This window comes from Dermacentor andersoni, chromosome 1 (genome assembly GCF_023375885.2).
Source record: "Dermacentor andersoni chromosome 1, qqDerAnde1_hic_scaffold, whole genome shotgun sequence".
NCBI lineage: Eukaryota > Metazoa > Arthropoda > Arachnida > Ixodida > Ixodidae > Dermacentor > Dermacentor andersoni.
This window is the reverse complement of record NC_092814.1, coordinates 315948945-316086042: the sequence shown is the minus strand read 5'-3', so window position 1 is coordinate 316086042 and position 137098 is coordinate 315948945. Positions and strand designations below refer to the sequence as shown.

Genomic DNA, 137098 nt, shown 5'->3' with positions numbered 1-137098 from the left:
ACGGCTCGTGCACGCACGAGATGGATACAATAAGCGGTGGCGAGATATAGATGAGCTGTCAAGCATCAGCTGATATTTTGCACAGAATGAAAAGCCTAGAAGGCTGTCTGGGCAGGATACTCCGCACGCATGTGCGTACTTTTGCGGCTTTCGCAATGGCGCTCCGTGACAAAGCGCAGATCCTTTGGTCAACGCTCCCGTGAGATTAATTGGAGAGCAGGAAAGCTTTGTCGGAAGAAACGCGGATAGTGCTCCAAGAAAGGTTGCGCATTCTACTCGCATATCTGCGACAAACTACGCCGGTGGTAACAACTTCAATGAGATTCTGCTCAGTTATGACCTGGCAGGCCCGAGTCCTAGGATGGCCCCTCACGATGAGCGACCCTTTCGGGATCAACGTTACGTGACCTATTCGACACTGAAAATGATGCACAGGCCTATCGAAGACCACTCCCGCCTGTATCGACACCACCACCATCCTGATAGAGAAGTTTCGAAAGTTATTTTTTGAATACGTTTCAGTATGTCAAGACATGATGGCTTCGTGTTTCCTTGTAATACAGAGAACACACGTCCAACTCCCACGTGTCGATACTATGAGCTAGCTATTTTTCATCACGATGCTTGACGAAGGAAATTTGGTGAAAGTTTCTCTCTGCCTGCTCCTCGGCTCATAATGGTCATTCACCAGAACAATCGTGCGGTTCATTGCATCTAACAACCTCCAGAGGCTATTAAAGAATCCTCTCAATGCAGGCAGGACGTCATCGCCAATGTTGGCTCGTACCAATAAAGTGTTGAGTGACTTGCATCGCATATACCTTACGCCGTCCTTCCGTGGCGCTGCGGTCAATACTCCAGATGTCACGTGGACAGCCTTCCTGTAGCTGTAGTGGTGAGAAAATAGGTGGCCAACTCAACACGCCTTGTATCGTACGCTCTGAAAACATCTGAATAACACAAGAGACAAAGCTATAGTATAATTCTCTGTACCCGAAGCTGATGCAACATTTTAATCGTAAACATTATTATTTTCCTCTACATTTGCCCTCGATTCAACTCCAGCTGGAGCGTTCCCGTAATCACGGTACGAAGACGAATTTAGGAGGATCGGTTAAACATTCTTGTGGCCGGAAATTCGCAAAGCAGTCCTTATAAGAGCTTCGCGGAGACAACGGCATCCCCCAATACTTCTCTCAAGCAGTGAAGGAGCCGCTAATATTTCGCGTATTTCCGCGAGAGCCAGAAAACATCCTGTTGCACGTTCTGAGCCAGTCGGGTTCTTTCGGCGACAGGCGCTCGTGAGTGGTTGGTAGCCGTAACTTAGCGGCAGGTGATCTTTCAGGAAACCCAGACGTGCTTTAGAGGCTTCCCTTCTGCGAAGCATGCTCGTTAGTGCCCAACTTTACCTTGTTGTGGCCCACTGGGACTCTTAGATCGGCAATTGACGCTGATCATTTTGCTGCGCTTTTTTTTTTATTTGCTTCTTGGTAATGCTCACCCACTTCAACAAAAAGACTCCCCTTTAGCGTTCGCCGTTTAGATTCTGCCAACTTCGCTTCTTTCGCGTTCACGTCTTGAGAATGTCGTACACAGGGGACAGTGAGCGACAACTTGGGCGTCGAGGGCGTATCTCCGTTATGCCCCCTTTCCCTGAGGTAGTGGCTGTACAGGACGGTTATGCGGCTGTCGGGTGGCGCATCTTCTTGGAAAAACAGGAGTGTGATGCTAAGAGCAGAAAGGCTTACTGCAGCAGAGCTTGCTTTTGACGAGATGCTGCACCGCCAATGGAGCGGTTGTCCGCGCATTTCCGAAGATGGACGTTCTTGCACGTCCTATTTTGTCAATATTTAAACAAAGCCAATGGTTTGAAGTAAATAAACGAAAAAGGAGACAAACTGGGGGCAGCAACATCTTATTGTCAACCTTAGTAAGCGTAAGTACAGCTACCGTTGCTTCCTTTTGTTACCCTTTCACGCGGCGATGCTCATAGCATGCTCACGCGTATCATGGAACCAGGAGGAGAAAAAAAGGCAGACCGGGAGAATTCACGATGCGATTGGTTGTTTCATTTAACGCCTCTACGTGCTAATTAGTTCTGCTGTGTTTGGCGCTTTATTTTGTTCCAACTAATATTCAGTTATGTATACTGTATACCACGCCCCTAGTGGAAAAGTATCCCCAATGACTCCTAAGCCCAATGCCAATGCAACTATGTTAAGTTGACCGCTATTTTAGGCCAAGATATTTCGCTCCGACCTGAACTCAATTGGGAAACATCATTCCCATCATCAGCTTATTTTATGTCCACTGCAGGACGAAGGCCTCTCCCTGGCATCTCCAATTACCCCTGTCCTGCGCCAACCGATTCCAACCAGCACCCGAGAATTTCCTAATTTCATCGCTCCTCCTAGCCTTCTGCCATCCTCGACTGCGTTTCCCTTCTCTTGGTACCCATTTTGTAACCCAAATGGTCCAACGGTTATCTAACCTGCAAATTACATGTCCTGCCCAGCTGCATTTTCTTCTCTTAATTATGTCAATTGGAATTTCAGCTATACCCGTTTGCTCTCTGATCCAAACCACTCTTTGTGTCTCTTAACGTTATGCCTAGGATTCTTTGTTCCATCGCGCTTTGCACGGTCCTTAACTTGGTCTCAAGCTTCTTTGTCAGTTGGGGAACACTCTCACCGTGAAGTTTCGTAAATCGGTCTCCGCGCTTTATGAAAGTATGAAAAAAAAGCGGTTTTCAAGTATGATGTACTTCACTCCCGAAGGCTCTAAGGAGCACACATAACGGTAAGCCCGCAAGGAAAATATTTGTGTTGTTGCAGGACTTTCGAAGAATCTCGAGTAACATAGCCGCGAATAAGAATAGCGATATGGGCGAGTTGGCTTAAGTCCATGGTGTAAAATTTCTGCAGCCTGAAGCACTGAAGTGTGGAAAGAAAGCTCAAAAAGGACGAAGAAAGCGCTCATGTTTGTCCTTTTTCAATCCTTCTTCCTTCGTCCTTCTTGACCTTTCTTTCCGCACTTCAGTGTTTTGCTCTACAGAAACTTTGCACCATGAACATAGCAGCATTAGAACTGGGATTGGTACATATTAGAAAGCACAAACTTCCAGGAGCATAGTGCTAGTGTGTAGCAGCAGCGACGTCGAGGAATATGAGAACGGCGGCTGGCTAGGGACGGGAAGCGAAGCGAAGTGGGCGCGTGGCTCGGATGACGCGTGGCCGGCGCGAGGGACAGGTGATTTAATTATCCGCCGAGGAATGACCGTCAGCTAGGGCGTTCTGCTTAGTAAAAATATGCTCCTGTTTATTGTGGCTCATCGTTATCCCTGATTTCGCACGCCACAAGTGCATCGAACGTCACAAAAAAAATATTCGAGCTTTCAGCTCGCAAGCTCAGTGGCCATGGAACTTAAACTGATGCAAGGCGAGGGTAGTTCTTCAGCTGCTATCACTTCCAGATATGAGTGGGCTTGCAGTGAAGGATGCTCATTCCTTAAACTTGCCTTAGGTTAGACGGTATTATAAAAAGTTATAAGGGAGCTCTGCTACGCAAACGTTTTCCGTTTCTGTTGTTTAAGTTATGTACCCTCACCTTCATTAGGGCATCAGGATGCACGCATCGGTATTGCTCAGACACGAACGCAGCCATTGGTGACTTTGCTGGGCCGAATGTATCTGACTGCTGGTCAGTGAAAAAAATACTCTGTGTTATCTGCAACATTCGTAGCACACTTGGCTTCTACTTTGCTGTTCGCGTGCTCTCGTCTCATCGTCCTTGCAATTCCCCACCCCCTCATTCAAGTTGCTCATGCGACTTCCGTGATTATCACGCGTCGAACGACAAGCAGGCGAGGAGCACTGTAAAACACGCTATAAAAGGAAATTAGTAGCCCTCTGTTCTGTCACATTCGTTTTTTCTTCCGAATTTTTTGCAGCTACTTCCCTCACGAAAAAAGTTCAGATTCGCGCATGCGTTTTCCCCTTGGAAACCGCCACACGGGCACTGGCGAGTAATGGTAGCCACCGACCAAGAGGGAATCTCGCTTCTACGTTATCCACGCACACGGTTTCAAGCATTCTTTAGTCTCTCTGATACGGATAGTTCTTACTTGTGCCCTCTACATTTCTTCTTCTGGCAACCATGCTTTTCTTGCTTGACAGTCTCGGCTGCAGCCGCCAATATACTGCCGCAGAATTGTCGATTTCAGGGTTCGTGCGCTTATCCCGTGTGACCCGCGGGGGTTTCGCATTCTGCTGGAATTCAGTAGCTCTGTCGCACGTGCGCTTAGGTGTCATGATGGACTAGCGATTATTGGCAGAGATTATGCTAAATAGTAAAAGCAGCACGAGCGACGCTGTTCTTTGACGCGACAAGAGATGGTACAGGAAATAACACAGTAGTAATTTTATGCATTGTCGTTAGATGGCACCTCGTACCCAGAAGGTAGAAACCACGGCTACTTACTCGCAGTGATCGGAGCGAAATTTAGAGGGGACTGAGTGGAACGCGCACGATGGTGCGTACAACGATCATTGCCTAGTTTTCTAGAGGACGACATGCAATAAAAGAGCAAAGAAGGATTCGTCATTGGTATTTCGCAGCTATCGAATGGCCTTAAAGCGTCCTGGGAAAGGAAGTTTAACTCTTGCTTTTAACTCGTCCATCTAACGCAGCTTCTGTGCGGAGTGTCGGCCATTTACAGTGACAGCTGTTATGCGTTCGCTGCTCAGGTCGCTTTTTTGTCGGTCAGTGCCGTCGCTTGAATCCCAGAATGCTTTGTGACAAAATTATAAACAAATTCTCATTCTGCTCTGAGGATTCGAAGTTGCCACCAACAGATTGGCAGTCCAGGGTTAGACCACTCTGGCACTAACCCGACGCTACAGCTGTGGAAAATATTGATATTGGAGAGCGCGATCGTGCCATCAGCTGCTATGACTTGCTAACGCCCGCTCATCACATATGTTCTTGATAGAGATAGCCCGCGCACCTTCTTCCTGTTTTAGCACGTCGCATTCCCAGCTGCGGAGGCAGTCCTAAATTAAGCTTTCCTGTTGTTGCTTTTGTTGTTGTTGACCTGAGTGGTAGTGGCGCATGCTCACAGTTCGGGATTGTCCATCCCTTGTATTCCAAATTGACAATTCGCTTCATCTCATACGTCTTTCTTTTTCTTCTATTTGTGATGACAATGATGATGATGATGGTTGTCTCATATTATGGCTGATACCTACACGGGGGATTGGCCAAGAATTGTGTGCTGAAACATTTACTTACTCTTTTGATGTATTACAGATTCGATTAAACCAATTAGAAAATCACACAAAGACAAAGAAATAACGAAAGAACATTGAAAAAGTTATTCGTTTGGTTTATTCTAAATAACCGCAAACGGCATCAATACGTCATTGTGGCTGAAACCTACAAGTGACGCACCGAAAGATGGTATTATTTCTGATGATAAGATTAACCTTAATTTAGCAAGCGAAATTTCTAGAAGTCTTTTTCTTAACAATTTATATCGACGACATAACAAAAAATAGTGATCTAGGGATTCTGTTAGTTTGCAGTAGGGACACAAAGGCGATAACGTCAGACAAGTCCTTTGTAAATATAGATTTAAAGGAGGGACACGTCAGCATAATGTGGTGATCACTGCTTCTGATTGTCTTGATGAACACCACTGGATTTTCCACGCAAATTTTAAGGGCTGAAATCCTGTCCATGTTATTGATTCAATGACATCTCTATCAATTGAAAATTTTCGATATCTAAGTGCTGTTATGTGCGCCACTACTGGAAGAACCGACATTATAGGTACACTCAGGGATGCTCGCGCTAACTAGTTTGCCATTTCATTTAAATGTAATCCACAGCGACCTGGTACCAATAATAGTTTTAGAACATTCATCTGCGGAGGAACTAATGTTAGAAACTTCTTTAGAGTTGGCGAATTGAATGAAGCTGTAAGCGAAGTACAGACAGAAAGGGAATTTGTTATACTAACAGCACTTACTGCGTTATAAGCGAGCTTCCAAAGCGCTAAAATCATTGCTAAAAGCTCTGCTTTAAAAACGGGATTGAAATTTGACAGTCTAAAAGAGAATGACCAGCCAAGTGAAAGCGAGCAAATGCCTACGCCCGCCTTTTCGTTGTTCCCTGAAGCGTCTGCAGCTATCATATGTTCGCACGTGGGCAAGGTAATCTTGCAGCCGGTTTTTTATGAACGTGACTGATTGAAACTTTGAGTTTGGGGGGAAAATGTCGTCAAATTCTATCTTAATATTCTGATCTGATTCTGTTGATGGAATTACCTCTCGAATCTTCACATTTAGAGTATCTAATTGTTTTTGAAGAAATACAATTTGCGGAGTGTGAAAACGAGACCGATTAGCAAGAATTAAAGAATGAATTTGGATCAATAATAAAGGCGTATTCAGATCGTCTAAGCGGCAAGCTGTGAAATGTTTCTGAAATGTTTGGATCGTTAAGATGCGAAATCTGCAGGGCAATGCTGGTAGGCGCGCTTCTTGAGAGATAACATTAATATCCACAAACCTGGAGATTCACCGACAAAGGTGCAGGGCTTCACGCTACAAAAGAACCAGTGGCTTGTTTTTATAAGCAGGGCCGCCTGAGAGCAATACACACCCAAATTCCAATATTGGGCGTATATACAATTTGGAAATCATTAGCAGATAATCCCTACGCAGTCCATATTGTCGGCTACTCATTCTGCGCAGTATACCTAAAGCACGTTTTGCCTTGCGCGCTATACTTTCCATGTGGACTCCAGTTGAGTTTTCTATCACACATGATTCTCAAATATTTCAGACTCGACCTGGGGAATGGGACCTTGCTTAAAACTATAGAAATTGAAATCAGATCCGTGGGCGGGAACACTAAGATTGCTCTTTTACTTACATTTAATGACATGCAGATTGTCTGAAGCCATACCTCAAGCATACCTATGTATCTGTAATTTTTGGTATAGAGCGTAAATGTCACTGTCAACCGTGAAGAATGCAATGTCATCTCCATACACATAAACTTGCATGTCCTGACAAATGAGGATGTAGCTCATTAATATATTAAATAATATTGGAGACAGGACTGCTCCTTGTGGAACACCGCGAGTCTGTGTGAATTTAGACGAGGAACAGCCGTCCTTGAAGCAATAAAATTCTGTTGATCGCAAAAATTCTGCCAAGCACTGATAATATAATTTAAATATTGCTCGTGCTGTCGATGTGCTAAACAGGTTGCGATATTTGCTACCGATAAATGTGAAGCGTAATATTTACAACGCGCTTATACATTCTCGATTAACTTATTGTTTTCTGGTTTGGTCAACCACTACACAAACTAACTTAAGATCAATTCAAACACTCCAAAACCGCGCACTGCGCGCGATAGGTAACTTAGAACGTACTGATACAACTAAACCATTCTATAACAAATATAAAATATTAACAGCATCAAAACTTCACACTTACAAATTATTCCTCGAAATTTAACGGCAATCCTGGGAAGACAAATGTTCCTTTCAAAGCAAATACCATGGCAGAATGACAAGCTATAACCTCAGAAGAACTCTGATAGAAAAACCACGTTGCAGAACAAAATATGGAGATCAAAAACTAGCAGTTCAACTTCCTAACCTTCTAAACGACTACCCCTTGGTATTGGACCTGCTAAATTCTGGAATTTCAAAGCAAAGCTTTAAGATAACGGTAAAAGAATTGTTACTATCCGAAGACTAATAGAAATGTTCAACTACAGGTATAGAAAATTTCGTACATGTTTTTTTTTTCTTGTTGTGCTTCAAGTGATTAGAAAACTGTGTAAACTTTAACCTTCTTTCTTTCTTCCTACGCGAATTGTGTACTCAAGTGTTGGAAAATGTGTACTATTTTAATTTCATGTGTGATCTCCTTAAAGCGTGCCACTGCCATTTTGCTGCCAATCTACGAGTGGCACGGCCTAGTCAGGCAAATGTTTCCCTGAAAGAAAGGAAATTACGACTCTGCAGAATATCCAGTAAAAGTGAATGTTCAACGCTGTCATATGCTTTAGCTATATCTAACGTCCCTAAAGCTGAAGATTGTCTCCTTTTCCGAGCAAGTAGGATGCGGCTCTCCAAATCAGCATGGGCCGACCACATTGAGCAATCAACTCTGAAGCCTATTTGATTTGGACTTAATATTAAATTATCCGTCATCCAGAGAGTAATTCTGCAATGTAATACCCCCTTTATGAGCTTGACCATATTAGAAGTAAGAGAAATAGGTCTGATATTTTCCATGTTATAACCAACTCCTTGTTTTTTAGGTATCGGGATTACTTCAGCTATTTTCCAATCGTAAGGTATCCAGGCTTTGTTTAATGAATAGTTTATAATGTTTAGAAGGTCACCAGGAGATAGATCAAATAAAGTTTTTATCATGCGAACAGCAATTCTATCCGGACCAGGGGCTGAAAAGGCTAAGTTACGAATCACTTCAGTTAATTCAGGCAACGTAACTTCAGTAAACATTGACGTTGAGGCTGGATTTTGCAAATTATAGCACATCGATGACGTGAATCTACTCTCCAAGCCTTTAGCAACGAGTTCTACTGATTTTCTCATTTCATCGGGCGACAGATTTACATATTCAATATTAATTGGCGATGGTAGAATTTTGCGACATCTCATATATCTGAAGAACGATATTTTGTTTTTACTTTTAGAAAGGAAATTGCAGTGTTTCCTGTCATAATCTTCTTTGGCTTGAGCGACTGTGCGTTGAAATACAGCAGCGTGAAATTTGTCATCAGACCAATTTTGGGGGGACTGATTGTAAAGAAGCTGCTTCCAAGCTGCCTGTCGGCGTCGGTGGTCTTGCGTGCAATCTGTATTCCACCAAGGGCTATAAGATGCTTTCTTTGCAGATGTAATACAAAAATCTGGTTTGTTGTATGTTCTTTTGACTGCAGCACAAAGTTTCATAGCTTTGGTGTCTTCACGACCTTCAGAATAGGAAGCCAAATTTACCTTGAGATTGGATTTAAACGTATAAGAATTGAAAAATACGCATACCTGAGAGCAGGATGGCATTATCGGGCAAGCAATTTCAAACATTCCTGCAAAGTGGTCACTGTTGGTGGCACAGTCCAAGGCTGTCCAGGAGTGAGACGAACTGACGAAACTTAAATCCAAGGCTGAGCGAGATTGATTGCAAATGTAGGATTTCTAGAGTTCAGACAAGACAAGGAACCGGGCGCGCTCTCCGTGGCCTCCAAGATATTAACGCGCCTGCGTGCGAATATCTTGGATCTATGGCCGGTCTGTGAATGGTAGAAACGCTGGAAATGGGAGTTTCTTTGAGTTTTCGCGTAACAAAATTCCGTTTTCTCGTATATTCAAAATACACACAATCTATAAACATGATAGCGTCGGATTGTAAGTCGTACTTTAGGATTTTCCTACATATTTTAGCTTCAGAAATACAGCTCGTTCAGTAACTTCCTCGTACCACATGGAGGGCCTGGGTATGGGTGGTTCGAAAATATTTACGACGTCCGACGCCAGATTTCTTGCGACACGGGGCCCACAAGCACTTTCCACGTTGGTCAATTCCAAAGCCCCAAGACGTGTGATGGAAGTTGAAATATCAAACAAGAATTCTGTCCTTGCACCATGAAGTCGCAGCGGAATCCAAGCATCGAGTGTTCTGCACACCCGCAGGAAAGAATAAACTTACTAACGAGAAAGGTAGGCAATTTGGTACATTTATATTTAAGGCAAAAAAATTTCACATCGGGAGACATATATTTATATTGTCACGTAGTAGCGACTGTGACGAACTCAGTAGCAAAACTAATTGGCGAATCTAAATCTTTATTTGGCGAACTTGTGCCCTCAAAAACAAATTACACTTAAAGCACAACGGTAGCGGCGAACACAGTCGGCGATCGCCGAAAATCTGATCAGCGGGTCAAGCGCGTCGGCTTTTATACATCAGTCGTCGAACGTTCCAGAGTAATCGCTGGGACCCGCGTGTCTTCCACAAAGTTCTACACCATTCGCGTAGTGAATACATGCAATCATATTACACATGGTTCGGCGACAGACAGCGGATGGAACCATCGATAACATTCCAGAAACTTGCGATACACGCAGGTGCGTCCTGCGCTTTGCGATAACATTTGTTAGGCGGGGAAACGTGGTCGCCCGATAAAGATAAACGAGTACACGAAAAGCATTGACCCGATGCTGCAAACAAACGAAAGTAGTATGCAAAAACACCCCTAGGAAACAAACAACAAAATAAGGAAGTTCGTCAGCGTGCGTAAAAGCGCTTAAGATGCTTAAGACGCACCACGTGGACCATTTCAGATCGGGCGCGGCGCCACTGTGAATGCGAAATGCCGTATGACACGACCTCATAGTCCACTTCGCCAATACGTCGGATAATCTTGCAGGGTCCGAAATAGCGTTGCAATAGTTTCTCACTGAGTCCTCGTCGGCGTATCGGGGTCCCAACCCAAACACGGTCGCCGGGCTGGTACTCGACGTAGCGTCGTCTGAGGTTGTAGTGTCGGCTGTCGGTACGCTGCTGCTTTTTCATTCGTAGGCGTCGAACTGTCGGGCTTCTTCGGCGGGCTGGAGATAGGTGGCGACGTCAAGATTCTCTTCGTCAGTGACGTGCGGCAGCATGGCGTCGAGAGTCGTCGTCAAATTCCTGCCGTAAACCAGCTTGAATGGCGTGATCTGTGTTGTTTCTTTAACCGCCATGTTGTAAGCGAAGGTTCCGTACGGCAGGACGGCATTCCAGGTCTTATGTTCGACGTCGACGTAAATTGCTAGCATGTCAGCGAGGGTTTTATTCAGGCGCTCCGTAAGACCATTCGTCTGTGGCTGGTAGGCAGTTGTCTTCCTGTGGCTTGTCTGGCTGTATTGCAGATTGGCTTGGGTGAGCTCCGATGTAAAGGCCGTTCCTCTGTAGGTGATAAGGACTTCTGGGGCGTGTAAGAGTTGAAGGACAATCCCACCGCTGGCAACCACTTCTAGGGTTTGGTGTCGGGCATGAAATATGTGGTAGCTGGCCCATGCCGTCGTCCAACTCACTCACGCTTGGGAGGTGGTTGTAGGGAAGAACTTGCTCTCATCGAGAACTAGGAGTACTGAATTTATTTACAATATTTACATTAAGACAGCAGATACACTTCAACAGTCTAGCAAGACTGAAAAGTGAAGCACCAAGCACGAAGCACGCTAACCGAAGCACGAAGCAGCAGAGCACGAAGCACCCAGCACCCTTTTCCAGGAGTTCTCTTGCTCCAAGTAGACCGTGAAGGCGACAGCGAATCAACTAATAATACTCGGTCCGCCGAACGTGGCTAGACTTCCTGGCGCCGTTGACTCCCCGAAGGAGGCGCATGGTTGATTAACTTTGCTGTGGTCGCCAGTTCTCCGGAGGAGGCGCTTGGTCGGTTAACTTTGCGGGCGTCGTCAGTTCTCCGAAGGAGGCGCTTGGTCGGTTAACTTTGCGGGCGTCGTCAGTTCTCCGAAGGAGGCGCATTGTTGGCTCTCCAGAGCGACTTGTCGCAGCGGGCCGGGAAGGGCTCGAAGATCGCTACCCCCGCAGGACAATCGAAACAGCTGCAGCGGGCTGGGAAAAGGTTCGCAGGTCAGTACCCCTGCAGGCCGATCGTAACAGGCGCCATGTCGCAGCAGGATGTTCTTGACGAAGAATTTTCCCACTTCGGCTGCGCTACCTTTCGGCAGAGCTTTCGTTTCAACGAAGCTGGTGAGGTACTCCGTCGCCACGAAGATCCGCCTATTTCCGGTAGTTGGCATCGGAAAGTGTTCCAACAAGTCCATCCCGATCTGCTGAAATGGTCGGCAAGGAGGCTCGATCGGCTGTAGTAATCCCGCTGGCCTTGTCCGTGGTGTCTTGCGTGGCTGACAGTGTCCGCATGTCTTGACGTAACGGGCGACGTCGGCGGTCAGGCACGGCCGGTAATACTTTTCCTGTATCCTCGACAGTGTCCGGGAAAATCCGAGGTGTGCAGCGGTCGGACCATCATGTAGGGTGTGCAGTACTTCTGGACGCAACGATGAGGCAACAAGAAGGTAGTTGGCGCGGACTGGTGAGAAGTTCATTACGAGTAGATTGTTTTGAAGCGAGGACGAAGACATTCCTAGATTAAATGCCCTAGGGACAACGTCGGTGTGCCCTCGACGAGGTTTTTCAGCTCCGGGTCTGCTCGTTGCTGTTCAGCGAAGTCTTCCGCGCTTAATATTCCAAGGAAGGCGTCGTCATCCTCTTCATCTTGCGGCGACGAGTCAATGGAGACGCGTGATAGGCAATTGGCATCAGAATGTTTTCGTCTGGACTTGTAGGTTACAGTGATATCATATTCTTGCAGTCTTAGGCTCCACCGCCCCAGCCGTCCTGAAGGGTCCTTTAAATTGGCTAGCCAACAGAACGCGTTATGGTCGCGGACGACTTTAATAAATGCGAAACCAACTGCTTGATTACCATGATTCCTATGCAGATTTAGTAGAGAAGAAAACCGATTATTGAAGTTACTGAGATGCCTGGTATGCCCGACGCAAAAAAAGTGTGGATTTCGCACTAGTCGGTATGCATATGATAATGCCAAGACCATACAAAATTAGTTATCTCAGCGCAACACACTGAGTTAGCAAAATAGAACAGTTCCACTGGGATTCCGTGAATTCGGACTAACAGATTTTCAATGTACTGTAACGAAATAATATGAGAATAATAGGTGAGCCCCCATGTTTATATGCAGTAATCAGTGTTGTCCTGAACAAATGCATAATAGTAAGTAATTAAGTTTGATACATCTAAGGTATTGTGTTCCTTTAACAACACTCTAGTTCCGTATCCAGGTTCCTTTTTTTTCGGAGTAAGTCTATATGGCAGTTAAATCGTAACTGATAGTCAAGTGCAACGTCTATACAGATACATTTACTACTAAAGGAAAAGTAGCATGAGAATTACCATGTAGCGAAGCGATGGTTACATGAATGCGACAATAGCGCGTCCCGTCATGGCGTCGCATTGATGTTGTACTCGAGCCAGAAAGACGGCGGCCTGTGCGTACCGGTGAGGAGGCGCAGAAAACACTCGAATCGTTGTGCTTCTCAGACTCGATCCTTATTCGATGATTCTAAAAAGAAACTTGGGAGCAATTTCACTATGTGCCGGTGGATGACCAGCGAAGCTGTAGCACATCCTACAGAGTTAAACAAGGGTTTATGTATTAATTTTCATCCTTTGGCAATGGTAGCGACGATAGCTTTGTTATTGCTGTGATATGCACTGATCGGTTCGGTTACAACTGCAGACAGATTCTTGACCAAAGTTAAATCTATGCACGGCGATTGTTGAGTAGTTGAGGGACGCGAATTGACGTGGAACTCTTCTAGCACAAACTGAGTGAACCACTTCTTGTCTGGTTTTGAAATGGTCCCAATGAAGTATCCGACGATGACCACAGGAGTAGTGTCATCACGGCTAAACCATGCAAAGGGCGTGGTCATGAACCCTATCGATATCACACTTGGCTGTGCCTGGAGATATACACACAGTGGATATCGCAATTCCGTCTTCCGTTTGTACGGCACCGACATCTATGCAGTCGGCGGCATTGTCCTCTTGCTAATCGAGGGTGTATGGTAGAACATACGTTTTGTCCTTTGCGCATATGGCAACGCCTCCTGTTCGTGAGTCCATGTGCTGTTCACAAATGATACCAGTATACTCATCGACTTGAAACAATGCATCTTGATTTATTTGTCTTTATTATTATTATTATTATTATTATTATTATTATTATTATTATTATTATTATTATTATTATTATTATTATTACTATTATTGGCGGAGTACTTGAAGCCTGCTTGACCTCCGCCGCGGGTCAGCCCAGTATTGCACAATCTGCGGTATCGGTCCACGCTCACCTTTTTTGTTGTTGACGCACTAACACGAAAAATGAATGAAAGTCCTAGCTTATACAGCTTCACTGTAATATAGTACGCCCACTTACATAGCAACTACGTTCCCATTACGTACCAACTAACCCCAGCAAATGCTCTTTTTCTAGATGTATTTGCATGTAAGTGCTCGATGCACCTGTCAGAGCCCAGCTCTTGCGTTGAGCGTCGGCGTACCTCGGCGGCGTCAGCATAACCAAGCGAACGAGCAGCGCGAAGGATGAAAGAGCGAACGTAGAGCGCAGCGGGGAATGAAGAAGATACCTCTCGCCCCCGCGAGTGCTCTCTTCGCTTTTGCTGGGGCGAGAACAAAGAAAGCGCAAGGAGGAAAGCGGAAGAGGACGAGGCTACAACGAAAGCATGAGGTGGAAAGCGGAGGAGGAGCGTAGGGGAGACGGCCGTCGCATGCAAGTCGCATGCGCCGAGTTGCCGCGGCATCCGCAGCCGCGTGGGTGATCTCCTCTGCCCTTCCGAGGGAGGGGGGGGGGGGGGGTACAGGACGGCGTGAGGGGGAAGGGCTACGCTCGTCTGTGGCGTCAGCTGCTGATGTTAATCCACGATACCAGCGTGTGTGACGGGGATCACTGCATCGGCAAGGCGTGATGGCGAGCGGCTACGAGTAAGGCCGGCAAGGCTCGATGTGACGCTCCCTTGGGTATTGCCGCTGGCACCGGTGGCACGATTTCCCCGCGACGAAGGGCCGCTCTCGTCGTTGGTGGGACGAAAGCGTGAGAAGAAAAGCGTAGTGCCGCGCAATAGGGGCTGTGGGGCGACGACGGCTACGATATGGGGCTGGAGTAGAGCGCGTCGTCTGTATGCAAACAAAGCAATGCATGAGCGGTGGTCTGCCACGCGGCGGCTGCTGTGAATCGCGCCCACACGTCACCCACGCGCTGCCTCTCGCGATCTTCCGATTAGCGAGGCAGTTGCGCCACACTTCGCTCCGTTCGCAATGTGCCGCACGAGACAGATCGTCCGCGCCAGATACGCTACTCAGAGAGTTCTCTTTCTAATGTAAACCGCGTACCTATGTAATCATAGTACAAAATATTGACACGCGAAATTAAAATACGTATAGAGCTGCGCTCAAATTTCCCTACATTTAGCGAGTATCGTAATCGTCGGTGAAATTTTTCGTTTTCGTAAAGACACGTCTACTTGGTGACGTAATCGTGTGCTTGCGCCCCTCCGTACAGGTGTCTTCACACGACTGCGCGTGGAAACGCGAAGCTGAGCCGAGCCGTGTGAAGAAGGATGCGATTGGTTGTCCTGGAACTCCCGAGGAGCCGCGTTCCTTCATTTGAAGTCAATGTGGCCTCTAACTCAAACTGCTTAGATTGCCGTATGCAGCTATACCGGCAGGACCTGCCGCGCTTAAAGGGTCTTTAGCTGCGCTAGCTTAGTGGCTACGGCGTCGCGCTGCTGAGCTCGAGGTCTTGAGTTCGATCGTGGCGGCCCTATTCCGATGGGGGTGGAGTGGATGGCGCTCGTGTACCGTCTATTGGATGCACGTTAAAGAACCCCAGATGGCAATAGTGGGTCCCTCACTATTGCATGCCTCCTATTGAGATCGTCGTTTTGGCATGGAAGGCCACATGATTTAAATTTCAGCCATCCGGCAGAAGGCCAGTTGGTATATTTTATTGATGCGCACGAACAGAATGATAGACCACAAAAAATAACAAGTTCGTCACGCAATCGTACCACACAGTGAAGCGTGAAAGGGGTCCAGAGCATAAATACTAGCCATGTGAAACAACCACATCCAATGTAAGTAATGCGGGTTGAACATAGGTATTACCCTGTTAGGAATGGCCGTACGGGGTGACAACGTGGCAGCTATTTCAGCCCGCTGCACGTGTTCCAATCCAACCGGACGGGGCGCACTTAGAGAACTGCGGATAACCGGCAGCCACGTGGCGCGGGGTCAGCTCAGGGGAGTTCTCGAGGGGAGGTAATTGGCGGAACCTCCCCATGAGCTTTTCGAGAAACCAGACAATGTGCTATCCCGCCGCGTCAACAGGCACGGCTCAGAGTTCTATGAAGCCCCTCTGACGTCGGCTCCGGACCACTGAAACCTGTGCGGCACTGAAACCTGTGCAACACGAGTATGTGAGCCCGCCTCCTCCAAAAGGGTGGGTCATCTACGGTGACGTCAAACGGTGACGTCGAACGATGGCTGGACGAACGTTTCCGTTCGCTTGGAATCAAGGAGGGGGGGGGGGGGGACCAAGTGCTTATAAGCAGTGTTTGCCGGCTGCTAGGGTGTGCTCGTTGTCGTGCTAGAAATGTACTAGTGAGCTGCGTGCTCGTTGTTGTGCTAGAAATGTACTAGTGAGCTGCGTGCTCGTTGTCATGCTCGAAATGTACTCGTGAGCTGTGTGCTCGTAACCTGTTTGCTGCATGTTAGTCTTGCGGGCTTCATTTGGGAGTCACGCTAGACTGTCCATGTATGTCTTGTTTTAAATGTAAATACTGCAAATAAATCCTGCTCGCCTAGCCCTGTCGCTCCAAGGTCCTCCCAACGACTACGACTGACAACTCCAATAACCCTTTCAGTATCACTGACGCGTACCGGCACGTTTCTGTCCCTCCATGTCACTGACGTACCGGTACGTTCTCCACTCTCTAGTCGGATGTGCGCCGTTACACGAAGTTGGCGATGTATGTATGTATGTATGTATGTATGTATGTATGTATGTATGCATGTATGTATGTATGTATGTATGTATGTATGTATGTATGTATGTATGTATGTATGTATGTATGTATGTATGTATGTATGTATGTATGTATGTATGTTATGAGCATTCCTTTTGGAACGAGGCGGTGGGTTGCGCCACCAAGCTCTTGCTATAATACTGCCTAATGTCCTGCCTAAGTTAAGAAAGAAAAAAAAACACTATGAACTTCCACAACCAAATTTTCTGACCCCCTATTGCGAACTTTGCTTTTGTGCGTCTCCGTTTTTTGTCGTTTCCCTACCTTTCTCCCACCAATCTTCCAGATGCCTCTTACTAATCTCTATTGAGGACATGTTTACATTCCCCCTGCTCTCGCTGAACCCAAGGGCTTCAATGAGGCCAGTGGTGCCTAAATCGACCGCTGGGCAGATGCCTTCACGTTCTAATAAAACATGCTCCATCTTTTCCCTAGCTTTACCGCAGCAAGCACATGCTTCTTTTTCCTTCTCATATCTCGCTTTATAGGTGCGTGTTCTAAGGCAACCCGATCTCGCTTCGAAAAGTAATGAGCTTCCCTTTGAGTTATCATAAATTGGTTCTTTCCTTATTTCGTTTATTCCTCTTAAGTATTTACTCATGGCAGGTTTCTTTTCAATTGCCGCCACCAATGAGATCATTTCGGCCTCTCTGACTTCCTGCTTGACGTTCTTTGTTGCTGTGTTACCCACCCTACAGGCCGCATACTTGCTGGTAAGCTTCCTAGTTCTTTTTCTCCACTGTGAATCAGTGTTTTTCCTCTACAGATACCTCAACATTCTCCCAGCCCATTTTCTTTCTTGCATATTCATCAGTCGTTCTTCTTAATCAATTTTACTGTGAGCTTCCCTCACCTCAAAACTAGTCCATCCCATATCACCCTGCATAGCTTCATTTGTAGTCTTCTTGTGAGCGCTCAATGCGAGGCCACCCACTGACCTTTGGTTCCCATCGATTCCTGATTGTACCCTTGATTTCAAGCAAACAACCGCATTTCCAAAAGTAAGTCCTAGAACCATTACACTTTTCCACATACCCCGGAGCACCTCGTACCTATTGTATCCCCATAGCGCTCTGTGCTTCATTATGGCTGCATTTCTCTTCGCCTTTGCTGTTATTGTTTTTTTTTTTTCTGTGTTTCCATATATCTATTGCCTCCGTTTATCCATATACCAAGATATTTATATTCTCTTACCCGAGGTATTTCCTGGCCCTGTACTGCGACTCTCTGTTCACTGTTTTCATTGAATACCATAACACCTGATTTTGCAACACTAAATTTCAAAGCTAAATTGTTGCCTTCCTGTCCACAGATATTAGCCAGACGTTGCAAATCACTTTCCTTGTCAGCTAGCAACCCAATTTCGTCCGCATAAAATAAACCTGGAAGCTGCTGCTCTACTACTGTACCCGCCTGTCTGCATGAGAGACTAAACCCGATATTACTTCCCTCTAGCGCCCTCTCCCTCCTCACCATGTACATCATAAACAGCAGTGGGAATAAAGGGCACTCCTGCGTCAGTCACTTGTTGATATCAACTTTCTCCTCGCTCCTCATCCCTTCCCATTCAACGCAAACGGTAGTTTCTAGGTAAATCTCTCTCAAGAGCTGTACACATTCGTCACCGAAGCCTTCCCCTTCCAGAATATCCCACAAAATGTTGCGGTCTGCGTTGTGGTACGCTCCTGTAATGTCTAAAAAGGCCACATATAACGGTCTGCTTTCTACTCTTCATATTTCAATACACTGAGTAAGAACAAAGAAGTTATCCTCCAAACGCCTACCTATTCTGAAGCCATTCTGAAGTTCTCCCAGAATGCTATTATTCTCTGCCCATGCTTGCAGCTTTAATTTGATTGCCTGCATTGCCAGCCTGTATATTACCGATGTAATCGCCAACGGTCTATACGAGTGAATTCGAGCTTTCTCCCCCTTACCTTTATAAATTAAATTCATTCTTCTTTGTCGCCAGCTGTGTGGTATTTGTCTATCTTTTAAAGTTTTTTCCACTGTTTTCAACAGTGCTTCTTTACTTTTTGGCTTTCTACCGCTGGGCTGAAGCCTTCACAATCTGATAAAACATGCTTCTTTTCCCTTCTCATATCTCGCTTTATAGGTACGTGTTCTAAGGCATCATGATCTCGCTTCAAAATGTAATGAGCTTCCCGTTGAGTTATCGTAAATTGTTTCTTTCCTGATTTCGTTTTTTCCTCTTAAGTAGTTACTCAATGCAGGTTTCTTTTCCATTGCCGCTACCCATGTCACCTACTAGGAGCTCCGAGGTAGGGCCGCCATCTGCTGTATTGCTGTATGTTTGTAGAAGCATATATATATATATATATTTCATCTCTCTGGGTTTGCTCAGTCTGGGATCCGTGGGGTACGGAGACCGTCCAACCTCATTCACTGCACTTTTGACGACGATTTCTAATAAAATTGAGAACGAATACACAACAGGTGCGACCGCTATACGAAAAGAGGGCGGACTGGGCGCCACATTTAATCATAGGAATCCTCGAGCATGAACTTGCTGCTCGTGAATTACAACTGTCCACATCCCCTACAAACTGTTGCTGCTGTTCCGACAAAACAGCAACTGTCCCTATAACAGTACCACTGAGGACTAAACGGATGCATCTGCGGCAACGCAGAGATAAAGCCCCTGCGGTGCTCATTACTACACATTTCATTTCATTCATTCATTTCATTTATTGATACTGTGAATCCCATCAGGGATTGTAACAGGAAGGGCTGTATGTGATACATAGGAACATGGTATAAGGTGTTACATACTAAATATTATACAATAAAGAGTTCGGGCGTATAACAATTCAATGTTATAACAATATAACACATCATTCAGACTTGGCGCTTGACAATATTGGCCGTGTTTCGTGCACAACACGTACCTTGAGAATGGTGGATACCAGAGTTCTGGAGCGGAAACTCCGGAGTTTGAATTATTCCGGTATCATTCTACATATTCAAACACCCGGAATGGAATGGTAATGGAATGACTACCCGATATTCCCGAATGGGAACATAGTCCCGAAGCTCTAAACGTTGATTTTAGGCGAGGCTATATACATACAAAAAAAAAGAACGGTAAACTTGACATTGAGACTAAACTAGACTTGGTCAATTAATTACATTACTCAGTTTTTTACTCAATATGGTTCTTTCAGTACCTACCTAAAGGTAACTACCTCTACCGCGGTAACATTTCAAGTCAGGAGGAGAGAAAAGGAGAAAGAAAAAAAAAGGAATTACTAACTACTGCAGACGTTCACTAAGTCCGGTGAATCGGGAAAAAAAAGCGCATCAGTATTTTTACGGTATTCTGACCGGATAGCGAGCCACGCATATGTTGTAGAGTACTTCTACCCGCAGAAGCCGGTCGTCAATCTTGTTGAGCTACAGCGGTAAATTAGCGTCTATGTACACGATACTGCCGACACTGGCACAGAATGCGGATGACAGTTGCCTCTTCACCGCACTGATGAAATTTCCTCTGCTGCATATACCTTATTGTAACTGTCTGCCCTTCGTTTACAGGGAAAACTTATTACACTATAAACCGACGCACTACTTCCTTAACAATAAAAAAAAAAGCAAGCAGTCCAGCAAGCTTGCACAGTTTCCTAAGAACATATGGCGTTACAGCAACATCGCAAGATTCTCTAAAGACCAGTGGCTGCGTTAAACCATCTTGCATAATCATGATAGTTTATCTGCTTATCAGTGAGCTCTATGACAAAGTATTTTTTCAGTTTCTTGGCAACTTAATACCAGTAATATTACTGTTCTGAAAATTATAAACGACGTACACGTTTTGGTCTGATAACAGTAACGCAAAAGTCGCAGTTTCGCCAGAAAGGCGAAGCATCGGTTGCAATAGCAAATGAGTAGACAGCTGTACGAAGTAAGGATAGAAGTCTTATCGGCCATTTAAACATGGAAACATTCACTTACTAACTAAATTAAACAGTATGGTGTCAGCGCGCGCAGGCAGATATGTACAAATCACACTTGATGACCGTGGACACTCGCTACCAAAACGCTGGCGTGAGGAAGCGCTGCAGCAGCAACGAGCGAAGTTTACACCCCCCCCCCCCCCCCCTCTGCAAGCGGTCTTCCGCCCGTTTTTCTGCACGACGATTGGTGGCTAAGCGGCTATGGTATATTGTTGCGCTGCTAAACACGAGGTCGCGGGATCAAATCTCGGCCGCGGCGACCGCATTTCGATAGGGGCGAAACGCAAAAACGACCGTGGTCCGGTGTATTTTGGGCACGTTAAAGATCCCCTGGGGATCAAAACTAATCCGGAGACCCCTACTACGGTGTGCCTCATAATCAAATCGTAGTTTTGGCAAGTAAAATCCTAGAACTCAATTCGATTCAGTGTGGAGATTTATTAGCGCCCTGCAGAACGTGCCCTGCCTTCGTGAACGTGTTGCGCAGCGCGCATCCGTAAATGGAAGCGGTGGCTCGCGGACTTAGTGCACCGCTAACACAGAACGAAGCTATAGGTAGAAGATACAAAACGGAGATGGCAGTATGCGGACCATGCTAAGGGTGCATTCGGCATTGTTTTTTAATTTCTTTCTTGCTATTTTTTGTCGCCTCTGCATAATTGAAAGTAAACCATTGTGTTCGTTTTATAATATCTGAGGGTGAAAAAAAGAACACTGTTAGGGTTATGTGCTCGAGTTATGTAGAGACTCGACGCGAAGATCATTTTTGTTAGTTTTGCTCAAGGCAGATCTAGAATTACGCATGCTTGGATCGCACTATCGAGCACGCTGGTTATCAGAAAGTATTCCTAGAGCGCTGATATCTACTAGCCGCTGCTCAAGCTACGCAGCGATTGCCCTATGCTACAAGTGCAACGAGTACAGCGAAAGTAATTCCGTGATGGGATCGGAAAGACGTATAGTTTCATGTCTCACTCGAAGATCACGCTATACCTATCTGCATGACGTTGGCATTCCGATAAGCACAACTCGCGCACTGTTGGTCACTAGCTCGATTGACGTCACTCGCCAAAACCCTTAAAACTGGAAGCGCTGGCAGCACAAGCCTCCACAACACGCTGCGCTGACATCCGGTCGCCTCATCTGATCAGCCGCCCGAAGCGAGACACGCTGCAACCGTCAACTGCGTACGCTGCGGAGTACACGAGAACGAAGCCATGGGCCAACTGATGAGCTGTTGCGGTTGCAAGTGCTGCAGCCATACCCGAGATAGACTGCGTAGTCGACTACCGTGGCTCTTCGGATCCGCGCAGCGACTGGAACAGGCGCCAGAGCAGCAGCGGATCCCTGAGCAGCAGCCCCAGCAGCAACCCGAACCTGCGCAACAAGGGCTGGAGAAAGACGCCCCCGCAGCGGAAAAACCAACATCGTTGCCGTCCGTTCCCGGGACTGCCGTCCAGAGTCCCTCAGATTCCGAGGCAATCGTTACGTCGTCCGTAGGCGAAACTACCGATACTGAAGGTCTCCTCCCCACCGTCATCTCTCCGTCGGACAGCAGTCTGACGGTCGTCTCTCCGGCGACAACGTCTTCTGAGAGCCGCGAAGGCCCTCCCGCGCAGGTGGCAAGCAGCTCGAGTGGCCTGAGCTCTACCACTCCTGAGAACGACGCCCCTTCGACCGCGACTGCAGCTGCTGGAACCGTGGAAACCGTGAGTAGTTGTAATTCGTAGTATACGTATACACGGCACGGCAGCATCCCGAACAGGCGCCATCAAATTGTAGCCGCTTAATATAAAAATATCGTAATATAATAAACCAGTGGCACCCGTGCTCGCGTAGGCTTATGTATCAGCCTACTCAAGTTTGCGTGCCACTGGTTTGCGTTCCCATAGTCTTGCTGCTGTTCATCATTCCACTCTTACGCATTAGGACACTTACTGCCATGGCTGTATAATATTTGATGTTGGACGCCTTACCCGCTTTTGGCCATGGGTCCCAACACTTTCCTATTTTGCGCGACCTAATGCATCAGCAAAGAAAACTTGGTACTTCTGCCCGCCTTGCCACCTCGATCGATCTGTACGGACACAGTTGGTGTTGCCTTCCACTAGATTTTCTGTTCCCGCCTTCCCTTGTACTAATTTCGCACTTCCTTGCTGCTCCTTTCGACTAATTGCAGGTCGTTGCTGCGGCATGTCCATGCTTTTCTTTCTTTTCAGCCACCTTGACCCGTCCGTCGGACTCCCCCTTGTTCGGCTGGGACCGCAGCGGCGTCGTTCCCTTCTTATCCCTCGGCATGCCCGACGTCGTTTAATGTCGCGCTATGCACCACGTCTCTTATATAACGTGGTTTTTATTCCCAATAAAGCATTCTTTTACTTCTATTCTTGCTTGTTCAATGCGTCTGTTATTGCTTCTGCGCACACCTCGGTCTTACGGCCCGCGTTGTCGGCACTCGTGTGCTGTGCATTTGCCGGAGTCGGGGCATGCGGATGACCACTTGCTTCGCTGACGGCACACATCACCTTCGATTACAACGAGCATGCATAGTGCATAGACCGCTACAGATGAGTGCACCATTTCCGCGACGCATGGTGTGTCATCTGCTCTCTTCACTAGTCATTCAACGCACAAATGAGATTTCCACGAATCGTCACCTCTTTCACTCTGTGCACTTCGCTGTGAACTAATTACGACCAGTAAATGAAACTCCGCGTAATAAGTTATCATATAGACACGTTACAGTAACTTTTTTCCAAGACAGAGCATTCGCTAGGAACTGGAGACGAACTTATTTTTCGCGTAGGTGAACGTACATCGACCACCACTGGAGAACAGCTATATACAGCTTCACTGTAAAAGTCCCACAATAGGACTGTTATCCGGTTCAGTCGGCAAACTGTGACGTCACTGAGCTGCAACGAATCGGGTCGTCAGTGGCTTGTATGATGCCAGATTCCGCGACAAATGAGCCCCGTTGCGCTCGCCTGCATACAGAACTGGCGAGTCCCGTCGTGTGCATCCATCTTAAGTGACGATAAATTGGGTAACTGTTTATTTTTTACAGCGAAGTTAAGATACGGGATATGACGTCCGCACGGGAAAACTCTCGCCTAAAAATTGAGTGAAAGAGCCAACAAAAATCACCGCCGAAGCACTCCGTACAGATGGTTAACCAGCGAAACTGAAATGTGCGGCCCCGGTGTTTAACAAAAGTTAATGCCGACCGTTTATTAAACGACTGCTGGGTAGGCTGCCGGATCCTCGGTACGCATTTGCTGCTTGCGCTCCGCTGCACGAGCCTGTTCTTGTGCCCGGGATGCAGCTTCGGCACGGCGTTGACGAGCTCGTTCCCGGTCCTAAAAAAAATGTGGGGTTTTACGTGCCAAAACCACTTTCTAATTGCGAGGCACGCCGTAGTGGAGGACTCCGGAATTTCCGACCACCTGGGGTTCTTTAACGTGCACCTAAATCTAAGCACACGGGTGTTCTCGCATTTCGCCCCCATCGAAATGCGGCCGCCATGGCCGGGATTCGATCCCGCAACCTCGCGCTCACCAGCCCAACACCATAGCCACTGAGCAACCTCGGCGGGTGTTCCCGGTTCTGCTCGCGGCGTTGCTGATCGAAAGCTGCCTGCTCCTCGAGTGAACGTATGACGCGTGGCCTACCTATTTCGGAGCTGGACAGAAACTGCTGTGCGCGCGCCCGGCTGCGACTGAGAGCAACGACGTCACTACTGGTGCGGCTAATCCAACACCACCTAGATAGCACAAGGCCTTTTCACTCCGATCCATGACGTCATGTTACCTGGCCCGACTGCCATAGAATCTAATGGGGATGTTCCCGAGTAGGCAACAGCGATTTTGGCGTCACCGCTTTCATCACGCCAGCCTTGTCAATGGAAATATCGGGCCAGGTAGCGTGACGTCATGGATCCGAGAGAACAGGCCTTGTGCTGCCTATTAGCCCTATTAGGATTGGAGCGGTCGTAGTTGTCGGGAGGACCTTGGGGCGACAGGACTAGGCGAGCAGGATTTATTTACATGTTATTTACAGTTGAACATGAGATACATCGACAGTCTAGCGTGACTCCCAAATGGCGCACGCAAGACGACGCATACAGCAAACAGCTTACGCGCACACAGCTCACTAGTACATTTCGAGCACGACAACGAGCACCCACTAGCAGCCGGCAATCGCTGCTTATAAGCACTTGGTCCCCCCTTGATTGCAAGCGGACGGAAACGTTCGTCCAGTCATCGTTCGACGTCACCGTAGACCAGCCCTTTTGGAGGAGGATGAGGGCTGTTGGAGAAGGATGAGGGCTCGCATACACGTGCCGCACACACACACAGGTGTAATGGTCCGGAGCCGACGTCAGAGGGGCTTCGTAGAACTCTGAGCCGTTCCGGGTAGCACATTGTCTTGCGTCTTGGTCGGAACGCGGGAAGGAGCCCCTGTCGGCGTTCCCGCGGCAACTCCCCCACTCATAGCAGAACAGGGCGGCGTTGTCGTGTTGCGCACGAAGCCTGCTTCGTCGAACACGGAGCCATCCCAGGTGGCGCGTCCGGTTAATACATTGTCTGGTGTCTCGAAAAGCTCGTAGGGAGGTTCCGCCAATTACCTCCCCTCGAGAACTCCCCTGAGCTGACCCCGCGCCACGTGGCTGCCGGTTATCCGCAGTTCTCTGAAGTGCGCCCCGTCCCGGTTGGATCTGAACACGTGCAGCTGGCTGAAATAGCTGCAGGCCGATCCTAACAGCCCCGAGAACGAACTACAGGGGCGCTGCGAGCGCCGCTCGCGTGACGTCAGGGCGAGGATTCGCACCTGTTGTCTGCTACAGTTAAGGCGGTGTCCGTATGGTCCCTGTAATCCGGGAGCCTTTTGCAGTGTTTTCGTTTGTTCGCTGTCGTTCCCCCTGCTTGTATATTTATGGCGGTCGTCTCAAATATATTTTTGCGACGTCTTCGTTTGCGAAAATTTATTCAAAGAGCTTATTTCTTAGTCGACAATACAGTTCTCAATTGCAACGCTATAGTGCCAGCTGAAGGAGCGCAAATCAGCCCATTGCGGGCTTTTCATGCGCGAATCGACAACCGCAAAAACATAGCATATGAGAATCCAGCTATGATACCATATCTGCCGCGGTGCAACAAGTATGTCATAAATGCAAGCTATATATGACTTCTACAATTGTTAACTTGGTTTTAATCAGTTGCTTAGCGGCTATGGTGTTGGGCTGCTAAGCACGAAGACGCGGGATCGAATCCGGGCCACGGCAGCCGGATTTCGATGGAGGCGAAATCCGAAACCTGTGTGCTTAGATTTAGGTGCACGTTAAAGAACCCTAGGTGGTCCAAATTTCCGGAGTCCCTCGCTACGGCGTGCCTCATGATATGAAAGAGGTTTTGGCAAGTAGAACCCTCCAATGTAATTTTTAATTTATTTTATTCCGCTAAAACAGGTTTGCTCACGATGAGTAGCTTATGGTATATTTCGAATTTTTGCATTTCTTCACAGAAATTATCGGCAGTAACACGACGACTTAACTAACACTGTAGTTCATATTCTACCAGCACCACTAGCTTTTCTAACTGCTTCTCAAAATTAGGCGGTTAATCTCGTGTTTATTTCAAATCGCGGTAATTTGAAGTAAAGCTAATGGAGGCTTACAGCTGTTTGCAGAATACGAAATGGAATCTACCAATATATATATATATATATATATATATATATCCTTTTCCGTGCTACACGTTCAACTGACTTGAGCAATTTACTAGTGTTTGTTGCTTGAGGAATATACATGACGAATCTGTTTGGCGAACTGATACAGGCCGCTCGGCCCAAATTTTTTAGTGAAATATGCCTTTTGGACCGTATGGTTGCAGCCAGAAAGAAGCCGAAGCGTCATTCATTAGTAGTATGGGACATGTTGAAGACATCATTATTCCCCAGTGGAGGGTCAAAAATCTAGTGAAATATGTAACGCTTGTGCTAACTCGGTTATGAAGGCTTGCGAGGTCCTCTTTCATGTACCGACGAAGCGAATAGTTCTCCGTTTGTATAATTAAACAACGCTGGCTCGAGACACGGTGAGGCAGAAGGTGCTTTTCCTTTTCCTTTTCTTTCTTTCCTTTTCTTTCCTTTTCCTTTTCTAGGCACCCTAAGCTGCGCTGTTGTACTTCGAGTATATTTTAGGCATTGCAATTGAGGCTGTAAAAGACTGCTTCATGGTTTCAGTTCGAAGTTGTAGTGAACTGAAGGGTTTCGCAAACATAGCCTGCTTCGCCATAACGACAATCGGTTGCTACCATGGCGTGAGGGGTGTGCCATATTGCCAATAAAAGATACTGAGTGCCACCACGAAACATTTCATCCCTTGCATTTGATTGGATCTCGTTCTTAACCACAACTTTTCTTTCAAGTGATTGCTACAATGGTACTTGTGAATTAATTATATATGTCAATACCCTACATATGACGCGCCGTCGTGTTAGCAGCCATGAGCAATTCGTTTATTGGGGGCTTGTTTCAGAGAGCGGTGAAAGTAGGAGTAAACATTGTTATACGAAATGCGCGCCTACATCTTTCTTTTACGCATTAATAAGTGGCTTTATCTGACTAGAACAACTCATCAGAGTAATAAGAATCATGACAACTTCGCTGGGTAGTGTTTTTCTAACACGGATAACATGTTGACACCAATGACCAAGATTTTTCTTTCGCGTAAAATGCAATGTCTCTCATAGCTAAGTACTAAGGGAATGTTAAATGTTTAGCGAAGCATTGTACACAACTTCGACATTATTTTTACGCAAAATTTGTGGACCGACAGGGCTCATACATGATTTGCAAGATCAGTATGCCCCTTCAACGCTACATAGCTTGTGATATCCAAGCCACACATTTTCTCGACTCACGCGCTTTTACAGAAGGAACTGCGGTTCAGGCCTTGCAGCAGAAAGAAGCCGATATATCCTTCATTAAGTACGGCTCGAACCACCTACACCACAAGCATGAACGAAGGGAACGAGCGCGCGCGGCATCCGAGCGAGCCGGAGCGAGTGGCGTCCTGGCCGTGACGTCACTCGCGAGAGGGCGCCACTCCAAATTCTCGCCGCTAATAGGTGATGTTGGCTAATCGCTGCCTCTCTTTTCTTTTTTTAGCGCATGCGCATGGGGTTGCGCCGGAGGAGTTTTCGGCGTACAGGCGACCGACAGACGGACGAATGGACGCATCGGCTAGCCATATGCAGCTTCGCTGTAAAAAGCACTCGTATCGCCGCTCGCGTCGGAGCTCAGTTTAATGGCCGCCTGCGTCGAAAACGGCGCTCCGTCGCAGCTATGTCTCTGTGAATGTGTGACGTAGTGTGGGCCTGATAAGGCGGCCAAGGGAATTTTCGGTACCATTTCGCTCCATGCACCGTTGCTATGGGAAGGCCACGCGTGATCCGTACGCCTGAAAAGCAGCGTATCTACGCGGAGCGACAGCGAGAGCAGCGGTAGGAGAGAGACCGGCGTCCCAAGAAGAGCGTGTCCGCGATGTGGAACGTAAACGACGAGTTAGAGCCGACGACGCATATCGCGGCGCCGAGAAGGCCACAAGAAGTTATCCCGACGCCACGAGGCCATGGTGCCGGGATTCGACAGCACATATATACGCAAGGTTCCAAAGAGAATTTCTCGAACGGAACTTCGGATCAAGCTGACGAGTGTGCAATCGCCTGTGGTTCGATAACGACCTCTGGCATACAGTCGGAAGAGCGACGGCAGAAGACGATGTATATGCTGACGTGGTGCTTTCCCGGCGAGAACGTTGGGGAGTTTCGAGTCTGCGGCACGTGTACGGAGGCGCTTATAAAGGGTAACGTGCCTCGGTTCAGTACAACGCTTGTACAGAGGCTCCGCTAAAGGGTGCGGTTCCACGTTTCTCGACGACGAACGGTTGCGTGTACCCGCATATGCCGGCCACCTTCTCAAGTTCAACGCCGATCGGATCACCTTCGCAAGTGCAATGACTCATGAATTTTTTGCCATTGTTAACCTACGTGGACAGTTTTCGCTCGCAGGGCGAGTTAATGAAAGACCGAAAATTGAGAATGAATGACGAATAAATGTGTACATTTGCCCACTTCTCAACAAGTATTCATGTCGTAGCTGTTTTTAGAAAAAGTCTCGAAAATGGCAAAGTATCAAGCTGACAACTCTGCGACATAGCAATGAAAAACGATATCGCAATTTTGTAAACTGCAACTAATACCACATCTAAAGCGGACAAAATAGAATCAGTACACGCGGCTCTGTAAGATACGGCTAATTAGTGAATGTGGTTTTTGCAAAACCCTTGTAAGCATTGTGATAAGTTTACGAGGACTAGACTCGAGTATTGAGGGCGAGGAGAGAGCATAAATGTAGGCATCCGGCCCTACAAAAGAGCAAGCTGGGCCGTCTCCCGGGACATGCAAGCTCTACCGCAGCAGAGCTAGCAGGACTCCACCTTGCTGTGGACCTACTTGCAGAGGAGCTACCAACGACCCCGGCAGCCATCTTCTGCGACTCCAAGGCGGCGCTGCTCTGCCTGCAGTACCCTGACAGGGCTAGCCTTGGGGTTGTACTGCTCTCTTCAAGACTGACGGCCCTTCAGGACGCAGGATGCTCACTATCCCTGCATTGGCTACCGGCACACGTGGGGATCCCGGGCAATGAAGAGGCGGACACTCTCGCAAAAAGTGCCCAACACTCAAGCGTCCACCTCAGCCCTGCTGTAACGACCGCAGACTTTTCGACACACAGGCTGCGCCGGCACATCATCGCCTGCCACCCGGACAAACGGGTATCCCTGGGCCGGCCTCCATGGCCTCTTCCACAGCACGGCCTCCTACGAAGGGATGCCTCGTTGCTGCTCCGACTGCGAGTTGGCTGCTACTGGACGGCAGCCCGCCCGCACCGCCTTGGCAAAGCCACCTCGCCATCCTGTGCCTCCCGTGGGGAAGCAGAGACTCTGGAGCACCTCCTGCTGGCCTGCCCTGCTCACCTGCAGCACTGCGGCCGACTTCTGCAAGAGTTCCACCGCCTGGGGCTCCCATGTTCACGACAGGAAGATATCCTCTTCCCCTGTCGTAATCAGCTACCAGCGTTCCTAAGTATCGTCGAGTACCTCGACTCGTCGGGGCTCTCGGCGAGACTATAGGAAATTTCTACAAAGACGGATGGCCTAACGGCCATCCCACTACCTCAGGCTTTCTGATCCGCCACTACTTCGCTTTTGCTGGGCCACCTCCTATACGGTCTACCTCCAGCCTACTCCTCCGGTCGAACCCACTGGGCCCTCCCGGCCGGGCTGCTTTGATGCTGCTAGGACGACCCTCAACCTTTCTCCCTCCTACCCTCTCTCTCTTTTAATCCCATCTCCCCCACCCTGCTAGCGCTGAGCCGTGCTCCCGCATGGGTTGCAGAAGATAGTGTTAGCCTTTCCTCCTTCCTTCCCCACAAGAACCACTTCTCTTCTCAACACGGATTTAAGCGATCCGTTATCATGCGTACCCTAATTTCCAGTACCAGACTCACTCCACCCAGCCGTCGCCTCCTTTATTACGTTATCTAACGTACTTTGCAAATAAAGTTACTTCTGCTTTATTTTTCGTCCATATCTGATATCTAAGTTCCATCTCTTAGCACTCCATCTTTACCTTGTTTTCGAATCAAAGTATGAGACCACGATGCGGAAACTAGAAAGGGTTACAGTTACGTTAGTAAGGTTTAGCAACCGCTTTGTAGCGTAAAGGTAACCAACAAAAATATTGCTAGATTCAGGCGTCAATTTATCGAGCGGAGACAGACCCTGCATGTATTTCCTGAGCCTGTCTTTCAGCGAATATGTCCGTGGATTCAAATATTGCGCCACAGCTATGGCGTGACCTCCGTGATTTGCTACTAGCAAAATAATAAGTTTTATGTCAAATGCCAGAAAAGATGTGCGCCAAATAACCCCGATACCATTAAAAATAGTTTCACAAGAATTTTAAATGCTCAATCAAGATCTGAGACACCTTATGTAAGATTTAGTTTGTAGTGTCAGTGGCGCTACGAATCAAATTTTGCCAATCTTGCATAAGGTGACGCGATGGCTGCGCGCCAAAAGCAAGGTTTTTCGAGTGGAGAGAGTTCCTTCCTTATTCAATGATCAGGCTTCGTAGGTTCTTTATTTTCTGATAAGGGTATAATAAGGTGCAACATGGATGGAGAACCACAACTGCAGCACCGCAGCACTGCTTTGTTTTGGTAAGGACTTTTATGATATAAAAGTGTTTGTTTTGTTTGAAGGCCATGTTGCACGGCTTGAACGACACAACTTGTAACGTTAGTTGGCGTTTTCAGTTTTGTTTAATGCAGTTATCGATGTAAGTTGCTCCAGAGCGGTCTAGTCGGCCCCTGCACATTTCTTTAGTATTGGCTGCAGAATGTTCCTTTTGTTATCACGGTGTATATGGCGCTGGGCCTGACGCTACGAACGAGAGCTGTGTTCCATCCTCTCCTGATCTACTTTTGTACAAGGGCCGCCTGAAAAGTAATGGGACTGGTGTTACTAACAGCTTGTTTTTATGTTAAACATCAGACTACAATAATCCCCCTCCAGTCAGACGCAGTTTTCCATTCTTTTCTGCCACGCCTCTATGCATTGCTGGAAGGATTCTTCAGGGATGTCACAGAGGGCAAGATCAGAAGAATAGGGTGGTTCTTCGGGACGACGATGTTCGCCCAGCAACTGCCTGATATTGAGGGCCTTGTGACTTGGTGCGTTGTCTTGATGCAGCAGCCACGATTTGTCCTGCCGTAACTCCCGTATCTCCTCGCACTCATACCGAAGTAAACGCCTTAGGATCTCTTTGTAGACTTGCTGATTGATTGTCGGACGCTGTGGCAAGAACTTACTGTAGATGATGCCTCTCGCATAGAAATATGTGGTCAGCATGTCTCATTTTTAACTTGCACTGCTTTGCTTTCTTTGGTCTCAGTGATCATGGAGACTTCTACTGACAGCTTTGGCGCTTGGGTTCTGAGTCACACTCGAAAATCCGTGTCTCATCACCACAGTAATAACTTCCGTTGAGTTCCATTTGAAAACGTGCGATAAGGTCCTGATACACTTGCATGTCGAGCTCCTTCTATCAGAACTCATACATAACGCCTGCATGCCAGAATCTTCAGTCAAGGTCTTCCAAACATTGTCATACTGCATGCCCAATTAGTAGTTGATCATTTTAACAGTTATCTGACAATTAGCACCCAATGTCTGCCTTACTCATTTGATGTTACCGTCAGACCTCTTGTTGGAGACCTCCCATTCCTGGAGTTATCTTTCACTCCTTCACATCCCTCTTAGAACCTCTTGTGCAGCTTTATTAAATGCCATTGGCATAGTGCATATTATATGGGGACAAGAGGCACCAAAGCATATGCACAGCACTTTCAACAATAGATTTATTTCAAAGATGAGTAGTACATATATCCTTCACTAGGTACATAAAAAATGTCAGCAAAAGCAAAAAAAGCAAAAAAATTAAATTGCATGTGACAACGGGAGGCTCATGATATGCATCTATGATATTCGAAAACATTCTAATTCTTTTGTTGATAATGCGATGGAAGGTTTGCTGATGCATGCATCACCATAGATGGCTCAGCTGTGCATTGTGCTTCGATGATTACCCTAGTCATTTCGTTTGCAATCTTACCCAGAATAAGAGTTTTGCTAAAGAGGGGCTGACAGGCACACTTATTTGCAGTGAAGTGCAAGGAAACCATTAGGTTGGTCCTTGCTTACTTTATTCCTGTGTTCACATTGCCTATCATTAAGCCATCTACCAGTTTGGCCAACATAGCTCGCTCCACATGTCATTGGGATATGGTAGATAACAACTGTGCTGCACACTGTGTACCTTTCTCTGTGTTTCTTACAGCTTGTTTTATCTGTGCATTCTGGCCTCGTTTTCTGATAATGACTGCTCAACCTGTTTGGTGCATAGAATACAACCCTAGTAATGTGAACATAGGAATAAAGCAAACAAGAGCCAACCTGATGGTTTCCTTGCACTTCACTGCGATAAGTGTGCCTGTTGGCCCCTCTTTAGCGAAATCGTTATTCTGGGCAAAAGCGCAAACAAAATCACTAGGGTAATTATCGAAGCACAATACATAGCCATGTATGGTGATGCACGTGTCAGCAAACCTTCCATCGCATTATCAACAAAGGAGTTAGAATTTTTGCACATGTCATAAATACATACCATGAGCCTCCTGTTGTCGTGCATTATTTTTTTGTTCCTTTTGCTGACATTTTCGGAGCAAATGTCCAGTGACGCACCTAGTGAAGCATATATGTACTGCTCATCTCAGAAATAAATCTATTGCTGAAAGTTAGTGCTGTGTGTGTGTTTCTGTGCCTCTTGTCTTAAATGGGATACTCCAATAGCATTTATTATGACTTGCCAACAAGCCCAACTTGCAACCTTAGTCGACTTCACATAAGTCCACTATTTGGTTGGGGACGTTCCTAAGTTCTTGACACGTGTGCATGACATGGTGTTATATCCATACACTAATATTTCCAAAAAGTGCAGGTTAGTCATGTACTACCTAGACATTCTATTACTTTTACATAAGCTTATCTGTATTTCTTCCCTAGCTCCAAAAGTGGACAGAGTCCAAAACAGACATCTTATGTTCTAGTTAAACTAGGCCCACTGCTATGTCACATGTTACTGTGTACTGTAATAAAACATAAACATGTAAACAGTAGTCGCAAGCTTTGGCTGCATAAGTACCTAAACTAACTGCAGCCATGCTAGTCTCCATAGCTGGTTTAAAGCCACATAGGCAGTGAAGCTGTTCATCTGCTGTTTTGATTTGTGAGGCATAGTACTGTTATGTTGAGTGACGAAGGAGAAGCAAAAAAGAAAGAAAACTAGACACACGTTTGTAGAGAAAATGCCATTGCAAGAAACAGCGTTGAATTAAAACCTGGCTCTCAAAACCTGCTGCCATGGCATTTTGTTATTACAAGTCTGGGTAAGTTGCTTATAAGCAGACTTAGTACTAGTCTGGTTTTATTGTTTTCTTATGTGTCATGCTCTGTCCGTGCAAATCTTAATAAAGCTGCTGATGTCCCTAAATTAAGCCCATGGAAGCAACCACAGTGTGTCTACTTCACTGTTAAGCATCACGGCACTGCAGATAAAACCAACAGCAGTAAGCAAGTAAATGGGGTCTCAAGGTAAAAAATAAAGGAACAGCCACATCAAGAAAATTAACAGAATTGTCAAGGCAACCAGCACTTGCCAGCTGAAGCCTTTTTTGTACGGTGAGACCAGGAGAGGGCAGAAGTTTCCCTTGTTGAGTATTATCCTACCTAAGGAAGGCCACAACTCTAATACAGGGAGTAAAGCATTAAATTCTCACCATATGAAACTGCATCTCAGCGTAACAGGGGTGGGGCAGAAATAAGCAAACAAAATTGCGAATAATATAAAGTCTCGGAAACAAGGTTTCCATTTTCTTGTCTCGTCATGCACACGCATGTAGCACATTTGACTTTGATCCGACACCTTAGTATACTTATTATGAATCTATTGTCTATTCAGCATTTAACGTATCCCTTTCAGATATGCATATCTGACCAATATAACTGAAGATGAGCAAGATAACTGTATCAAGTTGAAAGGTTAAGCATACCTTGGGAGAAGGTCTCAGAGTGACCGGTAAGATCAACCGTGGCAAAGCGGCAAACTCAGTGTTGCCTACGAGAGGTATGACTGGTGTAAGCAATTTGTAATCTCGGGTAGGGTCTGAGTTAGTGTATCAAGTTAATCTTGTAACTGTTTAATCTTGTAATGTGAATGTGTAGTGTGAGCTTTCATTGCAAGATGCTCATTTCAATCATACCAAATGGCTTTAGCTTGTTATCTCTTGCAACATACAGCATGCAACACTTACCAAATTGAACCATTAAAGCAGTATGAAAACGTATAGTTGAGCACTGCTGTTCCAAGTGCAAAAATAAAATCGAAGTACTTTTTAAATATTGGTTTAATGAAATGTGCTGTTCCATATTTCTTGTATAAATAGCAGACATTAACATTTTCAATACTGCATGACTCATTTCAAAATTCCATTGTGAAATGTACGAAGTTTTGCAAAAGGAAAGATATGTTTGTGAGTTGAACTCCTGCATTCTGATCTTTGAATGTTGTGAGGAATGTGGGAACGTACCAGAGAAAGCTAAATGGTTGTGAACGATGTGTTGCAGTTTGTGTAGTGTTAAGTTGTTAGTGTGAAGTGGTTGAAAAGAACTAACAAGTTTCCCAGGAAAGCATGAAGGTTTAATTGAACAGAAATGTGTGCCGTTGGGTCGTTCAGGTCGGTGATTATGTCATGATCCTGCGGCCCTTCAAAAGGATAAAGTAGAGATGCAATGGGAAGGGCCCATTTAGGTAATGTGCAAGATCTTCAGTACTATGCCCTGAAAATTCTCTGTGGTCTAATAGCGCAAATATATACTGCTGAATTTTGCTAGAACCTTGCATAGGAATGGAGGATGTTGTGAAGATTGTTTCAGATGCTGGGGAGAAACTCTAGTGGTAGAGATGCATGCTAAACACATGAGGGCATATCTTTGTCTTAAACAAAGTGCTTCTAACTCTTAGGTTAATTCTGCAAATGATTTAATAGTTGGCCAGAAAAGGCAGAACTTATCACTCAATAAGTTGAGCTAAAGTCAGGTCAGGTCAAAGCCATCTCGCGTTTCCCCTTGACAGCATGTGATTTCCGAGGCAGAGCTCAAGCAAATAGTCAAATTTGGGGTGATCAAGGCCACTGACAGTGATTACTATTCACCCATGATCCTAGCAGAAGTGCCTGGAAAAGAATGCCCTTGAATGGATTATCACATGTTGAACATCACTAAGACCAGTGTTATCCCATATGTTGCATTTTAGCGCCTTCCGTGCCTTAGACGAGCTGGGTTCGTCCATGCGTTTCTAGTAAAAACGGCATTGCGTTTCTAGTAATGGCATGCGTTTCTAGTAATGGCATTGACTAGGTGGTTTTGTCTCAGTGCAAGTCTTGCTTTTGGTAAATGGTAGCACATAATCTGTGGGGCAGTGCAAGCAGGAGTGAGTTTATTCTGGCAGAGGAAGTTAAACAAGTTGGCCACTGGGGTCTTTAAAAATGGTGCTGCCACCGGCTCGAGCTTCGTTGTCTTCTTCACGAAAAAGGAGAGCTGATTTCAGTGATGAATTATGGTTTTCAAGATGAAGTGTACTGCTCTTCAAATGAAGAAGACACCAAGATACTTGGTGCACTTAGCTCATCTTCTGAGACTGCTGCTTCTGGTGACTTTGAGGTGTCAAGGCAGTGGTTCGGACGCAATGTAAACAAAGCCCCTCCATGCTTCTCACCTCACTTCTAGTTCTTTGGCATATCTAGTTAATGACGTCTGACGCAGAGGACACAGGTGAACCATTGAAGTATCTCGAAGTGTACTCTGCAGGCAAACCTAGAGTTTCATGTTTCCTTTTTATATCTATCGCACGGTATATGGTATAGTGTTGTTAAGTTTGTTTTGCAATAATGGTTAATATTTCAGATAAATAAGTGCTTAAAACATTGTCTGCAACATTTTTCATTGAAAAATCTGCATTAAAAAATTTGGCAAATTTTGGTCAGAATATGGGATAAATAGCATGCCACGGTAGAGGTTAAGGGGAAGGTTGAAAAAGAAAACATTGTGAAATACATTTTAGCACTTTATGTAGTTTGGGGACAATGGTAGGCACTCATGTTGGAAAATAACAGCTGCTACATGGCAATTGTCTCTCCGTTCAGTATATTCATTCCACTTTAGTTGAGCTTTGGACTCCAGAATGCACTGTTTAGTTTCTCTAAGTTATTGTACAGTGTACTAAAAGATAGGTAATAGTTACTAAATGGTCCCATATTTTGACGATGTGGCTATCTTTTTGAACAGCTGCGATGTGCACATCTCACACCTCAGGAATGAGTTATAACAATTGCACAGCGCTGGCTTCACCATAAAAGCTTAAAAATGCAGCCGTCATTTTTCACAGATAACCTGTGCGGGATATGTGCTAGTCAGAACAAGGCAGCTTTTGGAGCAATAGAGCCTATTGCAAAGTTGCCTCAGTCGCGAAATAAAAAAGGGTATATTTGTGTTCTTGGACGTGTGATATTACCAGTGTTACCCACATCTTTATTTCCTTTTTTTTTTTCTCTCTTTATTTTTCTTTCCTTTTTTATAGATCACAAGCTCATTGATGGATGCACTGAAGAAGGGGTTGCAAGGAAAGCTAGACTGGGAGGATGTCAAGGAAAACACATTTCACTGAGAGGAAGAATAGGTAGGAAGGTTAACAAGATGCGTGCCCAGTTTGCTACCCTACACAGGATGAATTGGGTTCAGAATGCACCACAGTGCTCTTTCTTTGGCCTTGCAAGGTGCCCAGGGAATTATATGAATGCATGCCTGTAAAATCCAGCCCAGCTTATCACCATTTTTATGGCAGTTTCAGCTAAAGTTTTTGTTTTTTGTTGAATATCTTCGTTATCCAGGTTCAGTTACTCAGTATACGGCTTCAGTTCAGTTAAATTTTCTCAAGCTGCTTACAATGGTTTCAGGAGTTTGTTGTATTGTTTCTTAAGTGCTTGTTGTTCCTGTTTAATTGTGTACCTTTGTATTAATCAAATTGAGTGTTCATGAACAAGATAGATGCACAGATTTTGGTGCCATAGTACGAGTTGCTGCTTTAAAGCGTGGCCTGTTATTGGTGACTTATGATGTGTACAGTTCAGTACCCTCAATCCAATCTCTCAGAGTGCACTTAAGTGCTTGTTGTTCATGTTTAATTGCATGCATTTGTATTTGTCAACTTGGGTGTTCATAAACAAGATGGATGCATGGATTTAAATTCCAGAGTATAAGTTGCTGCATTAAGGCATGTCCTGTTATTGGCAACTTATGCCTTTTACAGTCGATTATCTGCAATTCAATCTCTCAGAGTGCATTTGTTTTGCTAGATAACTTGTGAGGAATCAGAGCATGTGCAATTCACATACTTTTGTAGATTACTTCTCCTGACTTCCATATTTGTTACCCGCCATGGTTTCTTAGTGGCTATGGTGTTGGGCTGCTAAGCACGAGGTTGTGCGATTGAATCCCGGCCACGGCGGCCGCATTCCTATGGGGGCGAAATGCGAAAACACCTGTGTACTTAGATTTAGGTGCACGCTAAAGAACCCCAGGTGTTCTAAATTTCCGGAGCTCCCCACTACAGCGTGCCTCATAATCAGAAAGTGGTTTTGGCACGTAAAACCCCATCATTAATTTTTTTCCCCCATATTTGTTACGAGCATTGCTGTGAATGTTGAAGTTTAAGGAGCCTTCATGCTTACCTAATTTTGTAGTTCTACAATTTGTTCCTATATTGCAGTTTAACACCATTTCACACATATTTTTACACATTTTCTTATCTTATATCTTAAACTTTCCTGTAGTGCCGATCATCTAGGCTTCAATAATAAAATTTTAAAGACTACATCGCATAGTATTTGTTCCATGTTAACCACTATATTTTCCCAGTCACTATCAACTGGCTGCATTCCTAATTACTGGTGCATAGCTAATATAATACCCATTTTCAAATCAGGTGATCATGCTTCCCCACTTAATTATCGTCCCATCTCCTTAACCAGCACTATTTGTAAATTACTCGAACATATCATACACAGTCAAGTCATCAATTTCCTTGAAGACCATAATATTATTTTCAAACATCAGCTTGGCTTTCACAAGAGCTACTCATGCGACGACACTTAACTTGCCGGATTCATTAATGACATATATGCACTGATAGACACTGAGTTTCCAGTTGACGCAATATTTTTAGATTATTCTAAGGCATTTGATCACATTCCACACCAGAGTTTGTTACTTTGGTGTGGAATGCAAAAGCTTCACAGCTTAACATTCACCCTAATATATTCGCATGGATCACCAATTTTCTCTCAGCTAGAATTCAGTTTTCATCAGTTAAGAATTCTGGCTCATGTTATGCTGGTGTTACGTCTTTAGTTCCTCAAGGTAGCGTACATAGACCTTTACTCGTTCTAATCTATATTAATGATTTACCCAGTTGCGCAACGTGAAAAATCAGGCTATTTGCAGATGATTGTCTAGTTTATCAATGTGTAGTACGTAACACTGATTGCCACTTACTACAAGCTGTCCTAGATTCAATATGTGCATGGTGTTCTAATTGGTTAATGCCATTGAACATTTTCAAAACTAAACTTGTGACTTTCACCAATAGGTCACGAATCCCAACCACCTACTCCTTAACAACGTTGTAAAACTCGCCACAACTTATAAGTACTACCTTGATATCAATCTTCAGTCAAACTTATCATGGAGTAATCATATTAACCTTACCCTTGCCTCCACTAACCATACTCTCGGACTTCTTAAACATAAATTAAAAGAGCCCCAATGCATATTAAAAAATCTAGCCTACACCACATTAATCCGTCCCAAACAAGAATACGCATCTGCCATTTAGGATCCCGAACTAAATTATATCATCGGTAACATTGCAAAACCGTGCTGCACAATTTATTTTTTCAAATTATTCACGTTACACCAGCGTCACCTCATTAAAGAATAAAGCTGAGTTGGACAACTTATCACTTCGCCGTAAAATTTCCCACCTATCACTTTTTCATAAGTTTTATCACCATTCTTCACTTCATGATGATTTCTTTCAGTCACCACAAGTTATCTTTCCATGTCGTGACCTTCCATATAAAGTCAAATGCATTAACTGCCAGTCATCGCATTATGCATATTCATTTTTACCAGACACAGTAACTGAATGGAATGCCTTACCTTCAAACAATGCCACTGAACCCGACTTCACTAAGTTTCAAGCTCTAATTCGCTCATGACTTGCCACCTATTATTATTATTATTATTATTATTATTATTATTATTATTTTGGGACTTTACAATGTTTCTTCATTATTTTTTTTTCTTGCAATGTCTGTTGAGGTTTGCTTTTCATTGCAGTTACCTTATGTTCTCCTAATATGTACTAATGTTTTCTGTGCAATGTTTGTGATTCTTGTATAATACCTGTGTTTTCACTCTATCATTATTTTGTGCTTTCCTTTTTTTTTTTTGTACTAGTACGATGTATAACCACAATCTGTGACCAATGTCTGCCCCCCCCCCCCCCCCTCATATAATATCCTCGTAATGAGGGCCTTTGGGGGTATCTTGACTAAATAAATAAATTCTAGTCATATTCAGTTTGCACAGTTTAGCTGGCCCTGGTGCCTATAAGTTTTTCATTGTGTCACTAAATGCTGCCTGCGTTCTTATTAAGCAGGAATGAATTGTTCGTTTGACCTTTGTTGGATGTTAACACTTATAACAAGCACAAGAAAGTAATGTATTTATATGCTTTTCTGTTGTCAACATTGTAGAGCATTTTAGCAAGCATTTGATTCTTTGCCTATCACTGGAATTTGACCCGGCCCAGCCTCAACATTGTTGTGAAGAGTTAAATGATAACTTCTCCCAGAATATATCCAATCATATTTTCAGGGTGTCTGCCAACCGGGAAAACCGGGAATTTTCAGGGATTTTGAATAGTCTAGAAACATTCAGGAAAACTCAGGGAATTTGTGCTTCTATCAGGGAAAATTAGCTGTAACTTTATCGAAAGGGAACGAAAGTTGCGCCAATGCTGGCTCGAGTAATAGAGAGGAATCGTAACGAATCGTCTTTGACGCCGTGTTATCGGCTGGAGGAGTTGTCAGTGTACAGTCAACGACCGATTTTCCGGACGCCCGATTTTTGGGACATGTCCGATAACTTTGACGGCTTCGTGGCAATGCATAAGAACGTATGAAATTTCGGACGCAAGAATCCTTTGCCGTTTGATTTTCCGGACTTTAGCCGTGACCGCAGGGGCGAAACGGCATTAATTAGAGCCACCACCGCCGCGAATTTGATTATCTCGCCACCTTGAACCGGCGCTATCGCACGCAGATCCGCTGACAGCCGTAGCCACCGCCGCGACAACGCTAGGCCTAGCTACTTCGACGTTCGCTACTGTTAGCAATACGCCGCTGTTAGCAATGGCGCCGACTCGGGCTTTGTAATCCTCGCCAATGGCTTCGAAGCTCGGAAGGCACAACAATTTGAATTATGCGTTTCCGAAAGTAAGCTTCGCCTCAATGCAGCCGTGTTACGCGGTGAAGCCTAACAAGTGTGGGAAGGGGCAATGTCACGAGACCCAGTATGTATTCCTTAATTATACGCGCGTGCACGCGCCAGCTCCTGTCAGAGTACGTGGACCGATATGCCTAATAAATGTACTGTCAGGCCTTCAGAGCATTTTGGGATGTGCTTGTGGCGATTTGATCCCGTAAGGGCAGTAAAAGACACATTTATCGAACTGCCCGACTTTTCGGATGTTTTCGCGGCCCCTAGGGAGTCCGAAAAATTGGACGTTGACTGTACTAGTGACCAAATGGTCCGTGGGGCGAACGCGCAGTGGAAGGAGGACGAGACCAGAAAGGACTGACGCATTGAGGAATGAACGGGAAAAGAAGTGTGCCACCGCTTCTTTGGAGGAGCTTTGGAGGAGCCTTGGAAGGAGCTTGAGCTCAAAAAACAAAGTGTTGGCTGACGTCGAGATGCAGGTGCCCCTCATCCAAACCAAAAGGAACTCTTTAAAGCAGTGAAAGGCAACATTGAGGCGTTATGCGTGTGCTGAGAATATGTCAGGACAGTTGAGATCAACTTTCCAGCTGCTGAGAGGGAATCTCATTTGTAACAAAGTTTGGGCCTCATACCAATGAGTTTGCTATCAGTTGATAGAAACAGCTCATATTCGAGAATATTTGCTTCTGTATGCATCACTTTTTATTCATAGTTGAAAATTTTCGACTCTATTCAATTGCAATGGCTTTACCCTTTTTTCCGAAGCTATTTGAATCATTGTGCATTTTAATAACCTATCCCTTCGAATTGGGCCGTTTTATTTTTTGACATGCTTATTAGAGAGGGGCAGCATCGGGCGACATTGTGTCAGCCCGTCTTGACATAAAATAAAGTACTGTGTCACTCAGTAAATTTTACGAAGGCATTCAGGGAAAACCTGGAAAACTCAGGGAAATTGGAAATGTCAGCTTTGTAGGCACCTTGATTTTACTTCTGCTCTTACTGTCTCTAACAGCACCACGTATCTTCAGATTACCTGGAGGCACACGCCTCTTAGTGCAAGCACACAAGTTTGGAATGTGACTGTTTCACTGCAGATGTTCCAAGTGAGCTTACTATAGAGTTGCCCACAGTTTTGGGAATCATCAGTTTGTAGCTTTGTTTCTAGCCTCACAGTTATGTGCACCTGGAAGCTGCTCGCCTTTGCATGATTGATGGTGTCAACTAAAGCCCCCAAAAATTCTTGCTTTCAATCCTGCAGGAGAGAGTTAGCAATGGGCTATACAAGATTGCATATTCCCAACTGAATGCAGCGCAATAATATTTGGCTTGCACGTTCCCGGCAGCATTCTCTATAAATCTGCGGCTCTTTCTTGCCACGTTCAAAAAGTGTTGCAGGGACCCTTCAACAGAATCATGCTCTTGACGGCATATATGTTTTGCACTGAGGACTTTTGGTATTGTTTGTTTTATTGCATCATTCTGTGTGGAACAGAAAATCACCTGCAAGTCCATATGACCAGTACACAAGATAAGCCCAATTTGTCTGCCTTTATTACAATGCTCCTTGTGCGTATTTTCCTTCTTCCCTCGTGTGGCCATGTAGCTTCTAGTTACCTATGCGACCGCTTTGTCTGTCTATTTGACAAGAAACGCACATAGCTACCCAATGCCTGCCCCGCACCATGCTGAAGGATTGTTGAGGGGAGGGGGGAACCCTGCTGGACTGTGTCAGTTACACAGCCGCATTGGGGTAAGTGAAATGTCTTGTGTGTGCTGCAGAGTGGGTGGGTGGTGCTAGGCTACAGAAATGGCTTAACTAAATACACAAGTTACATTTATTCACGCATTAGAAAGCTTACATGGCTAACTTATGTCACAGCTAGTGGGGGTCCTACGGTCTAATCTTGTGGTCGTGCTCGCTCCCTATTCAGAGTAGGCCTGCCGTGCTCAAAGGTGATGGGCGTGAATAGCCATCTCTATGTCTTGATGGCCGAGTCTCTCCACTCCATTTCTGGAGCCTGCGAGTCGAACACGGGAGTGCCATAACCGAGCAAGTGTGAAATTTTTTCAAAAGATAGCACAGTTGTATGCCTTTAGTTCCTAATGAGCGCATAGCTTTGAGTTTGATGACTAATACCTCCTATGGCTGAGTGAGCTCTATCAAACGCAACCACTCCCGCTCGTATTGACAAATCTGCCACAAAGCTATGCCTCTTTTAACGCGTAACGAGGGGTCAAATTTAGCTCTGATTGCATCATGGGTGGCGCGACAACGTGCTATCTTTGCACCCAACACGTGCATGTTTGAGTAATGGCTTCTTTCCTCTGCACAACGATACAAACGTAAGGCGCATGGGTAGTATGGTTGTAAAGATATGGGATCATAATACTATAATGTGTTTTCGTTACAGATTGCTTTATCAAGCAACCCCCTATGCCGACAGAACTGAATTATGTTTCACACCAAAAGCTTCGCTTTCAAAATCTTGCCTATCTGCTCTACTGACGATGCCAACTTGTTGGGCCAAAGCTCAATTGCCGAAGCGCTGTTTCACCAGTTTCTGAAAATTAATCGCTCAAATTGCAATTACTGAAAACATGTTGTGAAAAAAGGAATAATCTGACTGTACATATTTGATTTCACTTGTAGAAGTTCCGTCATTTGGACCTGCTTGCCAGACAGCAGGAGCAACCAGCTTGATGAAGCAAGCAATGGGCATTCGCTCACCTTCACAATTTCAAGGAACACCCAACAAGGACAAGTCAGCGCTGTGCAACTGTCGGTGACTTCCTGCTGAAAACTACACGGCCCCCAGAAACCAAGCCAGTAGATTGTGCCAACAAGATTGGTTTGTGAAGTTTGTTTGCCTTTTGTAGGAAAGCAAAAGCAGCATCGTCATTGTGTGATAAGTGCCTTGAACATTGCAAATAAGAATGAGGAAACATTGGAAGTGTCGAACCACCTTTGTTAAGGCTGAGTTTAACAATTGGAAAAAAAAAGCTATGGAAAAAATTTAGGTCACATGAAAAGGGTCAGTTGCGTTTGGACTCCATGAGCCCAAATTCGTCACATCAGAGGGGCATTCCTTATTTGAGTCTCCTGTTGCAGCAATGCAGTTAAGAGGAAGCTTTAGCTCGGGTGCTCCTATATATATACATGTAAAAGGAGAATTCGTTTTTCTCTGCAACCGCAGCACCAAATATGACGAGGTTTGTTGCATTTAAAAGAAAAGCAAAGAAAAGATCTAGTGACTGTTGGTTTCTAATTTTTTATTTATGTCGTCAACGTTTTTTTACAGTGGCAAAAATATAAAATTTTCAGAAAACGAAACTATCAAGTGTACAACTCTAGCTCAGCAAGGAAAATCCATATCACAATTCTGTGAATTGCATCTGTTAGCACATCTTTCTTTTTTTTTTTTTTATTGTGGGGCTTTACATGCCAAAACACTTTCTGATTATGAGGCACGCCGTAGTGGGGGACTCCGGAAATTTTGACCACCTGGGGTTCTTTAACGTGCACCTAAATCTAAGTACACGGGTGTTTTCGCATTTCGCCCCCATCGAAATGCGGCCGCCATGGCCGGGATTCGATCCCGCGACCTCGTGCTCAGCAGCCTAACACCATAGCCACTGAGCAACCACGGCGGGTGATAATACATCTAAAGTGGACTGAATTAATATGTTACACATGAATCTAAAAAAAATTTAGTAATGTGTAAATACAGCTTTTACAAAACCTTTGTAAACAACATAACAAATTCACGTAAAATATAAAATGACAGGGAATTTATCCGCTTTCAATGATCTAATAGGATCTAATAGAATTTCAGGCCCTAAATCGAAATTCCGCTTCCGACAGTCACTAGAATTTAACTTTCTCTCTCAAATGCAGCAAATTTCATTAAAATCGGTCCAGCGGTTATCTCAGAAAAGCATTTTTGTGTTTTACATGTATTTAAATAGGCCGCATCAGAGTTATGCCCGAGCTAAAGCTTCCTCTTAAGAGCAGAAAAATGCCAAGGCAGCTCTGCGTTTCATAGTAAGCTCTCTACATTACCTATGCCACACAGTTCAAGCTCCTTGAGGACAAGGTAAAGGTGAAAGAAATTGGCTCAATTTGCTCGAAGGGAGATTGGATAATCTTCTGGCCTTATGACATGGATTGCAATATGAGCTTATTGAGATTATGGCCTGTACTGTGGCAAAATTGTGAAGGACGGTCAGTCCATTCTACAGTACTGATGGCACAACGCTGATGGCACACGGATATAAATAATGAGGGGCAGTTTACTTTTTGTGTGTGTTGGGTGCAAAACCAGACACTTGAAGTATTTTGGCCGATACAATGTGGGATTCGAGACAGTGGATACAAGACAATAAACTCTGCTATTAAGGGTATGGTCTTGCATTTCAACTTTGACTTTCACTGTTTATGTGGCCACTGCTTTGATGGGGCAGCGAATATGTCTGGCTGTTTGTCAAGTGTACAGAAAAGAATTAGCAACTCTGAGCCAAGGTCTCTGTGCTTGCACTGCATCAATCACTATTTTTACCTGGTAATGCAGGAGGCTAGCAGGAGCTTCAACGTGATTGGAGATGCCCTTGCATTGTTAAAAATGTATCCAATGGAATTCTTGACTCAAAAAAGCGCAAAAGTGTTTAAGCAGACATAGTAATTCTTATGGGACACAAGGCTTCTGTGGAGACCGTATCAAAGCCAAATAACTTGTCGCTTTGCCCACTGCAATGGACTGTTAGACTAAAACAAATGAAAAGGTTTGTTGATCATTATGCCAGAATTCAACAGACACTCAATGTACTCTTGCAGACAGAAGATTCAGTGACCAGTAGCAGCAAGCCAATTTTGAAAGGTTACGAAAGGCCTTTACAGAAATTTGAAACGTTCTTGGGTACATTTTGAAACATTCTTGGGTACATTTCTGTAGCCTTCTTCAGGTCTTGTGAAGAACTCGCAAGGGCTACCCAGAGCGCAACATGGTGCTATGCTTGGTGTCATTCAGCCACCCAGTGTTATGTGGAATGCCAGGCCTGTCTCCTCCAGGAAGGCCACCAGGATAGCACAGGCTCTTCCACAGGATATGAAACTGCGCAGTGCCCTCAAGAAAGAGCAGTGAGCTCTTGAAGTCTGCAGCAAGGCTGAGGTACCTGAAGGCAGACAAGAGTCGGTGGTGCACAGGAGTATGCACTCAGCAGCAGAGCATGAGATGCTCAAGACTCATGTCCTTCACAATCAGTACAGGCACTGGTCAGCACGTAATCTATCTACAAGCAGAGAACAATGGCTCATTGGCAACTTGCGAGCCTGTGGCGGCTGATGGATCTTGGTGGGTTCTCATTATATACGGTCTTCTGAATGTTGGGCAATGAGGTGCACTCAAGTTGCCTTGCATGCGTCATCTGCAGGCACAGCATAATAGCTGTCTGGAAGAGCCTATGTTGCAACCGCGAGGCAATCGACCTGCTCGTTTTCTGCAACACTTATGTGGCTGGGAACCCACTGAAAGCGAAGGTACTCCCCCCTGTTCCCCTGTTGCTGAGAGCCACGAGATCGTGGCAGATGGCATAAAATAGGGGGGAGCGAGCAAGCAAGTTCGGAAGAGAGGTGACCTGCTGCTTAGAGCCTGAGCAGGAGTCCATTAATAGTAGTGTAGGTGGTAGTCAAAGTTCTAACAACAGGTTCTAGCCCATACTGAATGCCATGAGTTCAGCTGTGGTAGTGGAAGACTGCCTGTTGAACCGGCAGCTGCAGCTGGTTGGGAGCTCCAGTATCGTGGCTGCAGCATTAGCACTGCGCTCTTGAAGGACCAAGCTGTCCGTGTATACATGGAGATAGTCAGAAGAACTCCAGTTTGACTTAGTTGGTGTTTACTGAATATCATATTGTTACGGTGGGAAAAGAGAACAAGGTCACCGACGGTGAAAACGACGAAGTGGCAGCAGCCTCTCGGGATTCTCGGATGCTGTTTATATACGCCTTGTAAATACACCGTGTAAATAGTTTTATACCCATGACATTTTGGTGGAGGTGCAGGGTACGCGTCTTCACCAGGGAGCTCCGCAGCGGACATCTCACCCAGCCTAGGACCATGCTTCCAAGGGAAGGCACCGCATCTGCAGCTGCAATGCCAACTACCTATACCCATACGTTGCTCTACTTCAGCTACAAGACCCTGGCAATTTCACCGGCCTCGATGGTGTTGATGTGGAAGAATGGTTGAAGATGTATGAGCGCGTCAGCAAGGTGAGCAGGTGGGGTCCGACCATAAAGCTGGCCAATGTCGTGTTCTGCCTCGACGGAACACCGCGAACGTGGTTTTACACACACGAGGAAGAGCTAACCGGCTGGGACTTGTTCAAAGAAAAGCTGTCTGACGTTTTTAGCAATCCGACCGATTGACAACTAGCCGCCAAGCAACAACTCGCCATGCGTGCCCAAACGGCTACCGAGTCCTATGTCTCCTACATTCAGGACGTCCTAGCCCTCTGTCATAAAATCGACACGTCCATGCCAGAGGCGGACGAGGTTGGACACATTATCAAAGGCATCGCGCACGACGCATTCAACCTTCTGGTCTTTAGAAACTTATCGACTGTCGACGCCATCGTGAAGGAATGCCGCCATTTCGAGCAGGCGAAGCGTCACCGTATATACAATCAGTTTACACGGCTTCCAAATACTGCAGCGACCTCTTCCTGTACTGACCCCACCGACCAATCTAGCTCGCCACCACCAAGCGAAAACGTGACCCGAATTGTACGCCGCGAACTCGAAGCAGCATTTCCTGCCTCGCTTCAACAGACGCCTTGGAACAACACTGCTGAGACGATATCGCTGATCCAGTCTGTGGTTCGCCAGAAAATCGCTAATATGGGTCTTCCCAGCGCCTGCTCCTATGCCTCGGTACTATTGCAGTCCGCCTCACAGTGTCCGTTATCCCTACACTACCAGGACTCCCTCGGACTGGCGTACACCTGACGACAGACCAATCTGTTTCTGCTGCGGCCGAATCGGTCACGTTTCCCATCACTGCTGGAGCCGTTGGTCGTCCCCTCCTCGAAACACCTTCCGGAATTCGAGTTCGCCCCGAAGTTCCTCACCCCGTCGTTTCTATGACGCTTCCGACGCCACTACCTCGACTCGCCGCTATGCTCGCTCGCCCTCACCTCAACGTCGCCAGCCACGTCCGCCCCAGCTTCACCGCTCGCCGTCGCCAACCTACCCAGGACTGTCCCAGCAGGAAAACTAGGCAATGCAGTACCTCGAGGTGGTGCTGCAATGTCGGATTCACCGCAAAATCCTCCTTTGACGCTGTTTACGAGACATAACCTTCTTGACGTCCAAGTTGATGGCACACCCGTCACAGCCCTCATAGATACTGGAGCACACATATTGATTATGACCAGCCAGCTACACCGCCATTTAAAGAAAATTGTTACGCCTGCCGTTACTCGGTTCGTATGAATTGCCGACGTAGCACGGTGACCGTGGTCGGAATGCGTACTGCACGTGTGAGCATTTCTGGCCACCATACTGTCGTCCTTTTCACTCTGCTTGACCAATGCCCCCATGACCTCATCCTAGGCTTAGACTTCCTCTCCGCCAATTCTGCGCTCATCAATTGTTCCTCAAGTACTGTGCGTCTTGACCTGCCTCTACTGGACGTTCCTCCAACACCACACGAAATTCGCCTAAGACCAACTGATTTTGTTGACGTTTCACCACAGGTCATGACATACATCGAAATGTCGCCTTCTATGCCAATTCCCTATGGTGATTACATCTCTGCTCCCATAACTGCCATCATTCTCACCCGCTGCGTTATTGTCCCGCATACAATACTGAGGGTCACAGACAATCTCGTGTACCTCCCTGCGCCAATTCTGACTAAAGATATCACCCTGGCTACAATCACTGCTTTAGAAGTTAGTTGCGTTGAGACTTTTGCAGTCGACACTTCCTGTGAGCCTTTCTGGTCTGCCACATGTACTGACGACATTAGGAAAATGATCGCCCCGAATCTCACTCTTGCGGGGACTGAACAGCTCTGCTATCTATTGCTTTCCTACAAGGATATATTCAACCTGAACAACCGACCCTTATGCCAGACGACACTTGTCAAACATCGTTTACATACAGGCGACAATCCACCCATCCATCGGCGACCCTACCGAGTTTCAGCTTCGGAGCGTCACGTCATCAAAACGGAAATAGACAAGATGCTAGCGAACGACATCATTGAGCCATCATCAAGTCCCTGGGCGTCCCCCGTCGTGCTGGTCAAAAAGAAGGACAGCTCATGGAGATTCTGCGTTGGTTACCGCCTCCTCAACCGCATCACAAAGAAGGACGTCTCATTACCTCGTATTGATGACGCCCTCTATTGCCTATACGGGGCAGAGTATTTTTCATCCATCTACCTATGGTCCGGATATTGGCAAATTGCTGTCGATGATTTAGATCGTGAAAAGACCGCCTTTATAACGCCTGATGGTCTTTACCACTTCAAGGTTATGCCTTTTGGGCTATGCAACACTCCGGCTACTTTTGAGCGTATGATGGACTCATTACTCCAAGGATTCAAGTGGTCGACTTGTCTGTGCTACCTAGATGATGTTATTGTGTTCTTGCCATCATTCAGCACACACATTGAGCACCTTTAAGCTGTACTTGCAGTTTTTCGCAAGGCCGGTCTACAGCTCAGCTCTAAGAAATGGAACTTCAGCCATCGTGAGATTACTGTTCTTGGACATGTCGTCAATGTGACTGGCATTCGACCGCACCCAGAGAAAATTCCTGCCGTGAAAGAGTTCCCTGTTCCAATGTCCACATAAGACGTCCGAAGTTTCTAGGGCCTTTGCTCTTACTTCCGCCGCTTTGTTAAAAATTTTGCCACCATAGCACGCCTTCTCACAGATCTCCTGAAGAAAAGTGTGCCATTTTCATGGGGATGCTCTCAGGCCACCGCTTTTTCTAGCCTTAACACCATACTCACCACCCCACCGATTCTAGGACACTTCGCTACTTCAGCCCTTACAGAGGTGTGCACTGATGCCAGTGGCCATGGAATCGGTGCCGTCTTGGCACAAGTTCAACACCGCCATGAATGCATCATCGGGTATGCTAGCTGTCTTTTGCCTCCAGCGGAGCGGAACTACTCTATGCTGTTTATATACGCCTTGTAAATACACCGTATAAATAGTTTTATACCCATGACAATATTGACCGCAAATAAAGATGGGGACAGTGGAAGACGACACAAAAACAACACGGGCGATATGAACAACCGGCCGTGTAGTTATTGTGTTCTCTTCCGCTGTCCTCGTCTTTATTTGTGGTCAGTATGATATGGAGGTAATCCTTAACCTCTTCCACTGTGGTGGCTCATATCGGCAACTACACGATGCATGCAACTGTTTGGTACCTGCTGCCAATACCCATGATTATGGTGTGCACCTGAACTGGCATTGGGCCATTAGTTGGCTCTATGGGGGTGGTGCCCCTCACCAAGTTTGGTCATTGCAAACAGACAAGTGCAGTGCATAGATCACACACTGACAATTGTGTCTGCAAATTATCAAGCCATTGCACAGCATGAAAACAGCTGCAATGTCAAGTGAAAGCCCACAAGCTCTTCTTATCAAGGGAGCCCTACATCCTGTGTGTCAAGGTCACACAGATAAACACTGCTATGTAAGATGTACTGCGGGCAACATCATTCATCATGGCACGTGACATTGATAAACCATTCAATGCTGCAGTAGTTGTTTTATGTGTTGCTGCATAACATAATTTAATGTTTAAAGAAATAACACCTACGAATCAAGTGTCCACAAATATTCGTTTTTCTTCGCACCATAATTCCAGTAGTGACGTACTTGTCTGCTTTTCCCACTAGGATGTCAAATCGAAAAGCTTTCGAGTTTAGTTCAGGTCCATGTTCAGCCTTCTGAATGTTTTCTGGTATTGTTAAGGTTCAGCTCCCGAGCAAAAACTTATCAGTTCAAACCGGTTTGAACCGGTTCTCACGTGTTTAAAATGATTCGGAATTAAGGGGAACCGGTAAAGCTTTAGGAAACTACATTTTTCAGTCTCACACGCGAATTTATTTGAACGAAGATAGCTTATTTCTACTTTTACGTGACACAGACCGATCTGCTTATAGTGTCTTAATATCATGCACCAAATTGAATAAACTACGACTGCAGGTATGCAGGCATATCGTTTGTTTTCCAAGGCCCACAGTGCCCAATGCATTGAAAACACATTTAATTTTTGTTGCACCTGTCAGCTGCTGTACATCTGCTGAACCTTGCCTGTTGAGGCTGTTGCACCAGTGAGTGAATAATATAGTAAGATTTGGTAATGACACAAGCCTGTGTGTGAGGCATTGCTTTTACAAGGATGTTTCATTCTGCCAGCCTGCAGCCAAACTAACAACACACCCATGCAGGTTCCATTATTTCGAAGCGCTAAAACTTGGACGCTATTCTTTCTTTTGCATAAGTGTTTCAATTAACGTGCCTTTCACATTACGAGCTTCGCTCTATTTTGTAGTTGGCTATATGCCGTATTTACTCGCATAATGATCTCACTTTTTTGTCAAAAAACTTGACGCAGATTCAGGGCTGCAATCATTACGCGGGTTAAATTTCCCACTAAAATAAACACTTTCTTTTTTCATCCCACATTTGCTGCAGGGTGAAAACGGGTCAACAAGCAGGCGGCTGCCGCTGCCAGTGCGGGACACCAAAACAAAAATGGCAGCCGGCGAAGCAAGCCGAATGCGTCGAACGTGATTATTTTTCTTCTCGTGAGTACATTACGCGCATTGAAACAGTTTCTTCCGTATCAGTAATGAATAACATCATTAATATTGGCAAGTTTGTGACAATAACGCAGCCATGTCCACTTTGAGGGGACAGAAACAGAGATGGGCGCGCTTAGCTGCCAGTGACAGAAACACATGGCGGGCATGATGCGGAAACTGTGGCATTTGTCTTCACTGCTATCCTAATACGGCACGTTTCTGCTTAGGTTGGGCAAATATCTTAGCTGCGTTACAAGCGTCAGCATACGGATAGGGTGCACTTCTAATGTATCAGTGTAAACGTGGCCACTATCGTTGCCGCTCGCGATTTGTTGCGTGCCCGCGAGTGCAGACGAGAAGAATCGAAAGGTGCCCTTTATGTTGTTGTTGTTGACCAAAACTATTATGAAGCCTATAAATAATAAAGTCGAGGCAAGTTTGGTTGTAGCTTTTTTTTTTTCTTCTTTCATGGAAGTGCGGAACATGATGAAAGGAATGAAATGGGCATCTACTTGGCATGCTTCAACCGCTTGGCATGCCTTCAAGAGTCGTTCACGTAGCATTTGACTGATGCTAAGTGTGATAATCATTAGCTAGACTTGGCACATGACATATCGCTGCAACAAGTTCAGGGTGCGATCATTACACGGGAAAGAAAAAAAAAATTGAATTTTGTTGACAAAATTCACGGGTGCGATCATTACGCGAGTGCAATCATTATGCAAGTAAATACGGTAGTTGATGGAGATCAATTATCTTATGGCCATGTGCACTTCAACCAGCCTTGGTTGCACAAAAATTTACGTGATTGTCAGAACTAAGTTGAGGTAAAGTTATTTTAATCTTGCCTGCAGCATGGGAGTTGCTTGTCGGTTACGGGAGGCTTTGAGCCTTTGTTCAGTGTTTCCCGTCTGACGTGCCTAGCAAAGGGTTCACAGCAGTGTAGCCTCTCTCTCTCTCTCTTTTCGTGTTGCTAAAGTGGAACAAAATTGTCGCCAAGACATTTGAGTGAATTTTAAATGACGTAGGTATTTAGGAAAACTGTAATATAGGCTAGTGTGGCATAAATTGTCTGCCAACAAGTTTCACATTTGTCTATCGTCCATACAGGTGAAGAATAAGCAGTGAATTTACCAGCAAAATGTATAGAACTTTAGCTTTAATACTTATAAACAACGGACAATGACAGCAAAAATTCTGTGTTTACCTTCAGATTGTAAGGTTAAAAAATGCAGCATGATTCCGATAAACAAGAGTTATCTGATTTTCCCAGCACGAAAGGCCACTAGGTCCACATTACCCCAGAAAATTTACCAGTCCTTCCCGCTCCTGAAAGGCGAGCTAGATTTTGTGATGCGTGCTTGGTCACATGTTAACGCTGGCAATGACAATTACATGGCATATATCTAGGTCAAATAATGCGCTTCCACACTTCGATGTAGATGAAATCGCCCCATGATAATTCGTCCAAAAGCAATGAGAAAAAGAAGCAGCCTGTTCAGACTAAGCTTGAACAAGCCCACCCAATCCAATATCTGCACTTTTCCAAAGTCGATCCGTCTTATTGTTTACCTGCTGCATTCTGAATCTCGCCATAAAGTTTATTGCTGTAGGTTTTGCCAAACTTACTTAGCCCTACACTTGCAAATGTTTGCCAATCGAAAGTAAAGGTGCCGAACCCGCAGTGTTACATGACCCACTCAAATCACTTTAAAAGAGCATTCATTTTGTCAGCGCAATGTGAATCCCGTTAAGGCCACCATGCTGTGAAGCGCAATGTGAAGACCAATGTGAAAGCAACTGTTCTTCAGTGCACTCCTAGGGATTTTAAAACATTAGCTCACGTTTGCGCTCTTTTTACGCAAGGAAGTTTTTGAAACGTTGAACATTTCGAAATAAACCTGAGTGTTTTGTTCTTAAGAATACAAAGTGCTCCATCGTCGTGTGCTGCCTCTACACAAAACTTACTAGCCAAAAAAATGGAAAACGTGCGCATGTTATCTTTCGAAAGACGTTCTTTCATCATGGTCACACAGCCCATGCATCGCACAGCCAATTTTGGCCACTTGCATGTAGTTTTTGAATAATAAAATGCATTCTCTAGAAAGTGGTTTTCGAATTGTTCCTAATTTACAGTCCTTTAAATGTTGCAAATTCTTCTGTCATGTTGATAAAAAAAGTCACTGGTCACTTAATAGAAAAATTTGTTGCTAGAAAGACAAGTTGCTAAATCTGTCAACAAATCACTATTGCAACACTGGTACACAGGGACTTCTGAGCTGTTTGTCGAACCAGTTCAGAATGTTTCCTTCAATAAGTTCCAGCTCGGGTTTCCAGATGGCGGAAAAATAATGGTTTGGTTCTGGTTCAGCTGAAAATAATGGTTCAGCTCCAGTTTTTGGTTCAGTTCCAGTTCAATTCGACACCCTTAAGCTCTATTCTGTGACAGTAAGGAGCACTGTTTAGACGGTTGCTAAGGCAACTGTGGCCGCAAGCTACTCTCACGCTGGCCAACATGACAAGACAGAGATGCCAGTGGTGGCTCCTTTGGTTGTGTTGCTGGCGAGCGTTGCCAAAAGACAATGGCAATGATGCGATAAGAGGCAATGGCCTGACGCATAGAACATGAGCAAGAAAGTGTTCTGAAGGGGCTGTAGGCTCTCCAAAGACACAGTGTGATTGCTTTGTGATGAAACGAACTAGACTAAAATCTTCGACCAAAAAGATTTAGTGGTGTTGACACTGCAACTAAAGTGCTGTGCGTGCTGCGCTTTTTTTAGAGCTCAGCTCTTACGCTCATTCCTTCATTGAGCGTCGGCGTTGGCGTAACCAAGCAAACGAGCATAGTGAAAAATAAAAGAGTGAACGTGAGGCGCAGTGGTTGATGAAAAATGGTGATAGTGAAGAGAGCACAAAAAGGAAACCGGAGGAGGAGGGTGCAGCGGTACCATGATGCGAAAACTGGAGGAGGGTGTGACAAAAGTGGGAGAAGAAAAACATAGTGCCGTGCAAGGTGAGCTCTACGATAAAGACCACTACGAGATGGTACCAGGGTAACACGCCGATGGCATGCAGCGAGCTTGTGCACCAATACCATGTGTGGAAACAAAGCGCTGCATGAGCAGAGGTCTGTCTGCGGCAGCTGCAGTAAATCGTGTCCACGCGTCACCCACGTGCTGCCTCTCATAATCTTCCAATTAGCGAGGCAGTTGTGCCACACTTCACTCCATTCGCAACATGCCACATGCGACAGAATATCCGTGCCAGCCACTGTGTAGCGATATGAAAACACGCATAGAGCTGCACTCAAATTTCGCATTAGGGAGCATCGTAATCATCAGTGAATTTTTTGCCACTGGGAGTTTTCAGCAGTGCGTCTGGAATGAATCAGTTGGGTTGTTGCAACCGTCAGTCAGTTGCATGATTACAGCCATATTGAGTGGCATTACAGTTGTCGTAAAAGAAAGAAATGGGGCCAAGATTTCCTCCGTGACCACAGGAGAAAGCCGCAGTCAAAGGATGCTTTCTTGATGAGTGCGAGATTCCCGAAGTTGTGGGATGTGGGGACGGAACTCTCATCGCAATTGTCCGACCTGAAAAGCTCAGCCTTGGTGAAACGAAATCTTATGAAAGTCGCTGCCTACACCCAAAGAAAGAGAGTCACCTTGATTCATTAATGTATCATGCACCACCCAGCAAGAGAAAAACAAAGTCGATGGCACTTAGGTATTCCTATGCGAATGAAGGCAAAAGCATTGCGATGTCTTCCCGATAATGACTCGTTTTACAAAACGTAATGGTATTGTTTTCAGGTTGCCGTGTGTCATTTCTCGCTTCACATGCCTCGACCTCGTTTGCATACTCGTGTTATGTATAGACCAGCTACCGGCTGCCGGCGGGTCTTTGTGACCACGTGACTTTTTGTACTTAATAAGACAATGCAGTATAAAATTAAACTCCAGCGACGGTCCGCATCATAAGCTCACAGTTATTACTGGATGTGCAAGTATCTTATACAAAGCAATATTTTTTATTGAATTAGCAATGTCTCTCAATTACTATATATTGTCCCCAAAGTACAAACAGGAATGATGACATTAACTTCTGGCAGATTGCTGATCTTTGATTGGTCTCCCTCGCACTGTGATGTTCCACTCTTTCTCTGATTGACCTAATAGCCAGAGTGAAGCGGTTCCAGTTCGAACCGAATACTGCCCCTGGTTCCCATACTCTTTTGCAAAACCAGCCACAACCACTCCTAATGACATCAGCTTACTGGTGCTCAAGCAGGTGCCAACATTTGATCATCGAGCATCCGATACTGTGAGATTGCAGCACACAGCTGCTGTGCCACGCAGCAAAAAAAAAAAGAAAAAGGGAAAAAGGAAGAGAAAGAAAGAAAGAGAGGTGGGGGTTGTGATGTAAGCGTGACTCGGCCTCTCAACTCTGGTATGGCATGGTATGGCAAAATGCAGAGAGATGAGCACAACAAGAACAAGGTGCAAGCAGGAGCTGTTTCGACAAGTGGACTTTTCTTCAAGGCGACATATGCTTTCCTCACCACAGTACAGCCGATCCCGGATATATCGAACCCGGATATATCGAATTATTGCCTATATCAAACAGTTAAAAAATCCCCTTGGGAATCCCATGCAAAAGTATAGCGCTATTGTTCGCGTATATAGAACTCCCGTGCATCGGCATATCGATGTATCGAACTCCGTGCTGAGCTGCGCCCCGGCAAGTGCGCTTCTCCCATCGTATCCCACCTCCGCAAGTGCACTTCTCCTCACAAAGCTCTCGCGATGTTCCCGCGATCTCACGCGCACCGCCCCGCACTCTGAGAAAGGGGCGTGTGGGTAAAAGGCACGCGACGAGGAGCACTTGGAGTGCGATTAGGTGTGAAAGGGAAGTGGGAGGGAGAAACCACGCTGACCGCAGGCACCTGTTTCCTGTGTTTTAGTTGGCTGACCCCGCTGGCACAGCGAGACAAATGAGGTCAGAGCAGCTTGGGCTTGGGGTAGTGCAGAGACGCGGAGCGATGCGTCTTTCTATACGCTTTGTTCCTTTTATTTACGAGGCCAACGCGAAAGCTTGAGACTCGTGTGGTGCAGTGCGTTTTTCTTTCCACTTTTGGCACGTGTTCCGGAGCCATGGCCGCGAAAAGAACGCAAGAATTTTGATTTTTCGACAAAGGCGGACATCATTCGACGGGTGCAGGCTGGCGAGAAAAATTCGTCGGTCGCCGTGGCATTCGGAATTCCTCGCAACACCCTGAGTACGATCCTCAAGAACAAAGCCAATGTTAAGCTGAAGGCAGTGCAGTCCAGTCGCCCTGGAGCGTGTCGTGTGCGCGTCCCAACCTTTGACAAGGTCGAGAAGGCATTGTACGCCTGATTTTTGGAGACACGTACCAAGTACATACCTGTTGACGGCCCATGCTCATGGAGAAGGCCAAATGGTTTGCTGTGGCCTTCGGAGAAGAAAGCTTCACTGGTGGCACTGGTGGACGACGGATGTCTTGACAGTGAAGATGATGACACTGGGTGCGTGGACAGCGAATTTCGCGAGCTCTCGGCATTCCCAGGCGCCATCGCAGGCGGCGTTACAGCACGCGATTTCGTCAGTGCTGACGACGGCATGCAAGCTGTAGTGAATCGCGCTGATGCGGAGATTGTGGCTGACATCATGGGTGACGAGGACGCAGACTCGAGCAGCAGCGAAGGTTCTGACAGAGAGGACCAACCACCATGCACTGCAGCTGAACTTGCACCAGCTTTCAGCGTCATTCGCCGCTGTTGTGGTACAATGCAAGGAGCTGGTCTTTCTCATTTGGACACTGTCAACAAGCTTGAGGACAGCTTGATGAACTTGATGGTGCAGAAGAAAAAGCAAGCAAAGGTCACAGATTTTTTTCTTCCGAAATAAAGTGCTCTGGTCATCGCGCTGTGTTTTTGTTTCTTTATGCACCTTGGAGGCACAGATCGGTAAGTTCCCGTTAGTCACGACATCGGGAAACTGCCTTGAGATGTGTGGAGTTGTTAGAGAAGCTTTTTACATGCATATTTTATATTTTGAATTATCGATATATCGAACTATTTCGCGATCCGCTTTGAGTTCGACATATCCGGGATCAACTGTATATACCAACATTTCGACAAGTGGACTTGTGTTCTTCAAGGCGACATATGCTTTTCTTGCCATAGTATATACAACGTTTCGACGAGGGGACTTGTCTTCTTCAAGGCGACATATATTTTCCTCGCCACAGTAAATAAATGCAGAGAAGTACCTGTGGAGTAGCTTGTGGAGTCTATTTAAGACAGTAGGAGAGAGCAGCTGCTGTGGGTAGGGTAGCTCGCCTCTGGGTTCCACCACCTTGCAACGTTTCAATTTCTTCTGTTTCTGCTATTAATGAACCAATTTGAAAAAGTCTTGTGATAGAACTCGCTATGTACGGCCGTTCACTACTGCCAGCGTAAAACGAAAATTTACAATGGGCCCTGATGAGGGGTTCTTTAACGAACTCTCATGACTTACCAGTGCAATGTGTACTATGAGTGTCCAAAGTTTATGAAGCACAGAATCTGAGCAAAAGCTGAATATTTCCACACTTTGAGCACACAGCTTGGTATTTGAAATTCCAATCTATACTAGCAGTATACAAGAACAAGATAATGTTGCACAGTTTTACTGGCTGCAGGCAAGAAATGTTAAGAAAGTAAGCCTTTCTGCGAGACCCCTGTGCTGCAAACTTTTCCCACCGACTGTAGCAATGTCTGATTATTGCAATTCAAGAATTGCAGCCTGCGAGTCATAATAGTTCCGTACTATGACAGTAAACCCTTGGCTGGAGTGACTGGTACTGTTTATTATCAGTCAATTTTAGCTTGTGACTTTCGTGTAGCTGCTCTTAAAGTTCCGAAATAACTTGGTTGGCATTCAAACCTTTTTGGTCGGAAAAATGGTACGTGCACATGTGCTGTAGCAGTCACAGCTCATTTGTGATGATCAAATTTTCAAGTTATCTAAGTGTAGCAATCACAGGGATCTATGACTCACATTGAGAACATGAAAAAGCTACCCAAAAGTTATCAATATCATTGCTTAGCACAGTGGTTGTAAGGTATGCTGCGCACCTACTCAGTTGGGGTGCACAATTGAAGAAAGGAGAGGCAGGAACGTGCCTCGAAAGGCCAATGTCCACTGTGTGCCCAGTTGGAGTGAGTTGACTGGTTGACCCATGGGAGCCACCGCCAAACCCGTTTGTTAAGTAGAAGGTCAGTTTGACAGAGAGAGAGGGGAGGTGGAGGCGAGCACGGGAAAAGTTTCGTGCAAGTTTTTACTTGGGAGTTGAGAGTTGAGCAGCAGACACTGGGCCAAGTGTGGCCGAAGCAAACTGGCCCCTATCTAATGACTGCATATCCTCCCCATTTGCCTTTTTGTATATAATATGTGATTATTGTAAATATATTCATTGCACAAAGATGTGCTCCTGATTTTTGGCGGCAGTGAAGATCCTCCAGCTGCAGTGAGCAGAAACTGGCACAAGAAACCTATGGATTTTACTGTGGTTGTCAAGCTGTAGGTCACAAGACATTCAGTAGGTAGTCACAAAAGGGCTCAGGAGCTTGGGGAGAATGAGCATAAAATGTTCTTTTTAAAGCACACACTGGGCAGCTGTTTGTGATTGCAAAAAAGGGACAACCATGAAGTCCTTCAATACACTTGGCGAGCACAGAGGCATGAGGCAGTTTTGACAGATGAAACCACTGTGGCAATTATAGCGTTTGTTTGTTCTGAGAGCACAGATCTACAAAAAACTATGTCCCATAGATGTACCTTTGGCACTTGCCACTGGCATATACACTCCTGAAGTAGTACATGCACATTTTGTTGGCAAACATCTTGTATGACCTGATGGCCACAAACCTATTTCCTGCAATAAAAGTGATGATTTGGGCGAGTTTGCTGTGCACTGCGAAATGGTTTTTGCACTAGAAGACTCGGACAAAGAAAGGGGGGTGCATGGTGTTTCCTGTAACCCCCTCTCTCTCTGTCCACTTCTTTTAGTGCAAAAACCATTTTGTATTTCCTGTAGACATCCTAGCATAACGAAAGGAAGCCTTGTGAGGCCTTCAGGTGAACTTTTATTGGATATTCCAAATTTTGTTTTAGTAAGACCAAGCAGACTTTGTATGATACAATGTAAGAGCACAGTTCCTTCTCCATGCCTGTATAAAAGTAAATTTTTAAAGGCATGCTTTTTGCACAGATCCTTTATCAGCTTCTCGAACGGCACTCTGTGCCACTGATACACATTGTCCTGGCTAACTTACACTGTGGGACAGATGTGATGTTATTGCATCCACGTGCATAACTGGGGCTCTTGCTGTGCAAAAAGAACACATACATACCCGACATGAGTGTGCCTACGGCTTACTTGCTGACATGTGTACACAGAAGTGCCCGCATGAAGTGCAATGAATTGTCCCCTCTTTATTGGCCCACTGCCATTTTCCCTTGGTTGAAGTGAAACTAATTAGTCTTTGATTTATTTTTGCCATAAGGCATGCAAGATACAATCTATACACAATCTGTGCACATGACTATCTTTGAGTTATAATTTGACTGTGCCGGAAAACACATTTCTCCCATGTGGAAACTGAAAGCCTATGGTCAGGAAACCTGTAATCCTCCCATGTTCAGCATGGCTGGTCAACATTCTATTTCTCGTGCACAGCATAGAAATTGGTATCACAATGATTTTACACTAGGCTTGGCATTGCATCATGGTACACATCCTTTTTACTGTGGCCATCATATCATTGTTCTCTTTGCGCAGCATGCAGCATGCTCAAACCAAGTCTGGTTCTCTGCAGATATATCTATGAAAGGAAAATACGGGTGCCAGCCTATACACCAAGCAGCTTTGAGATTTGAAGGGCTGATGCTCAGCCTTGCTCTCAATTTCTCTGTGTTCTGCAGAGGTGTTGATAAAAACCAAGTATAGGTCACAACATGCCAAGCAGCACTGAAAGTTGCATTGAAACTGCTTATCCGTAAAGCAACTGCTGTCACAAAAAAAAAAGTCAATGGAAAGCTCATTTTTTATCAACAAAAGCAGCTATTTGTACTGACATGAGTTTTTTCCTAAATGCAGCAGATTCACCCTATGTATATTGTTCTAACTAGAGAACAGATTATAAACATTGTGATGGAAGCAAATGAGGTTTGGCCCAGGACTACTCCAAAAATAAACTGTGCGGAACACTGGAGTGCAATAATAGTTAACAATTGATGTGCACGGACGTAAAAATACATTAATGATGTGACACAGTTAAACACGGCAAATTTCACGTGAGCAGAAACACAACAGTTGAAGTCACCATGCAGCCTACAGTTTTCACGGTAACTGCAGTCATTGAGATTGTTGACAAAGGGGACTGGGACTGCTGTCATCCTGACAATCCTCAAGGATGGGGGACCAGGCTCATGAGGTTCAGGTGGCTCTGTGCCATCTCTGTGTAGAAGAAATGGCACCCCTGCGTGTGCTGCCCCTTGACTCGTAGACCAGATGTCCGGCGTGACATGTTGTGCCTGTGCACGAAGCAGCCTAACCGTCGGCTTTCAGGGGCGCCTTTTCAGCAGCGGACAAGGTGTCCAGCAGAAGGACAAGCCAAGGTGCTTGCTTATCTCATGCGGTTTATCATGCCAAGTGCCCTGGACTGGTTCCCTTAGCGGGAACACTTGCCTGGTACAAGACCAAGTGGCGTGCGGCGTCAGTTACTCTGGACTGGACATCCAACAATGTAGAGCTGGCCTTGGAATGCTAGGCCTCAAGCCGCACCATTTTAGGGATATGCAAATATTTGAAACTTTTCAATACCAAATTGGACATTGACCTATTTGATATTGTGTCGGTATCAAATAGTCACTGTTAACAAATGTGAATATTTTAATAATGGTTTTCAAATATTTCAGGTAAAAATGTGGTAAATTTAATCTCTATGGCCAACATAAAATGAGAAGTCAAGTTGCGCACTAGAGTATGCTGAGCACACTATGTCACTTGGAGAGTCCGGCTTTTTTTGCTAACCCATGATCACTCGCACTGAAATTTTGCTCAGACATAGCGTTCTGTAGTGAGCATTGTTTGGTAAATGATACCGTAATAATATATTTGGGTGCCGTACCTGGGTGTTTGTCTCAGATTATATCCGAGCACGCTTAATTGCATCATTAGTATTTAATATAATAGGGGCATTATTAACTGTGATCATTCCAAATAAAAAGAAAAAGTCTGCTGTTTTGTCTCTACAAATACTACACACAATGTCCATTTCCTATTTAGTCTTGAACATATACACATATGCTAAATGGCCCACAAGACTGCCTTTTTAAACTTCATTCTTATAATGCACGACTGCATTATGCATGCATTATGTTTGCAGTCTGAGGACTCCAAAGAGTTCTCAGTTTGCATACAAAGCGTTTGTTTGTTCCTAATGCTCGATTTTTGCTTTTAATAAACTGTACCTTATAACGTGCAATGTAGTGGCAGAAACTATCTAACATTCTGGATCCTAGGATGAGAATGTGTTTTTATGCTGATGACTACATTGTTAGAAAAGTATGCAATATTCGATTCAATTTCCATCTGGCATCATATTTGATTGGTATTCAAGTTGGTCTCAACAATTACTATTCGCACATCCCTACATGCCATCATGTACACCATTTGCTGTTGATTCTGTTGTAATCTCTTCTTCTGCTTCTACATCAGAATGAAGAGCATTACGACAACATAACATGAGAGAAGAACAATAACATGGAATATTAGCATATTGCTGTTCATGAGCAGCAATTGAGAAGCCTGTAGCATGATGGAAAACAAGAGAAATGGGGGTGGCGGGGGGGTTGCAGGGCAGGGCTTTAGATTATTTGGTGAGTTATTGGCTTGCAGATTGAAAAGAACCCCTGGCTTAGCATAAGTTAATTATTGTAGTCGGAGATCAGCCAGTGTTCGGCAGTTTTTTTCTTCTTAATTTAACACAGGCTTTCCCAGAATCTGCATGATAAGCATAACATTTAACTTTTAAGTTTAAAGGGGCACTGCAATGCATTTTCTTTAGTACTAAGAACACACAGGAGCAGGTGTGATGCTTTTCAATGAATATATTGCCATGGTATTTGACTTGCATGTTCGTGGCAGCATTGTCTACAGATTGTGTATTGATAGTGGCGTGTGTCTTGTAGAGGATCGAGGCAACTACATGGTTGCAGGAACAAGAATGAAAGCAGGGTTTATTGGCATGCCGTTATATAGGCAAACGCGTAATAACAGTGCTAACTTCACTGGGTGTGTTCACGCTGTCGTGATAAGGTAGGTCAGACAGCGCATGCCCGATACATCCTCTGAGGAGTAATGAAGAAGCACAACAGTTCAGGTTAATTGATTAAATGTCGCATCGTAACGAGACCACTGTGGTGGCTTGACTCTGCGACCTCGGGACCAGTGTTGGCCTGGGAGGAGTTGACAGCACGTGGTACAATGTAGTTGTAGGTGCTGCACCATTGGTGGATGACAGTTGTTGATGAGGATGTTTAGGCTGGCGCGATGTAACATCAACTAGCTACTCGATGCAGGTGCACCAGAGTCAACAGACATACTCTTGGATGAACCGCAGTCGTCATCATCACTTATGTCTGCTGCCCACTGTTCGCAAGTCTGAAGGAGATGCCGTTTGTTACATCTAAACACCCGACTAATTCATTTCCACCTCGTAGCACCTTGGAGAAGTTCTTCCAATCGCAGTTCCCTTCGGGGACCATATTGCATCCCTAAAGCTTACGATCAACCCTTTCTCCAAGGGTGATAAAGGCTTCATGCTTCTGTCCTGACGATATTTCTCGACCGCTGTAGACTGCATGTCGCCAAAGTCTGGTACATTCAACCTGAGATGCCTGCCTTGAAGAAGTTCTCTGGGTGATCGGCTGTCCTTAAGCGAGGTAGAGCAGTATGCCAGCATGCCTAGCAGAAAGTCTTCGCGTGAGTCTTTATTTTTCTTCAGGAGGCACTTCACAATCTCTGCCCCTTTCTTTGCCAGACCGTTGGACTGTGGGAAGTGCGGACTTGATGTAACATGAGCAAAGTTGTATTTTTTGCGAATCCTGCCAATTAGTAACTTGAAAACTGTGGCTAGTTGTCGGTGCACACCTCTAGAGGTACACCATACCTGGCAGACATGGCGCTGAGTGCAGCAATTGTTTTTCTTGCAGTGGTGCCGCAGAGCTTCTGGACTTCTGGGAAGTTCGAAAGCACGTCAAATGCTATGATGTACGAACTTCCTCTAAACGAAAAAATGTCCACGCCAACTCGAAATCATGTGCAGAGTAGGACTGGGCGCATGAGTAACGGTTGTTTCAGTTGCTTGTAGGAAAACTTCCGACAAGTGGGGTAACTCTGAATCAGCAGGGAGATGTCGTCGCTGAGCCCAGGCCAAAAAACTAGATGTTGTGCTCTTGCTTTGTATTTCTGCAATCCCAGGTGTCCAGCACGAATTCGTCCTTGAATTTCACGTTACATGCTCTTTGGTATGACCACTTTGGTTCCTTTTAGCAATATTCGGTTCACAATGGAAAGCTCTGACGAAAACGGCTTTAGTTCATCCTGCAGACTATCAGAGGTGGGGAGGCACATAACAAATCCCGTTCACAGCAATGGATAGGAGTGGTTTATGGTCAGTCTCAATAAACACTTTGTGCCCGTACGCGAATTGGTGAAATTTCTCACAGCTGAATGAAATGCTGAGCGTCTCCTTTCAGTCTGCGTAGAACACTGCTCAGCTTGCATTAGCACATGGGATGCACATGCCACTGGCCACCACTCTCCACCATAGGGACACTGCAAAAGCGCTGCACCCACGCCGCCTTCTGATGCATCGCACGTTATCATGGACTGCCTCCAAGGATCAAAGATAGCAAGCACAGGCATCATGCTCAGAATCTGTGAGATCCTGTGCTTTCAGTCCACTCAAACACTGAGTGTGTTTTGATAAGTGCTCGAAGAAGCGCAGTCCACTCAGACAAGCATGGCATGTACTTTGCAAAGTAGTTGAGCACACCAAGCATTTGCTGAACATCGCTTTTGTTTTTGGGTTCCGGCGTGTCAGGCAAGCTTTTGACAAGCTTTAGGTCTGGTGAGGTGTCTTCATGTCCAATGATGTTGCCAAGAAACTATTTCTGTAGCACCAAACTAGCATTTTTTAGCATGGAATGTTAAGCCTGCTTTTTCGGCCGCTTTCAAGACCACCACGAATCTCTGATCTAGCTCCTGTTTGTTTGCTCCCCACACCAAAATGTTGTCATTTTACACATGTACACCTGGAAGACCCCCAAATACTTGACTCATTGTCCTTTGGAAAATTTCAGGCACTGAGACGATGCCGAACAGCAATTGAAGGTAACGGGACCTGCCAAAAAGAGTAGCAAAAGTGCATATCTTGGACGTCTGTTCATCAAGTGCAATCTGGTGAAAGCCAGAATTTGCATCCAAGCAACTAAATACAGTGGAACCGGCCAATTCCCCTTCCATGTCATCACGCCTTGGGAGCTGGAAGTGCTGTCTTTTTATGTGCTCATTAATTATTCTTGGTTCCATGCAAATCCTAATTCTGCCGTCTGTTTTCTTGACTATGACCAAAAGGCTGCCAGTCCATGGAATCGTTCTCTTTTACGTGATGGCCTCGCACCTCAGTCTTCATAGCTCGTCCTGAAGGCACCCCGCAGAGACAGGGAGGTACGCCAAGCTGGTTGGATGACGGGGACCCCTGCTGGTTGCAAGACCATGCTGTATGGTTGCTTCAAGCAGCCTAATCCCTGGAAGAGGTGCTTGAAATTCATCACTGCTTTGTATTTTGTAGAAGTGCCTCTAGTGGCTGCTGTGCATTGGAAAAGCTTGCCTAAGGCTTCACTTGCATTCAGTCCTAGTATGGCTTGACTACCATGTCTGATGATAAAGAACTGCACAGTGGTGGAAGCATTACGTATGATTACTTCCTGCAATGTTGCACCGAGGTGGGTCATGACGTCTCCATTGTGTGCTCGTAGCACAGAGCTGGTAGCCGTCAACTGTTCCGCTGCACGTATTTTCTGGTACGCCAAAAATGGCAGCAGGCTGGCCTGTGACCTGGTGTCTGCTTTGAAGGAGACTTTCTTGCCCACGACCTCAGCTTCCTCTATCCAGTCTTTGCTGTCTCTCTTCCCAACACCTACCTCAAGGATGTTGAAGTTATCATCAAAGTCTTTGGTGACTTCGGCAATTTTAGACGTTCCTGGACTGTCACCGTAAAATGGTGAAGCAAATGGCATAAAGTTGCATTTCTTTCCTCATGCCGGACACTGCCTTGGTCTTTGCCGTCGGTCGCACTTTTTGCAGCGGTACTGCTTGTTGCCATCTTGGGCGTTTTTGCTTTTTGAAAAAGTCCAGGTGTGGGCCCTCAAATAGCATCAGTGTGGCTGTCTGTAGCCCTCCAGACCTTGTTTGGTTGCACCACTGATTCGGCTACCTTGCAACATTCTTCCGCCTTCCCTAACATCAGCTTCTGTTCGTACAGCATTTCTTTCGCACAATTTGGGGGTTATTTGTGCTGAACACTGTTTGATCTTAATTCATTGAATCACTCTGGTCTCCAAAATTGCACTGCGCAGCTTTATTTTTGAGTTCTCGAACAAATTTTTTGAACAGTTCCTCTTGTGCCTGCTTCCATGAGCGAAACAGGCACGTTCATGCACTTCGTTGCTAACCTCGGAACAGTAGGACTTGAACTTTTCAACAATTGTCACGTAGCCTTTCTTTCATTCCTGTGCTTCAACCTTGAACGTGTTAAACACATTGATTGCACAATGATATGATTAGGTTTGGTGTTTATCTCATGTGACCTCACCTGTGTATGTTCCTGTTCGCATGCCTGAGGGAATATAAGTAAAGCTTCGGGGAAAATAAAAATCAGTTGCAAGTGTGCGCCTGTCCGTGTTGTCCGTGTCTTATTTTCTGCACCTAAAACCATTTCTAAAAATTCACTGTGAGGTTGCTTCTTCGTCGTTGTCGCCACGAGGAACAGGTCAAACTTCTGTTTAAAGTGCTTGCACTTCTTGGAGAGGTTGCCCGTCATTCGCAAGGATGACGGTGCCTTCAGCAGTTCCATCGTTGTTGCTTCGTCCGAACCACACTTCAACCTGAAGTGCCCACTTCTGACACCATGCATTGATAGCGGTGTGCGTCTCGTAAAGGATCAAGGCAACTGCATGATGGCAGGAACAAGAATGAAAGCAGGGTTTATTGGCACGCCCTTATATAGGCAAATATGTGATAAGTGCTAACTGCACTGCGTGTGTTCGTGCTGTCGTGATAAGGTAGGGCAGATAGCATATGCCCTATACAGATAGCAATCGTTTTCTTTGCGTGCTAAGAAAGTGGTCACAATGCCTCTTTAATTTAAACTGGCTTCATTAAAAAAATTCTTTGAATTTAGTGCTTCACTTCTGCGTGGTTATTTTTGGATAAGTGATCCTGTTATTGCACTAGTTGCTAGAGGTCCATATGTTTGTTTACTTAAATTCATCTGTCATCGCTGCCTATGACCATTGTGAGTCGAAATGGGAGAGAGAATATTGCAGCACCATGTGTTAGTGCAGTGCGGTGCGCTGCTCCATGTGAACATTCTTTTGTTTATTTGACCATTCCAGCATTGTCTCAGAGCAGAATGAAACTGTTCTTTTAATTTCAGTTAGTGTCAGCACTGAAGGCCTTTTCAAATACGGAACTTAGTTATGGATGGGCATGTGCTTCTTTTGCTGCAGTTCTACATCCAGTTGGTGCGATGGCTAGTGTGTGGTTTGGTCCTAGTATTCTCAATCATGTGTACTGCTGCACTGCCTGAGATACCGTACAGACTCGTGTAAGGGCCTCACTTTTTTTCGCAATTTTAATGAGGTGTGGTCCGTACACGGGACCCAACCAAAGGTTTGGTCCTTGGTTTGGTCCCTTGTAAGGGCTGCTACTAGATGACTTTAGATACTATATGCGGCTACTAGATGGCTCTGCCATCTAGTAGCAGCATGCAGAAGTACGCAGCACGTAGAAATTCAGCGATCCACGTGGCACCTGGGCACCGAACACAATTGCTTCTCCGTTGGAAATTTTTTTTTCTCACCAAATTTTGGGCTGCCAAGTTGGGGGTGCGGCCCTTACATGAGTCTATACGGTGGTTAGCCAATGTGTAAACCTAGTGAGCCCCTCATTACTTTAATTCTCGCTTAACCATTGTCAACACCAAAGAGTCCCTTGAACCAACTGTGTGATACTCGTTCCTGTTACTTTACTTTCTGCATGAGTTTTCTCTCTGTATGACAAGCCACAGGTTTGTTAAAAATTAAATTATGGGGCTTTACATGCCAAAACCACTTTCTGATTATGAGGCACCCTGTAGTGGAGGACTCCAGAAATTTCGACCACCTGGGGTTCTTTAACGTGCACCTAAATCTAAATACACGGGTGTTTTCGCATTCCGCCCCCATCGAAATGCGGCCGCCGTGGCCGCGATTCACAGGTTTGTTGATGTAGATCACAAATTCTTTCAAGCTGTGTAATAACTAAAACAAGCAGCTGAGTTTTCTGCATAATGTAAATTCCGTGAGAGGCTGGTGGGAAGTCGGTAATTGGTGGTTCTGTTGGCATTGATCTAAGAATGCAGCCAAATTGCAGTTGACTGAATTAAAAACAGAATAAATGGTTAATAAATTTCTGGCGACTGTCTAGCACTTCAGGGAGCACTACACCGCCACTAAAAAGGCCTGTTTATGTTATTACTACATGTATTCGCAAAGTACAACTGACCTTTATTGTTCTCTTAACAATGCACTTGTTGGTGAATGGACGAACGCTAAATCACACGAGCGCTTGCGTTTGTGCGATTTAATGTTCTTTCTGGGTTTCAACAAGTGTGCTGCCTTTAGAACAATAATGGCCAACCAACTAGCCAACCAATACCTCCTCGGCAAGTACACTGACCTGTTGAAAAGGTATGGCATCTTTATGACCATAAACCTTGTGATTATGCGCCCCATCTGGTCGCAGAACAGTAGCAAGCCAAGTAGTCAAAACGAGTTGGCCGCAATGAGAGCGTATCCAGGCTTCTAGGTAGAGATGGTCGAAGGCTGGCACTTTTTGCTTTGGTATTGGTATTATAGAAATCCAGCTGGGCTTTGATGGCATGATGTAGCATCCAGGCTGACTCTGCACATTCAGTGAGGCGAGAGCCCATAAAGAGAACAACCTGTAGAATAAATGGCATCTTTATGACCCTGCTTATTCTTCACAGTGACATTCCCCAAGTCATTGTAGAACAGTGGCAACTTAAGTAGTTGAGATGGAGTGCCTGCAGGGAAGAGGTCAGTTGTACTTGCTGAAGAGCTATTGGTCTGCTAGTTGGTTGGCCGTTATTGTTCTAAAGGCAGCATACTTATTGACACACAGAAAAAGACTAAATTGCATAAACACGAGCGCTCGTGTTTGTGTGATTTAGGGTTTGTTCACGTGTGCACTGTCAAGTGCACTGCCTTTAGAACAATAAAAGTTATACTTTGAAAATACATGTACTAACACAAACAAGCCTGTTTAGTAGTGCTTCTGTGCTCCCTGAGGTACTGGACAGTTGCCGGAAGTTTATGAACCATTCATTCTGTTTCTCATTTCATCTCTTCTCATTGTCTCCTTCCTGCTAGCTCTGGCAGGCAACATGCAATCACACCTTAGCCCTGATGAATTGACTGCATACTTCATCGTAATTCATTTCACTAACGCTGTGTCAGTTGGAAATATTCCAGGGCACTGATTTGGAAAACATTTTAGCACCAGCAGACGAGGACAGAAAGAAGACATAGACAACACAATTCCCTAACTTCAACAAATTTATTCCCAGAACAAAAACGCCTTTATACGCCATGCACAGTAGCGCCACACCTCATCAATATGTCAAACTAAGTTTTCCAAACAGGCCATTTCTTTATCTAGCATGTTGATAGATGGAGTGCTACACAGCTTTCACCACTTCGATTGATAGCCCTGTGCCTCAATAATTTCGCGCACACCTTTATCGCTGTGCCTGGCCAAAACTACACAATCATCAAGCAAAGGAGTGCAGCCACATTCGTGACAGTGAACAGACACATGACCATCATGGTAATTCTTCACATTTAAACTATGCTCTTAAGCGGTCATTAAGACATTGACCTGTCAGTCCTATGTACTTCTTAACGCAAAAGCAGCGGAAACTCGTACACCGCTGCCTTTTCACAATCCATAAAAAGATTTCGATGCCTTTTGGAATGCCCAACTGCAGATTTTTGGCACAGGTCTGTCAACCGACCCAGTCTGCTAAGTTTATCTGGAGCTTTAAAAAAACAATGTTTGTGTTCACATGACTAGCAATTTTAAAAAAATAGTATGCTGTCCTGTGTAGATAAGGCACAACCACTACCTTTCGTTTGTTTTGCGTCTGTTCATTTGCTGTGTCCCAAGTGTTATTTTCTACACGACATCTTTTCAGCACCCCTTGGCTACAGAAACCTGCAATGACTTCAGAAACCGTGCTTTACATAACCATTCCGATTGATTTTTCAGGCCTGTGTAAATCTTGTGACAGCAGGACTTTTTTTAAAGCAGTTCCAACACATAAGTTAGCAATGCTCCTTTTAACAAGTTTGAAATGGGCGAAGTTGTACGGTAGCAAGGGCTTATTAGCTTATTTGCCCGCTGAAAGACCACTGCGGTTTTTAGATATCCAGCTTGAGTTCTCTGACCAACACACATGTTGGATATATAAGCCTAGAGCCTACGTGCCAGTACGTCTGCACCAAGTTGGCATCGACAGTAGAGAGGGTGCAGCAAAATCGTGAACCAGCTCTGCACCTTTCCTGCACCTTTTGAAGCAAACGGCGTGGTTCAGAGGGCGCCAGTGCTGCACCACTTAAACGAATGGCAGGGTGCAGCACCTCATGAACTGATTCATGCGGTGCAGGCGAGTCGAACGTACCTAAACATATGCACGAAATCATTGAGGCACAGGCTATCAGAGTGGTGAAAGCTCTGCAAGCTGCTAGATAAACAAATGGCCTTCTTGAAAACTCATTTTGGCATATTGATGATGTGTGGTGCTACTGTGCATGGTGTATAAAGGTGATCTTTTTCTGGCAATAAATTTGTTGGTTAGTGAATTGTGTTGTCCAGGTCTTCCTTCCGTCCTCGTCTGCTGGAACTAAAAATTTTTTCCAAGTTGGAGTACCAACATGCCCAGCATACAGCAGTGCTCCAGGGCATTATATTGAACTAACTTTTGTTTGTAACCCTTGTTCGAGCCACATATCAGCTAACCCAGCAGCAGCTGCGGCAGCTATAGTGTTAGCAAATTTTACCCCTTGAAGACCTAGGCATGGACATTGCGAACTTACAAGCGCGCTTTTATAGATGATGCGGTGGCTTCGCGAAAACAGTGGAACATTCATCATCATCATTAGCCTATCTGTCCACTGCAGAACGAAGGCCTTTCCCTGCGATCTTCAATTACCCCCATCCTGTGCCAACCAATTCCAACTAGCGCCTGCGAATTTCCTAATTTCATCATCCCAACTAATCTTCTGTCGTCCTCGACTGCGCTTCCCTTCCTTTGGCACCCATTCAATAACTGTAATGATCCACCGGTTAAATACCGTACGCATTACATGGCCTACCCAATATTTTTACCTCTTAAAGTCTGACCAGGTCTGGCCATTTTGAGCTGACAAGCACAGAGCATACATTGCGCGATAACGATCGTGTGTGCAAAGTATTACATTGCTACGCGCCGCGGAAAGATCTGAAATTTCAAACCGTACACCGTTTTCCCTTCATGCGGCCGCCGCGCTCCAAGCCGGAGAATGACGTACACGTGCTAGTGCGTCTACATACACCTGTTTGCACTGTGACGTCGCTTGTGGTGACACATGACTTCGAAAATTGCTCAAGGCATCATCCGTTACTCGTGTAATATGTTGCTTGAACAGACGAATTAAAGCTTAGAGAAATAATAAAATGCAGAAACCGAATGTCTGCATGTTTTTGTTTTACTTCGCACTGCAGCAAGAGAGATGTACTTCCATTTCATCTGCTTGTTCCCACGTCGTGCAGTTGCGCGCGCAGACACTGAAACTATGTCATTTTCTACCTAGTTCCAGTGCAGGATTATGCTCTGTAATCCGCTTGTGTCTTCCTCAGTATTCGTGTAGCACTGACTTATACCGCTAGTCAGGTATCCTCGTGCCCAGTGCGCAAAATCATGCGACGAGACAATCACAGCAGCTCGCGTGCGGCGCCGTCAGCGGAAGTGCGCCGCGATGGAAAAAAAAAGTGAGGATGAAAAAAAATAAAGGCGGGGCCTGTGACGTATGCATCACACGATCCTCAAGGTCTAGTATGGGAGAACGCAGGGAAGGAATTTCGCTTGTGGAGACTAGACAGGGTGAGTGGAGAGAGTGTCTCACTTGGCACTGGAGCTAGCCTCCTGAAATCATGGGTTCGCGGCACTGAAATATTTCTATTTCGGCTATTAATGAGCCGATATGACAAATTTTTGCAGCAGAACGCTACCTAGAGGGCACGCAACAACTTCCACCGTATAACCAAAATTTGCTATTGGGCCTGATGAGGGGCCCTTAAATGTCAAGTAAAATATCGGCTATCCCCGTTTGCTCTCTGATCCACACTGCTCTCTTTCTGTTTCTTAACGTTACGCCTAACATTCTTTGTTCCATCGCCCTATTCATGGTCCTTAACTTGTTCTCGAGCTTTTTTCTCTGTTGTAAATTAAAACCAGCCAAATTCTGCGAAATGGGTACTGCCGTATTTGTGAACGGCCTGTACCAAAGTACTTGCAAAGGCCGCTTGCAGAGCGATTGTATGGCGGCAAAAAAGAGCATTGGGTTTCGGGACCACGTGTAAATAAATGACGGCTAAGTCAGTGGCTTTCGAATCCAACGACGCACAGAACATTTCATTGTCAATTTATTTTAATTTTAAGATTGACTACATAGTCTGATATGCCTTGGACTGCCGTGTTCGTGAATACGCCTCCGAAATTTTGTTAAGTGATCCAGTCCCATTGCTCTCTCACTTCTTGGTTTTTTGCATCTTTGTTGCGTTTTGTGAACTGTAATCGTGCGAGACGTCAGTCGACTCGCGAAGACACGTTCCCTACTGAAGGTCGGTGGGGCCTTCCTTACCCGCCGCTTCGAAAGGAACCACGGGAGCCCCATCGTATAGCAGCGGGAACTCCGTCATGAATACACCTGACGTGACACTGGGCCAGAGCCAACCGACAAAGGATGAGAGCAACCGTGAATGTATTGAAATGATACTGCAGAAACGGATGACGAGTCTATGCTCATTCATGATGGTGAAGTAACAGACAACACATATCTGGAGAATAAAGGCTTCAGACTTGTGCGACATCGTAAAGGGAGAACCATTGGCATCCCGTAGACAACGCCTGCAGCGGTAGGATCTAGCCTGAAGAGCTCTATTGCTCTGTAGACAGACATCGAAAAAATCAGAGGACACCTAAGCACTTATGAGCTGTGAATGCGAAAGCATTAAAGTGCAATTGAATGCCAGCAGAGCGGTCCTTCGAGTTATGAACTCCTCATGGGCAAGCTAGCGTGTTGAGACGCTTGGCTCGTTTTGATTTGGCCTTACCGAGACGCAGTTAGAACACAAGCGAGAGCTTGCTCTCACGAGGCACGTGCCGATGACAGCCAAGGCTCGTGATAGCGAGCGTGACGTGGGTCGTGGCAATGCACTTTCCCCTCAAGCAACACCTGGCGCGCTAGTGCTGCACCAGGTGTCCCCTTTCGCCCGCTTTGCTCCGTCAAGGCGCGTTCATGACATGGCGTACTAGCCAATGGGAATTTAGTGCCATTTTGCTGCTACAGACACCGACATTCTCGCTCAACGAGCCGTTTGACGCTTTCGCCTCACAATTTCTGCAACAAATTGCACACATGTAATACTTATAACTCCTTATCAGCACAGGTTTGGGTTCGATGGAATATACCTAATTTGGCAGAGTTAGCTCTCTCAAACGCCATCACTTCTGATCGGCAAGCACACTGCAGAGATACGCCTCTCTAAACGCTGAGCCTGATGCTAAATTTAGCTCCAACTGTGTCATGCGTGGCACAACAACGGTGCCATCTGTGCACACGAAAAATATGTCATCGGGTAATGGCTTTCCTCTATACAACGGTATATAAAAGTAAGATGTGTTGTTAGTACAGTTGCAAATATGTAAGTGATATTAGTGTCATATGTTCCCATGTCATGATGTCGCACGCTCAGACACCGAAGCGGTGTCATTTTCTACCGTGTTCCAGCGGGGTCATGCTCTGTGATCCACTTGTGTCTGCCTCAGTATTCGTGTAGCACTGACTTATACCGCTAGTCAGGTGTCCTTGTGCACAGCGCGCAAAATCGTGCGCTCCGCGAAACGAGATAATCTCAACAGCTTGCGCGCGACGCTATCAGCATTAGTGCGCCGCGACGCAAAAAAGCAAGGAGAAAAAGAAAATGAAGGCAAGGCCCGTGACGTATGCTTCACGCGATCCTCAAGGTCTGGTATGGGAGAAAGCAGGGAAGGAATTTCGCTTGCAGAGGCTAGACAGGGCAAGTGGAGAGAGCGTCTCGCTTGGCAGTGGAGCTCGCCTCCTGAAATGATGGGTTCGCGGCACTGAAATATTTATATCTCGACTATTAATGAGCCGATTTTAAAAATTTTGTGGCAGAATGCTTCCTAGAGGACACGTAACAACTTCCAGCGTATAACCAAAACTTGCTGTGTGGCGTGATGAGGGGCTCTGTAAGGCCTGCGCTTTCCATCATGATGTCACTTCCTCCCGTCCTTTGGGCTGTCTCACTCGCCCCGTCTGCACTGGTGCACAAGTCCACTGCCCGCCATATTTACTTTGTGTGGTGTGTGTGTGTGTGTGCTGCAGTTGTGTGCGATTTCTTCGTCTTATTTGGTTGCCGTTCGCCCAAGTTTTGTGGCATATGCCGGTCTTGACATGCCGAACAAGTGCTGTGTGCCAGCATGTTCAAGTAATTACAGAACAAGATAAAGTTTTTGTTACATTGCGCTTCTATAGTGTCCTTGAAGTGCAAACTCGATTAGTCATTTTTAGTCAGACGAGACCCATATGTAGCATTTCGGTTTCTTTGCATGCAGGTATGCGCGCTGTACTTCGAGGGATCATGCCTTCAACGAAACACTTTGTACACAGGTCCTAGGACAGGGCGAATGCTTGAGTTTTTTTTTTTTTTTTATTTAGTTAACATACTTTCAAGGCCCGAAGGTATTACAGAAAGGAGTGGGTGAACATAAAACATTTGTCCAATATACAACGACATATTCAACGTGACGTTTCATGAATGGTGGTTTTGAAGGTGTCGGTATCCAGGATGGCTGCAACGGTGGCGAGAAGGTCGTTCCAATCTTTGTTTGTGCTAGGGATGAATGCATTGCTACAAAGTTTAGTACGTGAAGACGGCACACAACTTTGAAACTGGTCAAAGCGAGATGATATGTATGATGGTTGGGTGATAAGCTGATCTTTCAACAAGGGGTTGTGGTGGTAGATTCTATGAAAAAGCGAAAGGTGGGAAGCATCTACGATGGAAAGAAAGTTCTGACAAGTTAAGTGTTGTTTTCATTGAAGTAACACTAGCATGTCAGGAGTAGTTTGATCAGATGAAACGCGCTGCGTGATTTTGAATGGCTTCTATGCAGTTTATGAGTGTAATGTCTTTGAAAGTGCCATGTGAATGTCAAGCTCGCTTTACAAGTGTTTAATGAACTTATAACCAACCTTTATATATAGCTTTCATTGATTACGAGAAAGCGTTTGATTCACTCGAAACCTCCGCAGTCATGGAGGCATCGCGAAATCGGGCTGTAGACGAGCCGTATGTAAAAGTACTGAAAGATATCTGTAGCGGCTCCACAGCCACCGTAGTCCTCCATAAAGAAAGCAACAAAATCCCAATAAAGAAAGGCGTCAGGCAGGGAGATACGATCTCTCCGATGCTATTCACAGCGTGTTTACAGGAGGTATTCAGAGACCTGGATTGGGAAGAATTGGGGATAAGTGTTAATGGAGAATACCTTAGTAACTCAGGGGACCAGCTGCAATGCCTGCTCACTGACCTGGTGAGGCAAAGCCAAAGGGTGGGTCTAAAAATTAATTTGCAGAAAACTAAAGTAATGTTTAACAGTCTCGGAAGAGAACAGCAGTTTACGATAGGTAGTGAGGCACTGGAAGTGGTAAGGGAATACATCTACTTAGGACAGGTAGTGACTGCAGATCCGGATCATGAGACTGAAATAATCAGAAGAATTAGAATGGGCTGGGGCGCATTTGGCAGGCATTCTCAGATCATGAAGAGCAGGTTGCCATTATCCCTTAAGAGAAAAGTTTATAACAGCTGTGTCTTACCATTACTCACGTACGGGGCAGAAACATGGAGGCTTACGAAAAGGGTTCTACTTAAATTGAGGACGACGCAACAAGCTATGGAAAGAAGAATGATAGGTGTAACGTTAAGGGATAAGAAAACAGCTGATTGGTTGAGGGAACAAACACGAGTTAATGATATCTTAGTTGAAATCAAGAAAAAGAAATGGGCATGGGCAGGACACGTAATGAGGAGAGAAGATAACCGATGGTCATTAAGAGTTACGGAATGGATTCCAAGGGAAGGGAAGCGTAGCAGAGGGCGGCAGAAAATTAGGTGGGCGGATGAGATTAAGAAGTTTGCAGGGACAACAAGGCCACAATTAGTACATGACCGGGGTAGTTGGAGAAGTATGGGAGAGGCCTTTGCCCTGCAGTGGACGTAACCAGGCTGATGATGATGATGAATGAACTTATTGCTGAAGCATTAGATGCCCACAGTGACTTGCCAGCATTTCCACATGCTAAGGAGACTGCGAATTTTATCTGGATAGTAGTTCAATGGTGGAAAATTATCAATGTTAAAACACCGCACATAGGGTATCATTATCGTGATGTGTACAAGCAGCCAGTTTCATGCTTGACAGATGACCCTAAGTTGACCTTTCTAGATGCCTTGGTGACTTGGCTGGATATGTGGGAGATTTATAAGCATGATAATGGCACTCTGGAAGCATAGCAGGGGGCGGCAAAAAGTTAGGTGGGCGGATGAGATTAAGAAGTTTGCAGGGACAACATGGCCACAGTTGGCACATAACTGAGGTAGTTGGAGAAGTATGGGAGAGGCCTTTGCCCTGCAGTGGACGTAGCCACGCTGATGATGATGATGAATGGCACTCTGACAAGAGAAACTCTTACTGCTTTGAGGCATTCAGCCTACGCTTTGCTGGAATTCACGAAGTACTGCCTTGTTAAACTTGGCTACAAGTGCGTGCTTCTTGGGAAGGTACAGACAGATGGTCTCGAACATAGGTTCGGCCAGTACAGGCAGATGGCAGGAGGCCATTATCACATTAGCATCCGGCAACTCTATGAGTATGAAGGCAGACTTCGACTGCAGAACACCCTCCCTGTAGTAAGCGATGACGACCTGTTCGACATTGATAAAGTTTCTCCTCAGAGTGCTGCACACTTGTGTTTCGACATTACCGTGAAGTCTGGTGACGTGGACAAGCTGAGCTCACGTGTGGCTGTGTTTGGCTATGTGGCAGGCTTTTGTGTGCACGCTGTTTTAAAGGTCTTGAAGTGCGATAACTGCAGGAAGTTGGTTGTTGAGAGAGATGCTGAGAGAAACACAGATATACACTCTCTCACAGGGAACCTCAGTCGAGGGGGGCTAAAGTTTTCTAGTGCATGTGTATTTACCATTTGCACGCTGAAGTAGTTGTAAACAAACTGTTACAGCCCGAAAATTCCACACTGTTCCTGGAGATGTCAAATCAGAGAGTCGTTGTGAAGCACCTTCTAATTGAAAGCCTGCCAGACTTCGAAGAACTACATTCATGTGAAAATGGCCATGAACCTGACCTTGTGGTTGGTATGTTAGCAAGATGGGACACAAACATAATCCTCAACAATTATTGCAAGAGCAGAAGTAACACGGCTGCTGGTGCTGCAAAAGCTGATGCAAATGCACGTAAATTAAAGACGGTTGCGAAGAAGGGAAAATGAGAAACGGTTGTTCTTGGCTGTTGTTTCTTGTGCTTTGATCATGATTGTAGAAAATAAAATTGTGTCCCGTTTTGTGAATCTTCTCAGCATATTGCATTTGTACACATTAGCTCCTCTGTGTACTGTTAGGGTTAGCGTCTGGCACCACGTGTTGGAAGGAATTTCAACCGACCATCTCTCACCCTGCATCGTCGAAATGAGGCGTGACTTCGCCTGCTATTGTTGGCGTCCCGCACCTCGTGCACAAAGAACTTTCTCTCACCTGACCTTCTTCCACCAGGCCTCGTCGAAATGAAGCGTGGCTTCCTAATTCGCCATGACCATTTCGAGTGTCTGCCTGTCTGCCAGAAGCCCCGCAGTGTACAGGCCTCTTTTGCGTGTGTGTGTGTGTGTGTGTGTGTGTGTGTGTGTGTGTGTGCGCGTGCGTGCCAGTTTAGAGAGGCCCTTTCCTCGAATTGGACCTAGAGGAGAACTTCCTACAATTCCAGGAGGCGAGACGACCTCCTCTTTGCAGCATACTCGGTATAACCAGAGGAGGAGGGGCCAGCAAGATCCCGCCCACGATTGTAGAGAGCCTATTTAAGGGGCTCCGAAATTTACTTTTGAACACTTCATGCTCTTCTCATTTTCTTTCATCTACCTTTGATTAAACCGTGCAAGTTTCGCACTAGAAATTGTCTTGCCCTTGCTTGGTCGCCATGGTCTATCAGATGCCTGCAGCCCGCCGACAACGCCACGCTACCCAATAAGTAACGTCGGTCGAGCTTCAATAAGCAGGCGTCGCTACTTCTCGGCAGCAGTACGATACGCTACCCTGGAGTACGCAACAGTACCCGAAGCGAACGCCATGAGACGGTATTTTTCAAGCGTTATCGTCCTTCTCTCTTTATAATTGTCTTTTTTCACACCTCAACGATAATCCATAATTTTTACACGCCACTTCTTGACCGCACTAAAAAAAAAGCGGATGTGTAGCTTCGTGCAAGCCCTGAGCGCGCTACGTAGCGAACGCTAAGCAGCAAACTGGGGAGGCTTGGGAGAGGCGCGTCGCCTGGGACGTGCAGTGGTTACGTAGCTGGCGTCAAGGCACGGGACGCGCAGGCCTGCAACAAGCGGAACCATGAGGCGGATAGCGGAGGGTATGGCGAAAGCGTGAGAAGAAAAGCTTAGTGCCGCGCAAGAAGGGCTTTGCGGCGACGATGGCTACGGTATGGCGCCAGAGTAGTGCGCGCCGTCTGTTCACCGATGACGCCACCGATACCATATATGGAACAAAGCACTGCATGAGCGGAAGTGTGTCTGCGGCGGCAGCTGTGAATCGCGCCCACGCGTCATCCACGCGCTGCATCTCGCGATCTCCCGATTAGCGAGGCAGTCACGCCAAACTTCGCTCCGTTTGCAACGTGCTGCACGATACAGATTGTCGGCGCCAGCCAATACATAGAGAAATGAAAACACTCATACAACTGAGCTCAAATTTCGCATTAGAGAGTATCGTAACCGTCGGTGACTTAATTAAATTATGGGGTTTACTTGTCAAAACCACGATCTCATTATGAGCACGCCGTAGTGGGGAACTCCGAAGATTAGGGCCACCTGGGGTTCTTCAGCGTGCACCTAAATCTAAGTACACGGGTGTGTTCGCATTTCGCCCCCATCGAAATGCGGCCGCCGTGGCCGGTATTCGATCCCGCGACCTCGTGCTTACCACCCCTACTAAGCAACCACGGCGGGTGTAATCGTCGGTGTATCTTTTTTAAATCTTTTTTTTTTTTGGTAGACAGATTGGCTAAAGGTAGCTGGAACACCGGGCCGCTCACCATGGAGGCCACATAGAAAATTTCGTCTATACGCTGGAAGTTGCTACGTGATCTCTAGGGAGCGTTCTGCCGCAAAATTTTCCAAGTTGGTTCATTAATAGCCGATACAGAAATATTTCAGTGCCGCGAACCCATGATTTCAGTAGGCGAGCGTCACCGCCCACATAGACACTTTCGCCACTTGCCCCGTCTAGCTTCCGCAAGCGAAATTCCTTCGCTCCGTTCTCCCATACCAGAGCCCAAGGATCGTGTGACGCATGCGTCACTACCCACCTTCTTTATTTTTTCCTTGCTTTTTTTTTTCTGCACGGTGCATCTCTGCTGACTGTGTCGTGCGCTAGCCGTTGCGTTTGTTTCATTTCGCGCAGCGCACAATTTTGCGCGCTGTGCACGAAAACACTTGACTAGTGCTATAAGTCAGTGATACACGAACACTGAGGCAGACACAAGCGGATTACACAGCATGATCGCGAGCTGGAACACGGTATAAAATTACATAGTTTCGCTGTCTGCACGCGCGACTGAACGACGTGGGAACAAGCAGACGAAACGGAAGTACATCTCTCTTGCTACGGTACAAAGCAAAAGCGAAACACGCAGACATTCGATTTGTGTGTTTTATTACTTCTCTAAACTCTAATTCGTCTATTGCAGCAACATATTACACAAATAACAGATGTTGCCTTGAATAAGTCTCGAAATCACGTGCAAGTGATTGCAATCATCGATTGAATGCACGTGGAAGTGAAGTGTGCAAACACGCAAGTGAGCATATACGGCACCTCTCCGGCTGGGAGCGCGGCGCCCGCGAGAAGGGTAAACATCGTTTGGTTTGAAATTTGAGCTCTTTACGCGGCACGTAGCGATATAATACTTAGCAGACACGATCGTTAGCGCGCATTGTATGCACTGCGCTTGTCAGCTCAGTATGGCCAGGCCTGGTGAGGGGCCTTTAAAGAAACACCAAGGAGAAAAAAAGAACTCGGTGCCCTTCCACTCTGCGAAGGATGACCGGCGAAGCTGTGTATGTGGGCCCCTTAATGGCGAACTGTACCTCCGTCGCGGGTCGGCCCCGCATTGCACTATCTTCGGGATCGGACCACTTATGGGGAGTGCTTAACGCCTGCTTCACCTCCGCCACGGGTCGTCCCGACAATGCACTATCTTCGGGATTTTGTGTCTGCACACGGACACGATTCTGGGGGAACTAACCCTTAACAGCTTCGATGTAAAATGGTTTCTTCTGTATCAGTAAATCAATCTGCCACAATACCAGAAACACCACTCTTACCGCGCGAAGACGCTTGGTAAGACAGAAAAAACAAAAGACGGGTGGTGACGCCGCCTTGAAGTTCCCGCACCAGCTTACCGCGACGTCATGAATTTTGACAGCGTCTGCTTGGGCCCAGGTAATTCCTTGGCGGTAAAGATTGACTACACTGTGTTATAAAGGAGCCAAAGACTGAACATGGTAAGTTTTGGAAACATTTACTGAGTTAACGCGGCGCCAATACGAAAAAATAATTTGAAATCCGTGACGTCACACTGATGCACCGGCGCTGCAGTTCCTGCGCGAAATTCAAAAAATTAAACTGAGCTTCATTTTCTCTTCTACTAACCGGCATTATCGTGTAATTAACAACAGTTTTCAAAGCGTGCTTTATTAGTCTAAATTGATTTATTGTTTTGCTTTAGTTAAAGTTCTAGGTCTGCCTGACGAGTACGCCTCACGTTTCTCCGCGGACCTGGACTGAGGCTTCGCTCTAAATAAAGTTTTCTCTTGTCAGTTTCGTGGTCCCTCATTTGAATGTTTGGAAAGGTCCGCGCTGCAAGTACTTGATGCTTCCAAGCACTGAAGCTTGGCGCTTCCACGTCGTCTTTATAGATGGCGACGTGGATGATGGGCCCTTCGGTATGCGACGCGGCTACTACGTTGACCGCCATGAGGCCGTTCACAGAGAAACTGGCCTCGCGCTGCCTTGCTGAGTTTGAGTATGCCGTCGTCGCTGAAAGGCTGCCACTTCGGCAAGTGAAAATCAAAGATTTTTTGCTGCCTGCTTGCAAATAAAACTTGTCTGTGTGTGTGTTTGAGTGAGAGTTCACTTGTTTTCTTTTTATCCTTTTATTTCCTGCTTTTTTTTTTTTTGCCGGGATGCTTGCAGCCACTCATCTGGCATTGTCGTTTAATTAGTACATCGCTTAGTGTGTACCTGATCCACGTTGCCCGCCAACTACGTATTAACGAGATTTTAATTAAAGCGAACTCAGCTTGCGCCTTCCTTAACCGGTGCTTATATTCAGTCATGAATGCTGAGGCGTGTCTGTTATATGGGTATCACTCTTCATTTTTCTCGAGAATGTGTGTGTTCTCGTGTGTGTTCTCTCACTGACGAAATATTATGCACCATTCCTTCCAGAAGCAGACGAACTTGCATAAGGCTTCAGGGCAGACGACTGACCCCATCGCCTTTCGTCGACGGGGACCAGATATTGAAAAGCTTTTATCGAAGGGGTCGATCGGGCGGTTGCCGGATGCCTTCAAAATTGTTGTTGTTTCTGCCATTGTCGATCGGGTCTCTCCTTGTTTCCTGTGCCGTCTGCGAGGTATGCGTGGCCGCGCCGATTCGGCTGCGCCGCGAGCCAGTTTGACGAGCCGGGGTGATCGCCCATAGAGGGGCGTTCCCGCCGTGTTTACAGCGTCGGTGGCTGCTGCTGCTGCTTCTCGCAGCCAGCGGCGGCATCAACCCCTGCGTGGCAGCAGCGCGGTTACCCCTGAGCCTCTCTCCATCCCCCTTCTACCCCCCCACCCCCCCACCCCAGCCCACCCCTCTGCCTTCTGTCACTGCCGGACCTCAGTCATGTGGCGCGCTCCCGCAGAGCTCGCCAAATGAGCTGGAATTCCGGGCATACCTTCTTCCCTCCTCGCCGAGTATAGCTGGAAGGTAGGGGAAAGATTCCATCCACGAGGGTGAGAGAAAGGGAGGCAGGGGGCGGAGGCTTTTTCTGTTGCGCGGTAATTTTTAATTTTCACAGCTTGCCCATTGTTCCCCGCTTTTTCGCTGTCTCCTTTTAATTTTAGCAGTGTCCTGATATGGTGACCCTGCTGCGGTGTTCTGAAATGAGAATGCTGCTGGAGCAGCTCAGTGGAAGGACGGCCGCACTGAGAATGCAAGGTTTTAAAAAATTTGTAGAAAGAAAAAGAAAGCCGGCTGTCTTCTATATTATCTCATGCTTTCGAAATAACGTTACGCACGCACTCTCATTGACTACTGCCGGTTTTATTTCCTTTTTCTTTCTTTGCCTTCTGTGTTCTACTGCACTCTCATACTTGTTAGACGCAACGGAACACGGTATTGAGAAGTAAGGCAGCGTGGTAAAAAAAAAATAGAAAATAGAGTTTCTGTTATCTTTCTGTGTTTCCATATGCTACTGAGTACAATGTGACAGGCGCCCGCCTCAGTGACAGCTCCTAAGCGATAACGAAAAATAAGGAAAGAGCAGCGCAAAATTTCAGAATACGAAACAGTCGTGTTCCTTCTATTCGATGTTTTAAGGGAGGAGGACGGGGGGTAGCGTCAACTGCGGCTATTCTAATGCGAAACACTATTTGCCTCTTGCCAGGAACTTTATTCTTAGTTCCTATTTTGCCTTATTTGGGAACTCTTCAACCAAAATTAATATGTACAGTGGTAGCGTTTGAACCAGGATCCCCCAGCGAAATAGCTCCATGCTCTACCCATGAGGCTACTCGCGCATGCATGGGACGAGTGAATAACAGTCCTTACACTATCTTTCTCCCGTGGCAGTTGACGCGTTTGGTGCGTGTGCCACGTTGCACGGCAATAATTTCAATATAAAAGTAAAAGCGCGCCAGTTGGCCCCCATTATTTTCTTGTGGCAGCTAGCGCTTTCAGATGATGTGATATTGCACCGCCTTCGGTGTTGGCTCATTTTACTTGCTACCTTCAGGATCGCCCCGTGTTTTGACGGTACAACTAATGTTTCTTCGTCCGAGCATTATAAATCAGTTGTCATGTTACACCTTCGTCGTCGTGCCGTTGTAGCCGAACAGGCGCTTGCGTCACACGCACAGTGACTCGCCTTATATCATGGAGGAAGCCTTGCGCAACACGATTGAATCCGAACGAGTCGGCCCAACACGTGATTGTCGCGTCAGAGCTCGCGGTAGGTTTTAGTGTTCCCGCCCTGCAGGCAGATCGAGCTACGGCAGAGCAGCCAAACACGCGCACATCGATTAAAAACTGCCGGAAACCACATTTTGGCTAGTACGCTGCACGAGTCGCAGAGGTCACGTGTTGGGCTGTCATTTCGAGGGAAAAAGCGAAGGAAACACGGAGAGTTCGCGTGACGTAATGCTCCCCAGCCCCTATAGTGTATTGCCTTCCTCCACGCCTGGATGGATGGATGGATGGATGGATATTATGAGCGTCCCCTTTGGAACGGGGCGGTGGGTTGCGCCACCAAGCTCTTGCTACTATACTGCCTAATATCCTACCTAGGTTAAACAATGAAAAAAAAAAACAATGAACTACCACGCCCAAATTTTCTGATCCCCTATTGCGAACTGTGCTTTTGTACGTCTCCGTCTTTTGTCGTTTCCCTACTTTTCTTCCGCCAATCCTCCAGTCGCCTCTTACTAATTTCTATTGCGGACATGTTGCGGACGCCTTACATGGACATCATGCTCCATCTGGTAGCAATTTGTAGAACCCCAAACGAGGGTAGATAGCCAGCTACTTGCGAAATCCTCCGAATAACCTTGATGCCCACAGTGCGGGGGATCTACACATCTTAGCTTTATTTTTATTTTCCCCCGAACTCTTCCGATAGCAGGGGCATCCATTTCGCCGCATTTTGTCACACCAAATCGCTAAAGCATTACGCCAAGGGCAAGGCAGGTGCAGGGCAGTATTGTCAGTACTTGTGCGCTCTTAGAAATGGGATATCACATAATTTCAGGAGGAACATGGGCGACGGTGGCACCTCAAGAGTTTTCATACTTTTGTCTACAGAAGTGACTACTGGTAATTTTAGCGTTGATTGAGATAAACATCTTTGTGATAAATGGTGAGCTGCGGCATGTTGCTCTTCATTCCTGTGCTGCGGTAATGAACACAAGAATCTTTTCTTAATTTGTTAACGTTTATAGCTCCAATTCCATGGTTTTCCATTTGTTCGAAAGCGGTTCGCTGTCACTCCCAATATCGATCACCTCAAACAATTGAGTTCCAGAGAGTGCAAGTGTGAGTTGGTAAAACTCGGGGAATTACATCGTAGAAGTGTGATACAGCGAGCAAATGATTGAAGTTGCCGCGTAGCATCCGTTCTCGACAGTGATATAGGCACCCACTGATGTTTTTTCATGAGCCGAGTGCGCAGCTTCATTTAAGCTGTCGTTGCCGACAATTTCGCAGCGCCTCGGCAACCACTGAAATACAATCTCTTGCCCCTTTCTCGAGCGTTTGGTAATGAACGTGCCTTATTGCGTACTCTAGCTACTCGTGTAACCCATGACGTAGTGCAAACTGCACAGTTTTTACGGCTGCTTTCGAATCGTAGAAAATGGCCCAATGAATGAATGAATGAATGAAGGGCGTGAATCGCAAAGAGATGGCGTTCGATGGAACAACCGCTGCTCCCTAAATTGCGACTTCGCCTGCCACCTGGACTCTCCCCTGGCGAAACAACTTTATTGTGTCGCATGTGGTTAGGCGTGGCATTTACAAATGCCTATTCATTCCTAATAGGAATGGTCAGCAGTTCAGCGTGCAATTTGTGCGGGTGCGATAAGACTAGAGCACCTGCTGTGCCACTGCCCATCCTTCGACGGTCAACCATGTGCTTTACAGGCTAGACTCCACCGGTTGGATAATAGAGCGCTAGTGGAGGAAAAGGTTCTGGTACCATTGCCTATGCGTTCTTGCATTCAATATGCCACAAAAAGCCCTTCTGCACTTCTTGAAGGCAACTAGACTGTACGAACGCTCGTGACAGCGGCCATTCCTCTGCGACTGTGTTCACAATGACTGACTCTTTATTATTTTTTCTCTTTCCTTATTATCTATTCCTCATTTCCCCCTCCCCAAGTGTGGGGTAGGCAACCGGGCAAGCACTTGGTCAGCCTAGTTACCTTTCCCTCTTCGTTTCTCTCTCTCGAGTTAAAGAAAAAACAAAATATGCGAAAGAAGGCAACGAATTCGCAGTGCCTTGATATGGAATTTACTGTTTTCAAAATAACAGATCCATCCGTACCTCGGCGAGAATTCCACAGCAACTTGACACCTCCAGAGTATACACCATTTGTGAGGATAGTCTCCTAGCCAAGTGTGTTCTCTGTCATGGTAGGAACCATGACTTCTATTAACGGTACTGCGTGACCGGCCGTGCTTACCTGGTGCTAGAACTGCAGGGCCAAGGGCGTGAACCACTAAATCCACGGTATTGTCCGGAGCGATTGCGACAGACCGACCGACAGAGAACTTTAACTAGGTCCTGGGGTACGCTACCGCTCAAGGCGGTAGAGCAGCAGGCCGCTCCCACGTCGGGACGGATAGGCTGTTGGAACCTCGGCGCTGACTCCCGTTATTGCAATCGCACCGCTGGCACGAGTTGTTGCAAATGGGTCGCAAGCCCCAAGGGTAGCGTTGGCCTGGGGCACAACTGGAAGCATCCGAAGGTCCCGGCAAAGCATGAGTCGACTTGTAACAGAACAACTTGTTTATTCTAGCATCGCAAAAGAGCGGGCGGTCAGGTCGACCGAAGTGGAGAGACGGGAGAGCACGTAACTCAACGGAAGAAATCGGAGCCTCTCTCGGCGTCCGGGAGCAGCTGCTCTTATACTCTCGGAGTCGAGGGGAAGAAGGAACGCCTCGTCAGAGGCGCACGTGATGCGCGGCACGGACAGGCTGAGAGACACGTTGGGACGAGTGTAGTGACGCATCCGCTGGGCCGGCGCCGGTCAGACCTCCTCGCTTCACACTTGGGGAGCTCCTCTCCCCGTCTGCCGCGCTTTGACAAGCGTGGGCACCAACATGCACACACACACACACGCACACTTGAAGACACGTGGCATTGAAACATGCCTGGACGCGCTTGGCGGGGAGGCGTATCGGCGGCGCTGAACGGGCCAAAATGTCCGCCGCTTTGAAGGAAGCCCCGGCGTCCGTTGCATCGGCGCCGGCTATACCGCGCGTTGTAGGCGAAACGTAACAAGGCCGAGCCTCACCGCTGTTGCGTTCTCCAGGGTAGCGTACCTCAGCGCTGCCGAGTTGTTGCGACGCCTGTTTATCGAAGGTCGACCGACGTTACTATTGGGTAGCGTGGCGTTGTAGGCGGGCAGCAGGCATCCGGTGGACCATGTCGACCAGGCAAGGACGAAACGATTTTTTGTGCGAAACTTGCACGGTTTATTCAATGGTTGTTGAAAGAATAGGAGAAGAGAATAAAGTTTAAAAAATAAATTGCGGGGCCCTTTAAATAGGCCCACTAAAGTCGTAGGCGGGATCTTGCGCACGTCAACATCACGTGATATGCACTGAGTTCCACGGTGCTTGGCGACGGCACCCACACATCCGGCGATCTTTCACGAGCCCGCCTCCGCAGGGGCAACCCGCAGGTCCGGGATAGTAGACGCTTTTCCTTTCTTCTAGGCGACGTTGGTTCGCGGAAAAGGCGTCTAGTTGCGGAAGGGCGGCTGATGCGCTCTCTCAGTTGGCGTCTTCACGAGCGCGCCTCCGCTGGTAGCAACCCTCAGGTCCGGGATAGTAGACGCTTTTCCTTTCTTGGCGACGTTGGTCCGCGGAAAGGGTGGCTGATGCGCTCTCTCCTGTAGATCTTGACAGTTAGAGGAAAAGGTTCCTCTAAAGTCGCACACACACAAAGGGGCCTGTAAGCACTTCGGGATGCCAGCCAGACCGACAACTCCTCGAGACAACCACAACAAATTGGGAATTCACCCTTCGTTTCGATGAGGCATGGTGGTCGAGCATCCTTTTTGCACGGGGTGCTACAAGCCAACCGGAACACCGCCGCCTCGTGGGCCCTCTGGACGGCCCTGAGTTGATGTATAAGGATTGAGCTCCTGAGCATAGTGCTCCATTCCTCTTCGGTCGTGCGTTCAGGGCCCTGTAATGAAGGACACTGCCAGAGCATATGATCTAACGTAGAAGCGGCGCCACAATCTGGGCATGTTGGATCAAGGCCTCCGATGAAATGGCTGTGGGAATAAAGACTAGGGTATGACCTGGTATGAAGCATGCGGAGGGAGATGCCTGTGCTCTAGAGAGTTTCTCATGGGCAAGGGGGAAGACCCTCCTGCCCAACTAATAATGTTTGATGGTCTCATTAAAAGTGAGAACGTCCCAAAGACCGCTAGATTGAAGTCCGAAGATCCTTCAGGCTGCCCAACGCGGCGAGTTAGTTCGCGCGCTTAGATGCGGGCGATCTCGTTTAGGTTGGCCATGGAGGCCAGACGTGATCCGAGGTGTGAGGAGAAATATCGCTATCACCTAAAATGCGAGTTCAGCTGATACCGATCCGGACGCAAAGGCCCTGACCGCTGCTCGTGAGTCTGTGTAGATATGTTGCTTAGAATCGTCAAGGAGAGCGAGGGTGATAGCTACCTGCCCAGCCTTAGCAGGAGTGGCGTTCCTTATAGAAGCGGAGGGGAGAAAAGAACCTGTGTGATCAACCGTAACGGTCGAGAAGTTGGCCGATCGACCGTACTGTGCCGCGTCTACGAAGCATGCAGACTCCGAGTTTGCACGAACGTCTTTGAGCAGGGCTTCACCCTTGGTCCTCCGCCTCCCCGCATTGTGCTGTGGGTGCAGGTTGCGGAGAAAACGAGAGACCGTAATGTAAACCCTTTGTTCTTTATTGAGATTATATTTGCGTTCCTCTTGTAGAGCTGGACTACACCGTACGACGGCCAGGATGCTCCTGCCCGTGGCCGAGGAGGAGAGTCTGGCCATGCTGTGCTGTGCTGTGCCACGATTATCTATTCCATCGTGTTCTGAATACCCAGTTGCATGAGCCGGTCCGTGCTAGTACACGAAGGGACCCCTAGCTCGCTCTTGAGGCTCTTGCGGATCAGGAGATTGAGCGTAGTCTTTTCATGACTGGAGGCATGAGTTGAAGGCTCTAGCGATAAGCCGAACCATGCTTTCAGTTTTAGCTGTGATCTTGTTGATGGTCTGCCCATTAGTATCATTAGCCTCTATAAGCATGCCAAGAACTCTGATGACCTCTACCCTAGGGATGCGATGATCAGAGCTGGTGCGAAGCTTTATATTGACGTCCGAGAGGGAGACCCAGCCCTTAGGTTTGCCACCCCTTCTCTTGGGTCCGTACAACAAAAGTTCTGACTTGCTCGGAGAGAGTCGGAGTACGGTTCCACTAAGGAAAGCCTCGGTGTAATCCACAGCCTGTTGGAGTGCCTCATGTACCCTCGCTGCCGCCCGTACACCAGGCGGTGATGTCGGCTTAAAGGGTATGGTGTATGCTCTCGACTTGCGAGAGCTTCTTGGAAAGCCCACAGAGAGCAATGTTGAATAAAAGTGGTGAGACCACCGAACCTTGTGGAGTACCTTTGGAGCAAAGTACGAGAGGTTCTGATTCGAGATTTCCTATTGTGGCGCTTCTGTTCTGAGGAAGGAGCTACAAACCGAGCTACAAACCTCGTCCCACTGTTGCCTAGAGAACGTTTGACAGTGTTCCTCAATCTCGTTGTTCAGCTCAGCAATCTTTGCGGAGCCTACGGTTGAGCTTTTGTCCTTTACATCTCACTAGAAGGGTGTTTTTAGCTTCGAGCAAGTGCGCTAGACGGCTGTCCATCCTGTCGACCTTAAGATCAGTAACTAGGGACTTGGTGGCCACAGCCACAACCTTGTTGAGTTGTGCTATCCAGTGGTTGAAAGATTCCGGTGACTGGCGGTCCTCAGCATCCTGCTCCCTGATTTTGCGGAAATGTCCCAATCCGTGAATTTGAATTCCCGTGAGGGGCCTGCTCTGTACTTCCATTGAGGTGGCGAGAATGTAATGATCACTACCGAGACTTTCGTTAAGGTTGTGCCAGGTTACCGACCCCGAGATGGCCGCAAAGGTGAGGTCCGGAGTGGTGCCTCTGGAGATGAATTGCCAATTCTGGTAGGGAAGGAGGGATCAGTGATTAGAGTGAGGTTGTGGTCCGAAGCGCCTGCCATAGATCTCTACCCTTTGCGTTAGTGTGGTGATATCCCCACTCCTCATGCGGGGCATTAATGTCCCTGGCAATCATGAGTGGGGCCCCGCCTGCATTCCCGACTGCCTTGGTTATGAGCTACGTGAAGCGTTGTCTCATGTCCCTAGGAGTACTGTAGATCTTGAAGATGAAGAGGCTGTTCCTAAGCTGCCCACTTGGTATAACTTCGATTAACAAGTGTTCTGTTTTATGGTGGTTCGAAGATAGATCGTGAACTATGGCGGTGAACTTCTTCAAAACTAGGGTGCAGAGGCCCCTTTTATCTTTTATCTTGTCCGAAAAGACAGTATAGTATAGACAGTATAGCCCGATAGAGTGAATGAGCCTGTCAACGTTTCTTGGGGTAGGATAATGTGCGGCTTGTTAGGACGAGATCTAATGAATTGATGAAGGACCGCTTTCTTACGTTGGGATCCACAACAGTTCCATGCCAAATTACGATGTTACTAGGTCGAGCCTCCATGATTCATAATTTCACTGGATTTTCCCCTGCTCCGGATCTCTAACCGCCGAACCCGACGACCCAATACCGACCGCGGATTTGACCGCTCCGACCCTCACGTTCAGAGCGGAGAATGCCTCGCCAAGGCACTTGAGCGTATTTCTCAATTCGGTCTGAAACTCTCTCATGTCGGTCTTAAATTCCTTAAACTCAAATTTGAGCTATTTCAGTCCCTCATCTCGTAAGGACTTTGACAGGGCTCTCTTCTTAGCGGGGCGCCCGGCTACAGGCGTCTCCGACGGGATCTCAATGGGCGTGTCTACCGTCCCCGATGGGGAAGCTGACTGCGAGTGCGGCGACGTGGCCGCTAATTTTAGTTCGTCTACCTCTGCTTTAAGACGCTCAAAGGCGCTCCTTAGCAAAGTGTTTTCGCGCTCGAGTTGTGCGATCCTAGCCGCGCCATGCTCTGGCAGTGGGGATACTTCCCTCATTAACGTGGGTGGCGTTCCCTTGATACAGTTGGCCCAGCGATTCTCCCCAGCGGGCCGTGCTTGTAGTCGAACGGCAGGTGGTCCCTTGGATCGCGAGCGCTCCCTGGAGCGGGAGCACCCGCTCCTGGACGAAGAGCGTGGCGCTCTCGTCGTGGATCTGCTGCGGCTCCGCACCTGGTTGGCACCGGTTGGCGCAGATTGTTTGGCGTGCTGACGTTCGCGTCTTCTGCGAACCACATACGGTACTTGCAATCGCTGCTTGCACAGCTTGTCCACTGTAGGGTGAAGCCCTCCACACAGGGCGCACTCGGGGATGCACGTGTGATCCTCGGACGGGGATGGCTTTCCGTAACTTCTGCTAATCACATCCTCGTGCACCGGGCAGACGTCGGCCCGGTGGCCTCACCTTCCGCATGCGTAGCATACATCCGTTTGTCGACGGTAAAGCGCACACCGTACATACTTGGCCGACACATGACGTAGTTGGGCACCTTCAGGCCGTCGAAGAGAATTGCGACCGTTGTAGTGGTCTTTATGCGCTTGACCTCCAGTGCTCTTGGGTTTCTCGGTTGAAAAATCATGCTGCTGAGCTGGTCTTGATTAAAGTCCAGGTCGACGCCTCTGACCACCCCCTTACAAGTGTTGTCCGGTGTGGCCAAGTAGGAGCTGACCTCATAGCTTGCTATCCCGACTATGATTGCTTCGATTCTAGAATATGCTCGGGCGTTCTTTTCGACGACGAAAATGTTCTGCATAGGGTTGGGACACACAATGACGTCAGCAATCTCGGCCGGGCTGAGTTGTGCTGCCACCGCCAGGGCTTGGGCCACTTTGATTTATCTAACATTCTTGACGTTCAGGCCACCTCGAGGTCTAACGATGATTCTATAGTGCTCCCTCGGTAGAAGGTGGAGTCTCGATGCGGTGGCGAGACGCTTCATGCCGGCGAGGGTGCGGCCTCCACTGGAAACGCCTCCACCCGTCTTGCACGAGCTCACCGTGTTGCTCGCGCTTTGAAATGGCCGTGGTCCATCCGGACTCAAGGCACACTTCGGGGGTAATGTACCCCCCCTCCCCTTCGACTTCAACTTGCATTGACATCTTGTAGGAAAAGCACAGCCGCATGGGGGAGAGTCCCCTCCGCAGCAGTTTCGCCGGAGGAGTAGGCCGAGCTGGTCAGGCCTAGCGGCCGTTCGGCGTGGTCTTGCAGAAAAGCTAACAAAATTGCTGCACTTGCGAATACAAATTTAATAGCAATACAGCGGTCAGCATGGCCTTTTCACCTGTGAAACGCCGGGATGGAAATAGTATGATGCGGTGGATTCCTCTTCATCACCTCTCCGCCCTTCCTCCTCCCCTCTCCATTTGTTCCATCATCACTGGTAGGATCACGGAACAAGATTTACAGGTGTGCCGCATTGACTAATATTTTTGTGCCAATATTATCTTGGCGGTTCTTGTTTTGTGGAGCAGTACCTAGGTGGCATTGACATTTATTGCTGGAAAGATCTGGCGTCTTTTTTCCACGCACGGCTTACTCCACCATTCGCCGAGCAAAATTCACGTGGGAGCCCAGTATCAGGCGGAGAAGCCGGCAGTACAGCCACGACGCAACACTGTGTTGACTTCAACGCTGTACATACGGCGCCAGCACTTTGGATTCGATGCTTCAAGCTCTGTGTTGTCTATTCTATTTTCCGTGAATATCACGTGGGAGTCAGGAAATGTTCCAGATAATTGAAAATGCAGTCGCATTGTAGTGTTGCTTAAACCGGGCAAGTGCAGCGAGCTTTCCTGCTACAGGCCGATCGCCTTAGCCAGTTGCGTTGACAAAGTATTGGAAGAATCGTCCCGTCAAGGATGGAGTGGTTCCTAGAGAGCAACAATTGATGATGTGTGGTGTTTTATGGCGCAAGGGCCAGGTATGGCCAAAGAGCGCCATAGAGAGCAACAATTGCTTTACTGATTTTATGAATGGATTAAGAAGAGGCCGTTCTTCCATTGACGGCGTTGTCGACTTGGTTTCCACTGTTGAACAGGAAAGAAGTCGCCGCCAGTTAGTTGAAGCTCACAAGTATTGCTGATGAGCCAGTTGGTGCGTCATATTCTTGTCTTGCTTTAGCACACTCAGTTTGAGTACGAAGGAAAAGTGACAGACTGGTGACAGAATGAGCGCTAACTTCCAACTGGTTTTATTCCATGAGCCTATCGCGCATTATATGACCCGCTCATAGCACACATGGCAAAACAAACGAATCAAGAATCGTACAAAAAGCACACGACTGCAGTTCACTGAACAAGTGCCTTCGAAGAAAGTCAAGTTCCTTGCCTGATAAAGACAAGGAGGGTGTACTCACGCACACCTTAACGTATCTTCAAATGGCATCAGCCTCAATATCTCACGCGTCGTGACAGCGTCCTATGATGACACACCTGTCAATTACGGGTTGCATCCACAAGTATTGCAATGCATGGCAAGGAACCCGCTTGATGAAAATGTGTTCTTAACATTGTAACCATGCTCGCGCAAGCGCTCATTGACATACCTTCCGGTCTGTCCAATGTCGAAATTTTGCACAAGGGAAACTTGTATGCCACTAGAGTACAATCAACATACCTGTTCGTATATCTTTTGCCACATACTGGCTGCGTGTCCTTAGGGTTAGTAAGTTTGCAAAGCCTGCTCAGCTTATCAGGAGCAGATAAAACGACTCGGATGTTCGCTCTTTGTGCAAGCTCTCAAATGATGGGAAACGTTGTGAATATATGGCAACACACTTGTTTTGCTACCAGCAGTCGCTGCATCGCTCAGCTGTCGTTTGCGCTTCCGACAATCTTTAACCAAACATTCTGCCACGGACCCCTGCACTGGCATTAAATAGCCTGCTTTGAACAGAAGTATATGTTGCTATATGGAAGTATATGGAAAGAAGAATGATGGGTGTAACGTTAAGGGATAAGAAAAGAGCAGATTGGGGAGGGAACAAACGCGAGTTACTGACATCTTAGTTGAAATCAAGAAAAAGAAATGGGGGCATGTGCAGGACGTGTAATGAGGAGGGAAGATAACCGATGGTCATTAAGGCTTACAGACTGGACTCCAAGAGAAGGGAAGCGTAGCAGGGGGCTGCAGAAAGTTAGGTGGGCGGTTGATATTAAGAAGTTTGCAGGGACAACATGGCCACAATTATCACATGACCGGGGTAGTTGGAGAAATATGGGAGAGGCCTTTGCCCTGCAGTGGGCGTAGTCAGGCTGATGATATGTTGCTGGGCTAATCGGTTCATATTGCTGAGTAGACCATAAATATGATCGCTTAGCGCAAACAAGGAAGGACGAAGGGAAACAAGGGGAGCGCCAACTTTCGACTGTTTATTCTATATTGTATAACATCCAATATGTACACGCAAGCGAATGCGCAACACACAGAACAGCTTCAATCGCGGAAAGAAATTAGAAAATTAAATTATGGGGTTTTACGTGCCAAAACCACTTTCTGATTATGAGGCACGCCGTAGTGGGGGACTCCGGAAATTTCGACCACCTGGGGTTCTTTAACGTGCACGTAAATCTAGGTACACGGGTGTTTTCGCATTTCGCCCCCATCGAAATGAGGCCGCCGTGGCCGGGATTCAATCCCGCGACCTCGTGCTCAGCAGCCCAACACCATAGCCACTGAGCAACCACGGCGGGTTTCAGTCGCGCAAAACCCTAATCACAGCTGGCTACCAAAAAACCTTTCTGCATGTAAAATTAAAACTGATGTGTTGCTAATACGAACCTCACTCTTTAATGTGAAACGGCTCTAACAATTCACGTGCCGTAGTGTCCCTGCTTTTTCCAAGAATCGGTATCTTGTCCAGTCGTGGCTCACACGGATGTGAATTGCAGTGCTTGCTTTGCCCTTCAAAATTAGCGAACATAGGATGATGACACGATTTTATCAGGACATTTTTAAAGCAAATTTTGGCTATCCCTCTTTTTATCAGTTTGGATAAAGTTTGGAATGCGCTGAATTGTACGGTAGGAGATGCTTACTAGAGCGCGGTTCACAGCTCCAGCAGCCTACTGAACAGGACAGACGAAGGTCGAGAAACCAGGTGGTACCTTGTGGGATTTCATAGGTGATTTCAAAGGGAGCCAGACTGTCCTTAATGGTTGGCAGAATTGTGGCAACCTGACCTTCCACTTCAACCACAGAGCAATCAACAACAAAAAATGATCAACATATCGGAAAGCTTTTAACACATTGGTCTGCTTGAGCTTGTCAGAGAGGTTTACGCCGAGTCTAAATAGAAACAGATCGCTGAGTATGGGAGCAATGGAAGAGCCCATGCATATTCCATTTCTCTGTAGGTAAGTAGCATCGTCCCAGCTGATAAAAGTTGACACGAGGTAAAAGTTTGAAAGCTCTAGGAAATGGCCACTAGACATCAAAACATCATTCCGGTACCTTGTGGTACCACATTCGTCAATAGGCTGTTTCACAACTATATATTAATAGGTCTTTATGGAGATTGAAGTAATAAATATCTTTTATGTCTAAGAAAAGGTTTGGTGACTCTTATCGCAATTAGTTTTGAAGAAATCGATTACCTCCTCAGAGTTCGTTATTAGGAAGAGGGTCACTGACTGGCAAACGCTTCAGCTTGGCTTGTAGAAAAAGGGCTACTGGCTTCTGCCAGGAGTCATTCTCTGATCACTGTTAGGGGAACGTTAATCTTATGAGTTCTCGCACTGAACAGAACCATCAGGAGGTCCCTTTTACTGTTCTCTGTTTTTCCTTAGTTTCTCAAGCCTGAGTTTCTTGCACTTAACAGCTGAGGTTTTTACCTTGCTCAGTGACATTCCGTCATGGCGCTTGAAGACTGTAGCGACTGCCTCCCTGGCGTTGGCACAAAACACCTTTTGAAAGCACACAGAACCCGCCTTCCTTATCAGCCGGCACAATACAGAGAGATTTAGCCCTCAAACACTCAGCAATGAGTCTGACCGAGATCTTAGGGCGTACTGCCTTAGAGCGGGCTACTACGTCGACATCCTCAGAAACAATGGGTGGAACTGATTCTTCCGATGCGAACTTGGACACCTGCCTCACGAAAATAAGTAGATCCTCCGGTCTCCTCTTCGTTGCATTGCAAGACTTGTGGATGCAAACCAGTATTTGACAGATGCGTCATCATAGGACGCAGTCACAATCAACTGGCGCTAGATTTGAGGCTGATGCCATTTCAAGATGCGTTAAGGTGTGCGTGAGCACACCCTCCTTTTCTTTGTCAGGCAAGGAACTTGACTTTCCTAGACGGCACGTATTCAGTTAACTGCAGTCGTGTGCTTCTTGTACGATTCTTGATTCGATTGTTCTGGCATGTGTGCTATGAGCGGGTCATATAATGCGCAATAGGGTCGTGGAATAAAACCAGTTGGAAGTTAGCGCTTCTCTTGTCACCAGCCTGTCGCTTTTTCTTCATACTCAAACTGAGTTGTGCTAAAACAAGATAAGTTCGGCAGCATGTTACACTCTCGTAACATGTGAAGGCGAAAGCGTTTTGCACATTTGGTAAGGCAATTAGTTATACGATTGGAGGGCTCAGACTTCTTGCAAGAAATAAAGAGCCGCATTGTGAAGTACACGTGTGGCAAGCCGTTGTCTGCGAGCTTCGGCCTCCTCTCGACGTCGCCGTCTCGCATCGTCGCGTCGTTGCTTTCGCAGTTCGGCTCGTTTTCGACGCTTGGCTGCGGCTTCGCGTGCTCGTATAGCGGGGTGTTACGATTGGCGTTTAGCATTGTTATACCCGGCATCCCTTCTCAACGATTAATGCTTCACGGGCGAGCGTGCAGCTATGAAAGGCCCTTCACGCTGCATCGTCGTTTTCTCAGGACAAGGGTTGTGCCTGGCGATCCCTCGGAACAAAATATACTTCACCGGCAGACATGCGGCTGTCACGTGTGCTGATCGCGCCTCATCGTTCACTCAAGGCAGCTCGCTCCAAGACAGCAACGTTGCCCCTCCTGACCGTCACGAAGAGGCCACTGATTCGGGGCGCTGTTGTGCCTGGCGATCCCTCGGGGCAAAGGATGCTTCCCCGGCAGACATGCAGCTGTCACGGGTGCTGTTCATGCCTCATCATGCACTTCTAGACAACAACGTCGCCTTCCGACTACCGCGAAGGCCAGTCTCCCGACCCTGACAGAAGAGGCCACTACTTGATGACAGGGTAATTGTTAAGGACTCAAGGGGAAAGGACGTCAACAGCGGGTTCATAGTTCGCCACGTGGTTCTTCGTATTGGGCAACGGTGTGACGTTGAGATTGGGCGAGGTGGGACGTTGAGATTGGGCAACGGTGGGACGATAGAGACGGGAGGTCGTGAAAGATCCGGCGTTTGTCATTGGCTAGTGTATTCCCTCGACGGGGAAAAGAGGGAAAAGAAATGACATAAAAAGCGGATCCGGACGGGCGTGTGAGAGAGACGCTCGGGAATGCAAAGACTCTAGCATGCAGTGTGCTCCGATAGTTGGAGCCTTGTTTGTAAAACTGAATCATGTACCTTTTTTGAATATAATCCATTTTCTCATCTCTTGAACGTCACTCGGAACCTTTCTTTCTCCCAGCACCTGGCACAGCACCATCAATGGAACCTTCGTTGGCCGCACGGACCCCCGACTTCACAACACCAGGGAGCTGGCGACTAAATCAGTTTCACCAGAGCTTACAGGCGAGGCGAGCGCAGGCCTGGACTAGACTGGACCCGACATAGACTGTGACAAGCAAACGAAGGAGCTCATTTCGAAGCGACAACAGCTGCCGCCCTTCATGGAAGCAATGATTACCGCCAAGACCACTCTACCAGAACCTGACCCTGACAAGCGGGCCGTCACGAATGGCCCACTAATTGATGAAAGGGGTCAACATCAAGGACATCCGTGGGAACGATGCTGACCTCATGTTCCCAGTTTGCCACGTCGTTGCCTCGTATGCGGGGCAATCGCGCAACATTGGAGGCGGAGTCCGGCGAAACCGGGCGACATCATGGGCGAGATTTTGCGAACGATTCGACACTTGTGTTTGGCCGAGAAGTAGAACAGTGAATTTCCCCGTCGAGAGAAATGGGAAGAAGTGCTTAAAAAGTGAATCTTGAGTGTTGTGGGGGTGTGCTCCTGCTTGTACTCCGACTCATACGGGTGCTCGTACTCGTACGCGTGCTCATGCTCATAATGCTGCTCGTATTCGTGCTCGTACATGTAAACCATCATCGTGTAAATTTGTAGATAAACCCTTTCCTTATCTCTCGGGCGTCGTCCCAGACCTCTCGATCGCCCGACATCTGGCACATCATCAGCCACGGAACAGTAATTGTCACTCGGACGCCGAGTCGCAACAACTGGTTGACATCGGTGGGATACGCTACCCGAGTCCCAACAGCGGTCAGACTCGCGCCAACGACGTTTCCCTTTTACTTTACGCTGCATCCTCTCAGCAGGGAAAGCAGCACTCGTGGTCGAACACCTTGCCCCCGCCGCTTCGCACGTCACACCTCATTTCTCGCTTGGCGAGCATCCTCGGCCGTAGCGTACTTCCGGTGGCTATGCAATGCTTTATTGATGGTTCGGATGCTTGTTCTAAGCTTGTTCTTTATTGAAACGCATTTTGTTCTGTGTGCTGTTAGGTGATTTAAATGAATGTTGAGCCATTCCATTTTTGCTTGCTTACGGGGGTATGAACTATTGCCGATTCTGATAATTTCTGTACCACTCGACTAGACGCCGCCTTAAGGGGGTATGAGCCATTGCAAGAAGTCATTTAAGGTTGTTGCCTGTGTGTTGGAGTTCTTTTCCTGGATATTAAGGGTGCGTACGACGATGTACTCCAGTATTGCGCTGCTAAGCACAAGGTTGCGGGATCGAATCCCGCACGCGGCTGCCGCATTTGGATGAGAGCGAAATGGAAAAAACGCCCGTGTCTCGTGCATTGGGGGTCTGTTAAAGATCCCCTGGTGGTCAAAATTAATTAGGAGTCCCCCACTACGGCGTGCCTCATGATCAAATCGTGGTTTTTGAACTTAAAACTCCACAATTCAAATTCAGTGTGCTCCACTGTGCAACCTTTGATGCGCTTGAAGATCTAGACATCGGTAGCCGACTATATGCATACATTGTTGGTTATCTCAGTGCCCGCACCTTGTATATGTCCACGAGTGATGGCGACACCGGTCAGTACAATATCCACTGAGTTGCTGCACAAGGGAGAGTTCTCTGTCCAACTCTCTTCAATGTCACATTGATTGGCCGTGCATCTGAACTTCCTAACACGGCGAAGATTAGCGCATATGCGGACGACATATGCATATGGGCATCTGGAGCCACCCGTACCTAAGTGCATGCTAGTCTTCAGCGTGCAGTGAGAATCACATCTAAGTTTCTGCGGCGTCAGAGCCTCCAGCTCTCATAAAAAAATTCCGTGATTGCATTCACGCGTAAACGAATGACCGGGTATCCCATAATCGTCAACGAAACAGCGGTACCTGCAGTAACACACCACAGATTCCTTGACGTAGTCATAAACCAGCGACCATCTTGGCCAAGACACGTCGTCGCACTGAAGTCAAAGCTGAGAAATTTCGTTCACGTCCTTCGCGTAATTGCAGCAACAAGATGGGGCCCCACCAAGTCATCATTACTCTAAATGTACCAAGCACTATTCATAGATTATATACGGTACAGTATGTCGGTACTGTAAGAGTTGGAGGACAATCACACCGCTGGCAATCTGTTGTACGGGTTGTGGTCGGGCGTGAAATAAGTGGTAGCTGGCCCATGCGTCGTCCAACTCACCCACGCTTGGGACGTGGCTGTAGGATGGAACTTGCTCTCATCGAGAACTAGGAGTACGGGATTTATATACAATGTTTACATTACGACAGGAGATACATTGCAACAGTCAAGCATGACTCCCAAATGGAGCACGAAAGACGAAGCACTCGAGCACACCCCGAGCAGTCGAAAACTGCTGCTTAAAAACCCTCTGTCCTCCCTAGATCCCTAGGTGAGGGAAAACTGCCGTCCAACCTTCGTCCAGGCGGACCGTCCACACACGTTGGAGGCGTAGTCGACCCGCCTTTGAGGGGGAGGTTTCACACACTCACATCTGCACTTTGGATTCCCAGAACACACCGAATGGAGCGGGCCCTCGTAGACAGACTGTCACGCTTGACCCCAGCCGGCGCCTCTTTATTCCAGAGTTGACTTCTTAGCTGGCCGCCGCGACTGTAAGCAGACTGTGACGAATTCTGGGGCCCGCGAAAACGCACCGCAAAGTGCCCTTTTCCAGGAGTTCTCTTGCTCCAAGTAGACCGTGAAGGCGACAGCGAATCAACTAACAATACTCGTTCCGCCGAACGTGGCTAGACTTGCTGGCACCGTAGGCTGTCCGCAGAAGGCGCATGGTTGATTAACTTTGCTGTCGTCGCCAGTTCTCCGAAGACGCGCATTGCTGGCTCTCCAAAGCCACTCGTCGCAGCGGCCGGGAAGGGTTCGAAGGACGCCACCCCCGCAGGTCGATCGAAACAGCTGCAGCGGGCTGGGAAAGGTTTGCAGATCAGTACCCCTGCAGGCCGATCGTAACAGTACTCTCAAGCATGGGACTTAGCTGTCTACGCAGGCCGGAGAGTATTCAAGCTCAAGCATTGCGCACATGTTTGGGCCTACCACGGGGCACGGCAGTCAATGGAATAGCGGAAGCTGTGTGGCCAGGGGGACACAAAGTGGGATGATAATTATCGCTATCAGAAGCCGAACTAACTGAAATTGAATAATTTTTTTTTTACTGCAGTGAGTGGGTATGTTTGTATTGCAGAGTTAGAGGCAGTCGTCGTTCTACACAGTATCAGTTGGAGGAATTCTTCTAGCACGTCTGTGTTCCGAGATATACGACTCCAAATTTTAATCGTCGTTCGCATGATTACGCATACAAGAGCGTTAGGATCGGCCTAATGTTCCTCCCTGATGTGACGCGGCTGCTGCGTGCGGTGTTTAGTCTGACAATGGGGCGGAGACATTGGCAAAGATAATAACTGACCCCCTTCCCCTCCCGACTGGCCAAATAAAAAACCGAAGAGCCCGGAACCGCTGTGGTAACACGCAGCCTGCAACGATGGCGGCAACTGCCATGCCGAGATAATGGCGCGAGCAGAGAAGCCGGAAGGTAGTGCGCGTGGGTAATGGTGACTGGACGAGCGGGCATGGTCCTTGCCTCGGCTACGCAAATAAAGTGACCTGATTTCTAAGTCCTGTAAGTTTTATAGGAATCAAGAGCAACAACTGATTTCGCCAGCCGAGAACGTACGTTGCTTATTTCATCGTGTTGCTCGAGGGCTCCCGGAAAGTCATCCTTGGAATGGATTTTCTTCGCGAGCACAGAGCTGTTAGCGATCTTCGGGAGCTGATTATAATGTTTTACGACGACTACGCCCCCATATTGCAAGATAGTGACACGCGCAAGAAAGTACTGCATGTTGTTGCCGACACTGCGACACTCCCGCCGCGAGCTAGTGTGTTTATAACTGTTGAAAGCGACTACGACCGTAACTGTAGCGGCATAGCTCAGAGAAACCTGTCGGCGCTCTTGGCCCGACAGGTCTGCTGTGCCCGTGGCATTATTCAACTGAATCGCAGGATGACTGAGCTTTTAGTTACGCACTTCAGCGGCGAGTACCAACACTTGTTAAAGCGAACTACCATTGCTCACTTTGAAGGGATTGCCGATGTAATAAGTTATACGCTTGCTGAGCTTTCTGCAGCTATAAAAAATGACACCGCGATGGTCAGTACAGTCGGCGTAAATCCTGAGTTCTGAGCCCCATAGAAAGAGCGTATACGAAGTCTTCTATGCATGTTCAGAGAGTGTTTTGCATCCTCGTCAAAAGTCAAACAGATCCCCATCGCGAAGCACCGTATTATAACAGACCCGACCGAACAGCCCCCGTGCGTCAGCACGCCTACCGAGTGTCGCAAAAGGATCAAGAGGTGATTCGTTGTCAAGAAAAGCAAATGCTCGACGACGACGTAATTCAACCCTCAACCAGCCCGTGGGCTTACCCCGTTGTACTTGTCAAAAAGAAGGACGGCACTCTGGTTTTGTGTGGATTACCGCAAACTGAACAAGACGACGAAAAAAACATGCCTACCCTCTTCCCCGCATACATGACTCTCTAGACCGCCTTCGACATGCCCAATACTTCTCTTCAATGGATTTACGAAGCGGATACAGGCAGATCGAAGTGCTGAACGTGATCGTGAAAAGACTGCCTTCACTCCTAACGGCCTGTACGAATTTAAGGTTCGGATTGTGCTCAGCTCCCGTCGCCCTTACAAAGGATGATGGACGCCGTGCTGTCAGGTCTTAAGTGGTAATCAAGTCTCGTCTATTTAGACGACGCCGTTGTTTTTTCTCGGACATCTGAGCAACACTTGCAGCGACTTCAGTCCGTGTTCTTTGCAATCCGCCCTGCAGGTCTATCATTAAAACCTGAGAAATGTCATTTCTGTGTTTAAGGAGCTTAAGTTCCTCGGCCACGTTGTTAGTCACGATGGTGTCCGGCCAGACCCAGAAAATAGTATGGCTGTAGCCGCGTTTCCACCACCAGCCAACAAACGTGACGTTCGCCGCTTCTTAGGCCTCTGCGCATACTACAGACGCTTTGCAGAAAATTTGTCCAAAATTGCAGAACCTCTGACTCGTTCGACAAAAGAGGATATCCAGTTTTTCTGGGTTCCGGAGCAGACAGCCGCCTTCTCCGAGCTTCAGCGGTGCCTCCAGACACCGTCCTTACTTGTGCACTTGGATGAAGACGCTGACACTGAATTGCATACCGATGCCAGCAACATTGGCCTTGGTGCGGTCCTCGTGCAGCGGCAAGATGGCGTTGATCGTGCTATTGCTTACGCTAGCCGCATTTTAACTTCTGCAAAAACGAACTACTCTACCACTGAAAAGGAATGCTTAGCTGCCGTTTGAGCGACGGCTAAGTTCCGGCCATATGTATACGGCCGTCCGTTCAGAGTGGTTACCGACCATAATTCCCTTTGTTGGCTAGCCAATGTCAAATCTCAATCTGACGGCGTCTTGCCAGGTGGAGCCTTTGTCTTCAAGAATTTGATGTAACAGTCGTCTACAAGTCTGGCAGGAGGCACACTGATACTGACTGCTTTCGCGCGCTCCACTTGCAACGGTGTCAAGTAATGCTGATGATGACGATCGTTTCCTTTGCGCTGTCAATATATCTGACTTGGCTCAGCGACAAAGGGACTATTTAGAACTCGGGCAACTTATCGACCATCTTGAAGGCCGAAGTTTGCATCCTCCATGGACATTCACGCGCTCACCATCTTCGTTCTGTCTCCGCAGCAATGTACTGTATAAAAAGAATTTCTATCCATCAGCGACTGGACACCTCCTTGTCGTTCCTTCCGCGTTACGTGCCGATATTCTGTCCGCCTGCCATGATGAGCCTTCTTCAAGCCATTTGGGATTCGCGCGTACCTTGGCCCGAATTCTACAACGCTACTACTGGCCTAAGCTTGCCGAGGAAGTCAAGCATTACGTGAAACGCTTGCCGCGACTGCCAGCGCCGAAAGGCTCCACCTCAGCGCCCAGCCGGTTACACAGCCAACACAACCATTTCAACAAATCGGCATGGACTTGCACGGGCCCTTTCCTGAGTATTTTGCTGGCAACCGCTGGATCGTAGTTGCGACTGATTACCTGACAAAATACTGCGAAACTAGAGCCTTTCAGCGAGCCACTGCCAGTGACGTTGCGCACTTTTTCACCCACAACGTCGTCATCCGGCATGGTGCACCAGCAGTAGTCATAACTGATCGTGGTACAGCTTTCAAAGCACAGATCATGCAAGACGTTATGACGCTTAGTGGAACAGCTCATCGCCGAGCCACTGCATACCGTCCTCAGACCAATGGTCTTACGGAGAGATTAAATAAGACAATCGCTGACATGCTTTCCATGTATGTCGACAGCGAACACAAAAAACTGGGACAATGTTTTCCCTTACGTTACATTCGCATGCAACACCGCTGTTCAGGAAACTACTGGATTCACTCCTTTCTGTTTGCTCCACGGCCGTGAGGAAACCACCGTGCTGGACGCCATGCTCCTCCCTAAACAATGCGGCATTAGCATTGACGCGGAGGAATTTACCCGGCTGGCAGACGCAGCTAGCAAGCTTGCACGCGAGCAAATACAGAATCTGCAATCTATAGACTCCGAGAGGTATAACGCTCGCCATCGCGAGGTTGTCTACCAACCTGGTGATTAAGTTTGGGTGTGGACCCCGATTCGCCAACGCGGCCGGTCGGAAACGTTACTGCGCCGCTACTTTAACCGCTACAGAGTCTTCCGTCGCCTTAGCGAGGTCAACTACAAAATTCTCTCTAAAGGCACGAGTCGGCGATACCGTCGTGCGCAGCCGACGAACATTGTCCATGTTTCCAGGTTGGAACCGTACCACTCACGCTGACGAGGCTATTCTCACTTCCACTCGCCTTCATCCCGCTTGTTTGACACTTTCCTCTTCACAAACTTCATTAGTGCTGTCTTGTATGTGCTTTGTATTTTTTCCCTCTCTTCCGCATTTGAAGCATCGAGACGATGCTTTCTACAGGGGGGAGGGGGTAATGCCACGTGCATAACATGATGCTGTGTTATGGGTTTTCCGATTCTGCGGAAGCTGATGACGAAGTGAGCTGGGTATCGACGAAGCCAGGCTCTCAGTGGTGTCGCACTGAAACTGTGATTCCTTTAAAGTTAATAATTATTATTGCCATACATACTAACGTGTAATATGCCTCACAAGCTCAACAGAAGCCAAAGAAGTATGGTGTACCGGATTCCCCGTGGTGTCGCATTCACCACGCGCTCTAGAAATCTCATGAGTTGCAGGGATACTAGCCCAAATTGTGAATACTGTCAGGTGCCAGAAACACTTTTATCACATCTTTTGCGTTTGTCCCGCGTACGCACAAGAACGACATCGACTGGTCTCTTCGATTGCAAGCGTCGCTAAGAGGACGCTATCAGACGAGTTTCTTTTGGGTCCTTGGCCTATAATGCAAACAACGTAGCCTTGATTACAAGTGCCGCTAGAGCCTTTCTACAAGCCACTGAGCTAGATGGACGGCTTTAGAGATGCCACAACGTTGTGAACTTGTATATACGCACCTTCTCCTCATATCATCATCATTCATAAGGACTTTTCCTCCCCGTCCCTTTCCCCATGTAGAGTAGCAGGCCTGAGCAACCTGTCTCAGGCCGACCTATCTACCTTTCTGTAAATAAATTATCTCTCTCTCGCTTTTGTCCTTGCGTTGTGTCGCGCACTTAGACACAAACAGTGCGTGCATGTGTGTGTGTGTGTGTGTGTGTGTGTGTGTGTGTGTGTGTGTGTGTGTGTGTGTGTGTGTGTGTGTGTGTGTGTGTGTGTGTGTGTGTGTGAAAAAGCCATTGCGATTTGCACTGCAGAAGGCGGTACTATAGACCTTCTTTCCTTGTCAGTGGAGTCATATTCCAGAACCTGCAAATGGCTTGCGCTAGCTGTTTCCATGGAAACGCAGCGTTCTTTCTTATCGCGAAATACATGGGATTGGGCATCGATCATCGCGAGAATGCCCGCGAAGAGGCTTCTCGAGCACTTTAGGTTGGCACTGCCGGACCGTGCTTCAAGAGATTTGTCTGCGCGAGAAGAAACGCAGACATAGGGACAGGAATGCAGAACCTATACAGGGTGAGCTAACGCGGCGATTCGTTCCGTCTGTGTTTTCGTCTTCCGGCGTGCGCCAGTTTCTATGGCGACAATCAATGCGTATCGCCCAGCTTGCGCAAATTCGAGAACGCCGTGTGCACGTTTCTTTTGTGCTTCTCTCGGATTTAGCGCGCACCCGCGCGCGCCACGCCGCTGCGCTGGGATGCCTGCGAATGCTGCGTGCATCCTATACCGCTCCACGCAGGCATAATGCGTTTAAACACGCACCGTGTCTCGCTTTTCTCCGTGCCGAGACGAAACTTCCAAAAGGAGTTCGTTTCTTTATGTATTGTACTTCTGCATGCTGCTCCCTGCCGGCTCGTTGCGGGCGCTGGCCTGCCACCGAAGGGCGAGTCTCGAGAGCGTCGACATCGAAGAAGAGGAAGAAGGAAGGAATGAATGAATTAAAATGAGAGATAATGCGGAGGACGCTTGAAATGCAGACGTTCACGGGCCCATCTGGCGTGACGAAATGGCTCGGCCAGCTCGGCTCGATCGAGAGCAAGGGGGATAAAGTATAGTGGTGAAGCCTGGCGCAGCGGCAACGTCGGAGGACTACGCGTGCAGGTACGGCTGCGTCGTGACTATGTATGTTGCAGCCTGGCTGCAGCTCTTGGATACAGATCAAAGTGCGAAGAAAACACGGCGAAAGGGAGCACGCCTGTTGTATGCGTCGAGGCCCTCGCTGCGGCGGCGGCGCGATGTTTGTCGCGAAGATCCGCGCCGCCAGGCTCAACAGCCATGGCGACCTCGTTCTGGTCTGCGCGCGCCCTCCGTACCCCCTCATCGGAATGCCTGTATGCCGGTGTCGCCGCCGCCACGCGTTTGTGCGCAAGCAAGGGCGGGCGGTGGTCTTTTGATGCGGCGCGAGCATGCGCGATGGGACCGATGCGGACGGCGATAAAAGGCGCTCGAGAGGCGGCGGCTGCTTTCTGGCGCGTTGTTGTCGCGACTCACGCGCACCGCCACACATCGCCAATCCCGGATTTCGTAGCGGAACTGCTTCGTTGAAGTGGCCGCAATGGAGAAGTAAGCAGAGAGGCGACGCGATATATAGTGCACTCCGCTCGTCTGGGGATCTCTTGCTCATGGCGCCGCACAACGAGAAGGGAAGGGAGGGCGAGGGGGGGGGGGGGGCTGCAAGCGCTGAACTCAAGCATAAGCGTTCTGGCGTGCGGGGACGTTTTTGAGACGTAATCTTTGGGCTGTGGTGCGTACCATGCACGCGCTATAGCGTCTCTCTACGCGTGACTCGATTCAGTTGGAAAAGCATGCCATGCCTAGCCCATACACTTTAATAAAGGTTTTACCTGGCGACGAACGAAAAATCTTGTGATGATCTTACTCCAGTATAGGGCGTATTTGTGCCAGGGCCAGTAATTGAAGACTTGGGCACTGTTTTCCAACACATATAATTATGCTTTGCCTAATTCAGTGGGTGCAACTTATGAACGACGATGGGACTTGTGCACGAATTCACATGCGGAGTCATAACGGAGCCTGCCTTTTAATGCGATATCGTTATTAGAGTACTTCAAGCACTTTAAGGCGCTAGCTGTCTTTCTATGTTTGTTTGTATCTAACCGTTTTCCCACCTACCTGGGCCACTGGGTAGTCAGTGCTCGAATGGGTAGCGCATCGGGCAGCTGTGCTGAGGTAACAGGGTCCGAAACCAAGCATCGGACCAACTTCGGTCGCTGAGTATATAGCAATGTGTACATACATGTCGCTATTCAAAGAACCTCATTCACGCCGGCATAGGTCATATAGATACGGGACCGGGTCGGTACCGCCATTCGAATGTACTCTTTGACGCCGCCTTGGAGCACTGGATATTTGATGTCTGTCGCCCTTCAATGGACGTCTTTGACGCCAACTTGAGTAGCTAGGTATGTGCCACTTGGAATATTCTACTCTACAATGGCAAAGAATATCCCTTAAATTTGTCCGAGGCTGTGCGAAATCTAACCCACGTCACAAATGTTCCTCAAGAACAGCAAGCCGACGCTTTAACAGGCTGCGCCACACATGCACTGGGTATGTGCTGCTTTTTTAATGAACGCCCTTCACGCGAACGCTTTAGCGAGCAGCGCCATGAATGCACTGGGTATGGGCCGGTCTTCAATGAATCTGTCGCCAACTTGGGTCGCCGATTATGCGCCGCTGAGCGTGCGGCAAGCGAGGGAACAATTTTCAGCGTTCGCAGGTATCAGTGCACAACGCTTCTTGTCTCGGAGGCCCTGCGCAGACTTCTCGGCAGTTACACTAGATGGCGCAGCGTGTGCAGAAAGAAAGCGCAAGAGAGGTGCCCTGTTGCCGCATGGCACGTTTCTCAGCGTTCGCACGCACGGGCGCGTCAGGCATTTCGGAGGCCAGGGGCAGGCTTCGCGGCGGCGCTAGATGGCGCCGAGTCTTTTCAAGAAAACGCGAAAGAGGAACCCCGCTGCAATACACGCCTCGTACATAACTAATTTCGACGGTGGCAATACGTGTGTCGCTATACTGATTCAATGCTAATGTATTACCGTCGATAGTCATCGTGAGATGGGTTCTGCCGCAATTTTTTGAAAAGCTGACTACTGCGGGCCGTGTTTGTGGAAAGCAGCTGCACTACGTGTAAGCGTGAGTTTCTGTTTTCTTTTTTTTACATTACCAGCTTACTTCGTTCCATTTTTGTAGATGAGGATTTAGGGTATGAAAAGCGACCTCGTGAAATCATGCAGCCTATTTCTACTGGGCCAACGCTAGCGCGAATGCCCTCTCTATATAACGGGATGCGATACAGTTCACGGGCGCATGTCTTTTCAAGTGACATGGAAGCCACTAAAAGGCAATCTAGTATCCCTTGTAAAGTGCGCAGCGATGAAATTCTCTTGCGAGAAGTTCCTTGCGGTATCTTCACGAAGCCAAGAGGCTGGTTTAACACTCATTTGTCGTCTATGGCTTGGAGTATATAGCATTCACTAATGCCTACTCCTACCTCAATGGAATGGCCACAAGTTCAGAAGGTGAAGTTTGTGGGTACAAAGGGATGATAGCGGACTTTCTGTACGATTGCCGTCGTTTCAATGCACAGCGAAAAGCCTCAGCACCATGCTCGACAAGATTGACAACCGTCCCCTTACGGAAGCCAGAATTCTTGCACCCTGGTGAGAGCCGACATAGGCACGAGCTACTTTGAAAGCGCTAGTGTGCTTTTTTAAAAGAACCGGTACTAATCGAAAAACTATAGCGTGTTCTAACTGACGCGTTTTCTTAATTTTTTTTTATCGTTTCTTGTTTTCTCATCTTTTCTACTCTGTCCCCCTATGCAGAGTAGCCAAGCGGACACTTAATGTGGTTTACCTATCTGCCTTTTTCCTCTTTTCTCTCTCTCTTTAAAAACTCGCATGAGTGTACACACCGCACATCGAGGCGAACTCGTTCTGTACAAAGTGTTTCTCAAAATACTCGTTTGCACTCGACACGGTGCGGTGTCGCTGCTTTTATGAACAAGTGTGCATTCGCGTTCCAAGCGACCCTTTGCTCCGTATTGACGTTGCTCCGCTTCGCGTTTCTGAGTGATACGTACACCGCCTTTCTCGGTGCTCACACCGCCACCTGACGCTGTTTCATTTCGCGTTTACAACGCAGCATGCGCTGGCGTCCTGTACTGCGCTTCGCTGCGTATCGAAGACGTTCCTGCTTCGCTCGGTGCTTCTTTCGAGCTTCTTACTCATCTGCCCAATGTTGTTTGAGTTTGAGGTCGCGTCTGTGTTCAGTGTATACTGCTCGTGGATATGACTTACCGCCCCTGCTTTCACTCTCTGCGACCGGCCTATCGTGCAAGACAGCATCCGACAAGACAACAACCACATTGTGGGGGAACGAGGCAAAGAAAACTTCGCTTTAAAATTATCTGCACTGTTCGTCCCTCACAAATATCACCTTCTGATAGAATTAATTATCTTCATCCCTGTATATGGCAAGTTTTACTGTGGCAATGTTCGCCTTTGGCGCCGGTCCAGTTCATTCGTTTAGTCGGTAAAATTGTTTGGCGCGTCCTTGTTATGAAGACCATTACCACATCGACGTTTCTCCGACGTGACGAAGTTCGTACGAGCGCAGCACCGGTGAATCCTGCATGCTTAGAAACGAGTCGTCAATTCGGCGCCGTTGCACCAGCCTTTTCCTGCAAAGCTCCATTGAAAATAACTCGCGTCAAGCGTGAAACAACACCACGCCCTTGGGCACGTAAGAGGAGGCCCGCACTGTCCGCGTGGCAGCTCACAGTTTTCGTGGAGACCCCGTGATTTTCCCATTTCGTCTCTTGCGCAAACAATCATGCGCAGCAGTGAAGCGTGTGCATGTATATACATATGCGCGTGTAAAGCAACAGACTCAGCGACTGCCCTGGCTTCGCTTTCAATAATAGCCACTCGCGCACGCACGGCAGCGCCGTCTAACAGTGGGGCGTTGGGGCTGGGATGCACAAAAATGGCGGTGGGGGAGAGCGCCGCGTCAGTCGTGCCCTGCAATTTCCAGCATTTGCCAAGCGCACGCCACCGTGTATACACACAACACACTGCGGCGGCACGTTCGGCCTGCATGCTGGAGACGATTGTCGCTTTTGCGATTCTGCTGCCGTTGCGTCCGTGCGTGCGCGCGTGCGTGCGTGTACGCCCGCCTTCCCCGGACGCTATAGTTGAGCCACACGCACAGCCCCGGCCTAGCGTACGAACTCCCAGCGCCGTTACACGCCCGGCAACTTTCAACTTTGCCCCCCTGCGCCGCGGCATGCAGTTCGCCTTTGACTGACAGCTTGGATGGCGGTGATGACGAGGGAGACGGGGAGATGTATTCCGGAGGGGGTGGGAGAGGCGTCTCCCGCATGCGTGTTGTCTCTCGGGTCCGGTCGGGGACGAGAGGCGGCTGTGTAGAAACGATTAGAGGATAGAAGAGGGTGATGGGAGATGCAATGCGGATGAAAAGTTGTAGCCGGAGTTGCAGGGAAATCTGCGGAGTCAATAATTTGGACTGTGAGTCGAGGGTCTGTGCTTCTTGCACGCACGCACGGCGCGCCCTACACAGCTGTCAGGCTGCACTCGCTAAATAATAACTTAGGATGGCCCAACGGGAAGGAGGTGTGTTTGTGTGTGTGTGGGGGGGGGGGGGGGGGGGATGATGGTAAAGCCGCGTCTTTAACGGTCGAACAAGATGTACACCCTTGTTTTTGTCCACTTTTGCTCTTTAGCAAGATCTCTGAAACGATAAAGCGTTGACTGAGCTGTTCCCAAGTTGTGCGTGGACAGGGTTGATTTTGCTTCCTTAAGCGCTATCGCTGAGCGCATTCTCTGTCACCCGTTCGCGCTAGCCGGAACGCCAATTTCAGAGAAGTAACATTTGCCATGGAAGCCAGTCAAGCGCATACGCATAGTGCCACAGTACACACAGGCAGTTTCGTGTTTTACACTGTATAGGGGGCTGATTCTCCGCAGAGAGACAGCAGCAGTGTGTATTGCCGCCCTGTTTTGCTGACGCTATAAGCGAAATGGCCGCTCTCTTGAGCAGCGCGCGGAAAGCTACATGCTTCGTGAAGGTTGCAGTATATGTTCCCAGCTTAAGCCACGATGGGCGAGGGTGGATGGGTGAAGCTATAAACTAGTTCGGCCGCCGAGCATCTAGAGTTGAGCGTTCAGCTGGGCATCGATGTTCTGTAGGTACACGTGCTTAATTACTAAATGGAGCCAGCGATGAGACGAAAGAACCAATCACATATTTGTACTTATGTGAGGGCCTCCGATGCATGTTTGGAGGACTTCTTCGCGACGTTAGATTGGAAAAGATTAGGCGTGGAGTATTGGTCATATGCCATCCTGCGGTTGGCATGTGACATCGTACTCGCAGGAGATTATGCTTACCATAAATGATTAACGGCCCTCAACAGGCAAAAGATTTAAAATTGAATCAAATTCTGGAGATTTACGTGCGAAAACCACGATATGATTACGGGGTGCACGCCGTAGTGGGGGCTGCCGGATTAATTTTGACCACCTGTGGTTCTTTAACGGCCATCTATTGCACGGTACACGACAGACAGACAGACAACGAACTTTATTTGATCCTGAGGAGCTACTGTCAGGACCCCCTAACGGGAGGCCGTTGCAACCGCTGGCCGCGCCCACGTAGAGGACAGAACGCCGTGACGCTCCGCCCTTGCCTGGGCCCTCTGGATAGCCTGGGCTTGCTTTCGGAGTACCGTGCTTTCGGCTTCGCTGGAGAGAAGGTCGTTAGACAATGCGGGACATCGCCAGAGCAGCGTTTTCTTTCTTCTGTCTCTTTCTTCCTTTTTATTATTATTTTTTTTTTTTTTTTTGCATTCTTGACCTTCGTCGGGATGCGGCTGCCGAGACAGGGAATCGAAGTTGTGGTCTAGTGCTTAGCGGCGCAACGCCATATAAGGGCGGATTTGTGCTTGAGCCGCCCGCCTGCCGCACGCGTGCGGTCGGGTCAAAAAAAAAAAAACTGCACATGTCGCACACTGGTGCACAAATGTCTACTTACACCGGGTCCGCACTCGCAGTGCAAACCAAAATTTCTGCACCAGAGTACGACAGGTGCAGTTATTCGCACAGTGCAACAGTGATGGGCTTCCCACCTCAGCTCATCTACAAGTTTCGTAAGCGCGCGACGAAATCGTGGGTTCTCCAACTATCCAAACTACCATTTAATTCCTCACAAACTTTCGCAAAGGCTCATTTCCTCGCCTCGTGCACATTCAAATTCGCATTTCAGGTTTCACGCATTAGGCTTTCAGCCTATCCTTGTAGAACTGTGGCAGAACGTCTATTTCCTCCTGTACTTCGCAGCCCTTTCGGTAGATGGCGTGGGAATGCTGCAATTTTTGTTGTACTTTTAGATTTTCGTCTCACGCAGCTGCACCAGGTGGCAGTACGTAGGAGGGAAAGTCCCGCATTGTTCGGCAGTAGAGCAAGCTGAAGTACCGTGCTTGTCATAGATTTTTTTTTTCTTTGAGTCGCTTGGAACGCGAGTGCACACTTGTTCATAAAAGCAGCGGAACGGCGTCGTGTCGGGTGCAAACGAGTATCTTGAAAAACATACGTTGTTTTGATACGGATACTCGAGCTACGTAGACGTCTCTGGTGTTTCTGCCCGAGTTACATGTACATTTTGCGCTGTCTGTAGTAGTGTGTGGGCTTCCTGAATTTCTACACTTGTCCATGCAAAAATGCAGAGCAGTAATGTTTTCGCAGGTACAGAGTACGCTTAGTAAAAAGGAAATAAATGCACAAACAAGTGCCCCTCCCCTCTTAAAGAAGAAACTGTTCCGTAACTTCGTGCGCATGCCCACTGCTCACTTCCTAATTCTGTAAGAAAAGAAAACGCTAAATACATACCACTCAAACCCAACATTAACACTATTCATATTCCTACGGCGGATTTGAGCCCCGCAGTCGCTTTGGAGTCTCAAACTAAACTGATTCAATCGATCTATCCTTCAGTGTGTTGTTGGAATGACTATATATATATATATATATATATATATATATATATATATATATATATATATATATATCGTGATTGAACACATTTCTGTGCAGATATTTTGAGAAAGTAACGCTTAAAATTTGCGTCACAATCTTGTCTATCATCCAGCGTCTTGCTTCGGCATCCATGCCATACTTAAAGCGTTCACCTACTCTCGACAACACAGTGTTTTGTCGCTTCCCGCCGCGGCGGCTCAGTGGCGTTGTGCACGTGGTCGCAGGTTCGATTCCTGGTCGCGGGGGCCGCATTCCGATGAGGGCGGAACGTAAAAAACGCTCACGTACCGTGCTTTGTGTGCAAGTATAAAAGAAGGCCCAGGTGGCCTTAACGAATCCAGAGCCCCCCACTACGGCGTGCCGCTTAATGCACTGCGCAGCTTCGGGACACACTAACCCCACGAATAACTTAAACTGTGCTGTCGCTTATGCGCAGGTCTGTATTTTCGCTCTGCAGAATTTAACCAGGAAAACAACCTTTTAACTCAGAAATTTATGCGCCCTTATGTTACTTATGCGTGTCGTGCGTGCGTAAGGACGACTGCCATTGAAGTGGACGCTAAGCGGTATATCCTTGGCGTCCATTTAGCGCAGCTAGATTCACAGTTCAATGAAACACGTTGCTGGGATATAGTTGGTGCGGGATTATTAGCAGGTTTGACTTCTGCAGTAGCAAAGGCAGGTCAGTATAACTTACACTAAAGGCATCGTGAACATGAAAATAGCGAAATAAGGATGATATACGCCGTCGAAGTCTTCGAAGCGTCTCTGAATGTCTTTCGGAGGTATTTAAGACGGATGTAAGAGTGGCTGTATCAGCAAGGCTTCACTTTACTTACGCTCGTCGGAGATATCGTCTTAACTGGCCGCGATTTAGGTTTTTAATGGTTGCTTGTTGGGTGAGCCGGTAGATGACCATGAATGAAGCAGCCTGCAAGTTATAAATGGCATTTTTTTTTAATTATTAACATGAGTAACGGAAGTGCGCAGGAAAAAACGCTGACTTCGAACTGATTTATTCCTCCGAAATTTAACAAGGGCCTAATGAGCGCGTGCTAAACATCACAGACGTGTGGCGGTTAACCACACCGAAACAAGAATACAACAAAGCATTCATATCAGGAAAATCAAGCTCTCTCTCTCTCTCTTCTCCGCTCATAGTGGCGACTTATGTGTAGGCGTTGTTTTTTTTTTTTTTTTTTTTGTAAGTATTCCGTTATCAGGTTTGTACGCATGCGTTGGATGATCATTTATCCCTGCATTCCTCTGGCAATAAAAAATTCCTGGTTGAGTGCTTGTTCTTGTCGTCTTTCTTCTTGAGTGTTTAAACAACATGTCTGTGACGTCGCAGAATTTGGCAAACAACTGTCGGACGACAGTTCATTGACCATTGTTGAAAATTGTTTGGTTTTATAACGCAGAAAATGTTTCTGCAAAAAAAAAAAAGGTGAAATGCATGTCATTCCCTCTGCTGCTTTGGCGAACATGGCGCTTATTCAGAGCATAATGTTGCACAAGTTGGCGTATAGCTTTACCGAAATGTTTGTGGCGCAACGTAAGTGCCAGGAAACGCAGGAGGGACCGGATAGGACGCCAGTCCTATCCTGTCCCTCCTGTATTTTATGTCACTGCGCCATACATCTTTTGTTAAAGCGTTTATTGATTGTTTCAGTTTTAGTCGAAGAAAAGTTGGGTGTACTAAGAAAAATAATAATTCCATGAGGAATAATAATTGGGTAGTAGCCACTGGAAGATGATATTCACAGTCAAGCGACAGCTTCCCGGTAGGCGCGCTGAGATGCACTACTGGGTACGTTTATAAACGTTCCCAGCAAACTGAGCTACACGGTTACTGGTTAGCGCTGTTGGTTAATGCTATATCGAGTGTATGGGTGCGGTGACGTTTCACCGTCTGCGGGAATGACATGCGTTACAAAGCACATCAAAATCTTTTCGAAGACACTTATTGTGACCTGGCATGAGGATCGGTCCGCCAAGTCACCACCTTTGATTACACTATCTGCAGGATTGGCCCAGTTCACTCGGTCGTACATCCGTCCGCTCAAAGTAGGGGGCAGATCCAAAAGTAACTTCGCTGTAAAGATTGGTTAGAGCGCATATTCTTGTGGGGGGGAGGGGGCACTATCCGATCACGACTGCTAACCCACGCCGATATCCTTGAAATGAAAAGTATCAGCAGTACTATTCTGTGCTGCTGAAACTTTGAGGACAACAAAGAAACTTGATAAGATAAAAATAAGGTAGCGCAATGAGAGATGGAACGAAAAAAAAATTTTTGCAGAAACCATCGACGATGATTGTCAATGTAAGCGAATAGCCGAACGCTTCGAGAAAGCTATTCGCTTTATTTGAGAGCTTTAGATTAGGGGACTCCAGCAGTTTGCGCACGCAAGAACGAGAGGCCATTGTACTGCGCATGCGCAGTACCGTCCCCCTTAGTTCTTGCGTCCCCTAATCTAAAACTTTCTATTAAATTAGTGGTGCGCTAGAGTGCGTGTATTTGTTGCAGTGAGGATGTTTAGGGAGCGTGTCTTGCTTCATTGCGTAAATCCGTGGAGAAGAGAGCAGTTAACCAGCACATTTCTAGCGGTAGTTTAGGTGGCGCTCGGCCACGAACGCGAGTGAGCGAGTGAGCGCATCCGTAGCGTCGGCGCTTGTTCCAACTTCGGATCAGCAACCGGCGACCTCCACAAACGCCGACGAAAACTGACGAAACAGCCAACGAAAGCTATTATCTTTAGAAAATGATAGGCGCAACGTGGACACGAACACGGCCGGTACGCGGGTAGCGCTGCTCCTCGTTAGTTGAGATTAAAAGCAAGACCCTGAGTTGCGCAGGTCACGTAATGCAAAGCGGTGGCTTGTTAGTGTGACAGACAGAGCGCCGAGGTAACGCGAATACAGTCGAGGACAGCATAGAAGATTGGGCACTAGTTGCGATTTTTTTTAATTATGGGGTTTAACGTGCCAAAACCACTTTCTGATTGTGAGGCACGCCGTAGTGGAGGACTCTGGAAATTTCGACCACCTGGGGATCTTTAACGTGCACCTAAATCTAAGTACACGGGTGTTTTCGCATTTCGCCCCCATCGAAATGCGGCCGCCGTGGCCGGGATTCGATCCCGCGACCTACTTCGATCCCGACCTATTCGATCCCGCGACCGACTAGTTGCGATGAGGTTTAGAAAATTGGCAGGCATACAGGGCGGAGTTGGCTGATAAAAGACAGGGTTAATTGGAGATCGATGGGAGAGACCTTCGCCCTGCAGTAGACACAAACTAGGTTTTATAGTTGTCTCACGCTGCGTTTCACAAGAAGGAAAAGAATCCGAGGACACCCGAGGGCACTTCGTATGAGTTGTGAATGCTATAGCATTAATGCCCCATTGAACACCGCTGTGAGGTCCTTCGAGTTTTGCGCTGCGAGTAATGTTGCGCAGTTCTTATAGAGTTTCTATACGTTATCATGTTGGCTGTAAACTGGAATCATTTGGACGATATTGCTGAGAAATCAAGGTCGCCGCATGCCACCGACGTGGTGCACGACGAGAGACAGAAGAAGCAGCAGTGGCCACCAAGGCCGGCAGGCGCGCGCAGCAGCTAAGCCCACTGGACGGGAGAGAGGGAGATAGGGACCGCGCGCCGGCTTCCGAGAGCGAGACGGCGGCACCCACCAATACCATCTGCCCACAGACAGTTACTGCGCTGCACTTTACCCCAATGTTCACCTCCCTCCTATCCTATCAAAAACCTCCTCTCCACATGCCCACACAAGCGCGTCACGCGACTGCCTCGCCGACGACAACCCTTCTCGCCCCGCGGCGTCGTACCTGCTCCGTCAAGGCGCGCTGGTGACGCGGCGTCACGGTGATGCCCTCTCCCCGCCCGAAGCACCTAGTGCGCTTTTATAGCGAGTAATGGTTCGAGTATACCGTGTGTTTATTTTTCACTCTCAGTGGTTCTCTCTCTCATAAATGTATCTTGCAGTGGGAAGTGTTCAAACCGTCTAGATTTAATTTTCTCTTTCTATCCCTTTTCCTTGGATAACTTGTTATATTTTAGAGTATAAATGGCAATGCTGTAAGTAGGGACTCGGATGCACTGGACATCTTCGTTTATTGTTATCTTTAGCTCTTTCTATCCTAGCGTCAGTGCTTTCTGTATCCTTCGCTTAATATGCACGCTCAATAGACGTGAGGGAAGTTGAAAAACACGTTTATTCATCACACATTCCACTGCACGTATTTTTTCTTCACATTCGGGGGACGTCAAATTACCTGCACCTTCTCAACTTCAAACGCATGCTTTTCTCCCTTCCTTGGCACCGTCCGATCTTTGTTTAAAGGCTTTGTCAAGAAGTGTATGCGTGGGAGTAGACAAAACTGGACTCAGGTAGGCGGAGATTATCACACACACCCACAACTTTCAAGTTCCACGGCGTGCAGTATATCTGGCATTTCCGCCTCAGTATAACTGTCATCTCGTTACTCCTGGCGTACCTGCGCGTGCTCTGCGGCGTCTTCTTGCTGCAGGGCGTCTTGCCTGCTGATTGCTTTCAGCTGTTGTCGTTTTGCACCAGGTACACGCTGCTTACATACATTTCTGTCTGTATTTTTTACCGGTGCTTTATTCGTAAAATACTTAGGCACGCATCAGGCAACGCAGTAGTAGACACAGCGTCTTCTTTCAAAGGCGGATGATCGCGAGGTTAATCCCACAACCTCCCCGTTGATTGTGTGCCGGTAGGTCCCATCGATGAATCTTTCGTCGAAGTGCCGTTCACAAACAACGCTGTCGTTCGTTAGCACTTTGTCAGCCCGTTTATTATACCGAGCTCACCACACCCTTCGCAAGAGATCAGTTGAGGCCTTAAACACTGATAGTTTTTCCGAGCATGAACTATACCCCCCTTTGCATCCAGGTACAAAGCACGTACTTGAGCGGCGTGACGGCATGGTTCGCTAGATCATCGGACAGTCCGAATAGCCAATTCCTTGTGTGGCAACCCAACGACCGAACACTACTGGCAAATCTCACAAACTACGACAGTGGAGAGTTTCAGAATTGCGGACCCAAGACTCTGGGCACTCAAGCTGCGTTGGGTAGGCTACTCTTGGGTTTAGAGGAGCAGCAGAGTTTGAAAATCGGGTGACGGGCGCAGGCATCGTTCGGTCGAGCGCTCGATAAGGCGGTGCACGTCTGAGGCTATATCAAGGGCGCCGGTCACTTTTGGTAGCTCTCGAACAGCCTGAGTGGAGCCTGTGTGTATAAACAATCTATTCGGCGACAAGCAATGTAACCTAGATATCGTGGCTGATAACCCGTCCCGTACAGCTGCGAGCTCCGCCAATACGGGTAGAAACGGTGCCTCAGTAATATAGGAGCACGTTTGTTGCTCGTCAGGCAGCATGGGGCGTACGAGGCTGGTGTGCAAAACGCAGTCATCAATAGAGAGTTTTATATTAGGGGACGCAAGCGGCTTGCGTACGCAAGAACTAGGGGCGACGGTACTGCGCATGCGCACATGCTGGCGTAGGGTTCTGCGCATGCGCAGTACCGTGGCCCCTAGTTCTTGCGTACGCAAGCCGCTTGCGTCCCCTAATCTAAAAAATCTCAAATAGCTGCGTCTACGTCCAGTGAGTCACCGGTGGTTGTGAGGGCGGGCTCCTGTGCCACCTGATGGTTGGACTGTCGCAGGCCAGTCAGCGGTCGGTTGTCGCTGGCCTGTGCCTAACGCCGTTGCGGAGTTTCTGGCAAAGGTGCGACAGGCTGTGGCCACGGTAGTTCTCGATTTCGGGGTCTCGGGTCAATTCGAACACAAGAACCCAAAACTGGCTTGGGTTCTGCGCATTTCGCACTTGTGGCCTGGAATTTTCTTGGGTCCCCAAGCCGCTTGGGTTCCCAATTCTAACACTCTCCAATGAAGTGGCGAGAGCGAAGCATCAACACAGCCGGCGAAGCCTAGTCAGTGGCCGGACATCGCAAGCATGGCACCTTTGCATACAGCATCGCCCCTAGCAGTGGCCAAAATTTTCGCCGCGTTCCACGCGTTCTTTTCTCTTGGCGCGGATAAGGCGCTTGTCGCAATGCCCCCTCTAGCCACCATACCGGAAGTACAAAGGTGAATTTTTATGTCGACGCTTTGAACGCAGTGGTATTTAGTATTTAAGTGTATCTACGTCGGCAGAACTTGCAGCTCTCCATGCCGCCCTCCAAGAGCCAACAGAGAAGTGGGTCGTATTTTGTGATTCTAAGGCAGCTCTTCACAGTATCAAGTCTGCATTACATCACAGAACTTACGAGCAGATGATATCTGACATCAGGGAAGTGCACCGCCATGCTCTGGAAAGAGGGCACCACATTATATTTCAATGGATTCCTGCTCACTGTGGCATCGTCGGCAACAACCTAGCTGACAAGGCTGCCCGGTCTGCCCACGAAGATACACGACGCGTCCAACACCTTTGGCGAGGTCGGTCGCTGCCAGGGAACTTCGCCTACTTGCACGCAAGAAGTCACAAGATCTCTGGAGTTCAAGTGCCTTCAATTGTCGATTACATAAACTGGACCCCACGCTACGGCTACAACTGCCATCTAGCCTTTCCCGCGGCGAAACAACCTTGCTGTGCCGCTTGTGGCTGTGAGTGGCGTTCACGAACGCATACTTCTATCGTTTGGGAATGGCCGAGAGCCCGATGTGCGACTCCTGTGGGTGCGAGGAAACCATCGAGCACCTATTGTGTACCTGTCCCCGCTACGATGTACAACGCCTCTCTCTGCGAGCAACTTTACACCGACTGGACTCAAGACCGTTCACCGAGTGAAAGATACTCGGACCGTGGCACACCCGTCGCTGGCTCGAAAAGCGTTTCGTGCACTATTGCAATACTTGAAGTGCACCGGCTTGAGAGACCGTTTATAGTGTTCCTGTGTATAGTGTCCCTCCCACACGCACTCAGTGCTTACTCTCTCCCTTTTTTCCTCTTTCTATTCCCCTTTCCCCACCCCCAGTGTAGGGTATCAAACCGAATGTTCTTCTGGTTGACCTCCCTGCCTTTCCTATCCTTTGTTCTCTCTCTCTCTCTCTCTCTCTTTTAATACGTAAGGTGACATGATATGACAAGAACTTTGTTTAAGTCCTGAGGGACTGAGATCTTGGGGAGCCAAATCCGAAGGCTCCCGAAGGTCAGTGCCATGAACATTTTTTTTTTCGTTGCAGAAGCTTTTGGGGCCGTTGATCAAGTTCTTATTACTCGTGACGTTTTCGCACATCTATCCAATAATCGTACTAGTGCCCCATGGTGTCATCATGTGCACTTTTAATGGCGGGGGTTTGACGGAGCCGGAGGAGAGCATGCCCGATCTTTACAGCGACAATATTGTGCTGCATTGAAGTGGGTAATATTTGAGGTGTTGTCGGAAGCGTTCTCTCGCGTCTATAGTATGTTTGATTTATTTACGATGATCTAAGAAAGTTGCCGGGCCTCTTTAAATGAGTGTTGCGTTGTCTCGATCGGCCAAGTCGCAGAGAGGACAAAGATTGTTTCTTGCCGCACTGTTCTGGAGTGTTTATTCGGCACTTATTAGTTATTTATTGTTTTTAGCGGAGAGGGGGTGGAGGCGGGGGCTGCAATATCGGGAGGGTCCCTGAACACATCTCCGGTCAGCGCGTTTGCTCATGCGTTGCCTAACAATTAAACGTGTGCTATTGCCGATAGTAATGGGGATGGAAGGGAGGGTGGTGTAGTTTAAAGGTAGTATTGACACAAACGTTCTAGGTCTCTTTCTTTCTTTTTTTTTTTTTTGGTATGTAAAATTAAATAATGCACTTCTGGGATTTTACATGCCAAGACCACTATCTGATTATGAGGCACTGCGTAGTAGGGAACTCCCTATTTATCTTGAACAGTCGAGGTTCTTTAGCGTGCACATAAATCCAAGTACGCGAACGTTTTTTGTTTTTTCGCATTTCGCCCCCCCCCCCCCCCCACATTGATATGGGGCTAGCGCGCCCGGGATCGAACGTGCGACCTCGAGCAAAATGACTAAACATTTAATGCAACTACTTTAAAACGCGTATCAACTGGAGAGCGGCTTCCTTGGCCTATAAGGATATGTTGAGCAGGACTCCTCGTTACACCCAGAAGCCGGAGGTGGTACTTACGCGTTATCGGAAGCCTCTGACGCGCGCGTCATTTAGCCCCACGGTCCAGCGTAGTGCGCAACAAGAATAATAATTGTTTTTTTGTTTTTAATCTGCCTCCATTCCACTTTGTGAAAGTGGATGCGTACAGTTGGATGCGTACAGTGAAGCTGTTGCTGACGTTAGACGACGTTACATAAGCATCACCGCAACAGGCGACGTACGTCACACGCGCACGCACGTGTGCGGAAGTGCTGCATACTTCCTCATTATTCTAGGCCCTTCGCCAAGCGCAAGTGTCGCATTGGACTAACTGAATTTTTCAAAGTAAACTGCCTCAAAAAATTCGTAAAGTGAGACTTAGACGCAACTTGCAGACGTGATGACATCGGATTGTAATTTGATTGTACGAGAAAACATAATTCTGTTACGCGGAAACTCAGGCACAAAACCATTTTCCAGCTGCCGTTTGGGGTCTGGCTGAGTGGCCGCGGCCGCTAGGTGGCGGTACTGTTTCTTTTGGGGGGAGGGGGAGGGGGGGGGGCAGTGAGCATTATACGAAAAATCCCGACCAACAGGAGGCTAACAGCTTCGCTGTAAAATGCTCTGCGGCTATTTACAGCCTATACTTATGTTCTTATGTACGAGCCAACCGAACTGATCTGACGTCCTTTGACAGCGCGTGCTTACTCCGCCACGTACACCGGCCGGTGCACGTGGACGGCGTTGAATTCTAGTGAACGAAGTAAAAGCCCGGCGCGGTGCCAGCTCTTGCCCGTCTTTCGCCGGCGCTTGGCTGTCTCGCTGTCGTACGCACGGAGCAGCCCGCGCCGGCCGTGACGGGAGGAAGTCATGCGCTGCGGCAGCTCTTCGCGGCTTGGCGAGCACGCGCGGCAGACAATGGCCGAGTGTTTACACGTACACAAAATGTACGCTTTGCCCCCCCCCCCCCCCCCCCCCTTTCTTTTTCCTTCATCGAGGTCGAAGCGCTGGCGTTAGCCTGTACACTTGTTTCTGGCTTATTGAGTTCTTCCTTACGCACTCCTATGCATTTATTTTATCTGCTTTCGCTGCGAAGCACGCTGCATGCGCGACGGAGGCCGAGTTTCTCACCGCCAACGCGCATTCTGCAACCGCGAGATTCGTGATTGGCAGCGTAAAGAAACAAGGAGAGAGAACAAAAAAAAAATTTAAAGAAACAAGAAAAAAAGTCACGACGTGAGGAAAAGCACGTGACTTTCGAAAAGCGGGGTAAGGAAAGAGGTGGGGGGGGGGGGGGGGGTTGCAAAGTCCTATCGCGCATACAGGCACGTCCACGCGGAGCCGTGCGCATACCCATCGCCTCGAGATAGCGCGCGCGGAGTCGAGGTTTCCTTTAAATTACGGTGCTGTCACGGGAACGTCACGCACGCTTCGTCCTTTCGCGTGCGCGAGATTCGAAGTAGTGTGCGCCGTACACAGAGCCAGCCGTAATCCTCGTAACTATACACATGCGCCGGCGCAGTTCTCTCCGCGCATTTACAAGGACGCCATTAGTGTCGACTTGTGACGGTGTTTTGTTCAGTTGTATGCTTTTCTTCTTCTTTTCCTTTTTCCTCTTCTGCTCACCCCAACCCCCTTTCTCTTTCTTGTTTTTTTGGTCAAGCGTACGAGACGCGGATGGCCGGAAGACATTAATGCGGGCAATATTTGTGTTGGGCCTCACTGTATATATATAGCTGGATGAACAACGCGTTAATGCCAAATTTTATCACTGTAGTTTCAATTCACGTGCGCTCTTATAAATGCTCAGTTCGCATTTGTACTGCTTGAGGACGCTTCGGAGCCCCGCGTGCCTCGTGCATGCTGCACTCACAGTTCTCCTTCGCCGAATGATCGTACTGGTTTGGGGATGTCCCGTGCCTTCGACCGAAATTAATTTCGTCCAAATGCACTGCATGTACGAAACTCCTTTGAGGTTTGTGTCATTATGTCACTTATTTATTTAAGCATCAAGAAACAGTTTGACGTGTTTCTGGCGAATCTTTACAAAATAATTCGTCTTATCACGAGGTTAAAGCGCGATTAGCCACAAAACATACGAAAAAGCGATGCAACGAAAATGATAGACGTCAAGGTAATTCGATTGAAGGAGAAATGCTGGCACACAAATGACATTCTAGTTGATACTAGGAACAGGCGGAGTAGGGCGGGTCTCGTAATGCGTAGAACATATAACAGTCGGTCTAATCGTATTTATGGTAACACAGTGGGCGCCGAGAGAAAGGAGGCGCAGCCGTGGGTGGCAGATTATTAGAACATCGAAAATGTTTGGCCATCGGAAGGGGTTCGGCTAAAGCGAGGCTGAAAGTAGGTAAAGAAGCCTGTGAAATGTTTTCGTACTGCCGATGGACTTAAATATGATGGTGACGATGACAGCGGTAAACGAAGAAAATTTTCGTGCCCAAAAGAGACTGTGCCTTTCGGTCTCTTGTTCGGAATGAACAACTGTAAGCCGTCGCGCAGTGGTGCGCAACGCTCCTTACGCTTCTCATGTCCTTCGTCTTGACCTTTGAAAGCATGTTTTCTGTGTCCGCCTTCCCACAATTTGGTGTGGCTGCTGGGTACTGTATTGCCGTGCAAGGTGGGCTTATCCTGGAGACAGTATAACTGTAAACTAGGCTGATCCCGGATGCTGTGACTAATCGGAGGTGGTGACTTGATGGGCCGATCCTGACACAAATGCAAAATGCGCATTCCTCGCGAAGATGTTAATGTGGATGTGGGTGGCGTATGAGCTTGGGGGCCGACCCTGGAGGCAGTGCAATCAAAGCCGTGAGTGGGTCGATCCTGATAGTGCGGTCGCGTTACAGTCGCTCAGGCCGTAGCATGAGCGCTTCTTTCTCCGGGTTTGGCTCCGGGTTCTCGCCCGTCTGACGCATAGCGGGGATTTCTCACGCGGGTGAGGCGCTCGGAGAGAGAATGCATTAAGAACTGTGAAGTTAGCGCGCAGGAGGAGGAGGAGGAGGAAAGAGAAAAGTAGAAGGCAGGGAGGTTAACCAGAATAACGTCCGGTTGGCTACCCTACACCGGGGGAATGGGAAAGGGGAAAACAAAGATCACAGGGAGAGAGAGGAGGGAAGGAAAGAAGGAAATTGCGACAAGTTCGCTGACGCGTGTGGCTTTACAGAAATTGCATTAATAGTCACAGATGGTCGCACAAACCCGTCGTCCTTAAGAAACACAAAAGCGCCTTCACCGCTTTATGGGCCGACGGGTGATGGGGGCGGTGTTCCAGCAGCAGCTGCACAGAAAGCGGCCGATTGTCCAGTTTTTGGAAAGCTTTGGCAAGTTCTTGTCTCTCTAGGGCATATCTTGGACAGTGACACAGCAGGGGGTCGATGTTTTCTTCGGTGCCACAGACCTCGCATGCTGCACTGTCAGTCACTCCAATTAATGTAGAGTATGCCTTTGTGAAGGCAACTCATAACCAGAGGCGACAGAGAAGCGTAGCTTCGCGTCGAGGAAGTCCGAGTGGAGGTCGGAGTTGCAGGGAGGGGTTTAGTCGATGCAGTCGTGTAAGTCGTAAGTTTGGCGAGTTCCACTCGGTCTCTGTGAGACTGCGTGCCAGGTGTCGAAGCTGCCTTGCAGCGTCAGTCCTCGAAAGCGGAATTGGAACGCTGTGCTCTTCTTGATGTGCTGTGCGAGCAGCGTTATCGGCGGAATCATTGCCACTGATTCGACAGTGGCCAGGTACCCATTGAAAAACGACCTCGTGGCCTTTTTGTTGGACATCATGGTAAAGTTTCACGACTTCGTATGTCAATTGGTCATGACATCCGTGTCGGAGAACTGACTGCGTGCACTGTAATGCCGGTTTTGAATCACAGAACACAGCCCATTTTCGAGGTCTTTCAGAATCAATGAATTCCAGTGCTCGACGCAGGGCCGTTAGTTCTGCCGCCATTGAGGTCGTGACATGTGACGTCTTGAACCGCAGTGTCATTCCTCGCGTTGGTATAACCACGGCACCACCAGAACTGCACGACGTAGTCGATCCATCGGTATAGATGGACACGTGGTTGCTGTACTTTTCATGCAGAAGAAGTAAGCTCAGCTGTTTTAGAGCAGGGGCCGGTAGATCTGTCTTCTTCTGTAGTCCTGGAATCATTATATGTACTTGTGGACGGCTCAAACACCACGAAGGAAACGCTGGCTTGGCCGCAGGTGCGTACCCTGAAGTAAACGACGCACGATGTGCACTGACAATACCGCTAAATGTCGAGCAGGGCCTTGCAGCAGTGAGGCTCACCAAGTGGTGGGAAGGGGTCCTAGCATAATGCCTGAGATGCATACGCATTGTCTCAACGGTAATGTGCGTCGTGATTGGGTAATCCTGCGCAAGGGCAATGGTTTCAGCCGTTGATGCACTGCGTGGTAAGCCAAGACATATCTTAAGGGCTTGGGCTTGAATACTCTGAATCGTACGCAGGTTAGTCTTGCAGGTGTTGGATATTGCAGGCAGGCTGTATCGCAGGAATCCAACGAACAACGCCATGTACAACTGTAACATAGCGTGTATAGATACTCCCCAACTTTTTCCTGCAAGGAACCTGAACAGGTGACAGATAGCAGTCAGCCGCTTTTTCACGTAATTGACGTGCGGAGTCCAAGACAGGTCTCTGTCAATTACGACTCCCAAGAACCTGTGACTTCTGCTGTATGGTATAAGTTGTCCGTTAATAGATACGCCGTAACCAGACATTGGCTTCCTCGTGAATGCCACCATTGCGCACTTTCCGCATGAAATTTCAAGTCCTTGTTCACGAAGGTAGCAAGATGTCATTGTGGCGACCTTCTGAAGCCGAGCGCGAAGCTGAAGTCGTGTCACACCTGATGCCCAAATGAAGATGTCGTCCGCATAGATGGAAAGTCGTACGGTGCTTGGCAGGTTGTAAACTAATCCACTGAGGGTGAGATTGAAAAGAGTCGGGCTAAGCACTCCGCCTTGAGGGACTCCTCGGCTACCGTAATGCTCGGATGTTGGGCCATTTTCTGTGTGCACGTAGAATGGTCTCCTCTGTAAGTAGTTGCACACCCACATATACATTTTACCACCAAGTCTGACGGCTTCTAACGTGCTAAGGATGGCTTCATGGGTGACATTATCATAAGCTCCTTTAACGTCTAGAAACAGAGCAGCAGATAGTCGCTTACAGGCATTTCGGTGTTGCACAAATGTTATCAAGTCAACAACGCTGTCTGTTGACGAACGGCCCCGTCTGAATCCGGCCATAGCATGTGGATAGATTTCATAGTACTCTTAAGTACCATTCCAGACATGTTAAAATCATTCTTTCCATTGTTTTTCCGACACAGCTGGCAAGTGCGATCGGACGGTATGAGGAAATGTCCAAAGGCGATTGCCAGCTTTGAGAAGTGGAATGAGGCGAGTTGACTTCCACTCTTGCAGAACCGGAACCGTCTGCCAGGAGTCGTTGTACAAGTGCAAGAGTGCCTTCCGAGCTTGATCTCCTAGGTTAGACAGGGCACGGTATGTAATACCGTCAGGTCCTGGCGCTGAAGAACGCCTGCACAAAGCCAGCGCAGCTTCTAGTTCTTCCATAGAAAAAGGGCATTCCATGCGGGGATCGCGTGAGAACAGTGGGTGGTCGAGCGTTCCCGTACCCGTTCCATCGGAATTTGTCTCGCCAGCAATCTTTCTGCAGAAAGATTCAGCGACGTCAATATCTCTACATTGTAGATAAAGTGCCAGAGATTTAAACGTGTGGCGCTGACCAAAGGTTGTGCGAAGGCCACGAACAGTCCTCCATATAAGCGACAAAGGTTTTCGCAGATCCAGGGACTCACAAAAGCATGCCCATTGTCGCGAAGCCAGCTTGTTCATGGGACGCTGTATTTTGTTTTCTGTTCGTCTAGCCAATCTCAAATCATGATTGGACTTTGTGCGTCTATATCTTTGCTCCGCCCGACGGCGGAGCGCGCAGGAATTTGGAGAGAAAGCACTCGCGTGGTGGCACTGGTTACAAATATGTTACAAATGGCGCTCGCGCTGTTCACGGCAACCCTAAAGGAAATTTACCAACGTTTTGATTGGGGGGGGGGGATACAATAGATCACGTCTTTGCAAGGCATGTAGACGCGCTAAGAGTCAAGCTTTACTTCTCAATATACTTCTCAGTATACATATACGCACCCGTACTTGCAATTCTACCTTGACCGCGAGATTCGCAGCGTCTCGGTACAGAGAGTGTGATGGAATTGCGCCGTTGAGAAGCTTCGCGTTCACCGATTCCCACAGTGCGTGGGATTCGCGTAATCTTTTTTTTGCCTCATAACTCCGTTGTTATTTATGTTCATAACTTGCTTGCGACGACCTAACGGAGCTTGAGATTGCCAAAACATGCTCCGCACCATCCCGCAGCGAGTTTTCTTTATTTTCGAGGCTGCATGATAACATGGCATGGCTTCATTAGATTTGTGGGTTGCTCCCCGGATGTTGCAGTGGTTCACTCAACACTGGCCCATATTGACCAAGCGATCAGATGAGCCGTGAGTGTCGCTTTCGAGCAGCTGTTACATTTCCGATGTCTGGTTCCGCCAAACTCTGCGCAATATATGTATTGGAAGGAAAAGTTGGCATCGACCTAGAGGTTACCATCGAAGCTATAAGGAAACTCGCACGGGTTATTCAGTAAGACCACAGCTGTGCGCTTCAACAACAACAACAACAAAAAAGAAAAAGAACGTCGCGCGTCCAAGTTTTACGCGCATTCTTTTTATTTTCATTACTTATTGCCTTTCGCCCTTGACTCACACGGCAACATGTCACCGCTATCGTGGGGATCGACCAAACACTCGGCTTACAGAGGATTGGAAATGTGTAGAATCGAAGCGAAAGAATCATTACAAAACGCAGACCCAGGTTGGCGAGAGGGTCGACGACTCAACAGGGGTTCGAGTGCGCGTGCGTTTGCTTATCTATGCTGCATAGCGTGTTCTCTTCATCAGTTCCATTTCTGCCGAAAACGAGTGTAAAAACGAAAGCGCTATTGTAGAGAGTAGCTAACGAAATTAGAAATTTACGCGCACTCGCTGTGGACACTTTGCGTGCTCAAGCGAGGAAAGGCAACGAAGTGTAAAACGCGTGCGCCCCGGACGGACTGCGCTAGAGAAATCGTTACGAAAACCCCGGCATCGCCCTTCATACTCGTCTCAGTCAACGGCGTCTCTCCTCGCACCGCCTCACACACTTCTCCCGTCCGCCTGGTCACTCTCTCTTTCAAAACTCATTTTCGTCGCCGATCACTCATCCTTTGTGACGGATGTGGCTGGGAAAGACACTGTTGGGACGCTGTATATATATATATATGCATTCGCTGAGAGAGCAGGAAGGAAGAGACGACGCCGCCAAAGAGGGCGGGGCTGCCCCCCGCCCTCCCTTTCCTTCGCCTTTCTTTTTCTTACGGTTACTTTTGCAATCACTTCTCCCACTAGAAGACACCCTCAGTCTGCGCTCTGTGCGCTCGAACTACTCCTGTACACTACTAACGCACGCACTTCTCGCTACAGTCGCTTTCGTCTGCGGCGGCTACCGCCGAGCGCGCTCGAGTTATTGATTGTTTCCTTCGACAGTGACAGCAAGCAAATTACAACGGGCGCGCTCCCGTCAAGCGGGAGCAACACACTTGGTCTCAGCCCCCCCGCCACTGCTTCCCCCCATTGTAAGCGGCCTCTCGCGTCTTCAACTTGTGGCCGCCGTGCGAATTTCGGACGACGACGCGCCGCTGGCTTGCGCGTATTCACGCAGCTGCGTTCGCCGATGCGACGCGTTCGCAAACGGCTTTGTTGTTCGCGCCTCCAACGCATGTACCGCGCAACAAGTGTATACATGATATTCGGCATGTGAACGGGAGACGCGCACACCGCGCTGGTGCAATTCCCCCGACCGCCACTATTATTGTCCTTTCTCGCTTTGTTTTGCGGTTTGTTATGTAGGTCAGCCAACGTATGCTCTGGCTGGGAGTCGTTCGTGTATCGCGGTGGTCTGCAGATTGACCTATTTGCCCGAATGTTTCAATGTACGACTGTTTCTGCTGTGTGCGCGTGGCTTTGGCCCGAGCGCTGCCCGAAAACAAATGAAGCAAAAAGAAGAAGTCAAAGAACCCGCGGCCGTACACACGTGCGTCTGCATCCATCTTTGCTGCTTAGCTATCGCAGTTTTAGCAGAGTTGTTTTTCTTGGAGGCTGCTTTGTTTAGAAGGGTCCGTGGTTTGACAAGGATGTTCTTGAGTGCCTGACCTTACGAGTGCGTCACCTCCTTTTAGCAGCTTCATTGCTCGCTGTGTTTAACCATGGCATTGATGATGTAGTGCTTCAGGGCGACACTTTAGCTGCCTTTTTTTTTTTATTGGATATAAGGAGATGTTAGCGCACAAATACAGCGCCGGCGCTACTACTTGGCTCCTGAATATGTGACACACGCAAAATACAGTTTCAACATAAAACATATAATAATATACAGCATAGTTAGAACAAAGTTTGCGTTCTCACATACAAGTCTGAAGCCTGCTAAGTTTTGGCCTTACTGACGTCTGACAATGCTGCCCGTTTGGTTATTGCAATTAGGTTTCTTTGAGCCGGTCTGGGTGTTGAGCACATTAAGAGCTCGGCTTCTTAAGGTCCTTTGTGCTCCTTCATTTATTATTTCATTTATTAAGCACAAGTAATTTCCCCTATGTTTGTTGGCTTCTTATGATATTACTAATAAAAATCGGGCCCCTCGGTTAACCTCCTTTCTTCTCATTGATATATATATATATATATATATATATATATATATATATATATATATATATATATATATATATATATATATATTGTGACGCAGCAGTTATCACGGCGTTTATTCCGCGTCAAAAAATTAGGCGAACCGACCACGCCCACAGCACGGAGCACACACGAGAGCCAGCCCCACAAGCGATGATGAAGACGAACCCCATATGAACCCCATATGATGATGATCATGTACAGATGAGAAAGAATAGCTTATAAATTCCCACACTAATGTACCCTCGCGCAAGAGCGGCCATCCTGGCCGCAATTCAAAGGGGCGGTGAACGTCTCGTGAAAGGCTTCATACGGGAAACGTGGACAATCTCAGCGGCGCGGCAGCGGCGGTCATTTGGAACAATAACTGGTTCCACGCGATAGTTCACTGGAGAAGTCTGCTCCAAGACTTTGTAGGGGCCGATGAACCGAAGCTGAAACTTGTCACACAAGCCAGGAGTACGAACTGGTGTCCGGAGTAGCACTTCCTCGCCAGGGCGGAAGCACACGACGCGATGAGAGGCGTCGTAATGCTGCTTGCGGTCCTGTTGCCGTGCTTCGGTGTTGATGCGGGCGAGCTGGCGACAACGCAGAATGCGGGACACATATTCTTCGCAGGAGGAAGGACATTGATGGACAGTTGGCGCGAAGAAAGAGACGTCAAGACAGGAAGAGGGCGAACGACCATAGACAAGGTAGAATGGCGAGTAATCGGTCGTGCGTTGAACGGCGGTATTATATACAAAGGTCACGAATGGTAAAATTGCGTCCCAGTTTCTGTGATCCGGGTCGATGTACATGGCTAACATGTCTGACAGCGTGCGATGAAATCGCTCTGTGAGGCCGTTGGTTTGCGGATGGTAACTGGAGGTAGTCTTGTGGGTGGTTCCGGAGGCTCTGAGTACTTCGTCTAGTAGTTGCGAGAGGAATGCTTTTCCACGGTCGCTCAGGAGGACGCGGGGAGCACCGTGACGCAGTATTAAGGATTGAAGTATGAATGCAGCAACTTCAGAGGCTGAGGCAGAACTCACACAAGTTGTTTCGGCGTAGCGTGTCAAGTGATCAACGGCTGTCACAATCCATCGTTTACCGGTGAGAGTCACAGGAAGAGGGCCATATAGGTCAACGCCAACGACCTCAAATGGTTGCGACGGACAAGGAACCGGTTGCAGTTGTCCGCTTGGAGCTGATGTAGGGAGCTTTCGACGCTGACATAGAGCGCAGGAAGCGACATACCTCGCTACACTGGCGGACAATCCAGGCCAGTAGAAGCGCCCTTTGATGCGGTCATAGGTTTTCTGGAAACCAAGGTGACCAGCAGTCATGTCGTCGTGAGAAGCCTGCAGGACATGAGCACGTAGAGAGCGTGGCAGGACAGGAACCCAGCGTTGAACGTCAGGGTGATAGACATGACGGTATAGGACGCGGTTGTCAATCTTAAATTGCGTCAGCTGCCGACGAAGGCGGGCGTTAGGCGGGCGCGAAGCTCCTTGAAGGTAGTCTGATGCGCCGACAGTAAGACTCGGCAAGTTGATGAAATTGGAAGGATTTGTTGTCGTGTGGAGGCATCTCGTCGACAGTGGCCAACAAGAAAGCATCTGAGGAGGGATCGAGCGAAAGCTTGTCACGCATGGTAGTTGGAGGTCCATTGCATGGTTTCGTAGGAAGCGGACAGCGAGAAAGCGCGTCTGCATCTTGGTGTTTTTTTCCGCACTTGTAGGTAATGGTAAAGTCGTATTCTTGCAAACGAAGAATCCACCGACCAAGTCGTCCAGACAAGTTCTTCAGCGTCGAAAGCCAGCATAATGCATGATGGTCTGTATAACGATCGTAAAGTGGCGGCCGTGAAGATAAGGTCGAAACTTCTGCACAGACCAAATGATAGCTAGACATTCCTGCTCCGTGATGGTGTAATTCTTTTCGGCGTTTGTCAGAACGCGACTTGCGTATGCGACGACCCTCTCACCTAAAGTGTCGTCTCGCTGTAGGAGAATGCCACCAATTCCGTGACCACTAGCATCCGTATGCAGGAGGGTAGGAGCAGCTTCATCAAAATGGCGTAGTACTGGTTCAGATGTGAGAGCGCGCTTCAGATGGGCGAACGCAGATTCACATTCGGGAGACCACACAAAGGGAACATTAGAACCCAGTAATTTGTGCAGAGGTGACGCTATTGAGGCGAAGCCCCGTATGAATCGCCGAAAATAGGAAGCGAGGCCTAGGAAACTACGCAAATCTTTGGTCTTTTCGGGACGAGGGAAGTGCTGAACTGCGGAAACCTTGTCAGGATCAGGACGAATGCCATCTTTGCTCACAATGTGACCTAGAACTTTGATCGTCTTGCTCGCAAAATGGCATTTTTTGGTGTTTAGCTGAAGTCCAGCGTTGGCAAGGCACGTGAGAACTTCATCCAGACGTTGCAGGTGCTGAGAGAAGGTTGACAAGAAAACAACAATATCGTCTGCATAGCACAGGCAAGTCTTCCACTTTAGGCCACGAAGAACGGTGTCAATCATGCGCTCGAACGTTGCGGGCGCATTGCAGAGGCCGAATGGCATGACATTAAACTCGTAGAGCCCATCTGGTGTTGAAAACGCTGTTTTCTCCTTATCGTCCTCATGCATAGGTATCTGCCAGTAGCCGGAACGCAGATCGATGCTGGAGAAGTACTCGGCACCCTGCAGGGAATCCAAGGCATCGTCTATTCGCGGCATAGGGTATACATCCTTGCGTGTGATCTTGTTAAGTGCTCGGTAGTCGACACAAAATCGAACAGAGCCGTCTTTTTTCCAAACCAAAACAACGGGGGAAGACCAAGGGCTAGCAGAGGGGCGTATTATGTTTCGTTGGAGCATGTCGGTGACGTTCTCGTCAATGACTTTCCTCTCGGCTAGCGATACGCGATATGGTCTACGGCGCACGATGGATGTACCATCTGTCTCTATCCGATGCGTCGTAATCGAAGTCTTTCCCAACGAAGATGAATGCGCGTCAAAGGAAGCTTCATGTTTTTGGAGCAAAGCAAGCAATTGTTGTGACTGCGAAGGTGTCAGGTCGGAACTGATGGCAGCTGCAAGAGCTGAAGGAGATGCGGCCCGTCCGGTACAAGGACCTTCAGAGGAAGCTGGTTTAAAGGAAACAACAGATATAGACTCCGATTCAGTGGCGCAAGCCAATGTAGTGCCTTTAGGGATGAGAATCTTTTCGGATGTCGGGTTTGTAGCGTAGAGAAGTGCAGAGCCATGATCAAACCTAACGAGCCCTGATGCAAAGGCTATCCCTCTTGCAAGACAGCGTGCAGATGGTAATACGAGCACGTCGCCGCAGTCAATCACATCAGACGTGATAGTAACGATGCTTTGATGGCGAGGAGGTAGCGCGGTATCTTCTGCAGCAAGGAAGTGAAGGGGTGCGTCATCTGCATGAAGTGAATAGGTCGTGTCGGTCATGTGGAGAACGCGTTGTCCACAGCAGATGGAGGCGGAGGCCGTAGAAAGAAAATCCCATCCCAATATGAGCTGCTGGGCACACGAACTTAGCACTGCAAATTCTACGTGATGTAGAAGTCCATCGATGGAAATACGAGCTGTGCACATGGCGATAGGTCGAATGGAGGCCCCTTGAGCAGCGAGTAGCGTAGGTCCATCATAGGGGGTCGTAACTTTCCGAAGTCGCGAACACAATTCACGGTGAATGACTGAAACACTAGCACCAGTGTCTATTAAAGCTTCTACTTGTACACCTTCTACTACAACCAATATCACATTGCACGGACGCGATGGAGGAATTTCTGTCCTGTCGTTCGATGCAGCTTTTCCTCCAAAAGCTGCATAATTCAGTTTTCCGGACGACGCTTGGCGAATTGAGAAGCAGGTCTCAGTGGGGACGTAGAGCGGCGAAGGGGTGACGGCGAGCGGCGTCTCGCAGGACGGTAAGCCGTCTCGGATGCAACAGTAGGCGATGGAGAGCGTCCGCGCGGTAGACCATAAGGACGGCGTTGGTCATGGAAGCTCCCTAGACGTTGGAAAGTAGCTCCGGGTGAAAAGTCATCCCGTTCGTATACGTCATATCCGCGACGCTCGTCTTGCTGGCGCTTGCGGCAAAAACGCGCTATGTGGCCACGATAGCCACAGTAGTAGCAGATGGGACGAGGAGGACGCCACTGCGGATAGCTGGTTTGGGTAGGTGCGCTGGTAGTCAGGGAAGCGATGTGAGCCGGTGTTGGTTTTGGAGGCATCGGTGGGACGATGACTGGAGTAGCTGCGGCTACTTGTGCGTACGTTGATGGGGCCCTAGGGGTTAGAGGGTCCGTGTACGCTGCACCAGCCATAGATGCCAATTCCTCCTTGATGACGTCTCGCAGATTGGTATCGGAGGCATGAGAAGGCATAGGCCCTGCGGCTAAGCCAAGATACTGGAGCTCTTCTCGAATTATTGCGCGTATCATTGCTCGTAACGTAGGGTCGTCGGCGGTAGTGTTTGCAATGGTGTCTGGCTGCAACCGTACTGATTCGAGTTCGTCAAGGCGCTGGCAAGTAGCGACGATATCAGCGACGGTAGCGGGGTTCTGGATGGCTAAAGCATTGAAAGCAATAGCTCCGATGCCTTTGAGGATGTGGCGAACCCTGTCTGATTCGGTCATGGCCGTGTTCACGCGTCGACAAAGAGCAAGCACATCCTCGATGTACGACGTATAAGATTCACCGGGTTGTTGCTTGCGAGTGTCGAGCGTCTTTTTTGCGAGGGGGGAACGAACAGCCGGTGTGCCGAAGATTTGGCGGAGCTGCTGTTTGAAAGCGCCCCAGTTCGTGAAATCAACCTCATGGTTGAAAAACCAAGTCTTCGCTACTCCTGTCAGATAAATGGCGACGTGACGTAGCTTGGACGCATCGTCCCAACGGTTAGCCGAACTCACTCGGTCATAGTCGTCCAGCCAATCCTCGACGTCTTCACCGCGAAGTCCAGCAAACAGATGGGGATCACGCTGGTGCCCACTGACAACCCAATACGGAGAGGCTGGGGTAGCCGAGGCCGAGATGGTGCAAGTAGAAGTGCCTGTTGGCTCGTCCTGCGACATGCTGGCGGACAGCTGGCACAATCGGCGACCCGATCGAAGCTCCAGGAGGTTGAGCGGGGAGTCAGAGGACGGGGGACCGAAGAGCACACTCCACCACTTGTGACGCAGCAGTTATCACGGAGTTTATTCCGCGTCAAAAGATTAGGCGAACCGACCACGCCCACAGCACGGAGCACACACGAGAGACAGGCCCACAAGCGATGATGAAGAACCCCATATGAACCCCATATGATGATGATCATGTACAGATGACAAAGAATAACTTATAAATTCCCACAATATATATATATATATATATATATATATATATATATATATATATATATATATATATATATATATATATATACATAATTTTTCTATTATCTCAGCTCAGTTTCTTTGTATAGGGTAGCCAACGGCACGCTTTTTTCGACCAATCTCTTTACTCCCTTTATTTTTATTCTCTTTCTTCAGGTCCATACGGAACAGTACACGATCACGATGCTATGACCCCCTGGCGATGCTAAGACACCCTGGCGCTGATTCGACGTCTTCAAGCGCCACCATACAGCAAGTGCACCGCCGCTGTTTCGTGCCATTCCAGCTGTTCACGTGGTGGCGGTGCCTCTTTTTGGACAAGGTCTTTGCTTACGTCATAATACGGAAAGGGGGGTGCGGCATTGGACCAACAGCACCAGCACTAATAAAATATAACGAGCACTCTTTAAAACACATTTCACTGGGCATTTACTGAGAACTTAAGTTACTCGTGTCGATTTGTAATCCCGGTGGAAATGCGAGGTCTGTAACGTTAGCATCGAAGTTTCATAGGGGAGTGTTACTTGGCCCAGTTTTATTTTACACGAATCTGCGCCGTAAGAACACATTCCTAGGCTAGTCGGTAATCTTGAAAAGACGAGCGTGGCTGCTTGAATTGACAGAACACGGCACAAGAAGTACATGTCTGCGCGCCAGGCAAGACACGGGGTTCTCAGGAAGATGATGACCAGAAGCTAGTGATTAACAGTGGTCGAACAAGACAATCCTTTGCCAACGTTTCGGTAAGGGTATTCGTCCTTGTCAGGGCAACATCTGTCGTTGCCTTGACGAAGGCAAGTGCAGTGGTTGCCATCACAAAGTCCGCTTGTCAAAACAGTTATTACCCTGTCGAGGATAATACCACTTGCATGGGCAACAACTGGTGTTGCTCTGACGAAGACAAGTCCAGTTGTGGCTGTGACAAAGACAAGCTACTCCTATCGAAACAGTTGTTGCCCTGATGAAGACAAGACCACCTGCCCGAGCAACAACTCCAGTTGCCATGATCTTGTAGCGATGCCTTCCGCTCGATTCTATGCCACTTTTATCATCCACCGTTCTCCCGGCCGACTTATCTCATTGATAACGGATAAGTGGAGGCATAAACTCAAGCTGATGAAGCAACTTTAGCGTAGACCTACGTGAGCGGCCTTATCGGTCTGCACGGTCCATCCACCTGTTCGCGCAGAGCTTAACCAGCCAAACAAAGAGCTAATATTGCTCTAACCAAG

The 137098-nt window shown here is 47.6% G+C and overlaps 1 protein-coding gene and 1 long non-coding RNA gene across 5 annotated transcripts; both read left to right on the top strand.

Annotated features, from left to right (window-relative positions):
* Positions 1–21810: 21810 nt before the first annotated feature.
* Positions 21811–23102, top strand: LOC126548251 (uncharacterized). The gene is made up of 2 exons (XM_050196406.3): positions 21811–22427; positions 22938–23102. The coding sequence occupies exons 1-2, from the start codon at positions 21936–21938 to the stop codon at positions 22944–22946; spliced, it is 501 nt and encodes a 166-aa protein (XP_050052363.1). The 5' UTR covers positions 21811–21935; the 3' UTR covers positions 22947–23102.
* A 7711-nt stretch (positions 23103–30813) lies between these two features.
* LOC129380999 (uncharacterized) lies at positions 30814–136278 on the top strand. 4 transcript variants are annotated; one of them, XR_011891006.1, is made up of 6 exons: positions 30814–31002; positions 34383–34478; positions 37038–37136; positions 43674–43872; positions 51746–51858; positions 136023–136278. It is a non-coding gene; the product is annotated as an uncharacterized lncRNA (long non-coding RNA). The 4 variants fall into 4 exon arrangements; XR_011891005.1 differs by lacking the exon at positions 34383–34478 and having other exon boundaries at positions 30815–31002; XR_008609240.2 differs by lacking the exons at positions 34383–34478; positions 136023–136278 and adding an exon at positions 81832–82041 and having other exon boundaries at positions 30815–31002.
* The last annotated feature ends 820 nt before the right edge of the window (positions 136279–137098 follow it).

Excerpts from the sequence above, each read along its gene's own strand:
- LOC126548251 (XM_050196406.3), top strand. The coding sequence starts at position 21,936 with ATGGGCCAACTGATGAGCTGTTGCGGTTGCAAGTGCTGCAGCCATACC.